General features: G+C 40.7%; 1 protein-coding gene across 1 annotated transcript; it reads right to left on the bottom strand.

Annotated features, from left to right (window-relative positions):
- Nucleotides 1–76523: 76523 nt before the first annotated feature.
- Nucleotides 76524–141606, bottom strand: SLC38A1 (solute carrier family 38 member 1). Its single transcript, XM_059185569.1, has 17 exons — nucleotides 141279–141606; nucleotides 126259–126367; nucleotides 121753–121973; nucleotides 112152–112227; nucleotides 111753–111868; nucleotides 92636–92709; nucleotides 91123–91215; nucleotides 90729–90810; nucleotides 89644–89726; nucleotides 88165–88223; nucleotides 87928–88044; nucleotides 86110–86189; nucleotides 84417–84517; nucleotides 81864–81982; nucleotides 81222–81363; nucleotides 81025–81122; nucleotides 76524–79270 (listed from the first exon to the last, which is right to left on the bottom strand). Exons 3-17 carry the CDS (start codon nucleotides 121872–121874, stop codon nucleotides 79169–79171), a joined length of 1464 nt encoding a protein of 487 aa, XP_059041552.1. The 5' UTR covers nucleotides 121875–121973; nucleotides 126259–126367; nucleotides 141279–141606; the 3' UTR covers nucleotides 76524–79168.
- Nucleotides 141607–144179: the final 2573 nt, after the last annotated feature.

Below are 144179 nucleotides of genomic sequence, written 5' to 3'. Positions count from 1 at the left end.
TATTAAGCTCAGCTCATTCAGCTATTGCATTAAAACAAGATGAATTCGAATTCAAGGTGAAAAGTATTAAATAAAACCAAGGAGGGTGTTTCATATTGATGAAATGAAGAGTTCTGTAACAAGGTTACTCTTTTCTGTATCCCTCCTGTTCTTTTTCCACCCACCCACTTAGGAGACTCTGCTTTCCCTCCCTTCCCTGAGCCTCCAACCTGCCTCGTGCTTAACAATCTATAAATGTGACATAGGTTTCAGCTCCCTTCTTCTGTCCTCTTGTGGTCAAAAGTCCCTCCATCTCTATAGATCTCCCAAGAATTGAAGGCTGGCTCCATCCATGCATGTGTGATTTTGAACAAATTATCTACCCTCACTAAATTTCAATTTATCATCTGCTAAATGCAGCTAGAAGTTCCTATCTCAAGGTTTAAATAAAATAATGCGTATAGATTGCTTAACATGGTACCTGGCATGTAATAATAAATGGCAGTTATCAGTAAAACAAGGTTAGTGATAAGAAAAATCTATATTGCCATTTCATCTTCTTTCAAGAGCAGAGAATAAGACTTCTCTGTGATATGTGCCCAACTAGCATATATAGAAGTTCAAGATATGTTACCTGATGACTGTGATTGTAATGACAATGAAATGGTAAGAATGGCAGCAGTGATTCACAAGATACCGCAGAAATGTTATACCTAAAAGCAGGTGGCCCAGGAAAAAGCCCGCTGTGGGTAATGGAGCCTGGTAGATTATTATAAGGAATTGACAATAGCAGGCAGATTAGGTTGAGATACTCTAATTGGGGTTTAGGGTGGCTCAAGTCCAGCAAAACTCCCATGCAGCCTTCAGAGCAAAACCAAATATACAAAGAGAATATTTGATAAATATCCTCTGTGTGTAACACTCAGGCCTTGCAGATCACCTTGTGGTGGTTTTTTTTTTTTTTTTTTTAGCTCTTCTTATACATCGTGTCCCATCATATTTAAATATGAAGGACAGCAATAAATCTTTTTAATCTAAGCCCAGCACCATCACATAATGTCAGAAACATTAAAAGAAAATGCAAATATCTAAAAGCTGAGGGAATTGTCATTTGGAGTAAGCAATGGGTTCTATAAAACAAATTGCTTCTGACAAAACCAATTGCAGTTTTGATAGAATTATGAAATCATTCCCTCATGGGACAGCAGTTATATTTGAACATTATCAAATCATTTGCCAATTACTCATGCAATTTTAAATAACTCAGATTAGACTTAAACATGAGCAATCACAAATAGAATGAGTCAATGAAAACTGGCCGAGGGTCTGTAGATAAACGAGGTCATGGGAATAATATGTGAAGCTCCAAGTGGGGTGTGAGTGGGATTGCTCATTGCATGTTTAATATCTTGATTAATAGAGTGGGCGATGGCAGAGCAATATAAAATGTTGCATTAGGTTCTTTTCAGGAGAGTGGTTGAATGTAAAGAAAAAAGAACAATGGAAAGAGAGACCCATAGAAATTAAAAATTGCAGCAGAAAGTGAAAAGCTGCGCTTTCGGTTGTAAAGTTCATAGTAAATAATGTGGTAGAAAGTATTCTGATACACAGGGTTTATTAAGAATATCTGCCTAAGTAGCAATTGGATAATGACTGGCAGGAAATTTGAAATAAATTCGTGATGACAATTTCTCTGCACCCTAGCCCTCTCAACCAAATGCAGATGCCTATGTACTTTGTAAAATGGGAGAAATTAGGAACTAGACATTAAAATATTAACTGACTGGCAATAGCATTATAAAATAAAGGCTCTGTGTAAGTTAATTGATAAACCTGGGTTTAACTTTCCAAAGAAACAGTGCTTTCTTTCTTTCTGCTTTTTCCCTTTCTTCCTTATTTTCTCCCTTCCTCCCTCCCATCCTTTCTTTCTTCCTATAATTTCTGCATCACTTCATTGATCACCTAGGTCATATCTGACCCAATGTTGGAAGAGACTTTCCAGGGCATGAATACCAGGTGGCAAAGTTCATTTGTGTCCTTCAGGCAGGGTAACCAACACACCCACATTTTCTCCCGACTTATCATCATCAGTCTAGAATTCCTTTTGTTACTCTGCCTCAGTTTACCACAGTGGTTTCTTGTTTATTTGTCTGGGTAACAATTTAACAAAGTTAAGTATCAGAGATACTGGATTAGAATTGAGCATTGTAACATTTTAGGGGAAAATAGTGACAAAATAAAGTCCAATAAATGCAGGATCTATATTGCAGAAGAGCTCTCTGAGGTATCTGGTTTTATAAATTTGGACGTATTTCCTTATAGACAAAGTTGGGGAAATATGCTTGAATATTGAAAATAGACTAAATGTGTACTAATAATCAATATCACCCAACAGAAGCATGATTTGATTACATTATAATTTTTGACCTAGAAAAAAACCCTTAAAGATCTGCAGTTTATAAATGAGAAATTGAAGGGCAGAGAGATTTAGTAACTTGCTCAGAGTGACGTAGCCATTTTAAGGTGGAGTACCCCCTCTGCTCCAATGTTTTCCACTCTGCCACAACTGGCCTCTGAGTAAATGATGATGTAACTGGCTATGACTTATCTCTCTCCTTGATGAGGACTGGGTCTCCAGCTCAACTCTGGGAGGCCAGCTGTTTTGCTACTTAGGTTCAAATCCTGGCTCTACCCTTTACTAGTAGTGTGATCTTATTCTCTCTGTTTCCTAATCTGTAAAATGGGCATCATAATAATACCCGTCTCGTGGTGTTATTGAAAAGATTCAATTAGTTAGCTTGTGTCAAATGCCTAGCACAGTTTTCTGGCACATGGTAAATGTCAAATAAATGCCATTATTATTATGTTTGTGATTAAAAGTCTAGATGCTGCTAAGTTTAATATAAAACATCATAGAGTTTTTTGAGAAGTGTTCTTGGAATTTATGAACAAAGGAGCAATTTACATTCCAATGAAGTTGTGTCATTTAGTATGTCCCAAATACACTTATGTATTATGAAATTATACTTTTATAAGTTTTACTGCATTATTTTCCTTGGGAAAGTATCATAAAGATATTCCATGTTATTTTTAGCTGGGAAACTTTGTATTTATTTTCTTCATAGTTCACATTGAAATGCCTGTGAAAGTAGTCTATAATCATCATTGCTTCAATCAGGTATATGTTCTAAGGGAAGGACTTCAAAGCTTCATGGAGGGTTAAAGATACACATACACAAACACACACATGTTAGTACATATAGATACATATATATTTCAACATATGATTTCACTTTCATCCCTGTGATTTAAGAAAAAGCAAGAATCTTTTACTTAATTCAGATGATAATTCAACAAATTGGCCAAGAGCCCATTTAAGTCCAAAACAGCACTTAGCAACAACAACAACAAAACTCTTATGGAGTTTTCTTATTTCCTTTGGTATCTAATGTGGTCTGTTTTGCACATTTTCTGAGAGAAGGAAAGTGAATCATTTCATTTTAAAGTGTTTTGTTGGGCGCCTGGGTGGCTCAGTGGGTTAAGCCTCTACCTTCAGCTCAGGGTCCTGGGATTGAGGCCCGCATCGGGCTCTCTGCTCACTGGGGAGCCTGCTTCCCCCTCTCTCTCTACCTGCCTCTCTATCTTCTTGTGATCTCTCTCTTTCTGTCAAATAAATAAATAAATTTAAAAAAATCTTTTTTTTTTTTTAAAGATTTTATTTATTTATTTGACAGACAGATCAGAATTAGACAGAGAGGCAGGCAGAGAGAGAGAGAGGAGGAAGCAGGCTCCCTGCTGAGCAGAGAGCCCGACGTGGGACTCGATCCCAGAACTCTGGGATCATGACCCGAGCCGAAGGCAGCGGCTTAACCCACTGAGCCACCCAGGCGCCCCAAATTTAAAAAAATCTTAAATAAATAAATAAAGTGTTTTGTTATGAAGGATTTCAAACATGCAGGATAAGGTAACCAAGTTGCTTGTACCCACCCCTAGGGCGAGCAACTTACCAGCCCTTGGCCAGCCTTCTTTAACCTGTATACCTTCTCCAGGGGTGTGCTGGGATCAGTTCATACCTCTTCAAGAGTGGATTGTAAACAACTTTTTGCAACACTAAGTTCTGCCTCACAGATCTGTCATGGTGTGAGTATTTTACACCCGGACAAGCAGAGATGATACAAATGCTACAAATAAGGCCTCCTTGATACCCACCCCCAAGCCAACATTTACCAGCAGACCATTGCCCTTTTCACTTTTCCTTCCCATATTCATTTGAAACAAGTTCCAGACATGATATTACTTCATTTATAAATATTTCAGCCCCCAAAGAAGAGGACTCTTCTTATTTAGCCATAATCAACATAACCATAAACCATAAACATAACATACTATATAACATTAATAGTAATTCTTGAATATCAAATTGGCCATCAGTGATCAAATTTTTAGTTATCTCTTTGTTAATGTTTGTTTGAATTAGGATTCCCCGATTGTAATTGGTAGATAAGTCTTAAGAGATCTATCTTAAGATATATAGATTCTACTTCCATTTTCTTCCTTTTCTGTTTTGCAATTTGTTGAAGACACCAATTTGTTTCTCAGGTAATTCCCTGCAGTGTGGATTGTGCTGTTGTATTCCTATGTGTTATACATATTTATTTGTCCTTCAAATAGTATTGTACATGTTTATTTGTCCTGTAAATTGGTTGTTGGATCTAGAGTTTTAATCAGAATCAAGTTCAGCTTTTTAACAGACTGCTTCATACAGTGCTGTGTTATTTCATTAGGAGTACATAATATTTGGGGATCTCTACTTTGGTGATATTGTCAGCTGGTGATGATCACTACCAAATCTATTACTCATTATGGGTTCAAATGCTGCTTTTCTAATTCTAATTCATTGCAGAATACTTTTATAAATGGGTTTCTCCCTTCGTCTTCTTCTTAGTAAGTTGGGAGTACAGTTTCCATAAAAAAGGCAGGACAAGTGTTTGAATCCGTCTTTATTTAATAGTTTTCAAACTGTGTTTTGAACATTCACATTACATCACTTTGCTCTTATGACTTATATAAGTACTGTCTTTGCTAATTCAGAGAAATCTGTTGAGGATTTTTGCTTTTGCGAAGAAAAGCATTTGTCATGCAAGCCATTACAGCAGCGGCACTCTCCACAGCAGTGGGAGTGGCGCCCCCAAGCGCCTTCCCCGGGAACTACACTCAACAGCTCAGCATCAAGCTGCCCTAGCTTTCATGTCTGGACATGTATGCTTTATCTCCATTTATTTCGTGCATCGGTTAGCAAGATGTGTCCTAAGGTATCAGCCTGAGAGAGGTTATTTTGTGAGTCTGAGAATTCTCAAAGATTTTCCATATAAATTCATGGTAATTGTTCACTGTATGACATTTCAGCTTACAAAAAGTTTCATAGGAAATGCTCTACTTTCAGAAAGCAGGGGAAGCCTGTAACAAGTTGGTTCACTGGCAGGTCCCAGTGGTGATCATTTCAGCTCTCTTTTTCTTTCTTTTCTCCTTTTTATTTATTTCTTTATGAGTATTATTATGAACTCATGGATTTAAGCATAGCTGATGCCCTTCAATCCCTTATGGTGATACTTTTGAGCCTCAAGATATTTTGTCTTTGGCTAGTGGGCATCTCCAGTTGGCTAGAGTCCTCTTGATGTGACCCCAGATGTGTCTGAGCATTTCCCTGAGATCTTATACATTTTCTAACTTTGACCTGCAATCAACCATTTTTTCCCAGGAGCCCTGTTTCCTTTTAATAGGAAATGGTATTTAAAGGTTACAATTTGGGATGCCTGGGTGGCTCAGTTGTTAAGCATCTGCCTTCAGCTCAGGTCATGATTTCAGCATCTCCCCTTTGGGCTCCCTGCTCAGCAGGAAGCCTGCTTCTCCCTCTCCCACCTCCCCTGCTTGTATTCCCTTTCTCGTTTTCTCTGTCAAATAAATAAATTTTAAAAATCTTTTTAAAAAAATAAGAAAAAAAGGTCACAATTTCAGTAGCCTTTTTTAGAGAACAGAGCTAAGAAATGTTTTATTTTAAAAAACATTTTATTTTGTGTTGTTTCTTAAAAGATAAAGTGAATTATGGGCTTGTACTGATACTTCAAATTAAAATTCAAGATTATAATGCTTGTATAGAAACTCTTCTATGAAATGCTGTGTCTCCTTTCTCTCATGCCAAGGATCCTATTTATCAAGGACACGGAGAGTGGCAGAATTCAAAATACCTTTAAATATCTCTTAATTACTAATTTTCTTTTTTACATATAACAGTGTCTGAATAACAATATCTACACTATTGCCAACAATATGATTACTGAAGAGTTTGAAATTTTATTTTATTTTTTAAAAAGATTTTATTTATTTATTTTTTTTTAGAGAGAGTACACACATGAGTCAGGGTAAGGGAGAGAAAGAGAATCTCAAGCACACTTTGCATTGAGCACAGGAGCCCTACAGGGCATGACCCTGAAACCATGCCCTAATCCAAAACCAAGAATCCAATGCTCAACCAACTGAGCCAACCAGGCATCCCTGAAATTTTATTTCATTTTTGACACATCTTCTTGTCAGACATATTCTACTAGGGTTGTACATTCAAATAACTGTTTTAAAGTCATTTGGAATTATTTCTTTGTGTAGCTCTGCCACCAACTGGAAATATATTTAGGCCCATTAATACCATACCATTTTTTATTTTTAGAGATTTTATTGAAAATTTATTGTGCTTGATAATTAACTAAAATATTTACATTCTTCCAAAGTTAATTTTATAAAACAAATCTGTACTGAGAAGTCTAACACCACTCCATTTACTCTCCCATAGATATAACCACTTTAAAATTTTTTTATTATTTCTTCTTTTAATAGCAGCAAGCTTTTTAAAAATTTTGCCTATTTCATTAAAAACTATAACCCAGGGGTGCCTGGGTGGCTCAGTGGGTTAAGACACTACCTTCAGCTTGGGTCATGATCTCAGGGTCCTGGGATCAAGTCCCGCATCGGGCTCTCTGCTCAGCGGGGAGCCTGCTTCCTCCTCTCTCTGCCTACCTCTCTGCCTACTTGTGATCTCTGTCTGTCAAATAAATAAATAAAATCTTAAAAAAAAAAAAAACTATAACCCAAAGGTGACTCCATATTGATATATAGAGATACCCTTCCTTTTTGCAGATGCGAAGTATCCCATTGTTTGGACTTACGAGGCAGTGGTTCTCAAACTGTGGCTCCTGGACCAGCAGCATCACCAACCATCCCTTGGAAACTTGGCAAAAATGCAAATTTTCAGGCTCCATGGCAGACCTACTGAGTCAGAAACCTGGGGTTGGGGCCCAGCAATATGTGTGTTAAAAAGATCTCCAGGTGATTCTGATGCACCTAAAGTTTAAGAACCACTGGATCATAGTTTATTCAGTCATTCCTCTTGTGATGCACAATAGATTTCCATTAAGTATTTTTCTTTATTTCTTTTTAAAAAGATTTTATTTATCTAACACAGAGAGAGAGAGAGAGAGAGACAGAGAGAGAGGGAACATAAGCCAGGGATGTAGGAGAAGAAGAAGCAGTCTTCCCACTGAGCAGGGAGCCTGATCTGGGCCTCAATCCCAGGACTCTGGGATCATGACCTGAGTCCAAGGCAGACACTTAACGACAGAGCCACCCAGGCACCCCTAAATATTTTTCTTTTCAAATAACTTTGTAATGAATCCCTTGTACACATATCTTGTTCATAATGTTGCTGTGTTGTCTTTGGAATAGATTTCTAGACATGGGATTCTTGGATAAAGGATAAGTTCATATGTGATTTTCTAGATATTGCCATATATGAGAGTTATTTCCTTAGGCCTTTCTAACAGGCCACTTTGTTATACATTGGATAACAAATACATTTTGTATACAAATTTGGAAATTTAAAAAATGATATCTCAGTAAAAGTTTTTATTTGCATTTTTCTTATGGTTGAGAATGGTTTTCTTTTTTTCTTTTTTTTTTTTTTTTCTTTAAGTTGTAGCCCATTTTTCTCTTAGGGTTAATGGAGATTTTGTTCCCTTTTTTTTTTTTAAGATATTGTTTATTTATTTGACAGACAGAGATCACAGGTAGGCAGAGAGGCAGGCAGAGAGAGAGGAGGAAGCAGGCTCCCCACTGAGCAGAGAACCTGATGTGGGGCTCGATCCCAGGACCCTGAGATCATGACCTGAGCTGAAGGCAGAGGCTTAAGCCATTGAGCCATCCATGCGCTCCCATTTGACATTTTTTAAACTTCGCTTATAGTGTCTCTTTCTAAGCAAGAGATTTTTATTAGTATATAATTCCTCAACTTATAACAGCTCAATTTATTGAGCTGGTTACTTTTTGTTTTAGTCCATCCTACATGTCTCTGAAAGTCTTGTAGGGAGAGATTTTTTTTTTTTTTTCAAGAATAAACCTTTGGTAAGGAAGTTGAGCCATGGGAACCTCAGAGAAAATAAATCAGCACTGCCGGAGTATGGAATTTAGAGCAGTGTGCTTAGACCTCAATATTCCCTGTAACTTCTTCATGATTGTTAACAGGTGTTCAATGGTATTGGCTGAAAAAAAGTTCAAGCTGGGCCCATTAAATTCTCTCTAGGCTGTGTTCTTATTCTCTTCTTGGCTTCTGAACAAGTTGGTGCATTAATGTAGTTTTTATAAAGCACTGATGCTTCACACTGTGCTTATTTGTAAAGCAATTCATGTAATAAAAGTAGATAGATTCCCGACACATTGGAAGTCTCTGGAAATGGGGAGAGTGGATTATGTTCACTCCCCTGGTGTGAGCTAATTAAGAGGACTCAGTGAAAATGCTGTTACCAGCTTAAATATTGTTTCCATCTCCTGACGAGTATCTATAGGTACATAGTAATCATTGCATGCTCTTTTGTGACTATTTCCTACCCGGGCTTCCAGAAGGAGGTTCACAAACAAGGTAGACGTTTCAGATTCCTATTATAGAGGTCATGGGTATGAGCTGAAAAGAAGGAGAGACTTTATTCTGAAGTCAATTCCTATCTCAGTTCCCATTTTGGAGGCAGTTTTAGATATGGATGTTTATAAACTCTTGATATCAACATTAATAGTATCATCTTATATTTGTTTTATGCTTTTTATATTTGTAGAGCATTTTCATGTAAATGGTCTTATTAGAGCTTCACAATAACTTCCTGAGTTTGGGGGACAATTCTGCTCCAAATACCATTGTGGTGAGGATTCCCCCCTCCACATCACCAAGCAATTCTCAAACACGAGCTGGGCGTTCAAGTCAGTTCTGACACTGTCCAGAGATAGCGTCAAATTCCACAGGTTAAGGGCTCAGTCACATAAGACGGCCCTCCATTGAGATGCCATTTGCAAATCCAGGTTGTTACTTGTGCTTCTGACTGACTGGCTATAAATCAGAGGTTCCCACAACCCCCTCCTTGGGTTCACTTAATTTGCTAGAGCGGCTCACAAAACTCAGGAAACCAGTTTACTCACCAGATTCCTGGTTTATTAGAAAGGATATTAAAGGTCATAAATCAACAGCCAGATAAAGAGATACATGGGGTGAAGTCCAAACAAAGGAACTTCTTTCCCTGTGGACTCTGGGGACCAGCACAGGGGCTTGTGGTAGCATTCCGGCTCACCCACCTGGAAGCTCTCTGAATCCTTTCCTTTGGGGTTTTTAGGGAGGTTTCATTACATAGGCATGATTGATCAAATCATTTGCCACTGGCAATTGATTCAAACTCCAGTTCCTCTTCTGTCCCCAGAGAACAGGAGGTGTAACTGAAAGTTCTAACCCTGTACTCATGGTTTGTTCCCCTGGCAACCAGCGCCCCCCCCCCCATCGTTAGGAGTTTTCCAAAGTCACCTCATTAACATAAACTCCATTATAGTTGAAAGAGGCTTGTTATGAACACCAAGACACCCATTTCACCCTCATGGCTCTGAAGCAATTTCAGGAACTAAGGACAAAATCCCAAAAGTGTATTTATTAAAAATCACAAATCACAGGCTTAATATCCTTATTTCACAGGAGTTAAAAGATAACTCAGAAATTTAAAATAACTTGTTCAATGACACAGGACTAGCAAGTAGAGAAGTTAAGACTTGTACTAAGATGTTCTAGCTACAACTAGAGGGTTCTTTGTAGTTGGCCTCACCCCTTTTTTGGAGAAAATTCAGAACAGACAGTCTCCAATTTATGATGGTTCAACTTACAATTTTTCAAGTTTATGATGGTACAAAAGTGGTACACATTCAGTAGAAATCATACTTTGATTTTTGGATTTTGATCTTTTCCCAGGCTAGCAATATGCAGAATGATAAAATCTCTCTCTCTCTCTCTCATTGCTGGATAGCAGCAGCGAGCTGCAGCTCCCGGTCAACCACACAATCACAGGGTAAACAACTGATATACTTGCAACCATTCTGTTTTTCCTTTTTAGCACAATATTCAATAAATTGCACGAGATACTCAAGACTTTATTATAAAATAGGCTTTGTGTTAAATGATTTTGTCCATTGTAGTCTAAGTGTTCTGAACATGTTTAAGGGAGGCTAGGCTAGCTATGATGTTTGATAGGTTAGGTGTAGTAAATGCATTTTCAACTTAACGATATTTTCAACTTATAATGGGTTGACCAGGACATTACGCCATGGTAAGTTAAGGAGCATCTGTATACCTGTTTTTAAAAATATGATATTATTTGAATACTGTAGATCTTCATTATATTAGAGGGGAAGGAAAGAGACATGTCCTATTTTGCAGTGATATCCCATATAGATACTGTGTACAATTAAAAAATTAGTTCAGGGGTCCCTGGGTGGCTCAGGCTAAGTGTCTGCTTTTGGTGTCTGACTCAGGTGGTGAGTTTAAGTCCCATGTTGAACTCTCTGTTGGTTAAAGGGATGAGAAATGCAACTGCTGGAAAGTAATAGGTGGGGAGGTGCCTTGTCCAAGTGACACAGCAGATTGGTGGTTCTAGATGAGAGGTATCAGTGTTCCCAGTAGAAAGGATTTGGAAAGATATGTAGTTATCATCTAGGAAGTCTTTATTGGTACAAAGTTTCCTTAATATAACATTTATTGTACACTTTTTATGTGCCTTGGGGTTCAGAGGTCTGTATGAAAGAGACTGGCCAGAGCAAGGTGGGTTGGTAGAACTCCAAGCACTGGCCTAATCAAAAGGCCAGGATTCTAATCTCCAGGGAAAAAAATAAGCAGAAACAGTCAGTACTGCTGTCCCAAAGCAGAAGCCCCGTCCTGTGCACTTGGGCCTGGAAGCAGAAGATGCTGTGACTCAGCAGGGGATTATCATCGAAGCTCAGTAGTCATCCCTAAGACCTTGAATCCTGGTTGTCCATGCACCTGGGATGCAGGTATATGATCTCCTCTTCACCAAAGAGATGGCCCCAAGGTAGACTTCAACTGGAAATGAGTAATAATGGGAAATGCATACCATTTGGCACTTCTATGTTGCAGGTGTGTAGCAGCAGGAGTGAGGTTTTGGTAACAGAGCAGCAACAGTAGTGATGTAAGTGAAGATGTATCCCTGGCTTTTAGCATCTGTGGCAGCAGCACTAAGTAGTGATGGTTTTTCACTAGACCCACTCTTTGGGATGGTATGGGTGCTCTTCCTAGAGGTATAATCCAAATCTGTTTCTCCAAGCTCTCTACTCATCCTCTAATAAAGTAATTTTCTGTTTAAATGAGTTAGAAGGGACTCCGTTGTTTTTAACTAAGAACCCTGACCTTTGTCTCTGACCTGTGTGGAACTGGGGCCCAAGAACAGGCTAAGGCTAGGGTTGTGAAGATAAGAGAGCCTTAGGAAGGCAAGCACATCCTGGAGAAGCAAGACAATGGCAAGGGAAAATGCACAAAATAAATTTCTATAAAAGTCTGCAGTCCTGGATCTCAGTTCTCAATAGGTAATGTAGCCAGGGAAATAGAGCATACTTTTAGACCTTGGCTGAAAGGGCCACGTTAATACCAAGCATTATGTATCTATATTTTGTATAAACACAAACATAACACTTTTGGTGAAAACATGGACTAAAATATACATGAAGAAATAGCCTTTTGGTTAACATTCAGCTTAAAGGTTAAATGCGAGCTATTTGACTTAAAGTTTGGCACAAACTAAGCATATGTCACATTGTGAAAGATGCTATGCCAGCGATCCAGGGCAGTGGAAGTGAAAAATCAGTATTAACTGCCACATGATTTGCTGATAATATGAATATTTGCTTGATCTGTTTCATTCATTCATTTATTTTGTCCACAATTCAAAGCCGTGACCCCACATCAGCAGGTACTTGTTGGACACAACCTGAGCATTCTGTCAGCACCTTGTCTGGTCTTCAACCTGCCTAATAATAAATCATCATCTCTCCTACAGGTGAAATCTTTTCCTGATGTTTCCATTTCTTCTTCCGCAAAGCATTCTCCCAGACCGGCTTGAGATCTCAGTTGTATTTGATTTCTCTCTTGTCCTTACTCAGTCAGCTTCTTCTTCTTTTTTTTTTTTTTAAAGATTTTATTTATTTATTTGAGAGAGAGACAGTGAGAGAGAACATGAGAGGCGAGAAGGTCAGAGGGAGAAGCAGACTCCCCATGGAGCTGGGAGCCCAATGCGGGACTCCATCCCGGGACTCCAGGACCGTGACCTGAGCTGAAGGCAGTAGCTCAACCAACTGAGCCACCCAGGCACCCTATTCAGTCAGCTTCTAAAGGCACTTCACTTCTGGGTCTTCCTCTTTTTTAGTTGACCCTATAGCTGGCAAGTACTAGATTCACATTTTTTTTTAATTTTTTTTTAAAGATTTTATTTATTTATCAGAGAGAGAGGGGGGTAGAGAGCGAGCACGGCAGACAGAATGGCAGGCTGAGGCAGAAGGAGAAGCAGGCTCCCTGCTGAGCAAGGAGCCCAATGTGGGACTCGATCCCAGGACGCTGGGATCATGACCTGAGCCGAAGGCAGCTGCTTAACCAACTGAGCCACCCAGGCGTCCCCTAGATACACATTTTAAAGAGAATCCAGACTTCCAGTTTTAGACAAAATATAGGAGATTTGGAAAATAGTAGGCAATTTATTAATGATAAAATTTCCTACTAGAACAATGGCTTTAAAGCAATGCAAACTAGCAAATTTGAGGTGCAGCATAACACTGACCTACATCTAATTTTGAAAGCAACAAGAACATTAAAATCTAACTTAGTACTAAATATCAAAGAAGAAACTAAAGTGCTACAGTTTTTTGATTTTTCTCTTAAAGGAGAATTTATCTACATGCAAAAGCATGGTCTGGTAATCAGTCTATTTAAACGATGTTTAAATCTATCCACTGTGGGTGCCATGTGAGTCTTCTATCAACAAAGACATAGCGATCCTTTTGTCTTTTTATACAATTTAAATTGTATTCTTTAATTTTCTGAAACGTGTCAAATACCAATGGCCTCTGGCTGCTTATAAAATATTTACTTAAAAATTATGCAATAAAAAATCCAAAGAGCAGCTGAGCTCATAAATAATTTAGCAAATGGCAAACTGACTTTGACTCATATGCACAGGGCAGACCACAGAGACGCTGCTGCCACGAAGCCTGAAGGCAAACATAATGTGAGAAAACTGGCAGAGTTGGAAAGGAAGAAGCCAAAACAAAATATAAATGGCCTTACTCCCTTTTCTATAAAATTTGCATTTGGGGTCAGAATACATGTCTGTCTTAGCTCATTATTATTTTCATAAAATGACACATGTCTCAGCTACTTAGGTCTCTAGAACCTCTTTCAAGTACACGGTGTGGTTAGAATGGCAATGGAGTGGCAATATTTTGGAGTGAAAATGGATTTCCTTTAGCCATTGGCTGATGGGCAGTCAGTCTGGTGTGTAGTTCTGACCTAAAGATCTGGGTGGAATTGCTAGGTAGATTTTTATGGTGCCTAGACCTGAATTCTTTTAACTACTTACTAGGTCTAGGCTCGAAATTCAATTCCTTTTACTAATATGAATGCACAATTTCTGTTCAATTCAGTGTTTGTGACTCTAGGAGAAGTAACATGCTTTAATGGATTATTCTACTAGATGAACTTGGCTGGGTGCAATCTCTTCAAAAATGCAGTGTTCCTTTGCTACTGTTTTTCTTCCCTTGTGTATCAGAAGTGAAGGTCTCTCGTGAATTACTCTTTTGAGATGTGTAAAGGCCCAGGGAAACAAGGAAGTCTGGCCTGCTTTCCAGTTGCATATTTGTTGATCTCTTAAGTAAGAAATGGTAAGACAATGCATTGTGTTAGCTATAGAAACCTCTAGAAATATACCTCTATCTTCTATTTTAAAGATATGTGTATCTAATGGAACAGAAACATTGTAGAAGGTTAGCTTATGATTGCTTTCTGTTTTTCCTTGTATCCTTTCTTATTTATTTTTGCTTTCCTGGGAAACAAAGTAATGGGAAAACAGCTGTTGCTCCGAACTCAAGTGTGGTAGGTTAAAAGCAGGTATTTGGCTTTCACAAATAGTTAATATCCTCCAAGGATTGTATATTGCGTATTATGCAGACTTTTTCTTTTCTTTCTGAGCAGCACTATGGAACCCCATCCTCCCTGCTGCTGCACAAACATGCCAGCTTCTGTACTGGCTCAAGCTCTTTGCAGGTCTCCCAGATAGCGACATGGACCACCCCCTTACTTCCTTTAGGTTTCCTTTCAAAAATTTCCTTATCAGAAAGGACTTTTGCCCAGGTTATAGAAAATAGCAACCTTCTTCAAACCCCATACTTCTTATTCTGTTGATGCTTTTCTATCTTTCTTCATTTAATTTCCTTACAAGTTATGTTTCTCAGTGTTGCTTATTGTTCGTTTTCAACCCCTACAATGTAAGTTCCCTGAGGACAAGAATATTACTGCTTAATGTATACATTGTCTAATATAAAGTCTGACACATAGAGGCTCACTTAATATTTTTAAATGAATCAATGAATGATTGAATCAGATATTGATTGAGCGTTTCCTGTGTGTTGGATACTCAGATAGACTCTGGGACATGACTGTGATGCAACAGATTTGTTCTCTGTCTTCATGATATTTTCAGTCTAGTGGGCAGGAATGTGATGCCAGCTGCCCTTTCTCATGAGTGCAGCTTAGATATATTCCTGTTCACTTCAATATGCAAATAATCAATTGCTCCGAATCTCCAGAAAGCTCCATCTTTTACAAACACCCTGCCATGGTCCTCTGAGCCCTAATAATAAGTTATAGTCAGTTCTTGTTATTTACAGAAGTTTTATTCTATGAAGTCGTCATGAACAGCCAATGAGTAAATATTGAACCCTCGCCCCTAGGGGAAATACAGGGTTAAGTTTCTATAAGACTTGGGTCACAACATTTTCATCAACTGATCAATATTTAACCTTGTTTTATGTGTGTTTCTCTTTAAAGATAACTTATTTAATATATATTGTTGATTCATCAACATTGAACTCATGGCCAACTATAGCTCATGCCTGAATAAAGCTTATCTAACACATGTATTTTCTCCATAAGGCACATCATGGCCTTGGGCCAAAAGCATGAGACAGCACTTTAGCCCTCTGCTTGTGAACCATTTTAAACAGTGATATCACTAACAGAAAGCAAAAATATGAGAAAAATATGGCACCAAATAGATTGCAAAAAGGACACTTGTTTATAGAATGAAAGCTAAACCAAGAAGGCAGAGTGTCACCTTATTTGACCTCAGCTGGGAATGTGTTCATGGGGTGACTCAGATGTTTTGCTGCTCAACAAATGTTCACAAATGACCACAAGAACACCACAAATATTAATTGGGGGGCTACAAATAAATTTTAGCAAGTAAGCACATTTGCAGATACAGAATCTGCAAATAATTAGAATCAACTGTATTTAGAGGGTAAAGGAGAGAGAAGAATCTAAGATAGTTTTTAAGTGTTTGGTCTGGATAGATGGTGGAGTAGCAGTGGTAGTTTTGAAAAAAAACCCATGAAAGAAATTAATGTTGATTCGAGCTCTGCCTGCTTCCCTAATGGACTTACTAAAAGTTGAACAAGAACCAATACTCCTGTAATTTAATGACACAACTGGAGCTACAGAAGAGGAAAAAAAAAAATTGAAGCAATATCTGCAAAGAGGAAGGGGACCAAAGGAAATCTAGTGTTTAGGGACTTTAATCATTCATTTAATTTTGGCAAGACAGCCAGTTGCTGTGTGTTTAGCTCAATCAGTTCTGGCCCTCTGTTTTTGTCTTACTCTTCTTTAGAAAATCTGATGCGTTTCTCTACTTTGAAAACATTTTTAAAAGAAATTTAAGTATCAATTATTTTAAATATGAAGTACGGAATATAATATCACAACTCATGTGTTGTTTGGTTACTCTTGCTACACAGCAAACCGTCCCCAAAGATAAGGACTTAAAATAGTAACTATGCTCATGATTTGGCAGATCGGAAGAAATTCTGACTAGGCACAGAGGGGATAGCTTGTCTGAAAGAGCTTCAGCTTTTATGATGGTGGCTCCAACAGCTTTTGAAAGCTGGAACAGCTTCAGTGGGGCCTCAATGTTATCTTTCATCTGGGTTCCTCACTTCTGCTTGCATTGCATCTGCTGGACCTATTATGTCCAAGATGGCTCCTTCACAAACTTGCTTGGTGGTGCCTGGGCTAGCTGGTCGGGAACAGCTAGGCATCTCTTTCTCTCACTCTGTGCACATCATCTCCATCACATCACATCACTAGCCATCTCATGGCTAGTCTGGGCTTCCTCACAGTATGGTGATCTTTAGAGTAGTCAAACTTCTGGTTTTTCCCCAAAGGGAACATTCCAAGAGATGAAAGTGGAAACTCAGTTTCTTACAGCTTTGGCTTAAAAAGGAGCCCATGCAGAGTCAACAGGAAGGGACAGAGACCCCAATCTATTGAAGGAAAAAGCATCAAAGAATTCCTGGTCATTTTTAATCCACTGTGTGTACTCACTGCTAAGGTTTAATAGATTATTAACATTTTCCCCTTATCTTCTTTGTATCTTTCTCCTAAAGAAATAAAACATTGCAGATAACTCTATCTGTAGAGTCCTCTGGCTCCATCACATCCCTCACTTCCCAAAGGTAATCATATTCCCTTTTTTTTTTTTTTAAGATTTTATTTATTTATTTGACAGAGATCACAGGTAGGCAGAGAGGCAGACAGAGAGAGAGGAGGAAGCAGGCTCCTTGCTGAGCAGAGAGCCCGATGCGGGGCTTGATCCTAGGACCCTGGGATCATGACCTGAGCTGAAGGCAGAGGCTTAACCCACTGAGCCACCCAGGCGCCCTGTGATAATCATATTCCTGAAGTCATTGTGTCTCAGTCCCATGCATTGATACTACATAACCTCATCCAGCCACTAACAATATATACTGGAGTTTTATTTGTTTTGAATTGGCACATATACGATGATTTATAGCTCAAATCTATTTGCAACTTTCTCTTTTTACTAATTGTTACGCTTTTGAGATGTATACATATTTGTACATATAGCTGTGGTTCACTTATTTTAATTATTGAATAGTATTATTTATGGGAAACTATAATTTATTTACCAATTTCACACACACACACACACACACACACACTCTCTCTCTCTCTCTCTCTTTTATTAAAGAAATGTTATTGCAAACTCATCTGTATTACCCTTGTCTATAAGTGTAAGAATTTCTCTAGGACTACTCTGTCCAGTGTGGGAGCCATAAACTACATGTGGCTATTGGGCACTGGAAATTCAAATTGAATGTGATCTAATTATAAAGTACATACAAGATTTTGAAGATTTTGTACAAAAATGCATAAAATACATTGATACTTTTAATATTGATTATATCAATATGTAATCAAAAGTATCAATGATAATGTTTTGAATATGTTGAGTTTAATAAAAATATTAAAATGACTTCCACTTGTTTTTTTTTACTCCCTTAATGTGGCAACTACAGAATTTAAAATTATGATTGTGGTTTGCATTCTATTTCTAGTGGACAGAATTGCTCTAGCATATATGATTAAAAGAGTTTATATCTTCAGCTTTACTAGATATTGCCAAATTGCCTCCCACGTGGTTGCCCCAGTATACTTCTGCCAAACAATGTGCTCCAAGAGCTTCCACTTCTTATATCTCCTCCAACTCTTGTTATCAGACATCAATCTCTGCCAGATATAAAGTGTTATCTAATCATTGTTTTAATTAGCATTTCCCTGATGACTAGTGAAGTTAAGAACTTCTTCTGTGTTTATTGATGATTTTTGTAATGATGGTTTCGCCTTAAGATCCATTTTATGGTCTTTTTAAAAAAACTTCAAGGCATAATTGACATAATATATATTAACTTCGATTGTTAAAAAGAAACAATAGGCCAGAAATGGAGTCACTTTTGTTAAGTCCCACCAAGACTTAATACTAATGCTAAATGCAGTTTCACCCTCTCCCAGGAGTAGAATTTTTGAACCAATCAGTCTAAAATTTCATGATTAGTACTAGTGAGGTAATCTGCATGATAAGAACCATGCCTACCTCTAAAAGAAGGTAACCTTACATAAATAGTCCACTCTTTTAATTTCTTTGTCCCACTCTTCCTCTTCCTATAAAAACCTTCTATTTTACACAACTCCTTGGAGTTCCTTTCTACTGGCTAGATGGGATGCTACCCAATTCATGCATTGTTGATAAAGCCAGTTAGATCTTCAATTTACTCAGTTGAATTATGTTTTTTAACAAAATGTACAACATAATGATTTAATACTTGTGTATATTGCAAAATGACCACCACAGTAAGTCTAGTTCATATTTGTCGCTATACATAGTTATAATATTCCTGTGATGAGAACTTTCAAGATCCACCTTCCCCGATGCTTTCAAATATGCAGCACAGTATTATTAACTATAATCAGCATGCTGTACATTGTAGTCCAATAATTTATGCATTTTATAATTAGAAATTTTTAACTTGGTACTTTTTAACTTCCTTTACCCATTTTGCCCACCTCTGTCTGCCTGCTTTTGGCAACCACCAATCCAGATGTTTATATCTATGAGCTCATTTTATTTTGGGGTGGGGGAGAGGGAGACGATGGGGTTAGATTTTATATATAAGTGAGATTATATGGTATTTATCTATTTTTGTCTAACTTATTTCCCCTAACATAGTGCCTTCAAGTCCACCCATGTTGTTGCAAATGACAAGGTTTCATTCTTTTTAATGACTGTATAATATTCCGTCATTCCATTTTACATATATGTATCTCACATTTTCTTTATCTCTTCACCCACTGATGGACACTTAAGTTGTTTCCATGTCTTGACTATTGTAAATAATGTTTTAATTAACATGGGGCTTTACATATCTTTATAAATTAGTGGTTTTTTTTTCCTTCAGATAAATACCTAGAAGTAGAATTGCTGGATCATATAGTAGTTCTATTTTTAATTTTTTGAGGAACCTTTTCATAGTGACTGCATCACTTTGCATTCCTACCAACAGTGCAAAAGGGTTCCCTTTTCTCTTCATCCTTGCTAACACTTGTTATTTCCTATCTTTTTTATAATAGTCATTTTAATAGGTATGTGTGATATCTCACTGTGGCTTTTACTTGAATTTCCGTGATGATTGATGATGCTATAGCACCTTCTCATGTGCCTTTTGGCCATCTGGATTCCTTCTTTGGAAAAATGTCTGTTCAGATCCTCTGCCCTTTCTTAAATTGGATTGTTTGGTGTTTTGGTACTGAGTTGTATGAGTTCTTTCTATATTTTGGATATTATCCCCTTACCAGTTATGTGATTTGCAAATATACTTTCCATTTAATAGGTTACCTTTTCATTTTGTTGATTATTTCCTTTGCTGTGCACAAGCTTTTTAGTTAGATGTTGTCCCACTTCTTTATTTTTGCTTTTGTTGCCTTTGTTTTTTTGTGTCAAATCCAAAAAGCCATTTCCACGACCAGTGTCTGGAAACTTACTGCCTGTGTATTTCTTTATAGTTTCAGGATTGTTCTTTTACCGTATATTCTTTGAAGAAAAAAAAAAAAAAAGATTTGTTTATTTATTTGAGAGAGAGAGAGAGAGTTCATGGGCAAGTTAGGAGAGGGGCAGAGGGAGAGAATCTTCACGCAGACTCCCTGCTGAGTGTGGAGCTAGATCCAGACTTGGTCTCATAACCCATGAGAATGTGACCTGAGCCAAAACCAGGAGTTGGACTCCGAACCAAGTAAGCCACCCAGGTGCCTCCTTTCACCATATATTCTTGTATATTCACTCTTGCATTCATGTATATTCTTGACTCGTTTGTCATAAATTAATTGGCCCTATATGTGTGGGTTTATTTCTGGGTTTCTAGTCTGTTCCATTGATCTGTATTTCTGTTTTTATGCCAATACCATACTGGTTTGAAAATCATTTTATCTAGGTTTACTATAGCAGTGCCGTTTTTGGATTACTGTTTGCCAAATTGACTGTATGCCTCCCCATATCTTATGTTTTTAGCAACTTATAAACACTGTATAGCTATATATTTTTATAACCCAATCTTATAATCTGTATTTTAACTCTAAAGTTTAGTGCATTTGTTTACATGTTGACTGGTGAAATGTAAGTATCTACTTTCTGCCACTTCAATTTCACTTATTACTTAGGATGCTTTTTTCTTGGCTCTCCCCCACCTTTCCTTCATTCTACTGAAATGTGTTTTTTATATCTACCCCTCTTTTACCTTTTTGCTCCTTGATTTAGAAGCTATATGTTCTATGTCTAGTCTTTTATTCATAACTCTTAAAATTTTAGCATGCATAGTCGATGTACTGTCTGATTTAATCAACATCTCTAGTTCACTACTAAAAAGATCCAAGGACACCCCTGTGGCTTTTAATACTTCATTATCATCATGTTTTAATACCCCTTAAATTAGTCATTCTTATTATGACTATTCTATACAGTCTACAGTTACTTAGATAAATGTTTAACAATTTACTTGCTCAGAATTTCTTCTGTATTTCACTTCATTCTTTTGGGTTCAACTTGCTGCTCTCTAAAATATATACCCTTTAGTAGTTCTTTAAGAAGACTCTCCAAACAGTAAACTCCTTTAGTTGTAGTTGTCTGAAAATGTCTTAGTTTCCCAATCAATCATGAAAGGTTCTTGAGCCGTATAGAATGAAAGTATGCAGTTATTTTCCTCTGGCACATTCAAAACACTCTTGTTGTCCTCTGGCTTTGAATTATAGTGATTTAGTTGTCCTAGTTATTGGGACTTGCCAGTTTCAGAACTAAGAATCCGAAGTCCTGGGTGTCCCTTCAGTCCTGGGTAACCTCTAATGTTTGATCATCTATGTTGCTGTTGGGAAATCTGGTATGTGCCTAATTTTTACTCCTCGTTCTGTATTTTTTTTTGTTATTCTTACTTTAAGGGTTTTCCCTTTGTTTTTGCTGTGTGTGTAAGCTTGATTGCCAACATTCTGAGAACTGGAGTGGGCAGGGGCAGGTACTGGAGGAAAGCGGCATCTCACTGCCCCATGTGTAAACTTTCTTATAATTCCTCTATTTTCAGTATGTGCCTTCAGCAGGCCAGGTGTCCCCTAGTTCAGAGCTTATTTGGTTTAATTTTCCCTCTTCTGCTTGATGGCTTAAAAGTAATTGCTTGACTTCTTGGGTGTTAGGAGAGGGTTTGGGGATTGAATCCTACCTTTCAAAGGCTTCCAATCAGTCCCTCAGGCCCTTTAGAACACCCTAGTGCCTCAATACTGAGACTTTTGGGGGTTCAGTGGCATTATCTTGCTTCTTTGTAGCTATTCCTCCCCACCAGTCTTCTTCTTCCCACCAACACCATAGATTTGGATGTAGTTTGTCTCCATCCCAATAACCAACCCAGTTGCTATTCGTAGATCTGAGTTCCAGCTTATAAAATTTCTGTCGGCACTTGTTATCTTTGCTCCTATTCTCTTGTCCGTACATGGTTAAGCCCTTTTAATTTCTTTATTTTCCCTTTGGTGGGGTTTCAGGAGTGGACATAAAGACTTGTATTAAGTGTGTTTTACCAGTTCTCAAGGACTCTATATATTTTTCTTTCTGAAAGTTCTATTTAGTACTTTATAAAGTCTCAAATTTTATATTAGGATCTTCTTTTCTTAGTATTTTAATAATTCATGATTCTAATGATTTTAAACTTATTAGTTTGATAGTCTTGCACTCCTTTTCTGGCTGTCTTTTCATCTCAAGTCTTTGAGTGCCTCTTATTTTTTGTGTCTTTCGCCACTCACTAGTGGCAGGTTGTTTCTTATGCTTGGTTATTTTTTATTGTGGAGTTGTTTGCTTTTTGATAATCACATATGGTGTGTGTTGAGGGAGTGCCCCTCTACAGTAGCTGTGTGTGCCACACAAACAGGGAAGGACTTGCATGGTACAGCTTTAAAGCTCATTTCATGGCATGGGGGTTTCTTGACCATGAGTGTTGAACGATTTCCGTCCTGGGTTGCACAAGGCACAGAACCAGAGGTTTGATTTCTCAGGGGCATATTTTTTTCACCCAGAGAGAATGATTTCCTTGCCTGCCCCCTGCTTTTTTAGAATGCAGTTTCACTGAGGGGTAACTCTTTGAGATTCCTGCTTTTTTTGTGAAGAGATTTCCAACCATCCCCCCATCACACACACACACATAGTCCTGAAAAATTCATGGTCCATTGCTCCTTGAGATGTTAAAACAAAAAGGATTATGGAGATTAATAAACACTCCCCAGAGTATTGCCGCATCTGATTACATAACGACTGCTCTAGTTTTCAGTTCCTGCTTCATTTCTGCACCTGGAATTTACTACTTCCCCCCCCCCCCCAAGCTCAGAAGCACACTTAATTTTATTAATTTTTGTTTTCTAAATGTCTTTGGAAAGAACTCTTCATGTCTTCCTGGTCTATTATCTTACCACATTTCTATTTCTCTGTTTTCCTCAAAAAATACTAGTAGAAAGTAAAAAATGCAAAATGTAGAGATGAAGAGAATCAGTAGTCACTCAACATTTTAACTACCGAAACAAAGAAGATGCCTTTTACACAGGGAAACAAACTATTTCCTAAGAAAGATAGTTAATTTAAAGCAGACGGCATCAGGTAAGAAACAATTTAGGTAAGCAGCAGTTTAGGCAACATATTATTAACTCAATTTCATCCAGCCTACCTCAAAACACAAGGAAAAATAATGTTTATACTCTGGTGTTACAAATCTGTTAGCTAATAAAAAGAACGCTACCTTCTCATAACTGTGTTAAATTTAATAAAAACAAATAGGCTTGCATGAATTTTTAGTAGAGAAAGAAAATATGTAAATTGTTAGACCTTGAATGTTCTGAAGAAATATTGCCAAGTTTCTGTCCCCCTCCTCTTTATATTTAAGAATTGTATGTTCATATTCTTATCTTGAAATTTTAACTATTTACAGATAGTTTATTTTTACATACTGTGAACTTAAAGACATTCTAAAATCTTCTGAGAGGAAAAAAAGTTAATATGACCAATCAGAGTGCTACTCTCCAAAACAAACAAAATACACGAAGGCCGAGATTTGGGGTAGAAATGGTGTACTAATTCTCTATTGCTACTGTGACATATTACCATAGACTTAATGGCTTAAAACAACATGACTTTATTATTTTTACAGTTCTGTTGGTTAGAAATCTGGCATGGGTCTTACTAGACTAAAATCAAGATGTCAGCAGGGCTGTATTCTTTTTTTGTAGACTCTAAGAGAGAATCCATTTCCTTGCCTTTTCCATTTTGTACAGGCTGCCCACATTCCTTGGCTTGTGTCTGACACCCCTTCCTTTCATCCTGAAAACCAGTAACACTGCTTGTCTCTGACGATTCTTCCCCACCAATCTCCCTGCAACTATCCTTTTCTACCTTTAGGAGCCCTTGTGGGGGCACCTGGCTGCCTCAGGTGGTAGAGTACATGACTCTTGATCTCAGGGTTGTGAGTTCAAGCTCCAGTTGGGTATAGAGATTATTTAAAAAACAAAAACAAAACAAAGCAAAAAAGCTCTTGTGATTACATTGGGCCCACCTGAATAATTCAGGATAATATCTCTAGTTTAAGTTCAGTTGATTAGCAAGTTTAATTCCCCTGAGCATATAACCTAACATAGTCACAAGTTCTGGGGTTTAGGATATGGACATCTTTGAGGGCCATTATTCTGTCTACCACATATGGCAAATTACATTTTATTTTATTATTTACTTATTTTTTTTGGCCCCTGCCAGGCTATATATTAACATATATAATGCATTACTTGTTTCAGGGGTACAGGTCTGTGATTCATCAGTCTTACACAATTCACAGCACTCATCATAGCACATACCCTCCCCAGTGTCCATCACCCAGCCAACCCAGCTCTCCCTTGGCCCTCAGTTTATTTCCAGAGCATCTCTTATTTTGTCTCCCTGCCTGGTCCCATCTTGTTTTATTTTTCCTTCCCTTGCCCCCCAACCCTCTCCCTGCCTTAAATTCCTCATCTCAGTGAGATCATATTATAATTGTTTTTCTCTGATTAACTAGTTCTCTTAGCATAATACCCTCTAGCTCCAACCATGTTGATGCAAATGGCAAGATTTCATTTTTTGATAGCTGTGTAGTATTTCATTTTATATATATACACATCACTTCTTCTTTATCCATTCATCTGTTGATGGACATCTGAGCTCTTTCCATAGTTTGACTATCGTGGACATTGCTGCTATAAACATTCAGGTGCACATGCCCCTTCAAATCACTACATTTGTATCTTTAGGGTAAATACCCAGTAATGCGATTGCTGAGTCATATGGTAGCTCCATTTTCAACTTTTTGAGGAACCTCCATACTGTTTTCCAGAGTGGCTGCACCAGCTTGCATTCCCACCAATAATATAAGAAGGTTCCCCTTTCTCCACATCCTTGCCAACATCTGTCATTTCCTGACTTACTAATTTTTGCCATTCTGATTGGTGTGAGGTGGTATCTCATTGTGGTTTTGATTTGTATTTCTCTGATGCCGAGTGATGTTGAGCATTTTTGCATGTTCTTTTGGCCATTTGGATGTCTTCTTTGGTGAAATGCCTGTTCATGTCTTCTGCCCATTTCTTGATTGTATTATTTGTTTTTTGGGTGTTGAGTTTTATAAGTTCTTTAGAGATTTTGGATACTAGCCCTTTATCTGATGTCAGGCAAATTACATTTTAGACAAGTTGAGTTTGAAGTATCCGTGGTATATACAAGTGAAATTTCTTATATGTAGCTGTAAAGAGGAACCCAGAGTTCAGTTTTTAAAAAATGTGGTGATACAGATTTTAGGAGGTATTGATATATTTGTAGTTGGAACTGTGGATATGGAGGAACTCATGATGGAAGGGTGAATAGACTGAGAAAGGAAGGAAGGAAGAGAAAGGGAGAATCAGGGAGGGCAAAGTCAACGATAGAAGGTATGGGGAGGGAAATTAAAAAAAGAGAAATATATACACTTCGGTGAGATATGCTGAGGGAATTCACTGATAGTTTTTATTTGATCACAAAGCAACAGTTCAAGTCATTTGCTACCAAGCACAGTGGCAAGGATCTTAAGGAGACTGATGATGTTTTAATAGTTACTGTGGACTGAAGGAAGGGGAGCTGACTGCAGACCAGTTACAAGCCTTGCTGAGTTGTTTCTGGGGCTTAGCTGAACTTATTCCAGCATTATGAAAGGTTAATGAAAACAAATTCTCCAAGAAAGAACAGATATGCTTGATAATTATGGATCTGTCTAATCTAGTCATCTCATGAAGACAGGAAGGTGTATATATAGGACTACTCATTACTTAGATCACAATTTGTGTCCTTGTTTCATAGGGAGAAAAATATTCTGAATTATAAATAACAAGCCAAGAAACAAACTTGGGCACTAGATCCACTGATGAATCCTCTGTCTTTTAACAGCCTTTATTCCTGATCCCATTTATTATCTAACTTGTTTTTTACTCTACTCCATATCTCCATTTTCTACTTAGCCAGTTTTTTCACTGACTCAATACCTTATCTTTTGGCCTTTACTTGTGATCTTCTTTTTTCACTTGAAATACAAGCTCTCTTTCTAATGCTTCTGCCAATAGCACTTAAACTGAAATGTGTGCATGCTTCACTGTAACAACTCCAGTCCGTATTAATCTCTCTCTTCTTTGAATTCCTATATGCTTGATAGCTGCACCACCACCTAAGGGAGTCATTAACTGTGAATTAACTTGCACTCTCTAGCTTCTCGTATGTTAGTTTTCTCAGAGCTCCTATGACTCTTTTTCAAGTAATACTTTTATTATCTCTTATTTGACAAAGACCAATACAAGGGGCTAGATATAAAGTTATTTAAAAAAAAAAAAAAGCAGGCATTATTTCTACTTCTGACTCTTCCACATCACATGAAGTAGTGCAGAGCCCATGACAGGCACCCAATATTACACCTGCTGTTGATTTTCCTATGAGGATATATGTGTCAAGGCTACACCTGATGCTGGTGTTGACGTCTAGAGTGAGAGTCCAGGGCTCCACTGTACCAGATGCATTATAATGTCTGCTTTTCCTTGAAAATCCATTGGCAGGAGGCAGTTGCTTTCCAGAGAACAAAGAGATACTGAGCAGAAGACTGATTTTAGGCTTGGAATGTAAATGCTTCAGATGATAACAGACATTTTTCAGACTAATGAATGGGCAGGGAAACCAAAATAGAGGCTGCATAGTATTCTGAAATTATAGGTCACCATACTGAGAGAATACAGAAAGGAGCATTTTGGCTTTCCTGGAAACTGAAAGACACCCCAAGTCTGTAGCAATTTACAGTAAATTTGAAGATCCCTTGTTAAGCCGTCTTGTATAGTAATATCATTTGTGGAGATCCTGGGACCCACTCAAGATGAAGTTAAGCAGATTAAAAAACAACTTGCTTATTAGGGAAATGCAAATCAAAACCACAGTGAGATACCACCTCACATCAGTCAGAATAACTAAAATGAACAAGTCAGGAAATGACAAGTGTTGGTGAGGATGTAGAAAAAGGAGAACCCTCCTGCGCTGTTGGTGGGAATGCAGGCTAGTGGAGCCACTCTGCAAAACAGCATGGAGGTTCCTCAAAAAGTTTAAAATAGAGCTACCCTACGACCCAGCAACTGCACTACTGGATATTTACCCTAAAGGTACAAATGTAGTGATCTGAAGGGGCACACGCACCCAAATGTTTATAGCAGCAATGTCCATGATAGCCAAACTATGCAAAGAACGTAGATGTCCATCAACAGATGATGGTTAGAGAAGATGTGGCATAGATAGATAGATAGATAGATATAGATATAGATAGATATATAGATATATATACTGTGCAGCCATCAAAACCCCCCAAATCTTGCCATTTGCAATGATGTGAATGGAACTAGAGGGTATTATGCTAAGTGTAGTAAGTCAATCAGAGAAAGACTGATATCATATGATCTCTGTGATATGAGGAATTTGAGAGACAGGGCAGGGGGTTGTGAGAGGTAAGGAGGGAAAAAAATGAAACAACATGGGATCAGGAGGGGGATAAACTGTAAGAGACTCTTAACCTCACAAAGCAAAGTGAGGGTTGCTGGGAGGAGATGGGTAGGGAGAGGGTGTTTGGGTGATGGACATTGGGGAGGGTATGTGCTATCGGGAGTGCTGTGAAGTGCGTAAGCCTGATGATTCACAGACCTGTACTCCTGGGGCTAATAATACATTATATGTTAATTTAAAAAAACTAGGATAAAAAGAAAAACAAACCTCCTTGCTTAGAATTTGTTGTATAAGATGAAGGAAAGGTAGAAGGGACCAGTGGACCAATCGACTCATATTGGCATCTTTGGATCTCCTCTTCCCATGGGCCAAAGAGTAAAGAAAATTTGTTCTGAGATCAATAGCTCTTTCTTCTATGGACAAGATAACTTTGTTACGTGCACATGTGAGTGAGTGTGTGTGTGTGTGTGTGTGTGTGGTGCATTTCAGTGTGTGGAAGGGGCTCAGGGTGTGGAAGGGTGAAGGTTAACTGATGGACAACTCTAGTTATGGGGCTGATGAGCTAAGATTATATATGACTATGGGATGAGAATTTTTATAATGAAAGGAAAATGGAAAAAGGAAGTGGAAAAGGAGAGAAAAAGCAAAATGAAAAAGGAGAGAGTGATAAGTTAAAAGAATTATCTTTGGTTGTTGGTAGTTGGTGGAAGCGTCTGCACTTGTGTGGGAGTGGAAGCAGTGAGGCAGAGGGAGTCCACGGGCAGGGTCTTTGGAGTAAGTCAGGAGAGGTTGGCATTGCAGCTTATAGAATTTTACCAAGGTTTGAAAGACTTGGGAGAATGAGTTCAAGGGTTTACTGGTGAAGTCTGCTTGAGATTTTCTCTCTCTTCCTCTGTCTCTGCCCTCCCCCTCTTTCTCTATAAAATGAATAAACAAACAAATGAACAAATAAAGTTGTGACTGTCTGTTGGGATCTCCACCTGGGTGACCTTCCTCTGAACCACTTTCCTCTTATCTCTGTTTTCCTCACTAATGCTTTGTTAGCACCCAAGTTCAAAGGCTTAGAGTTGCCTTGCCTCCTCCCTGTCCCTTATACTTCACACTCAGTCCTATGAATTATTTCTCTCAAAGTTCTTAAAATTGTCCTTTCTTTTCTTCTCCTCTTCCTTCTGTCTTCTACCACCTTACCTATAATTCTGATTCTCACTGCTTCTGTGGACAATTGTAAAATTTTTCATCTGGTATCCTTAACTGTAGCTTCTTCAACTTCATTTAGTTCATCTTGTCTCATGGATAAATTTTTTTAGTTTAAATTCAGTCAACATGTAGTGTATTATTAGTCTCAGAGGTAAAGTTCAGTGATTCATCAGTCTTATATAACACCCAGTGCTCATTATATTAAGTGCCCTCCTTAATGTCCACCACCCAGTTACCCTCTCCCCCATACCCCTTCCCTTTCCGCTCCAGCAACCCTCAGTTTGTTTCCCATAGTTGAGAGTGTCTTTCTGTTTGTCTTTTCTACTTTCATCTTATTTTATTTTTCCCTCTCTCCTCCTATGATCCTCTGTTTTGTTTCTTAAGTTCCACATATTAAATCTCATTGGTAAGTTAATCATCCCAATGTTCCAGCTTCAGACATACAGCGCTTCTGCTCAGAAATCTTTGATAGCTTCCCAGTGCTCAATAAATCAAGTACAAACTCACCAAATAAATAAGTAATATTTATTGAGCATTTACTATATTCTAGGCATTGATTCCAGCACATGGATTCTTTAGTTGAAATAGAAAACAATTCTACAATGTAGGGCCTTCTATTGCATCATTTTACAGAAAAGGCAGTTGAGGACCAGGTATGCTAAATAACTCACTTAAGTCACACAGCAGACAAGTGATGGGGCCAGGACTTGATGCAGGCACCTGACTCCAGAGCCTGTACCTTGCATTGGTGTCCCACAAAGTTAGTTGCCACTTTTCGGCAGTGAAGACTAGGCTGATAGTAACCAAACTGAACACATCCACTTCACGGACATATTTGGCGTCTCCTAAATGTTGTGAGGGGTTTTTTTTCCCCTACACAAATCCAGAAAATTCTATTTATTCTTAAAGACCTAATCAATTTATACTGCCTTCATGACGTCATTCACAGTCCCTCCAACGAGATAAGTCCCTCCCTTATACTCCTTTGACTCTTAAGAGTCTTCAAATATTATAATCTTTGTTCACTTTATTTACTGTTGCTGGTTAAACCCCATTGTCTTCTAAGGCAGGTGCTCTTTTCTAACTTATACATTGTGAAGTACGTTCAGTTGGATACAAAGACCCTGGAAAAATCACAATGGCACCAGGTGTTACCCTCCGTGCTTCATGTCTCTATGTACTTCTTAGCCAGTGCACACTTTAGAACCGAGGGCCCCTAGAGTACACATCCAGACCATAATAATCTGTTGGGCTTCTGGCCAATGTGAACACATGATTATAGAGGCATGAATTTAATGTAAAAGTGTTTGGCCCTTTCCTGGGTTTGGCTATATGAGTCTAATTTTAGTGGACAACAAACAAACAAACAAACAAACAAAAATCATGCCTCCCCCCCAAAAATAATTTTCTTTTAATCATGAAGGCTAAGCAAGCTGTTCTTAAAGCTCTTTCTAATCCTCCTAATCAGATATAGGCTCCTTTTCAACTTTTGTCATTCCTGGGTGACACACTGAAAGTTACCCTTCAGCACTGAGTCAAGTTTTACACTTCAGTTTACAATTTACTAAACACTTAATTGATAAATGATGTTGACTGAAGTGGAAAATTGAGGCGTTATCTTAGTGATTCAGGCCCAAGCTAATTTTTCACCAGAAATACCCAAATAACCAAAGCAACATATAAACAGGATCATTTGGATTCTGATGCACTCCTTGCAGCTCCAATGCAAAGAATTCCAGAGAAATAGAAAGAGACTCTGTTTATTTGTCCATTCAACTGCTATTGATAAAGTCCTCGGAACCACACAAAGAGCCAGAAATACGTTGTAAAATTTCAGTTCCTTGTTCTCCTCTGTTTACATTATTCATGGGTATTGTTTGGGAAACTTGGCTCATCCAAAAACTGGGCCAACTAGAAACATGCTTTCAAAAAAGGATTTAGGTTCATTCCATAGATATGTAAAGGGTCTTTAAGGGGGAAATAGAGTTGTTTAGGAACATATCACTCTTCCTGTGAGTAATAGCCTACACTGTCCTCATAAATGACGGTATCCCTCCTGCACAAAATTCTTCAGTGACATAATGTTAGACTGACCGGACCATGAGTTTATATTAGTATAGAAATGTTTATGTTGCCCTGTTCCTTTTTCTTGTTAAGAGAATGATTCAACTGTTGCTTCAATCTTCCACTGAAGGGTGCAGCTAAGCTTTCTAACCGTTAAATTTATGTGGTCATTCACACACATCCATGGATTTTCTTTTTCATTTTAACTAATCTGCCTGATGATTATCCCCAACCCCTCCAGAGTTCAGAGTCTTGCAGGCCTTAATTTCTGTGTTTAAAATAAGATTATAAACACCCATTCTGAAGTTTTGGTTCTGAGCTACACTTTGATCCAGGCGTCAGTAGGTGGCAGCACATGATTTTTTTGTTCACTGAGAGAACAAGGGGGAAATAGATTTTTCTACAAATCCTATTTTGGAAAGACAGCCTTGACTAGAACAAAGACAAATAGTTTCCATATATAACCTTCCTTGTCTCATAAAAGTATTCCTTTAGTTCTGTGCATTATTTTATATTTGTTGTGCTTTTATTTCAGATTCTATCCACATTATCTCATCATTGCCATGCAACTATATGTACCAAATAAGTTTTATTTAGGTTTTGAGAAAGTAGCTTTTTGTAACTAAAGAGCCAGTTAAGGAATGAAAACCCTGAGTAATGTGAACTTGTTTTGGAAAGCTATCTCTGAGCAGATGTTGGACATTAGGGACTGGGGGGCTAGGGACAAGTTGTCCTTCCTAGGACAGTTTTCAGGATTGTTGTTGGGCCTCCTCAGGGAAGACAGAGGAAAATAAAAATCATTAATTATTTAGCTATTTGGACCTTACCTCTTTCCAAGGATTTTGACCATGCTAGTGTTTTTAGAGAAAGGGAACATATTTGCTCTTTAGAAAAACTTCACATAATTTTGAAGGAATATAAACCTCTTGGTTTTTTGTGTTTTTTTTTTAAAGATTTTATTTATTTATTTGACAGACAGAGATCACAAGCAGGCAGACAGGCAGGCAGAGAGAGAGAGAGGAGGAAGCAGGCTCCCTGCAGAGCAGAGAGCCCGATGAGGGACTTGATCCCAGGACCCTGAGATCATGACCTGAGCCGAAGGCAGCGGCTTAACCCACTGAGCCACCCAGGCACCCCAAACCACTTGGTTTTTAAAGCTAAAAGACTTGGAATCTTCAAAAAATACAATAATGGGCATGTAAAAAGTGTATAAGGACAAAGCAGTTAGTTCAACAAACACTGAGTGCTTGTGCTAGGAAAGACTGTTTTTCTCTATTACTCAGACAGAACTCCTCTTTCTCACTCTTCTGATCACCAAGTGTGTGGGTTCTTCTCCCCACACCAAGCAGTTCTCTGGGACACCCGCTCGTTGCTCTACAACACTTAATTCTAACACTGTCTACCTGGGAAGAGTGTCAGATCCCACAGCAGAGGGGCTCAGTCCCAGAGGACTGCTCCCATTCTCTTGCAGATACCAGTCGCAAGTCATAGGTTACTCATAACTTCTATCTGACATGGCCGCAAATCAGGGGTTCCTACAACCTCCCCTCGAGGTCAGTTAATTTGCTAGTGTGGCACACAGAACTCAGGGAAGCACTTAACTGTTTACTACTTCCAGATGAAGAGATACAAAGGGCAAAGTCTGGGAGGGTCCCAAGGGCAGGGGCTCTGTCCTCATGGAGTGGGGTGCTTCACCCTCCTGGTATGGATATGTTCGCCAATCTGGAAGCTATTCAAACCCCCTATTCGGTTTTATGGAAGTTTCCTCATGTAGGCATAATCAATTATTAATTCAATTTCCAGCCCCTCTCCCTCTCTGGAGTCTGAGGGCAGGGATGAAAATTCTAGGCTTCTAATCATGGCTTGGTCTTTCTGGTGACCAGCCCCGACCCAGGACCTACCCAGAGTCACCTGATTGGAACAGAAATGCTCCTCATGCTCTTTCATTTAGGAATTTATAAAGGTTTTAGGAGCTCTGGATTAGGGACTGGGGGGGAGAAGCTAATATATATATTTTCTATTATCTTACAATGCTCCTTTATTTAATTACTCAACAAACCTTTTTTCTCTTTTATTCTTTAAATGGTATTATGCTGACTGCTGTAGAAATACCAAATAAGTGTGACATACTTCCTGCCCTCTGGTAGTTATTCTAAGACTCGGTAAACATCTGTTGAATGAATGAATTGCGATAAATAGTGGGCTATGGGACTTTAACGGGGAAAATAGAGTGGACCTATTAGGAAACGGTATACGGTATATGGAAGATGGAGTTTCTGCCATGGCTTTGGAGGACAAATGCAATTGAAGGGTCAAGGAGAGGCTCTTCAGGTACTTGGAACTCCAGGAGCAAAAGCATACTGGGAAACAGCATGGAGTCTAGTTTGGCAGGAAGGTAGGTCAAGGCATCAGCCTCCCACTTGAAAAATCAGCAAGGCACACAGTAGGACATAATAGCTCCTTGCCAACGATTTACTAAATCAAGAGTTAAGTCCTGGATGAAGGGCCTTCCAGGCTGGCCTTTGTCCTTCAGAGCCCAGTCTCTTATGACGTGGGGACAAACCCCTTGTTCTTCCTTGTCAATCACGGTAACAATTGGTAACAATTTTTCTTTATTTATTTAGAAAAAGTGACATTAAAAATGATATGTACTTAATTTAAAATTCAAACAATTCTTTAAAAAAAAGAAAAAAGAAAAAGGGGTGAGAAAAAAATACCCCACATTTCATCTCCCAGGAGATAAACATTGCTAACGTTCAATATCACTTCAGATCCTTTCCTTTGCGTATATAGATGGAGGGCTGTCTGGTGGGGAATGGTTTTGCAAAAATGGATTAGCATAATACATGCTAATTTTATAGAAATTATTAGATGTATTTCTACTTGATTTTAAAAAGAGAGAAAGAAACTGATAAGAATAAAGGAAATATAGAAAATTTAGGTAAATGTTTCATTAATTTTAGTTCCTTTAAAAAATAGATAATATATTCATGTGGTACACATTTCAAAAGCTACATGTTAGTGAAAAGCCATAAAAATTCTCCCGCCCACCCTAACTCCCATCTATCCAGTGTTCTTCCCCAGAGGTATCCATATTACCAATTTACTGTCCAGAGTTCAGTGTTTTTAAAATTTCTTGACCACAAAGATCCTATAGTTCCTAAAATTAAGGATAAAATTATTGTTAAAGATTTATGAAAGATTATTAAAAACCATACAATTTTGGAGCCATTATGTTTTAATAACTGTGTTTTAATTTTTTTATAATGGTACCCAATGCTGGGCACCTTACTAAGAAATTTACTTGGGTTATTTCATTTGCTACCCACAACAACATTATCATCTTCATCTTACTGGCAAGGGAACTGAGATAGTTCAATACTTTGTCAGAGACCAAAAGTAAGAATTGACAGAGCCCTGATTTAAACTCAGGTGGTCTAATTTCTGACATACCCACCACATACACTGCCTCCTTTTAATACCAAATAAAATACCGGTGCCTTTCCCCTGCATATCCACTCATTTCTTGTGTAGCTTGATTTCCTCTGTGTTAGTCTTTCCGAAGAAGGACTGGATCCGCTAAAGCCTCTCATGTTTGAGAATGTGTACCTGTTACCTTTATTCTCAAAAAACAAAACCTTTATTCTCAAACAACAAAACTGGTTATTCCTAAGTCACAGTTTCTTTCCTTCAGAATTTTGTAGACAGAGCTCTATTGTCATTGTTGATTGTAGTGGAGAAGTCTAGCCAGCCTAATTCTATTCTCTTGTAGGTGACTTGATTTTTTTCTACCTGGATTCCTTTAACTCTTCCTTTTAATCCCCCAAGGTCCTTAGTCTAATGAGGCTATGTATCTGTTTTAATAATCCTATATCAGTTCTTCCTGGAACATGGACTGCCTATTTCACATGCAAAATTACTTCTTCATTAGTTTCAGTGAAATTTTCTTTTAAAAATATTTGTTTTCTGTTTCATTTGTCTGGTTCTTTACTTCAGAGACACCAATTATCCTTGTATAGGATCATCACTAGCTCTGTTTCACATCTGTGACTTCCTCTCTAATTGTCAAAATCCTTTATCCTTTCTTTCTGAATGTGCAGTGATGTCACCAAGCCTTCCTCTCAGTTAGCACAGGAATTCTGTTCTCAATCTATTGGATCTTTACCTTTCATGTGTATTGGTTCTCTCATCGTGTTGTTTTGGTCCTCAAGTTGCATTCTTCGCTGTATCCCTTTTTACTTCTGCTGTTTTACCATATTTGTCTTCGACGTTTTATTATGTTTTCATCGAGTACAAAACACTGACAGTGAATTTTTTTCCATTTTTGAATCCCCTTTTCTTTCAGACTCGGTCCCTCACCTTTTATTCTTATCTGTCCTTGTCTGTTCTCCCCTCTAATAATTATTTTGTGCTGTAGTGTATTTGCATCACTGTCATATCCATTATTTTCCTCTCACTCATGCTCAACAGAAAAAGGTTGAGATATTATGGGTAAATTCTTCTTGATTTCCTTCTAGTATGTGGTGTTGTCCCCTCCGAGTTGCACGTAAGGAATGGTCCTCCTGCTGCATGAGGTGTGCATGGGTGTGCAGGAGGTGGGAATAGACATCACCTGGGGATGTGTGCAACCTTTGAGGGAAAATCAACGCATACCTATTGAATCACACACACACACACACACACACTACAAGGGTTTACTTTAATTACCAGAGAGGGTAAAATCTGCATTTACATTTAAAAAGGAAAATATTGTACTAACTGCAGCATAACCTCTACAGCTGTTTCTGGAAACATAATGATGTTTCTTTCATTCTTGTTCAGGAGATGGTATAATGTGATAGTTGAGAGCACAACCCACTAGATTCAAATCCTAGCTCTGCCGCTAACGAGCTGTGTTGCCATGCACAAGGTACTTCTGTTTCTAAGCCTCAGCTTCCAAACTAGAGATGATGAGGGAACCTATCCACAGAGTTGTTGTGAGTCAGAAGTAGATTTGTACATAGGAAGCCTTTAAACACAGTGCCTGGCATATGGTTATGGATGTAATAAATGCCAGCTATTATTATCATCCAAAAGAGTAGCAGTTTCCTCTTATTTTTCCTCCTGCTTTCAGAATTTGATCCAAAAACTTCATGAGTGAGGGCAATTAATGAGCGATCCACCTTCTGACACCACATCTTGGCTAAAAAAGTACTACAGATCTGAAAGTAAAAACATAGATTGCACACACATTGCTGGTGGAATATAAATGATACAGTCATTCTGAAAAGCAGTTTAACAGTTTCTTAAGAAACTAAACATGCAATTACCATTCAACCCATCAATCGTACTCTTGGGCATTTGTCCCAGAAGAGTGAGGATTTATGTTCATACAAAAACCTGTACACAATGTTCATAGCAGTTTTATTTGTAATAGCTAAAAACCGGAAACATAGAGATGATTTTTAGCAGGTTATATCTGAACAAACCATGGTACATACATACCATGGAATATCACTAAGCAATAAAAAGTATTGAGCTATTGATATCTGTGATAACTTGGAGGAATCTCCAGAGAATTATTCTGAGTCAAAAAAAAAAAAAAAAGCCAATCCCAAAATGTTAGATGCTGTATGATTCATTTATGTAACATTTATAAGAAGCAAAATTTTATAAATGGAGAAAAGATTAGTAATTCCTGGGCTTTAGGGATAGGGGTCTGGGGAAAGAGAGGTGGGTATGCTTGTAAAAGGACAACAAGAAGGATCCTTGTAGTGTTGGAACTATTCATTATCTTGACTGTTATGGTGGATATTTCAACCCACACAGGTGACAGAATTCTGTGGAACTTAATACACACACACACACACACACACACACACATGAGTGCAAGTAAAACTGGAGAAATCCAATATGAATAAGATAGGGAGATAGTATCAATGTCAGTATACTGGTTGGATATATATATTATTCTATAGTTTCATCAAATGTTACCACCAGTGGAAATTGTACAAGGGATCTCTCTCTCAACTATTACTTACAATTGCATGTGAATCTATAATTTTCTCAGTAAAAATTTCAATTAAAAAATGGAGGAAAATTTCCTTAATCTCCCCCTCTCTGCAGAAATAGAAGGAGAAGAGGAGGAAGAGGGAGAAGAGGTAGAGAAGAGAGAGGAGGAGGAGGAAGGGGGGGGCGCGGGGGGGAAGGAGAACTCTTTCTCTCCTTTTGGAGCCTCAGTAGACTTTCAAGCAGAAAATCCTTCTGTAACATCTTCTTGGGAGGGAAGAACTGTGAGAATATACTATATTCTTTGGTGCTAACAGCTGTCTGCAGTGGTAGGGACGGGTACCGGCAAGGAGGGTTCTGCTAGCCGAAGGGGAGTAGGATGGGAGAAGGAAAAGAAACTTGAAATGATTTTGAGCCAAGGAGTGATCCCGTGTGTCACAGAAAGAATAACCTTGGTAGAACTCTAGGGGCCTAGGGTACTACTTCATAGTGCAATTTTGGGGGTGCTAAACAGTTCACTCGGCTTAGTAACCAGCTCTTTCTGGCCTCAATGTTTGAAATTTGCATGTTAGACAACTCTTACATTAAGGTTTGGCTTATCCCATTTGCAGTGCATTTATGTTATCTGCGATGCTGATGTATCTCATTTGGGGCATCAGTTTACCTAGTTTATGTCTGTCCAACTAGATTAAGATTGTGGAGTAAAAGGATTTAAGAGATTATGAAGTTTGGTGGTAGAAGCGAGGCTCAGGAAGTGCCAAAACATATTGAGTTGCCTGTATGGGCATATGCCTTATGGGGGTCCTATGGTGGGATGCAAGAGTGGGGTTCTAAACTGTCTAGGAAGCCACTCGAGGGCACCAGAGGACTGTGGAGAACTCGGGAACTGATTTCTCAAGTCCTACATAACTTTGCCTATATTATTTCATTAAATCTCCCAACAACTTTCTGTGAGCTACATGTTGTGATCATTATTTTAAAGAGAAAAAAAGCTGAAGCTCAGAGAACTTAACTTGTCCAAAAGCACATCTTTAGAAAGTTGTAAAGCCAGGATATCATTGGAGAGCTTCTGAATACCAATCCAGGGCTCTCCCACTTTTCTACACCATCTTCTGCTGGGAATTTGACTTTGCCTGTATTTTACATTTAACTAAAAATTCATCTCATGTATGAATCAGTGCAGATCTACCCATTTTAAAAATTCTAAAGGTGAAAAACCAAACCCAGCTCTAGTTGTCATTCAGTATCTCTGATCTTCTTCTTAGCCAAGTTTCTGGAAAGAATGGCCTCCATACTTGGTCATCCTTCCTCACTTTGATTCACTCCTCACTCTCTTCCACTGGGCTCTATCCCCACCAGCCACTGAAGGTACTGGTGCTTGGGCCACCAAGAACCGTACATCAATGAGAGGAATTTCACTGGAACTTTCAACATCTTTCAACAAGGTAGGCCAACACTTTCTAACAATGGCTGCATTTTAGAATCACCCAGAAAGCATTGTTTTAAAAAGAATATCTAAGCCTCAGATATTTTCCCTGAGAATAATATCCCCTGAGATTGTGGTTTAATTGGCCTAGGGTAGAATTTCTTTATTAACACAGTGGGTAGTACTCAGGGGCTTTAGGTAGGATAATAACATAATTTGATTATGATGACTTGAACTAGGATTGCAGACTTGGAGATGAAGAGAAGTAGAAACGTTTGAGAATGGGTTCAATAGGATTCAGTAATTGATTGGATGGGGGAGAGGCAGGTGTCAAAAGTGATTCCTAGATTTCTGGCATATGTGATTGGTAGTTGGTGGGACCATTTAATAGGATACAGAACTCTGGAGAGGTAGCAGATAGGAGAGAGTGGCCAATGGGGATCGAGAGCTTGGTGTTGCCATGTTAAGTCAGGCATGTTTTTGCCTATACTCAAGGAGAGATTGAAGCATGCAGTTGAATATTCAGATCTGGAGGTCAGAAAGAAGTCAGAAGTTGTCAGCATTGTTAAAAATAAGACAACAGGCTCAAAATAGAACTGCTTATGCTAAGCACATCACCAAACTAAGATTTAACTTAATCATAGTTTCAGCTCTCCCAGAAATGGAATCATAAGCCAGTCCATCAGGAATTCCTGAACCGCACTAGTTAGGCAAGCTGTATGATAGACCTCTGCCATCCCCCAAAGGGAAGTAACCTTGCAACAAACAATCTGCTTTTTGTGTAGTGTAACGTCCGTGTTTCTTCTCTCTTCTGCCTATGAAAAGTCTTTCATTTTGTACAGCTTCCCAGAGTTCCTCTCTGTCTTCTAGATTAGAGGGTGCTAAACTCATGAATCATTGAATAAAGCCAATAAGGTCTTCAAAATTTATTTGAATTTATTTGAATAGATTGCATATAAGGTCATGGGTGGATGAAATCACAAATGTAGAGAATAGAGAGAAGAAAGAACAGGGAAAATCCTGTAGAGTTCTGTCATGCAGAGATCAGTAGAGAAGGTACAACCAGCAAAAGAAATCATGAAAAGAAGTGGCCAGTGAAGTACAAGGTAAACCGAGAGCATGGCCATGTAGAGTCCAAGAGAAGAGGAAATCAAGGAGGAGGAAATTGCCCATGCTGTTGTTCTCATCCTGCCTGACATTAGAATTAACCAGGGAGGCTCTTCCTTCTGCCTCCCTACACCTCAGCTACCTCCTGATTAATGCTCTTAGTTCCTAAAACCTTAGCTTAATTTAGTCCTTAGAGTCTTGGCTTAAAGGTCCTGCTCTTTCAGCCCCAACATAAAAAAAGTCCTCCGGTGTATACTCTCATACCGTCTGTACTCTCTTCTTGGCACTAAATAGGATTTGTAATAACAATTTTACTTGTGTGTTATTTGTTTAAAGATGGTTTAAAGTTTCATCTACCAGATTAAACTCTGTATGAAAGAGCAGGGTCTCTGTTATTTTGTTCACCTATTATTAGGGCTTTGCATGTATCTGGTATGTAGATGTGCTTAATAAATTCTTATTGGGGAAACAAGTTTTGTTTGTTGTTGTTGTTGTTGTTACTTTTACCAGACCATCTACGTTATTATAAAATTTTAGTGATGCTAGACAGAATTTTAATCTAGAAATCTTCAATTTTAATAATTGAGAAGTTTTTAAACTGATTGGTGTTTCGGGATCTGCCTTCCCTTCCTTTCCCTTCCCTTCTGTTCTCTTTCCTTTCCTTCCTTCCTTCCTTCCTTCCTTGACAAGCCAGCTGACATCTCTGTTCCTTTGGAGGTTGGAGAGACAGTCTCAGGGGCCCTTGGCTGGGGGTCTGCTCCCACTTCAACATCACTGGCTTCCGTTGTGCAGATGATGCTACTACGATGGGGAGTAGTTCTGGTTCCTATGGGTCATGGGCCAGATGCTGTTGAGAGTGACCTGGGAGCTCTTGCTGATAGCGATCCCCAAGTAGGATGTGCCCAGGTTTCCCGGCTGGATCTCCCCTTTATGACCATCAGGGACCCCTTTGCCCTGGTGGCTCCTCACGGACCGTCTGGCAGTGAGTCCCACCCATTAACAGCAGGAGGTGGGGGACATCAGATTGCTGTGTGTGGTGCTATGTAGCTGCCTGCTCCTCTTGAAGAGCTGTTACAGATACCCGACATGGAGGCAGCTCCTCTTGCTGAGGCTGCGGGAGCTGGAAAGAGGAGGGCTTCTTCTTTAGAGAAGACAAAAAGTATGTTTACAGTTAACACTCCATTGAGTGCATAATTTGGGAGAATAGGAAATATAAACAAAAGAGTTGACATATTCCACTGTTTGCATATTTGACATACTTTTTCTCTTTCTTTGGATAGTTTATTAGTAGTTAATTATAAAGAGAAGTTCTATTGTTTTCATTTCCATTGCATGCTGTACTCTCTGAATACTTCCAACACCAGCCCAACGAGTCTGGGGTTTTCTTAAATTGCTGGGTGTCCTGCAGTTTGACTCAATTCTGACATTACCTATCTGGAAATATCATCATATCCCACAGGTTAAAGGCTGTCTCACAAGACTGCTTCCTCCACCCCTCGCCCCCACTGCCCACTCCCACTTTCTAAGTCCAGGCTGTTACCTGTGGTTCTGGCTAACCAAGTATAAATTGACACCTTCCTTAAGTCCAATTAATTTGCTAGCACAGGGGCACCTGGGTGGCTCAGTATGTTAAAGCCTCTGCCTTCAGCTTAGGTCATGATCCCGGGGTCCTGGGATAGAGCCCTATATCGGGCTCTCTGCTCAGTGGGGAGCCTGCTTGCTCTTCTCTCTCTCTGCCTGCCTCTCTGCCTACTTGTGATCTCTGTCTGTCAAATAAATAAATAAATAAATAAATAAATAAATAAATAAATAAAATCTTAAAAAAAATTTGCTAGCACAGCTCACAGAACTCAGAAAGGAAGTTTACTTATTAGATTACTGGTTTACTACAAAGGATAGTAAAGGTACCAGTGAACACTCAGATGAAGAGACACATAAGACAAGGTCTGTACGGATCCTGAACCCAGCAGCTCCTGCCTCCATGGAGTTGGGTCATCCTACCCTCTCAGCACGTGGATGTGTTCTACTTCACCAACCCAGAAGCCCTTCAACCTCCATTTTTTTTTTTTTCTGGAGTCTTCAGTACAGAAGCATGATTTATGAAATAATTGGACACTGATGATTGACCTCAATTTCAAGTCCCTGTCCCTCCCTGGAGGTCAGAAGTTGGGGGAGTGGGGCTGAAATTTCCAGCCCTCTAACCACGTAGCTGGTACCACCAGCAACCAGCCCACTCCCCCCCTTCGCCCCGTCCTAGGACCTTTCCAAAGTTGTGGTTGAAAGGGGCTTATAAAAGGATAACAAAAACACCCATTCCACCTTTATCCCTGTGAAGCTATTTCAGGAACTGAGGACGGAAAGACTAAACATTATAACAAAAGGTATTCCCTTCGCTGGGTTTGGGGAGCTGTAAGCCAGGAATCATGGATGAATACCAAAGTATACAAATCCCCAACTTATTTAAATTTTTGAACTTTGATCTTTCTCTGGGCAGGCAATATGCAGTGTGATTCCCTTTCATGATGCTGGGCAGTGACAGCAAGCCTCAGCTCCCAGTCACAAGCATATAATTACAAATAAACAACTGACACACTAACATCCACTCCGTGCCCATACAACCATTCTGTTTTTCACTTTCAGTACAGTCAACAATAAATTATATGAGATATTCAGCACTTTATTATAAAATATATTTGGTGTTAGGTGACGTTGCCCATCTATTGGCTAATGTAAGTGTTCTGAGCACATTTAGGATAGTCTAAGCTAAGCTAGGGTGTTTGGGTTAGGTGTATTAAATGCATTTTAGACCTAATGGAACTTTTTTTTCCTTTAACTTCATGGTACTTTCAATTTAACAATGGTTTTGTTAGGATGGAACCCCATCATAAGTCAAGGAAGATCCATTTTTTTTTTTAGATTTTTTTTTTTTAATTTATTTGTCAGAGACAGAGGGAGAGAGAGTGAGTGAGTACAGGCAGACAGAGAGGCAGGCAGAGGCAGAGGGAGAAGCAGGCTCCCTGCCTAGCAAGGAGCCCGATGTGGGACTCGATCCCAGGACCCTTGGATCATGACCTGAGCTGAAGGCAGCTGCTTAACCAACTGAACCACCCAGGCATCCCCCATATTTATTTTTTATGATAAATCACAATATCACAAAATGAGGTCTGGAGATTTAACATCGATTTCCAAGAGCATCATTTCATTAGTGTAGAGTCAGAGTTCGAGGATTTAAGGGACATTTACTGTGCTTTGCAAGGCTTTAGGTGCTTCCCATGTCATATTTGGTTTATTCTTTTCAACATTTATGGGAGATAAACATCATTATCCCCATTTTACAGATAAAACTGAGGATCAAAGGATTACCTAACTAGCTAAGGGTGTGAGATAGCACGAAGGATCAGATAATCAAATCAGACTCACAGGATCACATATCTCACACAGTAGCAAGACATTCTAATGGTTTCAAGGATACAAATAACCTTAAGGCAGTGATGAAGCAGGGAGAAGTCTGAGACCCACCAACACAGCTCCCAGGTCACTTCTTCCTCCACTGAGACTAGTTTTGTTTCTAATTAATGAACAGGATCTCTATGTGCACCGTCACATCACTTACACAGAAGAGAGCTGTTTCTTTCATGAAACATCTCCATTTTATACTCTAATAGTTAAATAGATCACATGACATTTTTTAGGGAGGGACATTATAAATATCCATAAGCAGATTTGATTCCCATAGTAACCATTCCTAGACAGATCAGATTCATCCTGACCAAAGCATTCCATAGATAAACAGTACTAGTGTGTTTGACTGAGGTCTGTGGTCACATGCCTATAAGGAAATTGGTCCACATTATCATCCTTCTTTCCTTCCCAGGGGCATTTCCTCAGTGAAGGGAGAGAGTGTGTCACAGGCCTGCAGCTGATCACCTTGCCAAGGTGGCAGCCCCGGTGAACATCAGAGCTAACGTTCAAATCCAGCTCTGTTCCTTGCAAGTCCATTCTGCTCAATACACCATACTCTCTAGGAGGACCTAGCTAGGAGACTTCACAAGTATTAATACTTCTTAATGTGTCTCAACCTTTAATTTTCATGGTTGTTGCCATTAACATCTCTCAAACTGCCCTGAATAGTCTTTCATAGGGTTGTTTCTGCTGCTACTACTGATAGCCGAACAGTCTGATTTGTAAAAGAAGGAAGAAAGAAGGCAATCAATCAATCAATCAATCAACCAAATGATGCAGAGAAGGAGGCAAAGGTGATTCAACTAATAACATTTCATTTGAACCGGGTGTTGAGTGGGTGATTCTTCTTTAAGACAGCTGGATAAGAGGTATTTGTAGTCACCTTATTAGTTTCAATAGATGATAAAGTCGCTGGTTATTTATTTATTTATTTATTTATTTATTAATAAAAGTAGGATAATAGTCTTTGGCATTTAATTTTCAGGCTATAACAGAAACTCGGGATACTTCATAGATAGTGATAGGTTATAGCTGGTTAGTACCAGTTTGTGAAAGCCCATTGTGAGCAGTGATGTCATTCACATTGGTGACTTGACATGGGCCGTGATAGCAATATTCACACTACAGAAATGATCAAGTACTACAAACCAGGACTTTTCTCCCCCAGAAAGCTCATTGTTGAATGTTTACCACCAGGCACATCAATATTCATAGACAGATATTCATACACTTTCCCATTCTTGTATTCAGCATTAATCTGTTACCAGAATTAGAAAGTCGAGTGGAGAATCAAAATATTAACTATAATAGGTAATTGGAGTTTAAATGTACTGGATTTTCTGGGAGGGACAATAAATAACATCCATTTCTTTCCCTCCTGAGTTTGGAATCGATGGAAAGATAAAGATCAGTATCTCCATTGACTTATTAATAACCTAATTGGAGGTCACAGCATAGCTGTGTGCTCAAGTGGGCTTCCTAATTCCTTGCCCCTAAACTGGGTTCACCCATCCTGTTCCTGTTTCATCACAGACTATGAGGCCCCCCTCCCCTTCCTGCATGTTTGAGCTGAGTCTGTGTTTGTGCCAAGGTCAGGGGATTCAGAGTGACACAGGGACTGAGAAAAAGAGACAGAGGCTTTGCCTGTACACTCAGCTCCTGCTTCCCGAGTGTCCAGTCACGCTCATTGTGTGGGTCACGTCTCTTCCTTTGGGTGGGGACAACAAGAGGGATGGAAGAGAGGCAGGAAGCTCCTGCTGTATGATCCAAGGTAGGAACTTGAGTTGTGGAAGAGAGTGATTTGTCCTACAATATATTTCATGTTAATCCCCTTTCTTACCACTTAGTAGAATTGATCAGACAGCAGACATTTTGCTCTGTAATGCTGTTGAATTGAACAATTGAGGTGAAAGTGTGGGGAAGTTTTCAAATCTTTCTGTAGGAAGTGTTGGTGATGGTGGTGTATTTTACCTACAGAGGCACCTAAAAATATATGCTAGGCAGTTTTGATTTCTCTTTATCCTTTTTTTAAAAAATCTGTGAGCAAAAGAGCACCTGGCTGGCTCAGTTGGTGGAGTATATAACTCCTGATCTCCGGGTGGTAAGATCGAGGGCCACGTTGGGTGTAGAGACTATTTAAAAATAAAATCTTAGGAAAAAAAAAGTTAACAAAGATTCTCACTTCTGTCCACCAATGCTAAAATATCAGACACCTTTGAACATTTTCCTCAAGCAACCACTTAATTCATTGAAAAAGAGATAATCAGATGAAGGATTTATTTAAGTGACTTATTGTTGAGCTGAATTGCCTAGCTGCTTAAAAGAATTGACATCAGTTCTTTCGGGATTGTTAATCCAGTGGCCCTGTGTATACAGACAGCCTCTTTTTCTCTGTCAAACCACAACATAATAAAGTTTTGTCTACATTTCCAGTTTTGTGTGGGAATGTTTAAAAGAATGCACAATCCTTTTTTTTTTTTTTTTTTTAAGTATGATACATTATCCTTTGTGCTGAGCATTGTATTTTCTTTTGGGGGGTCGAAGATAATTTCAGGTTTTTGTGTGTCTCCTGGCTTTTCCTTATGGTCCAATGAGGTCAAATTACCAAACGGATGATCTTTATATTCGATTTGTCTAACAAACATGTCCTTTGAAGGGGGGTTGTTTAAACCAAGGAACATGTACTATTTGAAAGGCTGATTAGATTATGTTAAAATCCAACCTAGGTTGGTGATGACTGTGGACATCTGCAGACTCTTCTCATCCACAGGAAATGAGGTGGTCCTGTCTCAGCGCCACAGGGCCTCAGAGCTGGTACCAAGTGGCACCATTGTTGGCAGGCCCAGCAGGAGGCCAGGGACAGGGTAGTCATCACTGGGCTCCATCCCTGCGCCCGGGTGAGGAAACACTGGTACACCATTGTAAGGAGGCTTGTTGTCCTGCACATGTGGTCCCCAAGTGAACGGTACCAGGGCACCTCAGCTCTGGCGTGAACTGCTTGCCCTGTTCACACACACTCAAGCCCACACATCACTCAGGAGAATCAATGCATTTTGTCTTTCATTGGTTTGATGTTCTTCATTTTAGGGAATGTCTCATTTCCCAAGTCCCACTGAAAAAGTATCATATTGATTATAATTTTGACAGAGATTATTATTAATAATGTTATTTTGCTATAACAGTCCTATTATAGAAAGTCCCTTTTTGGGATGTTTATTGGAAACAATAGACTCTGGTTGGCATATTAACTTGCATTGAATTTATATGTCATCACCTGGTCAAAAATCATAGATGCCTCTTTACGTCCTCATGCTCCTTCCCATCCAGAGACCTCGAGCACCGTTGCTCTTAAACTTAATCCTACTTGGGTTCTCTGTTTTCTTTACTTCAAAGGGAAAAATATAATTTGTAGGAAGAGCTCTGATTATATGTATGAAACAATGACATTTCACAGATGATAAAAGATGAATAGACTATTAAACCCCACACTCTGGTGAGGTTGTGCTTAGAGTTCCAGCTGATACTGTTGTGATCCTCTATTACATGCTAACTAAGTAAGATAACATTGTCATTTTATGAAGAAATTCTTAAATGGTTATTATTAAAGATAGATTACTGGCAGTTACTTAAATGATTGAAATTCTTATAATTTTGTAGACCTAGAGGCATCATTTTGAATTCTCCTTTTTCCCTTATTCAACAAATATTATATGGACACTGGCCCTATGCCCAGGATCACACTAAGTATCAGGAGCACACAAAGGTACTTAAGGCCCAAGAGACTTGGCTTTGTCTCCTCCGTTATGGTAGCTCATAGTCTAAATGTGAAGATAAGTAAAGGAATTCTGATACCAAATTGTAAGGGTAATAATAAGAGCAGAGTAGTCATCCTAGCTGGGTTGAAATTGAGGTTTGGCTACATTTAAAGTATGAAACAAACCAACATTTTTTTTCCTTAAGAATCTGCTCTATCCACACAAAAGAGTAGAAAAGAACTTGGAAATGTGTTTAAAATTGAATGTAGGTATCTATTTTTTATTAACATACAATGTATTATCTGCTTCAGGGGTACAGGTCTGTGAATCATCAGGTTTACACACTTCACAGCACTCACCATAGCACATACCCTCCCCACTGTCCATCACCAAGCCACCCTATCTCTTCCCTTCTTATGCCCCAGCAACCCTAAGTTTGTTTCCTGAGATTAAGAGTGTCTAATGGTTTGTCTCCCTTCCCGGTCCCATCTTGTTTCATTTTTTTCCTTCCCTAAGACCCACAATGCCTCACCCTGCCTCTCAAATTCCTCATATGAGCGATCATATGATAATTGTCTTTCTCTGATTGACTTATGATGCTTAGCATAATGCCCTCCAGTTCCATCCACATCATTGCAAATGGCAAGATTTCCATTTTGATGGCTGCATAGTATTCCATTATATATATATAGTGAAGATGTCTAGCTAGCATCAGTAGTTAAGGCAATGAGCAGTAATCTGAATTTTAGTAGGAACTGTGCTGAGCATAGAGTGACTGAGGCCGGTGACACTGAATGACTTGGAATGCCAGAGCTAGCAGACAGCCATATACCATAACATGCCTTCTCCATGGTATCTCTCTAACAAGTTTTGTACCTTTAGAGATTGTCTAAGATCCTTAACAATTATTGCATGAAATTGTGTCATAGAGACCAATGCAAATGGTAGCCAAGACTAAATTCTTAAGTGTATTGGCTCCTTGGGAATTTGCTTAGGGTCCCAGAGAACCTCATGATGGAGTTCCTTTATGAACTGGTGGGGGCTTAGCACAATCAAGATTCAGTATGGATATTAACGAATCCTCTATTCACAATCTGGGAAGTACTCTTAATTTAGTCATAAATCTGGTGGGCAGTCCCAGCCATGTCCAGCCTTCCAGACATCCCTGCCAAGGCACCAGACATTCAAAAGAACCATCTTGGATCCTCCAAACCTACTCTCCGCCAGCTGACTACTGAGTGGCCTCCTTCAACACCATAAAAACAGAAAAATCACCCCAAATCACTCAAAAATACTGCTTTTCCATCACTTCTCAGTTATTATGGCTCATATAATTTAAAAATCCCACCTTAAGTTTTCAAGTAGGAACTATGTAAGTGGAAAAATTTCTCCTTCAAATCTGTTCAAACCCATCAAATCATGATATAACTATCTCGTTATTATTTTGAGCCACCATGTTTGAAGGTAGTTTGTGCCCCAGTGATAGATAAGTGGAACAGTGTCCCCAAGAGCTGCATTTAGGGAAGCCTCTTCTGCCCTGAAATTATGTGTTCTTATTTTTGAAATTGCATATTGTACCATATTGAATGTATGGGGTTAACGGAAGTCAAAGCAGTCTTGCCAGTACTCTGTTTCAGTTACCTTATGGTTTAAATTGGCTTTTATTGGCTGGTTTGGGGACCTCGTCATCAGTGTCACCAATTAGGAGTCCTGTGTGACTCCTGAGTACCCAACACCTAACTAATAAATGAATTGCTGGAGTTTTAACTGTTTGCTGCCTGAGAACTGTTTCCAAGGAAAGCAGCTGCTGCTCTGGGAAGAAGGGCAGCTGCACAGGTCAATGGTGTCTGCAAAATGAGTGAGCACAGCTGCGGAAGGGCATCAGGGCAGGCTCCAGTGACCTCTGCAGTACTCACCTTCTCGCTCGACTTCACGGTGGGGTGGGGGGTTGGGGTGCAGCCTCACCCGAAATCCCTAGTGTGTTCAGTCACATTTGCTTGCATCTCTTCCATGGTGTCTGCCACACCCTGCACACTCACTCTTGAATTGCACTTATTCCTACGTATTTATTTTCCTCTCCTCTACTAAACTGTAAGCTCCCAAGAGTGGGTGTGTTGCTGCTCTAATTTGCTGTCTTTGGACAGTGCATGCTGCCTTATGAGACAAATAAACATTTGTTGACTGACTGAATGGATGTTTCTCTCCTAAAGTGACTGCAGTGGTTAATGGATAATGTTCTAGCTTTAAACGGCCAGCGTGTGGGCCTTCTCCTCTCTTTTCTCTTCATGATTTAGCATCATAGAATATCAGAGCTGGCTGGGAATTTAGAGAACATAGACAGCTGGAGGAACTGAGAACAGGGCCTGCTGAGTGAGTGTGAGAGCTGGGACTCGAGCCCAGGTCTCCTGACTCGGTGCCAGAGCTGCTTCCACCAGACTCAGCAACCTCTTCCTCTCACTGATTTACCTGCTCTCTCCAGCCCGACAGTGGTGACAATATGCCATCAATTAACTGCTCAGTGGAGTCCCTAGCCAGTTCTGCATCTCTGACCATTGTCTGAAGTCCCTCAACTTCACTTTTCCATCTCATCGTGTTTGCATTTAACAGTTCATTTTTCAAATAGGAACTTTATGTAGGACAGTCTCCTTCAAATGAGTTGTTTTCCTAATGCTCTCAGACCCATATCATGTACATTCATTGATTCAGTGGGTAATCATCGCATGTTTATCATTAGTATTGCAACAGATGGCTCTAGGAGGTTTCTTCTCTCATGTTATTATTCACTTTTAAAATTTACTCAACAGAATCATTTGCTTTCATTTCTTTCTCAAAATATTTACCATTGTGTTAGATGCGCTTTTCATTCATTCATTCATTCATTCATTCATTCAGCAAATACTTGTGGGGGCCTCTGTGCACAACATTGAAAGAACTAGAGGCAGAGCGTTGAATGGGACAGGTGTGGTTCTTGTCTTCACAGAGATCACAGTGTAGCTTTCTCCTGGCTATCTTGGTTCTGCTCTTCTCTAACTCACCCTGAAATCCCCTGGAGGAAGGGGAAAGAAAGCACATTTTCCATCCATCGCAGTCTTTCTTTCATTCCAGGACTCACCCCTTCTGCTCAAAGTCAGTCTTCTCTCTTCTCCCCCCATCCCCAACCCCTTGGACCCTGCTACTCATATGCAGTGCTTATTCATATCTCTGTGTTACCATGCAAGGCTCCTCCCAAACTCTGGAATGTCCTCACCACCCTCTTCCATCAGAAAGACACCATTTCATCCTTCAAGGTCTAGGCCACATGTTCCTTCCTCACAATACTTTCTAGCCCTCAGCCACAGCAACTTCTTTGTAAGTGTGCAGTCATACCCAGGTTCTTACTTATGGGTTAAAAATCATCTAGAATATATATGAATGCAACTCAAATTAAAATATCAAGATTAGAATACTAATATAAAAAAAAACTCAGAAAAGATTTTTATTTTTTAAAAAAATAATATATGCACATGTTAAAAATTCAGTTCTGTGAAGTCCCAACTTACTCCCTTCCACAGAGGAAAGTATGGTTATAAGTCTGTTGCAATGTTTTCCAAATGTGTGGTCTATGCATATAGGAATAGGAATCCTAAAACTTTTGTGGGGGGAACTGGACAGAATGATTTTAAGTTCATTTGGCAAACTAAAAACCAATGGAGACACAAGTAAACTATGTGTAAGAGTAGTGAAAGATGATGTAGGGGAAGAAAAAATTTTCCTCAGCCCTCTTAGGGTCCCTGACTGAGCCTGAAAATTAAACTGGCAAAGACAGATTTACTGGAGAAAAACATGCAAATTTATTGAATGTCAGTTTCATGTGACCCAAGAGCCTTCATAAGAAAATGAAGACTGGAAGAAACAGACCTGAGTATTTTTATGCTAGTAAGTGTACTGAAGATCGGACAGGTGTAAAGAAATATGATAAGTCAAAGAGTATGACTTAAGTGTGGAAAACTAAGGGAGACAGCAATACCTGTTTGTCAGGATTCTTCTCAGCATCCCCTTGTCTTCAGAGATAAGGATGCTCCTTTCTTTTGAATATAGGCAGGACACCTCTCAGGTGAGAGTTTCAGGGGAAAAGGGCACAGGAAATGTCAGAGTGACCTTGCTTCTGCTGTTTTCTCAAAAATTTTCAGCTCAAAAATATTTAATATGTCAAGATGCCAGTTTGGGGGGTAGTGTGTCCTGAACCTCATCAATGACATGCTTCACCAGTTATAATAATCATAGCTAATATTTACCAATTACCCTGCACCAGACACTGTTCTGAACACTTGACATATACATTGGTCGTTTAATCCTCACAACTCCATGAGTTAGATACTATTATTATCACCCTTTTATAGAGGAAGATATTGAAGTAACTTACCCAAGATCACAAAGCTGGTGGAGTCTGATCTCAATCTAGTCCTTTGGTTTCAGAAGGCCACATCCTACCACAGTGCCACCCTGTTCAAGATTATTAAGCTAGTCATAAAAAGTACGACAATAAAAAGTATGATATTGACATAGGAATAGATAAATAGATCACTGGAATAGAACAGAGAGTCCAGAAATAGATTCATGGTAGAGATGATGTTCCAATTGAGTGTTAAATGGTGGGAGATTTAATAAATGATGCCAGCATAGTGTGCTATGCCTTTAGATATACCTTTAATATCTATTAAGATTTAAAGTCCACAGAGTCTTTGACTTGGCAAATATATATTCAGAAACCCATCCCTTACAAATAAATACACACAAAAGTTAGGACACACAAAACGGTGGTGTTCATAAAAGCACTGTTTGTATTGGGAGGGGAAAAAAGAGACTGAGAAGAAATGAAACTGAATGTCGAACAAACAGGGAAATGACTGAATAAATTCCACATTATGCAAGAGTATGCAGGCATTTTAAAAACATATCAGATCTATATTCATTGACCAGGAGAGATATCCTTGGATAGATTGTTGGATAATTTTTTTTTTAAGTTGAACAATATGGGGTGCCTGGCTGTCTCAGTCGGTAGAGCATGTGACTCTTGATCTCGAAGTTGTGAGTTCAAGCCCCATGTTGGGCAAGAAGTCTACTTAAAAAAATAAAGTTGGGCACCTGGGTGGCTCGGATGGTTAAGCATTTGCCTTCAGTTCAGGTCGTGATCCCTGTGGAGCCTGCTTCTCCCTCTGCCTCTCTCTCTCTTTCTCTCTCCGTCTCTCATGAATAAATAAATAAAATCTTTAAAAAAAAATGGAGTTGAACAATTATGTTGTAGCCTGTTTCCATATTTACCAAAGTAAACCAAACTGAAAGCAAGCATGTGGCTTGTGTTTGGTGGAGAAAGTGTGGAAGGAATCACTCAAGCTGTTAACTCTATTACCTCAGGAAGTAAGAATGGAGGAATGGGGATAGGAAGATAATAAATGCTTTGGACGTTTTGTTTAAATACTTTTGATTGTTTAGTTTGCTGTAAGGACATACCACTTTTGTAAGCTGAGAAAACCTGTGTTTTGAGCACTCCAATCCTGGTGTATTTTCCACCTTTCTTTCATAATGCTTTGGAATGCCACTCATATTCTGTCAATATTTCTTCTTCCCCACCAAAGACAAATATTTTAATCTCTATAGCCCCAGCTCAAGAATTATCCCATTATGAAGCTTTTTCACTTGTTCCCCAAGTGGACTTTCTTTGCACCCCTGTGTCTGTTACTGTTACTTTAGCAGCTAGCACTGTTAACTCTTATTTGTTTCCTTGTCTATTTGCCCTTTGCTAGAAAGTAAACCTTCTAAGAGTGGAAACTGTGTTTTATTTACTTAGTATCCTCTGTGTCTGGCACAGAGTCAGAGCTTAATAAGTGTTTGTTTAGTGAAGAGGCTAGGTCTTTGAAGGAAAGACCTTGTCTGGTATAGTTCATGAGCCTATTTATGGCTCTATTTAAAAATACCATTGTTCCAGGCAGCAACCTTTAAAAAACTTGATGATTAAGGAAATAATAGGCCCTCTTTTGCTGAACCTTAGTGAAAAAAAAAAAAAATCCCTAGGATGGTTATATTTAAGTTAGCCTTGAGAGGTTAAGCCCTCATATCAAATATTTACATTTGTAATAAAAATAGATTTCCCCCCCAACCCAGTTCTGCATTCACTCTTCTGCTTACCAAATGCATGCAGACATCATGGAGAGACCTAAGAGGCAGTAAACCTTTCAAGGTTTACTTCTGGTTTTATTTTCCCCAATGAAAAATATTGTTTAAAAAAATTGTGATGAAGGTAATACCTCATTATTTTTAAAAAGAATATATACAGGGGCACTTGGGTGGTTCAGTTGGTTAAGCATCTGGCTCTTGATCTCAGTTCATGTCTTGATTTCCAGGTCAAGAGTTCAGGCTCCACATTGGATTCTGCATTGGTCTACACATTGGGCTCCATCCTGTGGGTGGAGCCTACTTAAAACAAACAAACAAAAAGAATACATACAATACAGACATTTATAAAGAAGAAAGTGAAACAACCAGAATTTTACTATGTAGCAATAATATAGTAAGCATTTTAAAAAAGATTTTATTTATTTGAGAGAGAGCATCATCGGGGGAAAGGCATGAGGAGGGGCAGAGGGAGAAGCAGACTTTTAGCTGAGCAGGGAGCCTGATCCCAGGGTCCTGGGATCATGACCTGAGCCAAAGGCGGACACTTAACCAATGAGCCACCCAGGTACCCAATATAACCATTTTTTTTTTTTTTTGAAAGAGAGAGATCACAAGTAGGCAGAGAGGCAGGTAGAGAGAGAGAGAGAGAGGAGGAAGCAGGCTCCCTGCTGAGCAGAGAGCCCGATGTGGGACTCGATCCCAGGACCCTGAGATCATGACCTGAGCCGAAGGCAGCGGCTTAACCCACTGAGCCACCCAGGCGCCCCCAATATAACCATTTTAGCAATTTGTATTATTATTGTATTATTTCAAGCTGTGTATGTGTGTGTGTGTGTGTGCAAGTGTTTTGTACTTTAACAAAACACAATTGCATTTTTAAAAAAAATTTTTATTTTTATTTTTCTAAGTAATCTCTATGCCCAACATGGGGCTCTGAACTCACAACCGCAAGATTAAGAGTTACGTGCTCTACCGACTAAGCCAGCCAGGCACCCCAAAAAAGGATTGTAACCAAACTATTTTTGCAAACTGATTTTTTTTGCTTAAAATCAATCTTGTTATTTTCCAAATTAGTAAATATGGATCTGAGTCATCTCTTTTAGTATGATTTCTTACCTGAGTGTACCTTAAATTATTGAACTGATTTCCTTATTAATGAACATTTTAAGTTGCTCTACTTTTTCACTGTTATTAAAAAAAAAAAAGTGTCTTGAGATTGCTATCTTGAATTTTGCGCTTGTCTGAATGTTTTCCTAGGATAAAGTCCTACTCATTGAATTGCTAGACTAAAAGGAACATATATTTTAAAGTTTGGGAAGCAATGGCAAATTTTTCTCCAGAAAAAATTCCAGTGTCTACTAGGGTCAACGCTGTAGACAAGTGCCCATTTTGGTATATTTACCTGCAGCATTGAGTTTGTCATTTTTGTTAATTTGCATTTGCATTAATTTCACTAGAGAGGTCAAGGATTTTCTCATTGTTTTTCTTTGAGCTTCCATTATTGCAATTTGTGTGTGTTAGGTCCCCCAGTAATGGGTCCGTGATTAAAGGAGCGAGACTGATACAAAGCGAAGGTCAAGCAAAGCTTTATTTCACACCAAGCATCAAGAATCAAACTGACTGGCCAGGGCCAAGCCTCTTACAGAGAGGGCGGCCTCTCTCTGTTGCACAGACTAGCTTTTAAGGGCAAAGACCATGTGGTTGGGCCTGGCCACACACAGGTGGCCAGTGAAATTGTAACACACAGAGAAGGCTGCACAGTCATGCTATGTCACACATAAGTGACCAATTGAATTACAGTTTACCCAGTAGTAGACATTTGAACCAGCCTATCACCGTGTTCAGAGTTGTCGCCCAAAAGGTGCCCAAAGGGCGGGGCCCATACTGCTTGGTAACTAGGGAGACAGTATGCATCCCCCCACTGATTGGATGTCTCCACCTGGCCTGACCCACCCTTGTATTTGGGCTTTGTTACCTGGGGCTGGTTTCTGGGACTTGTTTTTAAGTAAGTCCCCTGGGGGAAGGGGAGCAGGGACAATTTAAGGGTTAAACAACAAGGTTATTGTTTAACGGATGGATGGAAGTGCTCTGGCTAAATAGGTCCTTACACTATGTCTTCTTTTTTTTTTTTTTTTTAAGATTTTATTTATTTATTTGACACACAGAAAGATCTCAAGTAGGCAGAAAGGCAGGCAGAGGAAGAGGGGGAAGCAGGCTCCTTGCTGAGCAAAGAGCCGGATGTGGGGCTCTATCCAAGGACCCTGAGATCATGACCTGAGTTGAAGGCAGAGGGTGAGCCACCCAGGTGCCCTTTCTTCTATTTTTTTTTTTAAAGATTTTATTTATTTGCAAGAGAGAGAAGCACAAATGGGGGAGCAGCAGAGAGAGAGGGAAAAGCAGACTCCTTGCTGAGCAGTGAGCCTGACAAGGGACTCGATCCCAAGACCCTGGTCTTGACCTAAGCCAGAGGCAGAAACTTAACCAACTGAGACACCCAGGTGCCCTAAGTCTCTCTTCTGCATCTTTTCTTCAATTCATGTATCTTGAACCTAGTTCCATTCGAATACATAGAGTTCTGCCTCATTCTTTTTAATGATGTTATGGTATCCCATTACAAGGAGGGTCATAATTTATTCAACCAGTCCCCTACGGGTGGCCATTTAGATTTCTTCTAACCTTTTGCTTTTATAGTAATAAAATGAACATTCTTATACATTTGTCTTAAAGGACAATTGGGGGTGCCTGCCTCACATTGGGCTCTCTGCTCAGCAGGAGCCTGCTTCCTCCCTCTCTGCCTACTTGTGATCTCTCTCTCTCTCTCTGTCAAACAAATAAATAAAATCTTAAAAAAATAAAAAGGACAATTGGAAGATCACAAATATATATGTTAAAATTATAGTAGGATTGCTAGTTCAAAGTAGATATGCATCATGAATTTTGACAGATAATGCCAAAATGAACCAAAGATTTTCTTAAAGTTAGGTAATATTTTAGAAATTCAATGGTTACTGAATACTGAAAGACTCTTGAAGAAAGATCAGTTTAAACATGTGGACAAAACCAAATACTATGTAGGGGAAAAAAGACTTACAAATAGATTTGATATTTACTGCAAAATAAGATAAGCTTTGATTAAAATTGATAAAATATAAAGTGGTCACCAAAATTAAAGACCACTGATGACCCTGCCATCATATACTGGTTGAGAAGCGGCATTAGAAGTGAGACTCTCTGTATTGAAATCCATGGTGTGCCCCTTCTCTGTTGTGTGACCTTGGGCAAATTTGCTCAACTTCTCTGGGCCACAGCTTCTTCATCTTTCAACGTGGGGTTAAGTAAGAGTGCCCATTTCATAAGATTGTAACGAGAATGAAGGAATGCCTATAAAACACTTAGAACAGGGTTGAAGTACTGTAAGTGCCCAGTGACTGTTAGCCACGAGGTTAAGTATCATTTGAATGGTAGTGGTAAAGGAGAAAAGATGATCAAATGAGCTAACTGGTAAAATACTCTCATATTCACTAGAGAACCGAGACATGAGAGTGAGGTTAGGAATAGATACAGAAGCATGTTTATCTGCAGTGTTCATCCGGCATAGCTGGAGAAGCCTCGCCTTTGTTTTTCAGGAAACAGTTGTTTCATTTGTTCTCAGTTCCACTCTACAGGATGCGCATGGCTTAGTGCAGGATGAGACTGATTTTGGCAACTGAATGGAACACTGGAGTGCTCAGTTTTCAGGCTGATTTATGGAAAACAATGGCAATAAAGCCATTGATTAAAACATCCTAATCTGACAATACAAGAACATGATTGTTTAGAGTGTTGGATGGGATTTGTGAGTCTTGAATGAATTGCTTTGTTCCATTCATGAGAATAGTAGGGATTTTAACAAATATCATATAGTGTTTTCCATTTTTGAAGAACTTAAAGTTTGCATAGTTTCATATACTGTTCAGGAAAACTACTATCGAGAGCTATATTTGATCCACATATACTTATATATGCCACACCATTAAATGGTCCCTTTATATAATAATAATAACAATAACTCTGACCACTTATACAGTGCTTAACATTCTTTAACAGTTTTTTTCATGTTTGAAAACCAGTTCAATTGTTTTTCATCATGTGCTCAAATTAAGCTCTGCTCTTGAGAAGAAATTGGAACATCAGATTTATTGAACATGAGGTTAAAGAAAAAAATGGTTTTTTTTTTTTTCCTAACGTGAAGAAAATGCAGTCTGATGGTGGGGGGGACAAAAATGCAGTCAGGAGGACATATAAAATTAGTCCCTGTTGAAATGTTAATTTTATAATAACATTAACTATGAAAGAAATCATGTGAGAGTCTTACACCATTCAAAACAGTTGATTTCTGTAGGACTCAAACTACATGAATCCCTTGTGGCGGGGGAGAGGGGCAAACGCAGTTATTTCTTACTTGATAACAAAATGCTATTTCTGTATCATTTTTATCTGTAAAATCTCTCAGGAAGAGACAAATTACTTTTCTACTTGCTAAAAACAAATAAAACGAAACCTTGTAATTTAATTCTTTCATTGCACAAACTGTGAAATTCCAGATGGTGGTGCTGTTTTCATGAAGGAAAGTATTCTACAAATCTTGGTTGGTTATTTTTCCAAAGAGGTCAATTATTATAGTTGCTCTTTTATTTGCAAATTAAGCTGTTAAAACAACAAGACAGTGTAGATACAATTTCTATTAACTTTTAAAAAATTACTGTTTTCAATATGGATTATTTTAATCTGTAATGATTAATCAGCAATATATTTAGCAAAAAAGATAGTGGTATATTTATTTATAGTGAATATTAATGTAAAAATGTGCCTTACCATCCTTTGTATTTGAAAAGCAAAATGTCCAAAAAATGCCCTTATCTTTGCAAAACACTGTGCTGCATTTAAGATAGAAAAACCTGTAGAAGAGGTGCAAATTCAAGACAAAAGCATTACTAAGGTGATTAAAATAATTCAAGCGAGGAAGCGGGACTATTAAGGCCAAACAAAATAGAACTGCCAATAGCACTGTTTTTACCTTAAATAATGTTTTATTGTTCTTGTTTGTTATTGTTATTGTTTTTTCTTCAGTTTGGCCTCCTTGGTGTGAAAGTCTTAAAGAAAAAAAGAAAAAGTAAATGCCTGCATTTCTTTATTTTCAAAAGTCACTTTCCAAAAGGTGAAAATTTCTTTCTATGAAATTTCCTATTTAAAACTAGGCCCAGCTGTCTGGATGTGGTTCTCGATATCTGTGGTGCTTTAGGGGAAAACAACGACACATATTTACTTAAATTAGAGAAAAGCCAAATGTTTCTTGGGAGAAGATCTGCAGCCATTCTCTGAATCTGGGCAAGGGCTGGTCTCTGAGGCAAATTGTTACTTTGATAGAAGCCTGTATAAAAATGATGGAATGAAACTCTCACTGTAGGAAAGTCAGCCAGTCCCTATCAGGCCATTAGATACCTCATGCCCCTTCGCTCAGTCAAGATGTCCTCAAAGTTTTGGAACTCTTTCCTGTTTTGAGGGGAGCAGACAGCACAGTGGACTCAGAAAGAAATCCAAAGACTTGGATTCCAGAATCTCAACAGCTACTAACTTTTGGCCTTGGACAGGGTGCCTCACTTGTCTAAGCTGTTCTTATAAATAAATTAAAGGGTTGGGCTAGAATGTAGATGACCTCCCTGGCCACTTCCAAATCTATATCTATAATTCTAGGTCAAAAACATTCATAGAGATGTAAATATATATTATATTAATTAATTAATATGTATATATGTACTTATGGATATTAAACATATATACTTAAACAATAAGCGGAATCTATTCTATCATATCACAAGCAAGGGAATAGGGTGATTACAGGGTTGCTTAATTTAGCAGTCAGTGACATTATCAAGAACATAGATTTTGGGGGCACCTGGTGGCTCTGTGGGTTAAAACCTCTGCCTTTGGCTCAGGTCATGATCTCAGGTTCCTGGGACTCTCTGCTCAGCAGGGAGCCTACTTGCCTACTTCCCCCTCTCTGCCTACTTGTGATCCCTATCCAAAAAAAAAAAAAAAAAGTTTTGGTGTTTTTTTTTTTTCCCCCTATCTTTCTGCTCTGTCATCTTCACTATCTTGTCTTTTCTCCTCAGGCTTGTTCTCCACATGGTTGCAAAATGACTGTTATAGTTCTGGGTGTTACCTGTAAGCATGACCCCATCAAACAGAAGAGGAGCCATTTCATTCTATGACCTCTGGTTATTACCAAGGAAAATCTTTCCTTAAAGCACCCTACTACCACCCAGTGGACCTACTTCCGTATAACATATATCATTAACCAAAACTGTGTATCACATGCCCATGGCTAAACCATGACTATCTTAGACCAATTAAAATTCACTTTCTGGGGGCGCCTGCATGGCTCAGTGGTTTGGGCTGCTGCCTTCGGCTCAGGTTATGATCTCAGGGTCCTGGGATCGAGCCCCGCATCGGGCTCCCTGCTCCGCAGGAAGCCTGCTTCCCTCTCTCTCTCTCTGCCTGCCTCTCGGCCTACTTGTGATCTCTGTCTGTCAAATAAATAAATAAAATCTAAAAAAAAAAAAATTCACTTTCTGGGGGAAGAAAGGACCGGATGCCCATATCTCAATGAAATTTAGTCTTCTGTTAACAAGAAAGAGTTGAAGGAAAGATTGACAGGTAACCAACAGGGCCAGCCACACTGTTAAATAGGGGTTGTTTGATGTCACTATGACCATAGGCTAAGATCAGAAATACATTGCATGGATGGAAACACTCTATACCCATAATGGGTTTCATTGATCAATAATGGTACAACTCTTTAATGAGTCACATACTCAACATCAGATGTTAATGGGGAGGGCAAGAATAATAACTCCTGACCACCATTTGGTCTCAAATTGCCAACAAGATGCCCCATTACTATGATGCATTACTATTACCTAATTCTCAGAAACTGTTCAGTCCAATAGCATTGATATTTAAGATATAGCATCATGAAAAACATTTGGTGAGCATCGTATCAAAAGAAACAGGAATAGAAAATAGAAAATAGAGACCAAGGAATTACTGGCCAGATGGAAGGAATAGATGATGTTTTCCTACTGCAGATTACAAAACCAAAACTAAGGCATGATATTACAGATAAGAAAGAGAATAGGATACACTTTTTTCTAGCTGAGGCTCCAAAGACCATCCTGGTCTGAATTCTGACCAGCAGAAAGGAGCCTATGCACTAAGGGAATGCGAGAGGAACCTTGTGAGAAAACAGGTGCAACATGTCAAAGTTTTGATTATCAAGTAAGTTGTTCTGCCTGGTTAGAATGCACATGAGGCTTGAGGAAAGCAGATTGCAAAAGTTTTGAGGAAAAAATTCACCATCCGAGACATGTCAAAAATAAGGTAGAACTCCGACCAAGTGAAATGTTTCCTAGGAGTGTTCAATCTTGTGTTTTATAGAAGAGTGTCAAACTAGTCGTCTTTAGAAATGTTGAGTCCAAGTGACTGAGAGGAGTTACTAATGAGAGCATAAATGCAATTATGGAATCTAGTAGAAGAACCAACAAAGGGGCAGGTTCCTGGTTAGCAACACAGCTCTCTAGGGAAAGAAGAGGATAAATATCATATCTACTTATCAGAGTTCAAGTAAAGTTCTGCTTTGGAATACAGAATGAAATATTCATAGAATGAGATGAGTATACATAAGAAAAATTAGTTTTTATTGAAGAGCAATACATCACAGAAGAAATTTTGATCAGTTAGAAAGCCAACTGGAATCAGAATCAATAAGAACTTGGGTTATGGAGTTATAATGCAGAGCTTGTCCCCCAGATCCTAAAGTACTCTGACTTTTGTAGTGAGACCCAGCATTAAAAAATCATGACAACAAGGTTTACTCCATGGGTTACTATGGAACTTTCTTTCATAGCTTTTTAACCTTTTCAACCACAGCTGGAAGAAAGCAAAGGGACCACAGCTAAACAGCATCACATTACCCTGTCCAAACCCAACAGGCCCCTTTCCCAACTCCTAGGTTATTGTGTGACAACACTTAGAATATAAACTCTAGTGGACAGAGATCTAAATATAAAAGCTAAGCCTGTCAAACCCTTAGAGGAAAACAAGAGTAAATCTTCATGACTTTGGGTTAGGCAATGACTTCTGAGGTACAACATCAAAAGCACAAGTCTTAGAAGATTGATAAAAATTAAAAATGTCCATGATTCAAAGGACGCTATCAGAACTGAAGGACAAAAACTGAAGGAGAAAATATTTGAAAGTCATATATCTAATAAACCCTTGTATATGGAATATATAAAGAACCCTTACAACTAAAAATAAATAAATAACTAAATACACAACCCAATTTAAAGATGGACAAAGGACTCAAATAGACATTTCTCCAAAGACTATACACGAATGGCTAATAAGCACATAAAAAGATCTTATCATTAGTCACAAGGGAAATACAAATCAAAACCACAATGAGATACCACTTCAAATATACTAGAATGTCCATAATTAAAAAGACTGACAGAACAGATATTGGTGAGGATATGAAGAAATTAGAGCCCTCCTACACTGCTGATGGGAATTTGGAGCCACTTTGGAGGATGAGGGAGCAGAAGGTCAGGTAGGAATTGACTGTAAATGGATTAAAGGTTTCTTTTGGGGATGATGAAATGTTTAAAATTAGGTTATACTGATCATTGCACAACTCTGAAAGTATACTAAAGCCATTGAGTTGTACAGTATAAATGAGTGAACTTTGTACTGTATAAAGTATATCATAGTAAAATTTAAAATCATATACATGCAAATATATATACATGTGTAGCTACACATACACATATATACTATATATGCTTATAAGCTCTTCAGGGGCATGGAGTTCCTGTGAAAATTGCTTGGCAGTACAGCGTGCAGCATGGTCCTGGAGCTGTCACATGCATATCATGTTATAGGAAGGTATGATTCCTGTGAGAAGGAAATGTATAATATACAAAACAGAAATCTGGCTTTTCAAGTGTCTGGTTTTGAGGCAGATGCTTTGGATAGGCCTGGGTTCAATATCATCCTTTCCTGGAACACAAAGTATAAGATCCAGGGGTCCCTCCATCTAAGATGCCTTACTCTGAAATGAAGCCTTCTTCTAAGGCCTGTTTTCATTGTTCTCAATATCTCAGGTAAATTTACAAAAAAATTTATAACCTTTGCCTTCCAAGCACAAATTTCTTTATATACATATTAGACCTCCTTTTCAACCATGGTCCAAACCTGATGTAATTTACTTTCGGCTTACCTGATTTATCCACCTCTAAGAGAGGTATGTTTGAAATTTCCATTGTAATTGGGAGTTTTTGACATCTCTTTGCATGCTCACCAGACTTTCCCCCATTTACTAATGCTGTAATATCAGAGACAAAACGGATTTATGATTGCTCTACCCTCTTCGTGAATTGTTCTATCAATATGAAATATTCCTTGTTCTCCTTCTTGGAACATTGCCTCTTGAATTCTATTTTGCTTGATATGAATGTTGCTGTACTTGTTTTCTGTTTCTTAGCATTTGCTTGGAAAATGTCTTTTTTTCCTCCCTTTTTGTTACAGCTGTGTCTCTTACAAATAACATGAGGTTGAGGTCTCTGTCTTTATTTTACTTTGCTTTGTTTTAGACCAGCCTGAGAATCTCTGCTTTTTAATAAAGGAATTCAATCCATTCATATTGTCATGAATGTTGATTGTTATACCTATTTCTGCCATATTATTTTATCACTTCCTTTTTGTAATGGTCTCATACTTACAAAATACTTGTAAGAATAGTCCGAAGGATGCCAGTATACTTTTCACCCAGCTTCATCATCTGTTAATATTTTGTCACATTCTTGATCATTCCCTGTCTTGATGTATATACACACACCTATGTCATATGTATTATGTATTACATAGTTATATACACTTGGTAATTTTTCACTTTGGAACTGTTTGAGAGTACATGTGAAGATTATATCCCTTTATTCCTGCATAATTCAGTATGAGTATTCTAAGGAAAAGAAAATTATCCTACAGATCACTGTTCCACCATTACATTTAACATTGTTACTATTATCCAATCTAGAATCCATCTTCAAATATTTCCCACTAATATGTCTTATGGCAATTCTTTTTCCACCCCTGCTTCCAATCCAGGATTGTGCACTGTATTTAGTTAGCCCGTTTCTTTAGTATCCTTTAATATGGAACATTTCCGAAGTCTTTATTTTATGTTCATGATTTTGACATTTTAAAGGGTATACGTCAGTTTGTACACCCATTTTCCTACCATCTTCTTTAATGGGGTTTGTATTTTTCATTGCTTTTTTTCTCTTCTTTCGGGTCTTTGATTCGGTTGTTGAAGTTTTTTATCTTAGTTTGATTTAGTTTTGGTTACATTCAGTTGTTCCACTTGCTTGGAATACACAATCTATTTCTACTTGTCTAATGGTTATTTTTAGATGTTTAATGCCTATTCAACATATTTTTTTATCTAGAATGATGCAGCATTTAACTTTACCCTAAGACCAGATGAAGTTTTATATACACTTTCGTTTACCAGCTCCCTCTGCTCCTGCTGCCATTTTCTCCCCTGAGATCATCTGGTATTTTCATTTCTGATTTTTATTTTTTCATCACTCCTCCAACAATTAACGAAGGTCAAGTGTAATTTATTCTGGTTTCTTAACACCCCTCTTTCTTGTTGTATCTATCCTATGTCTTCTACTTGGGTTTGTCTTTCATTGTTTGCAAATATGTTCTTTATTAGTTTTTTTCAAAAATGATTTGATTGATAACTTTTTTGAGACTTTACATTTACAAAAATGGACTGGGTCAAAACTTTGGGGTCAGTTTCTTTTCTCAGAATTTTGAAGTTGTTCTAATTTCTTCTTGATTTCAATATTATTGATGAGTTTTGATGTTAATATTATCTTTGTTCTTATGCAGGTCATCTATTTTTTACTCTCTGAAGCCTTTATTTTTTTAAATTTTTATTTATTTATTTTTCAGAGAGAGAGCAAAAGTATGGAGAGCTGCAGGCAGAACTGGCAGAGGCAGAGGGAGAAGCAGGCTCCCTGCTGAGCACAGAGCCTGATGTGGGACTCAATCCCTGGACCCTGGGATCCTGACCTGAGCTGAAGGCAGATGCTTAACCAACTGAGCCACCCAGGCATCCCTATCTTTTTTTTTTTTTTTTTAAGTAAACTCTATGCCCAGCATGGGGCTTGAACTTACCACCCTGAGATAAAGAGTTTCATGTTCTGCCAACTGAGCCAACCATATGCTCCAACTCTCTAGAGCCTTTAGAATGCCCTCTTTATTCTTTTTGTTCCAAAATTTTACAAGAATGGATCTAGATATAAATTCTTTTTTTCACTTATCCTGCTTAGGACCTATTAGATACATATGAATATTTTTTTCTATCAGAGAAATTTTATTTTACTAAGTCCTCAATTATTTCCTCTCTTATATTCTCTCTGTTCTCTCTTTCTGGAACCACTATTAAATGGCTATGGGAATCTGAGTCAATCCTTATGTCTGTTAACTTTTCTTTCATATTCTCTTTGCTTTTTCCCCACTATGTTTTGAGACAGTTCCTCAACTTGCTATTTCAAAAGGCTGCTCATATGTGTCCATTCTACTATTAACTCTCAAATTGATCTTTTTATCTTAATTATCAAATTTTTTATTTCTACAATATCCCATTAATGTTTTAGCTACAGTATCCTATTCCTTTCCAGTGATATTTTTGTACTTACTCTGAAAACTTGTGAGCTCTTTTAACTCTTATTATTCAAAATTCTTTATTTGTTGAATTTTGGATTTTCTTCCGAGGTATTAATTTTCCTCAAATGTTTCCATGGTCTTGGTTGTCTGTTCATCTTTTTGAGAATCAGTAAATGCTTCTGTTCTGTTTGAACACTGTGCTGGACAGGCAAGATGTGCCAGGGGTTTAGGTTGGTGCTGGTAGCGTTCTCCTGGTGTCACTTCTCCAACCCTTAGAGGGCACTCTTGGTTTCTTGCCCTGTTCTCCAGCTCTAGACACAGCTTTCAGATTTAGCCTGTGGGTTAATACAACTCCTCCTATTGTCCTGCCTTTCCCTGTATCTTCGGAGGCCCACTTGGCTTACCCACTGCCCCTTTCCTCCTATTGACTGAAACTTCCTGAGAGAAGGGGAGAATTGGACGCTGAGGTCTTGGTTACTCTCACATTTGTTATTGTTGTTGTTTTACCAGGTCTTAGGAACTCAGAGAGTTACAAGTCTCTACAGATTTGAAGAAAAAAGAAAGTATATTGAACCAAAAAGGTTGGAATCCCGATTTAGACCAGAGAGTGCTGACTTCTTTAGCCTCAAATGCTGCTTAAAACTTGGGATATGAAATTAGGAAAACTGATATGAGTTTCATTTCTGCCACTTTTTCTAGTTGTGACCCATCTCTGAACCTCAGTTTCTTTATCAAGATGCTGAGGATAGTATGATTATCTGCTGCTTGTCTTCTGAGGTGATGAAATATGGCAGAGAAGTGATCACCCTTGGTGAGTGTTAAAGAGCTACTCAAAAGCCATTATTCATTACACTAAATAGTGCCTCCTCAGACCTTGCAGTAGGGAGGAGTAGGAAATACTACATGAAGGAAGGAGAAGAACATGAGAAAGTAGGAGAGTATGGGGAAAGATTGAAATGACCAAGATGGGGGAAGAGGAGATTGCCACAATCTCTTGCCTCAGACTCCTGTTGTATAATCAATGTTTTCAATTCCTTAGACTTTTTAAAACCAAGATTTTCTGTGTGTCAAATTCAAAATCCCGCCTTCTTTATGGCATAACATCTAGCCAAAAGAAATCACTGTGAAGATTCTCATTTAACCAGAGCAGGTAATTGGTTATGGGGGAGAGGGAGGAAGGGATGGCTACTAAACTCAGTAGGGAGGATTATAAAATCATATCAACTTTTCCCTAGAACTTTTTCAAAGGGACACTGTTGTGTGTATCTTGTTCTCTGTGTAAAAAACTCGGAGTTATCTAAAATCTGAATCTGAAAAGATCTTCTATGAAGTGGGGGCTTTGTAGTGGGGTTTTTCCCCCTCAGTGATGACAAACTAGTTAGACCCATAAACATGGCAAATGATCTGAAATCCATGTGGGCTGGACTCATAACCAGAGTCCCCAGTAGGATCCCTCTCCTCTGAGGATTCTCATGCTCTTCCTTTCTTCAGGGAACGCAGTTTCTCAGCCAGTTCAGCCCCAAGAAGTGCAGTATTCCCTTTGGTGCTTGACGTTGAAGAGAGCCAATGAGCATCAGTAATACTACAATGGAATGGATAGAGAGATTTCCTTCCAATGTGCTTTCATGTGGGTTATAACAGATGGCCTTAGCTAAGATTGGAATTTTGTGTTTTACTTCTTGGTTTAAATAATTCTTTGCCAAAATGTTTTCTTCACTAGTGTGAAAATGTCTAGCTAAATCAAAATGGTGCTGCCTGCATACAGATTTCTTATGTTCGCTGATTATTATTATTATTATTATTATTTTTTTAGGGAGGAGAGAATATTTGAATATTTGTTTCCCTCCATTTCCATTCAGGGATTATTTGGTCATATAGAATTCAGCATGGTTTACCCAGTAGTCACTCACTTTTCTTGGAATCAAATGGGCGAAGGGTTTGGTCCAAGGTTTCCTCTGTTTTAAAATGAAGGCACTTAGTGATGGTCAGGGTTGCAGGAGAGAGTGAGTTTAATAGACCAGGAGAAGGGCAAGAGACTGGACACCATCTGGGGATATTTTCAGCTAGATCAGCCAGATTGTTATTGACCTAAATCTGGCAGCTTCTCTGTGGCCAGCACAATAGGAATACAGTGAGCTCCGCCAATTCGCCACTGACAGGCTCTCATATTTCTAGGCATTCCAGCAGTGGTTCCCAGAATGTGGATTTCATGGACAAGTACAATGAAAAATAAAAGAAATATGGAGATAAATAGAAGACCAAAAATCTTGGAATAAAGTTCTGTCCTTTAAATAGAGTAATTTCAAATATGTAAAAAAGTCTCCCTCTAATATCCTTCATTTTCTCATTTGTTTCCTGACCACTGAAAGTCAGATCTCGGGTCAGTCCTATGAAACACGAACAGATTTTTGAAAACCACTACCCTAGTCCATAGACTGAAGTGCAACTTTTCTTTTTTAAGCCTTTATTTATTTATTTGAGAGACAGAGGAGAGCACGAGAGTGGGGAGGGTCAGAGGGTGATGCAGACTCTCCACTGAATGGGGAGCCTGATGTGGGACTTGATTCCGGGACTCTGGGCTCATGACCTGAGCTGAAGGCAGTCGCTTAACTGACAGCCACCCAGGTGCCCACCTTGTGACTTTTCAACCTGCAAATCCACTTCAGAAGTTAAATAGCACCCACTACGTGGGAATATAAACGTGAACGAAAGCTCTCCATTGTAAGGACACTTGTGCAACCAATTATTCAGAACACTTCACCAATAATGTCTTACTTGGTTCACCATTCTTTCAAAAATATTTGTGCAGCTATAACCACTCAAATAGCTGTTTTGGGCTATTATTTCAATTACAAATCTGAATGAGCCCGAGGTGAGTAAAGGGCTAATGTTTAAAAATTAAGAGTGTTTTTGTATTTGAGCTGATGATCTTAAATCCTTGCTGAAAAGGCAAAAAACGTAGATTAGGAAGAAGTAAAAAGCATGAAGATGAGTATGTACATCCCAGAGAGCTCGTTTCTTTGGTGGCATGTGTGTGCACCTAAGAAGCTAGAGTTCAGACAAATGAATGGCAATCTTAATAGCGTGTTCCTGGAAAACCAAAACTGCATTTCTCTTTTGTCGGGGATGAAAATGTGCACTGTACTCCCAATTAAGGAAAGGTTGACTGAAGACAAGGAAGGTTTCACTCTTCTGTCCTATTGCCCAACAAGCTTGTTTAACAGGCTAAATGGGAGGGAGGGTACTGCTTCATTCCAAGTGTTACTGGGCAGTTGCCAATGACAGTTTAAAAAATAAACTAAAATAAAACCGCTCAAGCATCTAATGGCGTGAAGGACAAGATTGACGTGTTGGGGCTCGCAGTTTTAGCTACAGCAAACTAATGACCACACACGTAATTTCTTGTTATGGATAAGGAGGCATTTGCGCAGCATCTAGTGCTTTTCCTATGATCTCACTGTGGAATCTTGCAAATTAACAGAGGTGTTACATTATTGTGGGAAAAGATGGAATCTGACAATGATCTCAGGCACTGAAGGAACGGGCTGTCCCGCAGCACATGTGAATTTTTCACGCTTCTTGGAGACTGGTGTTCTTAAACTTCCATTGGCATTAATTTTTACTGGTGAGCTTTTGCCCTTCTGGCCCTGCTTAGACGGCTCAGCAGACCACAGATCTGACGTTAGAGTGTAATGCTCTCCGTCCTTTGCCAGGAGTTTCTGCTGTGTGCACACTTTCCTGATGAGACTCTACTCGGCTTTGACTCCTAACGGCATCAGTCTCTGCCAATTACCCTTGTGAAAAAAACTCCTTTAAAGCATGGGTGTGTTTGGCTTTTATACCAGGGGCTAGTCCCACATTCTGTGACAGCTCTACCTTGAGTAACCCATGTGGGAATTCAGACGAGTGAGGGTTGTGTTCTGACACTCTTAACCACAGTATTCTTTTGGGTTTTACACTGGCCTCAAACATGGTACAAACAGTGATTTCGTTCTTGCTGAGTAGAGTTTTCTCACGGGTTTCTACTGAAACACAGAACATGGGCCCACAGATCAGACCATCACGGTGATAACAGGTAACCTTTGCTGCAGGCTTACTAGCTGACAGGTACTGCGCTGAGCCTTTGACAATGTGCTGTCGCCTTTATTCCTCACTCTAATCTGTGGAGTGGCCATCATTATTCCCAATTTATGATTGAGGAAACCGAGCCTGAGAAAGATGAAGAAACCTGCCCACAGTCATGTAGCTTGTATGGGGTAGAGCCGGATTCCAGCTAAGGTCAGTCTGAGATCAATGCCATGTTCCTACCTCCTTACATTTTCTCCTAGGCAAGCCATTTGTCCTTGGGCTGGTGGAAAATCCTGGGAGAGAAGACCAAGCATTACACCCCCGTCCCCACCGCCACACACACACACAGGTCTAGGTTTGCCTCCGATAAAACATGGAATTAGTACTTGTAGAGCTGACTGACAGGGAGTCTCTGCTTGGCTTAGGGGACCAATTCCCTCCAAAAAATAGTCCTTTCTTGAAGCGTCTGCTGGTGGTGGATGACCCTGAGATACCAGGTTGTTCAGGCCAGTTCTCCACCCCAAGAATAAAGCTTTTCTCCTTCCCCAACTACCTCAGGATTACTTTCCGAATGGGAGGCCCAAGCCAGCTCCTAAAAACAGGGTGTGACGGATACCTCCTCAACAAGATGGAAGACATGTTCCCTATGTTATTCTCATTTTATGTAGAGGTTTGATCTAAGGCTTCACTTGGAGGCCATGCTGTAGTTCTGGTGGATAGGTGGCCCTGCCTTATGAGGACAGCTGCCTTTGTCAGTTAAACCTTCCCTTTCACTGGCCATTTAAGGGGGACCTTACGAATTCCTCTCTGTAATAAACAGTGTTAAGCAATTCTAGCCTGGATTTAATACCTTCATAAAGTATTTGACCGCCTCCTCCAAAGATAGGAAAACTGGAAAAGTAGCCATGTTCATAGAACTCAAAACTGAAAAATAATACAGAATGGGGTGCCTGCTGGCTCAGTCAGTAAAGCATGTGACTCTTGATCTTGGGGTTGTGAGTTCAAGCCCCACGTTGTGTGTAGAGTCTACTTTAAGAAATAAATAAAAATTAAAACTGAATAAATAAGAATTCCAAAATGACAAACATTTCAACATACCCTTCTAACATGGGAATAAACAGAACTCTTCTTTCTCAAGGCAACTAGGTTCTGAGGAAACAGGGTATACTGAAAGTCTTCTATTCCCTGAAAGGGTTTTAGAATTCTGCTTGATTTCCAGAAGTAGTTGGGGTAATATTTAGAGAGTAGGATAACACCAAAATGAGTCTGTTTGGAATTATCCCAGTATATGCTAAATTCTCTTAAGCCTCAAGGATAAGAGATGAACTGGACAAAAAGAACTTCTTTTGAAGCCCCGTTTGATGAAAGCTGACTTGTTTTATTTTAGAAAAAAGAAAAAGGCTGGAATGACAGGAGTTTTATTACCTAAATTTCTTCTATTGAACTTCTCTTTAAGAAATATTCTGGAAGATTTTAAGATTATCCAATTATTTGCTAAAATAAAATTGAGTGATAACTTTTGGAGGAACTTTCTTAGCTATGACCTTATATCTATGTGCTTCTCAGTCAGTGGGTTGGTCTACAAGGGAAACATAGCCAAGAACTGTAGTTTATGAATGCATTGTTCTAAATAATGAATGATGTACAGATGATGGTCTGCCTCGCATAATTTGGTCTTGAGTCAACTGATTATTCAGAGTCATATTTTAGCTTGTTTCTTCAGTGTTCTTATGTTTGGTACGAAACTGTCCACTTTCTCCGAGACAGTCCTTAAATTTGAAGGAATTATTAGTCTGAGTTGGGAGCAAGGCAATTTAAAAACTCACCACAGGTCCAACCAGAAGAAAAGAGTGGTTTGTATGCCTGGTTAGTATGTGGTTTGGTGTATCTTGTCCTATACCTCACAGTATGTGGAACAGAATAAAATGGGTCACAGGAATTATTGAATCAAGTTAATTTCATCTGTAACTTCCCACCTAATCCCAAACATGGGTCATTTTCAAAGAACTACCTACCATCCAAATTAAGAAGCTTTGAATTCCCTTACCTTTTCACAGCAATGTACTTATTTGCATGGGTTCAACAAGAATCTTTTCCTTTCTACCAGAATATAATTAGAAAAAACCGATCTTAGAACCATGGCCTTTCTTGGAATGTCCTATTTGAGAATGATGCTCATTTAATCAGTTATGGTAAACAACTCTAAGGAACAAAGGTTGATTTTAGTTATGGAGCTACAAAACCATCTCAGGAAAACTGACTTTAGTATCATCCCTAAAGGTGGTAAGAATGGGGCAGGAGGGTGGGGGACAGAATGAAGTAGAGATGAATTCACCTAAAGTAGAGATGAATTCACCTAAACTTATAGATCATGCAAGCAAAATATGGGTAGTTTCTTGGGGTTCCTTCCCCAGCCTTGAGCTAACGAATAATAGACATGTACAACTATAATTCTGTGGTTCCATTAGCTGTTCAATACTACATGACTCTCAATTTTCCAAGCAAACCGAAGGAACCCTACATGATTAATTAACACTTTTTGCACCTATGAAAAGAATCTGGCAAACATAATGAGTCCAGCTCTTTTTTAATGGTCAAGAATAATCCTTGCGATTTTTATGGTCACAAAAAGGGAAGTTGTTAGGGAAATTGGAAAGACTGAAGGGGCAAAAAAGGCTACTGGGAATACTTTGATGGATACCAGATATCTCTTCTGAATGATCTTATTCTATACACATTTTGCCTTTTGCAGGGGGCATTGTGGGCTTTGAGTCCTGTAAATTATGGAAAACCGATGTAGAAATAGTTGCTGCCCAGAGAAGTAAAAGAATTCTGCTGGTAGAGATCAACTGATTTCCCCTCTTTGGATAAGGCCAATTTTATGTCTATTAGCAAATTCATTTTAGCTCTCCTGATTGCTTATGTATATGTCTGTTCTTTAAATTATCCTTTGAACCATTTTCTTAAACATCTTATATGTTCCTTCATTAATAATGAGCTAAATAAAATTTTCGACATAAAATAGCTTTAGGAGAGTCATGGATTTACACTTGTGAAAAAATGTATTTATACACGTGTTGTGTATTTGAGCTCTCTTTAGATATAAGAGGTGAACCAGGGACCCAGATTTATTTTCTTCAAAAAACGAGTCCTTTTTTCTTAATTTATTGAATAGCCCTTGCTTTCCCTATTAATTTGAAGGCCCCCATTCTGGTGTTATTTGGGCAATTTATGTGTTCTCTCTTATGATCTATTTATTTATTTCCATATCAGTAAAAATCTGTTGTAGGTGCTACAGCTTTATAATACATTTTAATAATCTGACAGGTTATTTTGATGTTGCACTGAGCCCATGAAGGAAGATCAGATTGTCCTGCCAATTTAGATTAGTCTAAAATTTAAACTAACTAAAGATAAAGCACTGGTTTACAAAAGATTGGTCCAATTATTTGCGCCTCATCGACCCCTCCCAGACTATCTTAATCAGGCAGAATACAATTATGAGTCTAGAAGGTAAGAAAACATGTCTTCTGAGTTGCGAAGTTAGTAAGCCCATCGTTTATTCCATAGGGGTGTCAGAGAATAACCCTCACCTGGACAATTATATGTAACATGGAGAATAGAACAATATTGGCAGAGGCATTCATAGAGTGATAGGGGAAGAAGTCAGAACTGTCAAAACCACCAGAGGCTTGAAGCTTTTGACTTAGAACAAAACCCACTCCGATGCTCAATGACCTTTTGGATGTTTGCATTTTAACAGCTGCTTGAGTTTGAAAATAATAATTACTTACACCCTTTGCCTCTGGGGTTTTGGTCAATGAAGCTAGATTGGAGTACACAACTTGGATTCCTGTGCCCCAAATTTCTACCTTAAGATCCACATGTGCACCTGTGCTCTGCAGAATGGGCTATCATCATGGCATCTCAGGGAGAGTCAGGAAGGGCCTTATACTCAGTAATATCATGAAGGCCTAGGTTGTTTTTGCACTAAACTCATCTTCAAAAGGAATCTGGATATCAGACTCTGACCATCTTGCTGTTCTGAGAAAACTTTCCTAAGATCATGGGGGAGGAGCCAGAGATGGACAGAGAAAAGGTCAAGCCGTAGAAGCTTTCCCCTTAAAAGTTCCAGAGAACTGGAAGTGCTGATAGAATTTTCTGTGTTATTGGGAGACTACAATATGAGTAGAATCCCTGTTACAACATAATACAGAAATTGATCTCCATAAAGATTAACCTGAATTTAAAAAGAAAATATTATGTTTAACCTCCTCTGATTACAGAGAATGGAGAAATAGGATAGGTAGTATGTTTCAGATCAGATAGATTTTTTTTTAAGTTTTTAAATTATTTATTTGACAGAGAGTACAAGTAGGCACAGCAGCAGGCAGAGGGAGAGGGAGAGGGAAAAGCGGGCTCTCTGCAGAGCAGGGAGCCCAACTCGGAACTCCATCCCAGGACCCTGAGAGCATGACCTGTGCTGAAGGCAGTGGCTTAACCCACTGAGCCACGCAGGCGCCCCTAGATTTCTATCAGAAGAATTTTTTTTCAAGTGTGGGTACATAAATATAAGCTTTCATGAACAAGTAATGTTCTAGGACACTGACAAATGTGTGCAAATCTGTCTCCAAAGATCAAACGCTCCCCCCACCATTTTAGTATGACATCCCAAAAGAAGAAAGGCAAAATTCAAAAATACTTTTAGCTCACATTTTTAATGTTTAAAAACTATGTTAACAGAGCAATTATAGAACAGAATTTCTTATGTTTCTTTATTTACACCATATCCTGGGGGGAAAATAAACTATTTGATTAACCATGAATAGCAAAGTTTTGTGACTTGTGACTCACTTCTATCACTCATCTGAAAGTCATTTACAAGTTTTTACATGAATAAAAGCGGTGTGTTACACATACTGGACCTATATGAAGTCTAAAATACAACAAAGACTCCGGAGACTGGATTATGTACCAATGGTCAAGATTCAAGTGTTTTGGGAAAAAATGACTTAAGATGGTTTATGTTGGTGTCAACACTGAAAATGGAAGGCAAACATGCAAGACTTTCAAAAGCTTGATAAAATAATGGTCTTCTTTTGTCCTTCAAATTTGTGCTCATAGTTAATGTTCGGTATCCCCCCCCCCAAAAGATCCCAACATTTGGGAAATGCAGCAATTCATCTTAATTTTGAAAAGAAAGAAATTCTCCCCCACTTCTGTTTTCATAAATACTGTGTAGTGGTATCAGTGTTAACAGCATAAGAGCATTATGAAGAAACAGTTTGTCATTTGGGGTATATCTATTTCTATATGACAATAATTTGGGTCTAAATATTCCTTATTTGTAGCTCAGAGGATTATCTCTTAAATAATGGAGCATAATACCAGTATAAGAAATCAATGCAACTATTTCTCCGACATTTTGCTTTCTAAACAATTAAGTAAGATTTTTAGATTCCAAGTTTACACGGAGAGAACGATGTTACCTGGGCGAGAAGGTAAATTTTTTCTAATTCCCAAACAAAACCACTAATATCTATGACAACATTTATTCTTGATATGCAAATTCTAGATTCTTGATATGCAGACTTCTATTTCAGTGTGGATCCACAACTGCAAAAATATACAGCCTCCTATTTATTTACAACATATTTACATACAAATGAAGTATTTCCTACAATAAACCTCAGCTGCATAGATTCTTCCTTTTAAAAACACAAATTCAAGCCTGTAGACAGATGGGCCCAATTTGCAGCCCTTCCTCTGAGAAAACCCTAAAGGAAAATGACCGAGCCTTGTGAATGTTACAATTTTCAAGAACTCTCCCTTTTTGATTTAGTGATATTTTTCAGTTGTTAGCCACCCTATTCCCAATTTGTACCTGAAAGCCCTATGTCATCATAAATTCCCTGTGTACATTTTGGAGGAAGTATGTTCTGTTGCTAAAGGAGCCCCAGCTTTGCCATTGCTCAGGAAAACCATGTATTAGCACTGCTAAATGGCACAGTCTGTATCTTCTCTGTTTTGAGAGTGGCTACAAGTTGACAGTGAAGTGAAATGGAGGAATTCTGTTCTTCAAACTTCTGCCCTTTCTAAGCCTCAAGCCATTTACCTGGATAAACTGAGAGAAACGCGTGGCTTTTGCTCTGAGCCCTCAGATCAAATATCTGATCATGTCCTCAACCTCTTCCCCACCCTGATGCATGTGCCTTCCAGCACTGTGATTTACTGAAATGGAGCCGAGCTCTCCATCCTTTTCCGAGCAGTTTGTAGGTGCTTATGCAGTACAGACCTTTCTAGAGAATCCACCTGAAGAGGACAGGTGGCCCATCACACGACACACCCGAACGCTGTGGAGAGCTCACTCCTGACACGAATTCAGTATTTCATCTAAGGCTGCCTTTACAAAGGGTATTTTCTTTTCCTTCTCTGCAAAAACACAAACACTTGACTTCCATTTCTTCACAGCCTCACACAATGTCATCTGAGTGCCCCTCAGCCCAGGCTGACAGACCGGAGGGCAGGCGGCCTTCCTTGACGACTGAGCACCGGCACCAGCATTTCCGAGGAACCATACTCTGAGGTAGGGCTGATGGGGAGAAAAGAAATGACGGACGAACGGACTGGGAGCGGTTCTCACACTAATCGCGCATCGAGATCAGGCGGAGGGCTTGTTCAAACCCAGACTGCTGAGGGTTTCCGCCCCGAGAGTTTCTTTTTTCCTTAGTTCTGGGCTGGGACCCCAAGCCCTGCATTCCAACAAATCCCAGGGTGATGCTGCTGCCGCCAGTCTGGGGACCCCACTGTGAGGACCACGGGCTTAGAGGCTTGAATCCAACTCCGGAAGGAAGTCAGCTGTGGGGCCATTTCTGGTGTGTCTCTCAAACACAGGAATCTTATCCCAGTCCCTTGACCACCTCCAGCCCCTTGACTATCCCCCCCCCCACCTCCTGCCCCCAGGGTGCCTTTCTCAACAGGGTCTGCAAATAGAAAGAAGGAAAGTCGGGGGGAACCTTCTTCCACCGACCTGATTACTAGACAGTTAAACCATGGTTCACTAGCACGAAACCCATTGAAAGTGCTGTGTGCGGGCTGGCTCCAGGGACCGGCGCACGAGAGAGGCTGTGCAGCAACATCCTGTTCTCTAACAGGCAGGGGAAGAGACAAACTATAGGAGCAGCAGGTCCTCTGAACAGAAAAGTCAGGCCAAGCCCGAGACCTCCAGGCAAAAGAAAAGCTACCAGCTGAGGAATGTCCCTGGAGGGCTCACAAGCAGCTCCTCAACCTCCTTCCCCTCGTCCTCCCACCAGGTGCTCCGGTGGCCCTGGACTTCTTTTCCCCCTCCTTTGCTGGAGACTCTGCTTCAGGCCCTGCTGATCTCCGCTCACCGGTGGTGACCCTACCCGCACCGTCCAGCGGCTGGCGTGGGCAGTCCAGATTCCACTAACGGGAGTGACATACTCTTGGCAACTCCGAACAAAGACTCCTTCAAAATAATATTATTTTTGGCTGTTAAGGCTTTTTAGCCATCATGTTATATTATCCTATTCTGCTGAATGATGGGTCTAACCATCTTTCCTAGCTGCTCTGGGGGCCTAAACACCATGTATAACCTGGTTTTAGAGGAAAATACATTCCAGCTTGCAACCAACCACCTAACAGGGTTTTGCAACATGGTCTGCTTATAAATTGGGGACAGCCTGTGTCTAACGAGACTAGATTTCTTTCCTGTGCATCCTTTCCTACTCCACTCCCAGTAAATAACATTAGGTAAATTAGGGATTTACGGCATATTGTGTTATAATAACTAGAGAACAGTTCTCAATCCAAAATATGAAACTGGCACTGTTCACTAGTGTTAAGGTTCTATCTACCAAAGGAAAACGTGCTGCTCCCAATGGCTAAGGTATAATATTCTTTAGTCTACTAATTTAGCAGAAAAACTTCTATAGCACTTGACTGCTGTTTAAATTCTACCTAACATCTGTGATACATGTATTTTTGGCTACCAGTTCACTATTCTGAACAAGAAGAATTATTGCAGTACACTTTACAGCTAATCCCACACAAATGATGTAATTAATCCGTGGTATTTGACAAATTACAATAGGGTCTATTATATCCTGTCAAAAATAAACTTAGATAAACAAACAAAGATGTTTAAAAATCTGCAGTATCACAGACATCAACAACAACGTGCCTCCTCTAAATAAATATTTTAAATAATAATAAAAATTCCCTGTACTGACACATAAAATCCAGAGATCCAAAAATACCACTACCCATCCCAAAAGTTAATGGTAATTTTCTAAGTTGACTTTGTGTCAAATGAATTGTTATAAACTAATGAGGAAAATAGAAAGTAGCATAATATTGCTTGCAAGCTCAACTAAGTATATATATTTTTTTAATGGAGGGTCCGTCTACTACCTGGCTATTTCATTACTCGGTGCCCTAGACAAGCCTCTGAGGGGCCACCTGACTTGTTTTGCTTAATTTATCTCCCTGTTCATCCAATATGGAAGACATTGCTGAAAAGGACAGAGGTGGCTGTGGATTTTACTAGGTTAGTATTCACGTATGGGTAGGTATTCATATCTAATTACCAAAACTCTGACCTAAGGTGGATGTAATTCTGGAGCCATTACATTAAATGCTATGAATGATCCTACCAAGAAATGCAGGAAATAGCTTTTCCCTCTCCCCCAAGAGGATCACAACAAGGTGCTTAGATGCCTGCCTTTTCTATGGAACATTAGTCTGAAAGAGGGAGGGGCAGCTCCTTGTTACTCCCAGTGAATGGTGAGTAAAGGCCTTTAGGGATTTTAGTGAGGGAGGAACAGAACTCAGAGCTAAGTGCTTGGAATTCCTCCCAAGAGTCTGTGGTTAGAGTCTACTTATCTCTGGATAAGAAATCTGTGCTTGGTGAACTTATGTGTTTGAGAAATTCAACCAGAATATAAATAAAACACAAGTCCTGTTTCAGAAGACCAGCTCAGAGAGCACCAACATTTCTTGCTGTGTGATAGAGACAATCCAATCACAGGTGATGGTCCAGCTTCAGGAGGATGTAATTCTGAGTTTCCTTGCGGTCCCACAACTTTCCAAGCTATGTCTTACCCCCAACTCTCTTCTCTTGTAGACTCTGTGTAATTTCCTTCCACCCCCTTTAGGAGATAGTGGAGTTGGAGGAGGGGTGTGAGGCAGCTCTGTCCTCCTGTGTGGGTCATGCCGGGTGGGCGGTAATGGCCCACCCCTTGGTTAGGGATGAGAAGAGGACACAACACAGGCACCAAAGCCCCTGTCTGAGGGAAGGAAGGTACACTGATTCTGTCACAAGTTCTTCTCAAAGGCTATCTCTAAGGGCTCGCTCGCTTGCTTGCTTTCTATCTTTCTTTTTTCAAGACTCCGAGTGGATTATTGATGGAGAAGAAATAGGAATGAGGCTTATTTAAGGTACAAAAATCTTGTATTTGTAATAACCTAAATTTATAGATATAAAACAAGTCTTTTAAAGACCCCCTAAAGTACCCAATATAAAACAGGAATTACTTATCCTAGATCACCCTTGGTTGGATACACATTATTCCCTGTGCAAAAAGCTGGTGGACATGAGTAAAAGCTGCTGGGTTTATAATTTAAGAAAGTGTCTTTTTCTCCCTTCAACAATCCAGGTGTAGGGTTGAAGGCTCTTTGCATCAGAGGAATATTTGCTTAGGCATTTTGGATGCTCTTTTTGCAATACTCGTGGTTCTCAGTTTATTACCAAGGTGGTGCGGGTCTCCCTCCGTGGAAGGTGACTCAGATTAGAGTAACTTTGACATGACTGGCCAAGAGGGAAACAAAACTTCATTTGCTAGATAACCCAAATGTGTCGTTTGGGATGTTTACCAAGGTAAGAAATCATTCTCACCCCCTTTCCAGCTAAGAACACTCATCGGAGAAGGTCTCCCCAGGATGCAGGGTGTGGTACTAGTGAGGCCACTGGACCGCCAGAGCCTGGCTGCCAGGAGATCAGGGCTCCCCTCAAATCTTGGGCATGTTCTGACCCAGCAATGGCACACACCCTGTCACTCTCTTATGATGATCCCCTGTGTGCTATGGTAACCAAAGTAGGCAAAATATTTATGAAACCGTTTTTTTTTTCTGTAAAGGAAAATAACTATATACAATTCAAGATTCTTTTCTCTTCTAAAAAGATACTGATGGTGTGAGTGGAACACCAGCAAGAAAATGATTTCAGAACCTGGACGCATAATAAATAAACATGATCGATGATTATGTTTCCGAAGTTCTAAAGGGCTGTGAAACCACAAAAAAAAAAAATAATAATAATAAGAGAGTGAAAAATAACTGATTGTGAAGGGTACTGAGAAATACAATTGCATGAAACTTAAAAAAAATCCACAATCCTTAAACTGATCCCAACTCTTAGAGGGACAGGAACTATTATAGAAACAGGTTTCTGTTTTGCTACCGAAGTGTTATTCCATTTTAAGTATCCTGTGAATTCCTGTTTTGCTTCTGTAAACTTGCAAAAGAAGTAATGATAGATTGCTGATGTGTGGTGACGTGACCGAGCCACGGGCTGGAATGTTTCCTGTCCTCAGCTGGTCTCAGTGGCCTTCGTCACTACTTGATGAGCAGGCCCAGTCGTAGATGACCAAGGGAATGCTGACCAGGGAGAACAACACCCCCAGGACCAAGAAAAGGGCAGCCTGGAGCAACATAAAAGCATGTGTTATTTTCAAGGAAGCCAACATCTCCCACATACACCTGGGAAACAAACAGAAATGCTTTTCCTTCTCTTTCTGTGTCCCCTTGTATCTGGAGTCTGTTACAACCATTGGCAAACTCTGAGAATCATTCCAAGATTGTACGGCTCTGATTCTCCAAGGAGGGGCAAACAAAAACTAGCTATGCAGGGCCATCTCCCATATCCTTTTGTTTGACTTCATCGTCACCTCAGAACAAATCCATTCTACTCCCTGAGTATCCTATAGTTTCTTTCAAACTAAGATTACAACTAAAAAAGAGAGAGAGAAAGGACTTTGAAAATATGCAGGCCATTTTGTTACTTTTTACCAACCCACTGAAGTTACCACTGGCAGGCAAACATTTCTATTTGAAAAAGTGGGGGGAAAGAAATATAACAAAGACAATTTGATCAAGTGAAATAGAAAATGGGCGTCCAGAACTAAGTTATTGTAAGGGTTGAGGAAGGCCAAAAGGGGGACAGGTTACTAAAACCAGACAGGGAGAGCATGAGATTAGAAATTGCTTGGCCTTGAAAGTATCCAACCAGAGCTTTGCAGGGAGAAGCATGAAGGAACTTAGAGCCAAGGGGGCTGAACTTGAACCTGGAGAATAGAGCTAAGGGAAGGAGAGGCAAATGGTGAGGTTGTCCACAGGCTTTTCACCGGAGGTCTGGCTTAACTCCCTGGGGGACCCACATGGACAGGAGCCTTTGTCTAATGCTTTCTGCTAGATCCTACCACCAGTTCTAAGGTGAGAGCAGGGCTGGGGAGGCCCACAGAACTCATGGGCCACAGGCCTCTGGCACTTTCAGATTTAATGTGCGTTGTATTTTACTGCTATGCCAGAGTGACCGCTCTCTCTCTGTGCTTATGAAGCCCCTCCTGGTATGGTTTAGAAGGACCTGGAGCTTATGGTTTCAGGGAGAATCCTGCTGGGGAGGCAGATGCTGTACCAGATCAGTGCTGCTTCTCCTATAAGCACAAGGATGACTCTTCCTGCCTGCATCTCTCACCCGGGTCTGCTGATTCGGGTCATGTGTGCACTGGAGCACTGACACTATCTGGAAGGGCAGCTGAGAAGCCTTCTCTGAGGCCAAACAAAATGGTGCTCTAGGAGGTGCTCAGGCAGCCGCCCCTTCACCCCTGCTTCCCTCACTGTCTCCAAGTGCGGCACCTTCAAGATGCCTTTGAACTTCACCAGACCTGGGAACAAGAATCCCCGCATAGAAAGGTAGTTTCTGAATCCAGGTCTGTTGTTCCAAAGTATTTCTGCCAAATTAGAAGAGGTCTCTTTAAGCAAACGCCGCCATTCTCAGGAAGGGATCCCACGTGCCCTGGGCTGTCGGAAGGAGTTACGGGACCGGGAATGTACAGAAGTAGTGGGCTGCATCAAGTCTTCAAGTTGCTCTCCCTTTCCTAGCTTGCTAAAGACAAGGCATCGCCCCACAGAGACAAAGGATGACAGACGTCTAGTTTCCCAGCTGGTCCTGCCCTAGCTCAGAGCCCAAGTTAAGGCACAATAAGAGTAAGACATCTTCAGAGAAGAGATCAGAGTCGGATACGGTATTTTCAATCTCCCAAAGGGGAGAACATCAGGCCTGCTGCTCCCCTTTTGAGGCTGCTAAAAGTAGGATTAGGTGGGGGAGATGGACTATTTGTTTGGTAAATTTAAATGAAAAACTAATCAGAAAAAGAGAGGCTGGCCTGAGACATACCCAAATTCTTTGAGTTCCTTTATCTCCATCCTGGCTTGTGATTTTTAAATAAAGAGATGAAGGAAGAATGAAAATAAGCATATTAGCAGATGTGACTCCTGTAAAATAAGAAAAAAAAAATTAAGTCCTTACAGCGGAATTTTAGCTTTCTGAACAGCTATCGGAGAATGAGAAGTATAAGGTTCATAAAGCCATACCTACGACCCCAAAAATATCCTTCATGGAGGGTATGAAGATCACCAACAAGTTGATAATAACCAAGAGTATGAAGGTAACCACGATATGACGGCACAAATTAAACTTCGTTTTCTTAGCCAGTTCAAATAAAGACGAACGAACCTACAGGAAAAGAAGACAAAGACTCTGTGAGGGCCCCTGGCACACCAACCGTCGCGTCCTCAGCAGAAACACATGTCCCGGTGCACAGGAATCTGGGAAATGTTTTGTAAGTCCTTGTGCAGGATTACAGGTAGGGGCTTGGCTTAAGGAAAGTATGTTTATTTACAAATAGGTAGTTAGCTCTGGTGGGGGATAATTTCCGTCTTTATCTGACTAAGTGTGTGCTCTTCCCGTCCGTTTCTGTGCTCTCATCACGCGCGAGCAAGATCCAAACACTCTGTCTACATTTTGAAGAAGGAACAGACTCATGAGAATTAAGGTTCATCCCAGCAGAGCCTGCCCTATCTCACTGACCCCAAAGTCTTGAGGTGCCTCCTTGGTAACATTCCAGCGACCCTGGGAAGTTCCCTCCCGCAGGCTGTCTGTGGGGCAGGCTCCAAACAGGGAGCGGCGGGCGAGACCTCGGCTTTTCTTACAGGGCCCCGCGGTCTGTTACTCACCGTGAAGAACAACACGGGCACCGTGAGGATGACAGCAACAATCACAGCCAGCCGCACGGTCAGGATGAGAATGTCATCTTTACTCTGGTACTTGTGAAGGAGGTCTGACTGCACGTTTTCTGAAGCGAGCAAAAGAGAGTGTTGAGAGAGAAACAAGGCACGTTGCTGAATGACAGCTGATCTGAACAACAAAGAACGTGCACCCTAAAAGGCAAGGAAAGCAATGTCCTGGGTGTCGCAGTAACTACTGAAACAGTTTGTGAAGTCGAGAAGAAAAATGCCCTGTGGGAGACAGGCGCCACACGTCCGTAGGTCACCTTACGAGGAATAATGACTGTAAAGTCATCGCTACAAGCCGCTACCCAGTATGGGGGTGCTCAATTTATACCAAATTCAGCCGAGGCGTAAATTGGGGCTAAAAAGAACATCCAGTCGAAGCACAGAACCCTTCTTAATCTAGACTTTCCCCACTTGCTGCCGCTCGTCAAAGGACACTACACTGCCTCAGCCTTGTTGGGTGGACGGCAGGCCCCACAGAGCCTTCCAGACCCTCCTCTTATCACTCAGCTTCCAGGGGCCAGCCAACAGAGGTACAAAGACAACCAAAGCTAGAAGGGAAGTCCCTGCGAATGCTCACTGCTTTGACAAGACCTCCCTCCCCGCCTGCCTTGTCTCCTCTAAGGTCTTCTCACTGCACCGGTCTCAAGGTTCTGGGGGTGGAAGTCCAATTCTATTCTGTGCCATACACTGGGCTCAGTTTTGGAAAAGGGAGCCTAGGTTATAATAAAAATCTCATTAGTTCGAATTTTCTTGAGTCAAAATTTATAATGATCCAAAAATACCTGAGCCTTTTTCTTTGACCGAAGACTACAAAAGGGTGTGGTATTTTATTTTATGGGAAGAAAAAATATGGATTTGCAAAGAAAACTCATGGCTGGAACAAGGTAACAGTGAGACTGTTGAAGGAACATGTAGCTCTCCCTCCCTCTCTTTACCTACCCCCAGCGCCGCAATTCTGCAGGCAACCTAGAAACCCTATTTTTATGCAAAAATTCAATATGGCATTTATGGATTCATCAGACAATGCTGTTTGCCATTACTTGTGAAAATGGTGACAATACAACTCTGTAATCGGGGTAGCCATTCCCTCCAGGCTGAATTAATCATCCGGAAACGTGTTTAAAATTTTTTTTTCCCCAAAAGATATTATTTATTTATTTGACAGAGATTACAAGTAGGCAGAAATGGGACGAAGCAGGCTCCCCGCTGAGCAGAGAGCTCCACATGGGGCTCGATCCCAGGACCCTGGGATCATGACCTGAGCCGAAGCAGAGGCTTTAACCCACTGAGCCACCCAGGCGCCTTTAAATTTTGAGACATTTGTGTTTATGGGGGAAAAAAAATTCCCCAAAGAAATATTATTTAATAGAGAACAATGTGAAATACAGGTATTTAAATTTAAATCAGGTCCCAGATTGTAATGATAATTAAAGATGTTCAATACAGCTTGAGGATCATCTGAATAGCAGAGAGGGAAGACCTGATAAAAGAAAGAAAACTATTCCTACAGGGCCAAGAAGTTACAAATGAAACCCTTTTTCAGATTTCATTCCTTTAAACCCTCCCTGCCATTCCTTCAAATCTTTACAGGACTCCAACTTCCAGTGAACAATCAGGCATTTTATTTTTAATTAACACAAGTGTCATGAGTGTAGCACTCTGCTCTTTCCCACTTTCAACATCTGTCTCTGTCTCTCTTCTCTATTAATGGAATCTGACCCAATTTGCACCAGCAATTAGGAGAGCCTTCTCTGGTATAGTTTTCAACTTTGCTCAGTAAAGGTGGCATGCTTAAAAAACACAGTTTCTTTCTTTCTTTTTTTTTTTTTTTAAGATTTTATTTATTTAACACAGAGAGAGAGAGATCACAAGTAGGCAGAGAGGCAGGCAGAGAGAGAGGGGGAAGCAGGCTCCCTGCTGAGCAGAGAGCCCGATGCAGGCCTGATCATAGGACCTTGAGATCATGACCTGAGCCAAAGGCAGAGGCTTAACCCACTGAGCCACCCAGGCACCCCAATGCAGTTTCTTTTAAGGACTTTATTAGGAAGAAAAAATTACAGTATCTCGTTTCAGTAATTACTCTATTGTGCAGTCTACTCAAATAGGTAAAGGAATCATCACCATTTGCTTTATGTAGAAGAAAAGACCAGCAAAATCAATGGGTAGATTTGTTGCTTTTGGGGGCTATCGTGTTAAAAGTTATTTGGGTATTGGGGCACCTGGGTGGTTCAGTTGGGTAAGCAGCCGACTCTTGATTTTGGTTCCAGTCATGATCTCTGGGACTGAGCTGAGTGTGCTGGGCTCTGGGCTGCGCAGGGAGTCTGCTTCAGGATTCTCTCTCCTCTTTGGCCCTCCCCCCTGCCCCGTGCTCTCTCACTCTCTCTAAAATAAATACATAAATCTCTTAAAAAATATGAAAAGTTCTTCGGCTACAGATTTTTCACTAACTTATCTACAAATACATATATTTGTGTGCGAACAGAAGTCACTTACCGTAGAATGTCAAGTAGCCAAAAATGGCAGTCAAGAAGTACATAACAAACATGGCGAAAAAGGAGATATTGGACACCATCTGCATTTTTTTCTGTGATCGACTAAGAACAAAGATAAGGGAATTTTAAAAATTAAAAACCATGTTACTGAATTTAAGTACTGGTGTTAACACTGAAGAATACTAACAACTTTCTGTCCGGCTAGGGAAGATCTGAGCAGCGGAGCTTACCTGCCATCCACCTCCCCTGCCCCTAGCAATTACACCAGTTTAAAATAGCTTCTTTTATGCCAAACGGGTAATGTGAGAGAGTGATTCATGGAACTCCCAATCCCTTAAATGCCCTTCCCCGTTCTTTTCAAAGAATATCAGGTTCTCATCTGAAGGGAGGAAAATATTTTTTTAATATTTGTTTTTGATATTATCTCCATACTCCGCATGTACAGGGAAAAGAGCAGAATAAATTCAAATACTATTCTCCCAGCCCAGAGATCACGGGCCAATCTGAAACTTGATCTCAGGTGTTCTATTGCTAAAGCTGTTATTTAGTTTCCTTTTTTCCCACTGAGTAGCCTCGGGGATGCACTTGGAAGTCTATGTTTCTAGAACAATAAATCCCAAGTGATCACAGCTGTGATGATGAAGGGCTCTATCTCTTAGGTCAAGTTTACTCGGGGAGTTTGGGTGGCCATTTAAGTTTCTTTAATGGCCAAAATAATTTCTCTATGAGACTTGTACTCAATAACAGACCATGATAGTCATAACATTTGTTTGTGTCATAACAAGGAAAAACTGAGATGCACACACATCAGAAAATTACAAACTAAAAGCTGGACTATTAAATTTAAAAGATGTCAAAGACATGTTTAAATGTCCTAAGTATAGGATCATAAAGTAGGATTGCTGTACACATAGATAGATAAAGATATTGCAAAACTTACCCATATATCAATTAAATATGAAAGAGGACAAGTCATGAGTGAATCAATGCTAAATGATATTTTATTTTTCAAAATGGGAAATACTGTATATCTTTTCTGAGCTTAAGACTATGCCATGAAGACTATTTTTATCTGTAAAGTCTGCTAACAGTTAGCTAAAAAGAGAACTCAGGAGGAAATTTATAAGCAGGACTTTAGTTTTCTCTAAAACAGCAATCAAAAACAAATCCACAGAATCATCTTAATAGTTTAAAATGAACACTTATATTCTCTTGTCCAGTTTTTGGCCTTAACATTAATTTCTTTCTGCCTGATTTCGCAGCCTTTTCCCTCTAAACCAATACAAGGCAAATCAGGCACAACACATTTTGCAGTTTATACATGAATCTGATTATAACACTTGGCAAGGAAGCATAAGTCACATAAAGCAACACAAAGACTTGAACTCTCCTAAGTAATATAATATGTGAAAAACTGATTTAACAAAAAAGTCCACATAGGTGGCCACTTTATGTATTTATGGCCAAAACATAATGCAGTTTTCTGATTTTTCTTATTCTCTTTTTCCATTAATATAGTACTTGCTCCAGAATGGCAGAAAGTAAATGTTGAGGCTGGCTGATGAATCCATCTGCCAGATCATTATACAAATCTATTTATTTCAATACAGTACTTGCCTATTAATGAGGGGATGTAAAAAATGATTAAGGTAAAAAAAAGGTAAAATGACTAAGGTAAACAACAAATCTCTTACTCTTTAAGCTCACTGTAAATTGGCAGGACTGATGGGTGGCAGACAAAAGCAAACGCAATAGTCGGTAAAGCATACACGGTCTGTTTGGAAGAGAAAAATAAACATTACGAAGAAGCATTTATTACTCTAAAAATTATTCCGCTCCAATATTTCTGTGCTGTCGTCTTCTCTGACAGCTCTTCAGAATTCCTGGATTACTCGATTATTAGGAGGGCTTTGGTGTCGAAAATAGAAGCAGCTTTTCTAAGAGGGCTTATCTAGCTTGAGACGTGAGGCACTTGGCACACAGGGCTCTTAGGTTCCCCTCACCTACATCCTATTTTACTGCTTCGGGCAAAGCATCATCCCATAGTTACAGGGCACCGTCACCCTGCACGTTCCCTGCATTAATTTACGAACTCCCAACAACAACCCTGATGGGTAGACAGACCACTGACGCTCTCCTGACTCCCTTCAACAGGTTAGGTGACATGCCCCGGGCTTCTTCCATCTCTGTTCCACTGCTCTTTGCTCTACAGGGCCCGTCAATCCAGACTTAAAAGTTGGCATCTAAAAAGACAACTACTTCCCCAGTCACTACGTTGGCTGTGTTCTAAGAATTGTGCCTGCATGCAAGAGAGCTCTCTTTAGTTTTCTTTCTTTCTTTCTTTCTTTTTTTTTCTGGTCGTAACATTTTTACTGGCTTCTCAACATGTAACTTTATTTTATGTATTTTTTTATTAACATATAATGTATTATTTACCCCAGGGGTACAGGTCTGTGAATCATCAGTCTTACACAATTCACAGCACTCACCATAGCACAAACCCTCCCCAATGTATCTAACGCTGCCAACCTATCCCTCCCACCCCCCCACTCCTCCAGCAACCCTGAGTTTGCTTCCTGAGATTACGAGACTCTTATGGTTTGTCTCTCTTCCCCGTCCCATGTTGTTTCATTTTCCCCTCCCTTCCCGCCATGACCCTCTGCCCTGCCTCTCAAATTCCTCATCAGAGAGATCACATTTAATTGTCTTTCTCTGATTGACTTATTTCGCTTAGCATACTATGGCCATACCACCCTGAACGGGCCCAATTGCATCTGATCTCTTTAGTTTTCTTAGATAAGACTTTTTAAAACTCTCGAACTCAGTACAACTTCTGATGCAAAAAAAAAAAAAAAAGAAAGAAAAAAGAAAGAAAGAAAGAAAGGAAGGAAGGAGGAAGAAAGTAACATTTCTCATGCTCTAATTCTGTGAAAGCACTGGACCAGGCCCATTCTAAAAAAATGCTGTGAGATATAGAACAGTATCCTTGTTTTTCACTTGGGGATCTGATAGCTTGCCAAACGATTTAAGTCCAAGCCTGACCGGTTCTGTAGTCCACTGTTCCCCATGCTAATAACAGCACTCCAACTGTGTGAAAGTTTGAAGTGTCAGTTTGTGTGTCTGTATTTCAGCATCTGTATTTCCACTGTGCGAGCTGGGGAAACCGGAGGGATGCCTTTCTATCACCACCAGGGAGGAGCAGGGAGTGGGCGAAGGAGGTATTAATCTGTTTTTAAAGATCGACAAGGAAGAGAGGAGCTGAGACAATGATCCACACAGAGATTTTCACAGACAATGCTAAAGGTTGTCCTATATGTAAACTGCATAGGAGGAAGCATGAAATCTAGTATTTGCCTATTTAAAGGTCTCTGAATTATGGGATTTGGGAAGCAGTGGTTTGGTGTTCTGTTGAGAATGAATTCTTTCAAAGCAGTTTAATGACAACAAATAGGAGAACTATAATGCCCTTAACAAAATGCTCTTTTTTATATTGAAAAGATGAGGAAACTTACCTTTGAATTGAAGGTAACATATTTTGGTGTACACATGTCAGAGTTTGTTAAATTAGCACTTATTGTTGAATTTAGCTCTGGAACGGTGCAGGGAATTTGAAATTTCTTGTAGATTACCTGGTATTAAGAAATATAGGAGAAACAATTAGACTTTATCAAATAAAGCCAAATAATAAATATCTGCTGTATATCATAGTTCTGTGGCAAAACCAAGCCAATCATTTCATCAGCACTTACCACTATTAGGAAAAAAACCATACAGCTCAAAGAAAATCCACTAGTATAGCCAAGATACCCTAAAAGAAAAGTTGAAAAAAATTATTATTATTTCATGTATCACCTTGTTTCTTGCAATGCATTATTTCCAGCATAGGTCCAATAATATACAAATATGCCTATGTGAATAGAAGATTTATTATTTGAGAGTGCTCCTTTATTTGGCCAAAAAAAAAAAAAGGCGACTTTAAATAAAAGTATCATATTATCACTTTGATTCTAGTTTTCTCTGATACACTAGACAATGCAGACTCCCAGATAGGGAAAAAGAGCCTCCCAAATCCGGCCGTAGCTCTCTGTTGCTATACTCTGATGGAGCCTTACAGCCAAATCCATTACTCCTTGATCTCGATATTCTTTATTAAGTACCTACTGCATACATACTGAATATCAGCTACAGTACTTCTCTTCCTAGATGAGGGGCCCTCATAGAGGAGATGAAGTGATTTCTAGGAATAAATTGAGCGTCTGGGGATCTTCACTTGCTCCCCTTGGAGTCCCCATCCACTGTAACTTCCACAGAGGCAGAGTTAAGTGGTCTCTGGGAGGTTGCGTTGTTCCCAGAGAAAAAGAGCGCTTCCCTCCTTAAACTCAAAATAGCTATGTGTGTATACACAGAGAAGCCAAAACACAGATCCAGGAACCATAAAATTAAGTCGTTTTTAAGATCTACTTCTAGATCTTACATAACAGCTACAGAGGGTTGATATTCATACAAAACAAAACACTACGGTTAACAGTCATTTGCAGGAAGAATTTTAATCTAAATGTCTTCCTTGAATTTGCCCAGAATTAAAGGTGATGCATTTTGGACTAGATACCAATCTGGCCACATGATTCAATATATACTATTCCCACAACATCAGGCACATTTGTCTCCAAATATAAACATACACACACGAAAATATCAAAACCAAGTGGCTAGGACCTAAATTATGGCAACCTTTGACCTTTCACTTCAATCTTTCCCTTCAATGAAGCAAATAATTGAGATGGGTTAGACTCCGATAATATACGAATGATTCATTCTACTTTAGGGGATAAATACAAGCAACTTTCTGTCTTGATATTAGATTTGAAAATCTACTGATCTAAATAATCAGGATATTGAAAACCTTGTGTAAGGAGAATTCATATTCTGTACTTTTCTCAGAGTAGCCTGTAAGTTGTGCTCTTCGATACGGTACTGAGTCTGTTGCTGGCCCCAGAGCCTCCCCTCCCCCTTCCACAGCTCAATGGAGGGACTGCTTACGAGGTCACATACCGACCAGTGTTTTTAGCCCATATTAAAGTCAAGCCTGATTAATACTTGTAATTTATCATTCACATAATCTTTACCTTACAAGTAAAAGTAGAGGGGGCAAAGTTATTCATTTTCATTAGGTTTCTGACTCATCTGGGCACTGTAGAGACTATGATAAAAGCAAGCTCTTTCCTTACCTAAGTTCTTCAAAAGACACAGAGGGAGGATTATGCCAAAGGTAACAACGACCACTAGCACGCGGCCATCCACATACCAGGCTCTGAAAAAGGCATTTAAGTTGGGTCACATTTTCATAGAAAGTGAAATTTTTTTCTCAAATTTAAAACTTCACAATACATTTCAATGAATTTTTATTATTATTAATTTTTACCATTAATTTCTATCATTTTTCAGGCTTATCCAAACACCTTAATCCAACCACTTCCCATTTACCATCGTCTCTCTCCCCAGTGATGGAAGAAGGGGGATTTTTTCCCTCCCCCACCAGCTAAATGGGGCAGTCCTCTGAATAATTTACGTGGTTTCAAAGCTGAATGCACACACTGCATTCTGTCAGATTACAACATGTCTTATCAATTATTTAAGGAGAAGTTCCATTTTGTTTTGCTTGGCTAATACCATTGAAAAACAAGTCAGCACAGGTAGGCATTGCTTTCTCCCTAACCTCTTGTATTTGACCTTGAGTCCTGATGACAGAACATGAGGAATTCTGGCTCCTATGATTCTGCCTTGAAAGAAAACAGAGAAACAAAGACTGGCAAGAACTATTAAACAAGAGGGAGTTAAAACAATGGATATGTCAGGTGTAGCTCCAACATTTTCCAAGCTTAGCTAGATTTTTATTCAAGTTGGCTCATGTTAATGTTGCTCCGCTCCCTTCTTTAAGAAAGAGACTAGGGTCTTAATGTGTTTGCATGTTCCACTTCTGTGTTAAATATATGTCTGTGCTAAAAATACTCTGTATCTGTTCTGTTCCGTAGAAACTGGATATAGATTTCAGGCTCTCCGGGAGATGCAGCATCTACTGTTTGCAGCTTGACAGATAAATCTACCTTTTAAATGCTCATCGTCAAATGGCTTTCCCTGCTTCTTTCATTTATATAAAAACCCCAGAGAAATGTATTGGAACAACAAAGAAAAAAAATAACAACCCAGAGAAAACTCAGGTTCCTGTAGTTTTCATAAAACAAAAACTTTGGTTAGTCCACATTCAAATTAAGAATATTTTTGTTATCTTACAAAAAAATGGTCTATCACTTACGAAAATGCCTCTTCCTCTCCCATAAGAAACTTTATGGCGGAGGGCAGCTCATTTTTGACTATGAAGAGGTAGCTCAGCATTGCTAGAGGAAAATGAGAACATTTTTAGAAAGGAGATACCAAGGCTCATGTTGCAAGCTATATAAAAGGCTACCAGCCTGTTCTTAGACTGACCTTCAATAAGACACAAAGACAGTTTTAGCTACTCAGTATACTTGGGTTTTAAATAAGTGACTGCTCTCTCTGCCTTACTTTCCATGTGCCATTTTAGCAATGAGAACGATACTGCTTCCATTTTGTTAAAATTCATCGGGCCACCCAACCACCAGAATTAGAAAAGATAATAATATTCACATACTTTAAAGTTATGTATAGAAAAAGCGTGTTCCTTTTACCTCCAGTGTTCTGTAGAGAGGTGGCTCCAAAGATTACGAGCTTCCCTGTGGTGCCAAAGACCTGTTCTCCCAGCTTTTCATAAACCATGCAGCCTATTTAAAAATCATAGTTGAGAACACAAGAAATGACAGGGATCTAAAAGTTAAAGAAAGCCAAGATATCCTCATTCGAGGGACTATTCCCCAAGTTATTCTGCCTTTCTCAAAATCACATACATAGCCTTTTGGGCTTTGCAAGGGTTAAGATGCTACAACATTGTGACATTTTAAAATGTCAGACATGACCACCACTTCTCCTTTTTCAGGTTGGCTACAAAAGCATTACAGTTCAATTATTAGGTCATAAGGCTTATTTTTAACTATCTCGAAGAGTTTTCAACCGGGGGTGGGGAATTCCTACTCTGATCTCCTTTCTCAGGTCTGGTACATATCATTAAAGTAAAGATTTGATTTAAAAATAAAAATCCTTATTGTGGGGATGATAGTTTCCTTTTGAATTAATTATGTGAACTGATGAGGCTAATAAGGAATTATCTTAATCTTAATAACATTAATGCCTCTTGTGTCCTAAACACAATAACAAACATACAATAGTCAACACCAGAATGTTCATCATTTGTAAAATTTAGTTCACAGATACATAACTCAGAAAAGAGACCCATAGACAAATCTGTCAAAAGAATAATCTGGCTACAAGAATATCCTAACATGTTCAACTGTCTCATTTCGATAAATACTAAACTGCTAAACCATTCATTAAGAAAACACGTTTATATATCTTTATGACAGTTCGGCTCACGTTTCTAAAACTTTCACAGAAAGCAATGTGGGTCAGGCTATAATTAAAGCTTTGTTCAATCTCTCAGAAGACTGGTGTTTAAACAAGACAGTGGTAGATGCTCAATCTATTACAAAATGTCCCACTTAAATGGAGTCTTCTCTGTATAGTAATAGTTGGCTAATGTGGTTTCTCAGCTAAAGCAAAAGTCAAAGTATTACAAACAGAATCCATTTGTCCCAGGAATAGAAAATAAACACTTCAGGTATTACACTGCCCAGAACTTGGAGCCCTACCCCAGTACCCTCGCTCCCACATTGCCTCGGGCATACCATTTTCTCCTTGGAATATACACAAAAGGGAATGAAAGCACTGTTTACTTTTAAAATCTCGAAGGCTGTAATATCAAAACATGGGATCCTTGTTCTGAATTTGTAAAGACCTAAGGAAAAACTGAAGCTTTTCAAATGAAGTCATTTCAAACTAGAAAACCAGGTATGATTGGGGGTTTGCTTTAAATGGCAGTGCTATTCTCTCAGGGTTCAAGACAATTTACGGTCCATGGTGCCGTGTCTGTTTCTCTGGGTAAACACCACTATAGGTTTTTGAGGAACTGTAGGTCAATGTACTCTTCAGTAATCAGTGGCTGAACCAGGAGGGCATTACTCGTTCACAGTATCACCATGCAAATCATTCATCCTGGCTTTAACAAAATTAGACCTACTATCAGCTTACCTGTTTCCTTTGAACAGATCAAAAGAAGGTTTATTGAATATATAGATAGCAGTGTCACGGAAGTCAAAAGTATCCTAAAGCAAAGAAAACAAGTCTTGTAATAACTATAAAAGAACATACTCAGACCTTACATTTTAGAAGGGCAAAGGCTTATTTATTTGGTTAACACTGTTGGTAGCATCCAGATTTTGGAAATGATTAGTCACACCCTTTTTAAAATCCTCAATAAAAATATTCTACCAAATAAAGAGCTGCTCATTAGAATCTGAGTAACCCTAACAGTGCAAATCCTCTATGTTAATTCAAAGCCTAAATAGCTCTCTGAGGTCATTTCAGTTGAAATGACTTTCAGACAGTATTAGGAAAGAAAGCTTTTATGGCCTATGATGCACTTTCTGTTACATCTGAGTGAGAAAGTGTGAAAGAGGTGTGAGATGGGGTGGCGGGGTGGGGGTGGCGGGGTGGCGGGGGGGGGGGGGGAGGCAAGGGCTGAGGGGAAGTCTTGTAGTGACTCTTAGGTCGATGACCATGTGACTTTAGGCAAGTTGCTCAATTTCTCCCACCCCTAGATTCCTCACCTATAACATAGACACAAACTAAATGATGTCTATGATTCTTTTCATCTAATTAGTCTGGCTATTTTTGAATCTATGCATTGGACTACTGAGATAATTCACTTTTTTTGCACCTAGTTCCTCTTAAAGATCAAGCATTTCTTCTAACCGATGGGAAAATTTTGATTAGGAAAATGAGAAAACATTTTTGAACGACGAACTCATGTTTTTGTTTTGGTACATCTGGCTTATTATCAAACCCACCCCAAGAAAAAGCACAGCTAAAATGACATGGGAGATCACATAGATTATTTCCAAATCATTTGGTTAAAACAGACTTGGTAATTGAAAATAAAGCCTATTCGCTAAAAAAGAAAAAAGTTCCAGTTCCCCCAAATGAAACCACTCACTCCCTGATATAGGAGATCTATCCCTAGAACAGTATATAAGTGCAGTTGATTCCACATTTGAGTAAATAAGGCAGGGATTTTTCTGGCAAGGGCCATTGAGAGGCACTTGGCTTATCATGGGATTCTCTCTGTGTGGGATCTCTCTTCCCAACCCCAAACCCCTCCCGCACACCCACTGAACCCGTCCTTGGGCTCAGCTCAGATGTCACCCCTTTATGTGCCTTTCCTTACCCCAGGCAGAAAGGCAACTCTGTGGCTGTCTCGTGTCTTATGGTGTTTTGCTTCCCCTATAGTTCCCTATAGGCAATGCGGCCATAAGGAGATCGATGGGGGAGAACAGAATGGCCAACTACAGAGCAGACAGAATGCCAGAGATTGGTCATAAAACATAAAAGAGGGACAGAGCTCAGCAGAGGTAAAACAAACATGGGGAGAAAGAACAGAAAACCTAACACTCTGGGTGAAGACCAAACTGACCAGCCAATAAAAAGGGGAATTTAGGTGAAAAGGTGATGATAAGGAAGTACATTCAGACATATATTGACTTAGCTAAGATCCTTGAGGGGGAGGGTGATTCCGAAGGTAAGTCCCTTATTACCTCTTCTGGCTGAGGGACAGGAGAAAGTGAGAGCAGGCAGTCCCATACCCAGCTCATAGTTCTGAGATACATAATGGAGCCCCATTTGGTATGTTCTGCCAGAGAGGAAGATACAGGACCCAACTGTGGTATGATTTTTCTTTCACCTTGTAAGAGATACACAATATTTATTCTGAAGAAGCAAGCTTCAAATTCTGCTCAGAGTTCACTCACATTTTTAGGGACAATGAGACAAACGGGTGACTTCCATGTGCGCATGTGATAAAGCATAGAGGACTTGGGTGTGACGCAGCCTGGCATGGGTTTCCAGTAGGGGATAGGAGAGATGCAAGTTGCTGCTGTTCTCGAGTGACCACATGCCCTGTTGAGTCTATTCCCCTGGGACTGATGTGGGGAGGAGGGGGATCCTGCCACCAGGCCCCAGGCTAATGACTAGAGAGTATGACCTTGCAGGAATTACGTGCCTGGCAGGAGAGACAATTACTAATGTCTACCTAATGATTAACCAAAGGCTAGGAGAACTGGTTACTTATTAGCCAAAGAAACATTATAAGGAAACATTCCTTCCCTCCGCTAGCAGCCCCTGGGACCACATGGGTCTTACATACGGTTGCCTCCCAACATACTCTACTGGGTCAAATCTCATTGGAGGTGATGCTCAAGCTGGCCTGTGGCCCTTGGCAAGAAGTCAAGGATTTCTTCATGAACTCCTATCACCTCTTTTTCTCTTTCCAGGAGAAAAGTCTTGGTCAAGGAAGAGATTAGCAGGGGGTGCATCTATGCTCTCCCCCACACTTACCAACAGCAGAGTGAGATCCTCCCACTGTTGAAAACAACCCTCCTGCTTCCGTGTTTAAAAGACATAACACTGCACCCCAGACAGAAGGATCTGGAGTGACATTCTGACAGCCTCTACATTTAACCGCCCCATCTCTGAAGATGGTCTTCTCCATCCCTCCCAAAATCTACAACTTCCCTTCAAAAACCAAAAACTAATATAAAACAAAATGCTTTTTTCTAGCAGGTCATAAAAGGCAAAATCTGTACATAAAATTTTAAGACCACTTTGGGCTATAAAAGAAATCTAGTAGTATTAATGGAATTAAAATGTAGAGAAGTGCACCTCCTTGTTTAGATTCTTAGAAAGAAACTCTAAGTTGTCTAATTGGCTATAATCATGCTAGACTAAGGGGATCCGGGGGTGTCAAAGACACAAAATATAACATCAGAATGAAAGCAGGAGGAATGACTTGAGAGAATGTAATGACTTATTTGAACATTTCTCCTGTCTTGAGTGTGATTGTACCTCCATTTGTCCGATGAGATCTTTGTACATTTAATTGTGGTTTGCTGGCAGAGAAATATACACCGATATTCCTGTGCTAAGAGGAAAACGAGCGATTCCTTTCTGCATCTCATCCAGACGTCATGTTTGCCTTCACACTTCTGATCACTGACGACAAGCTCTAATATGGTTACGGCAAAAGCCGCTTGCTGAAAAAGGTGTTTGGGGGCAACTAAATCTTGGCGATAGGAACTGAGCTGTCAAGGTGTTGGTATTTCAGACTTAGGTTCAGCCTTGAAGAGAAGGGGATCCAGAACTTGTAGGTGGACATAGGCACTGGGTAAGCAGTGGCAGGAGTGTGAAGAGTGTGATCAGGGACTTCCAAGAACCCTCACACTGTCAGCCACACTAGGCAAGAGGTGGTGTGGGGACATCCTCAGAGAGTCTATGGCCCCTACGGGGAAGGAGACTGTTAGGAAACAATTCGAGACTCCAGGACCAGGGAGGGGTCTTTAGACACTGCCCTGTCCAGTTTTCCACCCAACACAGGCAGCCTCTCTGCTCCATCCCACACACAGGCATCCAGGTCTGCAAAGTGTGTCACAGGGGACCCATACGCCACCCATCCTATCCTGCTTCTGTGAAGCACCATGTACAGGAACTTAGGCTGAGCTGAAACTACCGCTGCCATTTCACCCTTTGGACCTACTTGAATCTACGTAAAATCAAAACCCTCTTCTGCCAAACAGTCCATCTGATGGTGCTCTTTTTCAGATTGTGCCCTTTCACCTACACTTCTCCAATTCTTCCAGCTGTCATCCTGTGATGGGGGCGTTCAGGCTCTTTACATCTCAGTCATGGTCCAGTTCCTCAACCATCCTTTGTCATGGCTGTGTGCCAAGAAAAGCACAATACTGTCACATCAGTTTGGGTCCAAATAGCACAAAGCATATTAAGATTACTAACTTGAGATGGACATCATGTTTCCTAGTAGGCAACCTATTTTGGTGTTCATTTTTACGGCAGCCAAGCCACACTTTTGATTCTTATTGAGCTTCTGTTAGAAACGCCTATTAGGTTACTCTTCCTAGTTCCATCCTGTGTATACTTTTTTAAAAAGATTTTTATTTATTTTTTAAGATTTTTATTTATTTTTATTTATTTATAAATAAATAAACAGAGAGAGATCACAAGTAGGCAGAGAGGCAGGCAGACAGAGAGGGGGAAGTCGGTTCCCGCCAAGCAGAGAGCCCAATGCGGGGCTCGATCCCAGGACCCTGAGATCATGACCTGAGCCGAAGGCAGAGGCTTAACCCACTGAGCCACCCAGGTGCCCCATGTGTATACTTTTTTTGAAAGGATTCTACACTTTCCATTATATCTTGTCTTTCCAGTCTCGTGATATCTTTTAAAATTGTTGACCTTTTTTACTTATGTATCAGCTACCTCATCAAGCTTCCTATCTTGAATTTGCCTTCATCCAAGTCACTGCTTCTAACTTGGAGTAGAACAAGAACCCAATCTAGAAAATGGCCCACTGTCCCATCAACTGCTCCAGCCAGAAAACCGGAAGTCACCCTTGATCTTTTATCTACTCTCTCATCCCTAACATCTAATCATTGGCAAGTGCCCTTTCACTTCTCTCTCAAAAATAGTTCCTAAATCCAAATGCCTCTCCACCCCGCCCCCCCCATCTCCACTGTCACTACTCTGATCCCAGGCACCATCACCTCTAATTTCTGGGCAACTATAGTGCTCTCTGTCTCTCATTTCTTGCCCTCTCTGATCCATCCTCCAACCAGCAGCCAAAGCAATCTTTTTATTTCATTGCTTTATTATGTCCCTCCATTACTAACTAGACTGTAGGACAGGGCGTAACACATCATTCAGAGTCATGGGCCATCTTATTTGCCTATTTACATACAATACCAAACAAAGCACACAGCAGACTCTTAGCTAAGAATGAACTTACAGAATATTAGTATCTCATTTGTAAGTCATATGGGATTATGCCAAATGTCTTGCTAAAATCAAGATACATTCTGCTTAAGACAATCCTGTGACCAACTAGTTCACTATTATCTCAAAAGATAAAGTAGTTTAGCACAACTATATAGGAAAACCCTATTGACCTCCAGGGAGCAATATTTTCTATGGTATTTGTACATAAAAGTTATTTAATAATTCATCCTTAAATACTGCTTGAGATCTACTTTTTACCAAGTAGATCTGGGAAAGCTGGGATGAAATCTGCCCATTTCTAGTCCTCTGGCGATACTCCTGCTCTCTGTGATTTCTTAAATATTTCTGACAGGGGTCCTAGATATATTTAGTGTATTTGGTGCAAGAAAATTTTGGCTCCTACCTTAAACAATAACCTCTAAACATCTATTTTAAAGACATTTACTTGTTATTGTTTAGACTCACAGTGATAAGACTGTAATTCTTTGCTCTCCCATAACTTACCCAGACATTATATGGATAACATTATAATAAATCTCATTTCTTAAAGTGCTATATGTTAATCAAATGGAAAACTGTGACAATAGAACCACATATTTAAGGCAATTGAAATGTTCTTTCTTTCTTTTTTTTAAGTAGGCTCCATGCCCAGTGTGGAGCTCTATGTGGGGCTTGAACTCACAACAGTGAGATTAAGACCCGAGCTGAGATCCAGAGTCATACACTTAACCCACTGAACCACCCCAGTGTTCCAACAATTGACATATTCTATGTGATTTCACAACTACATTTGGGTAAATTTATCAAATCCTACCCTTTAAAATGAAGAATTTTACTGTATATAAATTATACCTTAAAAAGACCAATCCCCGACCACATCTTTTAAAAGCCTAGCTAAATAACAAGAAATTGTATACCATGCTCCCCACCCAGCAGCAGAGCCCTCGAAAGAGGCGAAGATGAAGCAGCAGTCACCACCGCCGATCCAGAAATAGCTTCCATGGGGGTGTTTACATGGGGGTGTTCCGGGCTGCCATGCAGGTGAGTGCTTTCAACTCCTCCAGGACCCATTCCTCTTAAAAAATAAGGGGACCCTTCCCAACCTTCCCTGCACGACTCTCCCCGTCCAAAGTTTAAAGCAGCTGCCCTCAAACTTTAAGGGTATATACGACTCTCCTTAGGATCTTGTTAAACTGAAGATTCTAATTCAGTAGATGTGGGGTGGGACCTGAGAGTCTGCACTTCTCAAAAGTCCCCAAGTATTTCAGATGCTGCTGGTCCAGGGACCACTCTTGGAGTAGCAGGGATTTAAAGCTGCCAGCTCTGGCCCTGTGGCAAACAGATCTCAGTGTTCCCGTTTCTCACAGCTGTTGAACTAGTGCCATGTGGCCTGCCGCACTGTCTGCAGCTGGGGTGCCATGCCACCATCACAGTGTGACTACCTATGACACAGCCCCACGGCTGTCCAGGGGAGAATGCAGTGAAGTGAAGCATTTACAGCTGAATCATTATCATTCCTATGGGATGCAGACCATTCCTGTGGGATCCTGACTTCCTGGACCATTCCTGTGGGATCCTGACTTCCTCGGTATATTAGGGCATTAGTTACTCCACCAATATATATATTTTAAAATTAGGGGCTCATGGGTGGCTCAGTCAGTGAGGTGTCTGCCCTCAGCTCGGGTCATGATCCTGGGGTCCTGGGATGGAGCCCCTCATCGGGCTCCCCTGCTCAGCACAGAGCCTGCTTTGCTTCTTCCTCTCCATCTGCCCCACTCCTGACTCATGCTTGCTTGCTCTTTCTCCCAAGAAATAAACAAAATTATTTTCAATGCCACATCCCTCCCCCCACCCCAGCCACGTTTCTTTTCTTCCAAAAGGGATCTGAGGCTCACTACACTATATAATTCGTCCTGTTCTAAACCCAGTTAAAAGTATAAAACATTTACCATCATCATGATTGGAATAATCCATATAAAAACTCCCTGCACTGGAGCAAAAGTAATCTTTTTCACTAGTTTTGCTTTTTTTTTTTTTTTTTTTTTAAGATTTTATTTGTTTATTTGACAGACAGAGATTACAAGTAGACAGAGAGGCAGGCAGAGAGAGAGAGAGGGAAATAGGCTCCCTGCTGAGCAGAGAGCCCGATGTGGGACTCGATCCCAGGACCCTGGGATCATGACCTGAGCCAAAGGCAGCGGCTTAACCCACTGAGCCACCCAGGCGCCCACTAGTTTTGCTTTTATCTACCATCATCTCCCACCAATCTACAGCCCCTCCCTCCAAAATTCAGAGACACATGATCTGGTTGAGGGAGGATATTTACAAGAAATTTAAAATCCCAGTACAAGCTAGTTGGACAAACTGTAGGAAACGTACTATCTTCTGGCCAACCATCTTTCTCCAGTCCTTCCCCTCTGTTACTGGCCTCTCTTTTACTTTCTTCTACCCTTTCCCTTTCTCCAACCTTTCTTCCTGTGCCCCCCCTCCACTTTTTTCTTCATCTCTTATCTCCACTAACTCTCTCTGCCCCTCCATCTCCTCCCAGTCAACTAACTCCTCCAAAGGGAAATACCTAGATGAAGGAAGTAAAGATCTAAAATCACTGCTACAGAGAGCAGAGCACTAGCTGGGGATGAAGGGAGAGCTGGGCAGCATGGAGAACCCAAGCGAAGATGCTGAATGTAGTTACCCATCTGTGTAGTTAAGAAGCTCAGATTCGGGGGGTTTCCAGCTAGTGTGACAGAAAGCTAGCGGGGAAGGGAATTTTAGGGTGTGGGAAAGAGAGGGGTTTTCAAGTGAAAGGCCATGACATCTGCACTGGACAGGGAAGGAAGTGTACTTCTCCCTGAGGTTCTCCGAGGCTGTTGGTGACATTGGAGGACAGGCATGGGAGTACCCCAGGGAGGAGCCTGGAAATGGGGAGGAGGTGCTGTGGTCACAAGTAGAATGTCTGAGGGTGACTGCAGAGGCAGATGGTGTAGCACAGTTCCTGGCCCAGGAAAGCCATGCTAGCGGGAGGCTAAGTGGAAAAAAAAAAAAGGCAACACAGAGGAAGAATCCTCTATTTAATGAGAGCCCAAATGGAAGGGGATGTGCCTGAAAGTGAGAAGAGAGGGACCAAGTGTTCTGAGTTCCTGATCCATGTGAAAATTTGAAATATTTTGGAAAATTCAAACCTGTCTTTAATATACAAATCCATTTCCTAGAACTTTAATAGGAATTCAATATAATTAATAAAACAATCACTACCAATAAATTTAAGGTATTTTCAGTACGTCAGGCCCACACTAAGCACTTTAAAATATTTCATTTATGAGTAGTACTATTACTATTTTACAGATAAGGAAATTGAAGTTAAGAGAGGTTAAGTATTTTGTCTAAGGTCGCAGAGCTAGCATTAGAGCCCTGAAAGTCTGATTCCAAAGTCGTTACCCACCCATGCTATATTGTCTGCCAAAGTCAAATGTCCAAATGACAGTGTAAAAAGTAAAACCTAAGCAGAAGACAAACGACTTAGAATGCAATACATTACAGGCCTAACAGAGCCCGCTGTTAACAGTGAGATCTGGGGTGATTTCTTTATACTTAATTTATTTTATGTATTTTCAAAATGGTCTTTAATGATTATCTCACTTACAATAATAGTATTAAAATGAAAAATGTAAAAAACCTCTTAAATGATAGTAGTATTATTCCAATTCTTCCTTTTGGGGAGGGAGGGGAAGAGTTGCATTTGTTTAAACCCCAAGGTCATTAATATAGTCCCAATTTCACTTAAGGAGCTCACAAAATACTTTTAAAAAAGGAGCAGAAACATATAATTATTCAGTCCCAAAGTGTACTTCCTAGTCACTACACTGTGATTAAATTTCAACATTCTGAGGGTCAGAGGACCAGCATACCAGGATCTGGTGGCATGCAATTATTTGTAATATTTACAAATTAGAGAGTGAAAGAAATGGTTTTTAAATGCTGAGCTGGGAACGGGCTGGGATCAATATTCGTACAATTTCTTCCATTTCTTTCCTTGTAGATAAATCTACATTTCTTGGTGCAAAGCTGCTCTTAAACTAGCCTCACTGCTGGTTAGATATTTCGTCTTGTCTAATTTCTAATGAAAGAAATATGCCTCACTGATGACCAAATCAAGAAAGATCTAGTATGATCCTACAGAGAATGAAGTACTTAAAAGATGTATGCAGACAGAACTAGAATTTTATCAACTTAGTTGATACTTCATGAAGTTAAACAGTTAGGAGGAGGGTTGAGTTTAAAAGAGGAAGTTGTACTGGTAAGAAAGAAAGCCATGTGCCACTACCACTTCCTGTTTTTGCTTAGAGTCGTTGGTAGAGGTCTGTGGGTTCTGCGGGCGCTCCATTTATAACTCTTGACATGTCCCCCTTCCTCCTCTTCCACTCCACAAGAATAAGTAGCTTCCTTTTTCCTCAAACCTAGATCCTTACCTTTGAAAATGATGCCCTTTATTACACTCTTAAGATGTAACTCCTGAGTGACAGAAAAATTCCACGTAACCATTAAATAAAGAAGTGTGCTGTTCTCGGTGGGTATTTTGGACTTCCAGGCTAAGGGGAACAACAGAGCTGAGGCTTCATTCATACTTTCCTCCTCTGTTTCCATGGTAACAATGCACATTGAAGGAGCGATGGAAGAGTTAAGAGGACTACACCATGGGCTTGTTGCCCTCTTTCCCCTCATCCCACACCAATCACAGTGTCATCCTAGCAAGTGCCTTAGCCTCTGTGACTCTTAGCTTCTTTACCTATAAAATAAGGATGATAAATAGGGTTGTTATAGGTCCCATGGCACACGTATACTTTATAACATCTTTTTTTTTTTTTTTAACTCTCAAAGAAAAAAAAAAAGCTATTCGCAGCTAGCAAGCCAGACAAAAAGAAGCTACAGGTGGTTTTGGTCAGTACGCTGTAGTTGGCAAACCTCTAATGTAGTTGCAGATGGTTGAAACATGGGCCCGATGTGAAGTGTAGCCATTGAACAAAGCACAGCTAACTGGCCCACACAAGGGCAGTCTTCCACTCTACTAAACCAGCTACCACTCTGTGAGTAGTGAAGGTTCAAGCTAACCTTGAAAATCCAAATTTCTGGGCTGTCTGGACCTACTGTGCTGATACACACCTCGCTTACTGCAACCCAGGAAAGATTCACGCATCACGGAGGTCTTAATACTGGGAAAACCTCAGACAGCAGAGTTAAGTTGCCTCTCGCAACCTGAGAAAAACACTGTGCTCCAAATGGGGGCCATGCTGTTGTCCTTGGGTAGCACCGGGGTACCGGGACAGGATGCGACTCAGGCTACAGAGGACTCAGCCAACTCCGGGTGCATGCTCTCGCGCATGCGCGCAGTACACACACCCGCGCACCTCTGGGGCCACGAGAATTGCCTTCTTGGAACCCCTTATCAGACACATCTTAGATGACTCACCAACTAAGCATAACTGCCCAACTCTTAAAAACAATGGGTGGGACTCATCTCCTACGCTTGCCAACCCTCTTCATTTACAAAATAAGCACTCATTTTTAGCACAACACTAACCACTCTCCTATTTCCCGGATTTCTGAAAAGCTTCTTAATCCAGCGAATTTCAATAGAGTTCAATGGCACTGCCACTGCCCTTTTTACATGTATCTCAAATGTTGGCAAGGCTGAATGTGCCATTTCTCCTCTTCCAGTATTATTATTCCCAAACAAGAGAATCTGATGCCAATGATTTTTGCTGCCAGCTGAAGGACAACAGTTTTCTCTTCAGATCATTTCTAAGGAACAGTGACTATAACTCAAAGAATTTTAAAAACAAGTAACTGATTGACAAGAGGGAAGAGGATTGGGACTATACTCATGGACCTCCTCCTAGGATCACCGGAAGAGTAGGGTTTCCCTATTGACTTCCTCTTTAATCGCCTGGTTTTTAAGATCACAAGATCCAGTTGGTCTTTCCGCTGGAGCAGGCGAAGAACTGCCTGCTAAGGAGTGCACAGAGAGAGATGACTTAACATTTACGAGGAATAAGTTGATAAATATCACACAGACCATCTCTGTTACTGCTAAGAGCAAAATTATCATCTTGGTGGGCGTGATTCAAACTTTCTGGAATACATATGAAGTAACGAAGCAGTGACAATTCAGGATCATGCAGAGTACATATTTGTGAAGGAACACTGCGGTCTCACTCCAATTTAGTAGAATTTGCTAAAAAAGATAGGAGACTTCAGAGCTATGCTGAGACAGTTATTTAAGAATACAAACCTCCTGATGTCGTGAGAAGCCCCCTCCCCCACCTTTTTTTGGTGACAGGCTAATAATGATCAAATACCTACAAGATAAGAACAGGACTTAGGGCAATGTGTTGATGGACCTATGGTTCTAATTCCATTTCTGTCTGTCCCTTATGTAGGCTCAACTGTAAAACACTGAATTTAAAGAGAGAAGTCCCCTGCTAGTCTGATCTTGATTTACAAAGATCTTTATATTCTAGATTGACCCTTACTGGCATGGCCATTTACTGGTTTGTTTGTAAACACTGTAATTATAGGTAATACAATATTGCATCTTTTTAGTGGTCCACAGAAGTAAATATTAAGAAAAAGAGAGACAGAATTCACCTATAATTGAAGCAGACAATTTACCACAAATTGAAGGTAATTGCTGTACACTGAAAATGACAATTATGTTCTTTTTTGCAAATAGCAATTTAACAACAAATGCCCTTTTAGCAATGTAATACTAACCTCTTACAGGATTTAACAGGCTCTGAACTATTTAGAATGTTCAGATGAAAGAGGCATTCCCAGGAAAGTAACCAAGTAACCACTTGGGGGAGAGTCCTGTGCTAACCTGGTGATTATCATTACATCTCCACAGCCCACTGAAAATTTGAGGGTGAGCTAAACCTTTCAGTTGGTATCTGCCCTTCAATAAGTTTGCACCAATTATGAGGGCCATTGTTTTGCCCTAAAGGCTTGTTTTGGTTTTGCAAAATCTAATTCTCAAGTATTCATTCATTCATGTCAATGAAACTTTATTGAGAATCACATATATGCAAGCAACTGTTCTAGATCTTGTTGGGGCCGACAGGGTTGGGGGGTCGGGAGTGAGGCGTTAGAAGTGGTGGCGGGAGGTGATTTGAACAAGGAAGAATTAGACATTAATCCTGCCCTTGTAGGGCTCAGAGTTCAATCGGAAAGGTAAAGGAGGATCAGGGTTCTGGAGGTGGCATCTGACGGGGCCTCACAGGCCTGTCAGGATTCAGAAGCACGGAAGTGCGTGGGAATAAGGAAGGGGAAAGGCCAGGGTAATAAGGATGGTGCAGGTGACCTTTTCAGAAAAGAAGGATGTGGTGTGGCTGAAATGGAGGCTCTCTGAAGGCAGATGGGGTTGAAAATACAGTGTGGAGTAGGTGGCACAGCATGAACTGCTTATTCTCCCTCTATGGGTCTTAAATATCAATACTGAAAATCTGCTTTTCCTCAGTTTTCTGTAGGTAAGAAGCGGGGGGAGCCTTATTGCATTGGTTTTAAATTCCTTAAGTAAACAGGCTTCTTTTCATTAGTTTCTTCCCCTAACAACACCTGGTAGGAAGACAATACAGAGTGGAAGCTTTGCACCCCCACTCCGCCCCAGCCCCTGTGCCACTCTCCAGAAGCAACCCTTGTCAACAGCTCACTCGTGCACCCTCCGAAATAGTCTGCGGGGCGTAAGCACACACACACTCTCCTCTCTTGCTCGCTTCCACCTAACGGTCAGGCTTTTTCAAACAATAATATTCTTGTGACATGTTTCCATACAAGTACATATAATTCGGTTTCCGCTTTCATATAGTTGTCTAATATTTTATTTTATGGAACTACTCTGAGTATTGAACCAATTTGCTAATAATGGGCTTGGTATTATCTGACTTCGTCAGTACTTGGTTTTTAATTCTTAACATTTAGTTAAATATTTGGAAGGAATTAAGGTCAAGGGCTCACGAAGACAAGGGACGTTCTTAAATAGCACTCGAGGCCAAGTTGGGGATAGATATGACACATATGAAGCAGTTCAGAAGGTATGTTAGTTTCATGATATACTTTAAGCATGTGTTTTATGGGCTATTACCAGGAACCTGACCACCCCTGATCTACAATGTGGTGCACTTGATATTACAAAACTATTTCCATTAAAATAAGGGTGAAGGTTCTTGGTGAAACAGTAGTAACATAATCCAGAAATATTGAAGATTATACAAGATGATTTTTAAAGCTGAAATATTAACTTGCTGGTATCTATTGATAAGAATAGAATTTCTCTGATGATGTACATTAATAATGCAGATTTGGTTTCTGATGAAGATATCACAAAAAGACAGTATAGTGTTTTATGGTTCTAGAGTTAGAAAAGCCTGGACGGAACCTTGGCTCCCCAACTTGGTAAGTTGTTATTAAGCCTTAGTTACCTCATCTGTGAAATGGAGCTAATACTTACTTCATAGTGTTGATGGAGATTAAATGAGATAAAATAGCATATGTAATTACTGTTCAATAGATGTTAACCATTATTTATGACTACCTAATTAATAATTCCACAAACAGGTACTATATAGTGCTAGTATGTACAAAGCATTACTGGTACTCTGTTCATTTTTCTCTCTCATGCACACACACTCTCTCACACATACTTTCTCACATACATACTCTATTCTCCCTCTGTCACATGTACACACATACACACAATCATAGCAGTCCTATAGGGTTGGCACTAATTAATAAATGTCTTCTTGCATGCCACTTTTCAAAGTGTGTCTTTAGCTATATTATATTTTTATCTTCACAACCAAGTGACATAGAAAATGACAAACGGGACTCAAAAACTACAAAAACTTAAAAAAAGAGCCTCTGGATTTGTAATCAACCAAAATAAAATTTGAAATTATATTGTTTCACAATTATCATTTCAAACAGATGGTTTATAAACTCAGCGTTTATAATAAATGATCATATCTTTCGAGGTCTCAGAAGTATCATCAATTACATTCTCCTTTTTCACAGTTTTACACTTAAGGGTTACATTATTAAAATAATAATATTAAAATGCCAGGAAGTTATGAAAAAATATAAAATCTATACAGTTTAATAAACCTCTCATTTACTTACTACTATGAAGAAATGATATGTTCTAAAGATATTCATTTTCTATAAAATGTATGCTTTTAATAGATATCTTTAGAAATGTAACTTTACTGTTTTGGGCTAGGGTGGGAGAGATGGTAAAGTGAGATAAAAAATAAAACAAACCCCACCATTCTTCCATGCCAAGATTTACTTTGTTTTCCTTTTCTTTTCTTTCCTTGGGATGGGGAGGGGAAGAAGGAGAAGGGGACGGAGACTCTTAAGCAGGCTCACACCCCCTGCGGAACCCTGTTCCAGGTTCAATCTCATGACCCTGATATTGTGACCTAAGCCGAGATCAGGAGTTAGATGCTTAACCCACTGAGCCACCCAGGCACCCTGCCAGTATTTACTTTTGATACCACTTTGGCCATGAAGGAGTTACAGAGGAGCTATGTTAAAAAAAAGAGTGATAGAAGAGAGAGTTATAGTGGAAGAGTTTTCAGGGTACAGCCCCATTTTGCCCCCAAAAGAGAACATATACCGTCAGAACAATTGTAAGCTGAAGATTCCCCATTCCCATACTTTCTGTTCCTCAGCTGGAATACAGGGCTTCAGAATTCAGGAAAACACAAAACCTAACTAACTGCATTCTTCCAATGGGGCAGAGTTCACTTAATCCAACCGAATCAGTTGTGTGTTAAATAGGGATGACAGCCATTATGGTTAGGTCAAAAAAAACGAGCCCCAAACTCATCCAAGAAAAAGAATTCACTCCCGCAAGTTTTCAGATGACCCCTGTGATGAGCTCCGCACCCAGCCTCAGGGAGACTCGGAGGAGCCTTCCCAGCTGCTTTTCTAAAGAAGCTTGGACAGGCTTGGACTCTTTTTCCGTGTTGGCTAATATGAGTCTGGAACAGGGCCCTGTACCAGATGAAATACCTTGATCCTGCCAACTGCTTCTTGGCTTTGAGCAGCTGTAGGAGCAGCTGGTTTTACGACACACAGAGTGAGTCCTTGTTCTAAGGTAGGAGAGCGCTGCATTTTGTGAAGAGCCTATAAGTTCGGGTCTTTATACAGCCACCTTCACAAGCTTTCACCTGATGATTCGGTGTGCGGTGCTTGCTATTCACACATCTTGCAAGTAACCAAATGATTCATAAGAGTTTTATGCAGGGCAGTCTTCCTACAACTGTGTCGAGTTTATCCAATTCTTTGCTTCAGTCAGAAACTGAAGAGTCATGAGACAAGAGATCAATTATCCCTGAATCCCTGTAATTAAAAATCAACTGAATTGTAGGAATGGCAGATTGAATATAAGAAATTACTCTTGCTCCCTCCTAAGAAAACTAGAGGAGACAATTAGCACAAAATTTCAGAACTGGAAAGTAGACAAAGCTGAACCTTCAACTGGCAGTGGAGAAAGCCAAGACTCATCCAATTTTCACCACAGAATTCCCAAAAGGCCCCGGTGGCATTACTGCAAGTAGGCAACAGTGGAAAGGATGAGCTAAAATAAAGGGGATCCTCAAGAAATAACTAGGTTCCCCAGACCAGGCACCTATTCTGTGAAGCTGAGGGGTTGCTCCTCTCCTATCTGGCAAAGGACATATATCTGAAGAGACATTCTCTGTAAATTATAAAATTCGGGTCTCTGGGTGAGGGACCCAGCACAACTTGGGTTTGGGGGGTGTAGGTACTGCCAGGAAAACTGGGATTGGGTGAACACATGCAACTGAGATATCCACCCCCAAACTGTGACCCCAGCTTCCCAAAAAGATGGCGGCAATGCTGAGACCCTCCTGGCAGGTAACTGGAAGATGCTGAGTGATCCCAGCAGCCAAAGAGTAACCAACACTGCTGGTTCCCCAAGTAAAAGGCTGGTGACAACACCTTAAGCGAAACTATTCCCAACAAGCCCCACTCATGTGTGGCAGGCGTAAATTGGCTTTGTTTTCCCCATCCCTTACTTTCGAATATAACAAAGAAGGACCACCTGACATTTCAGGAAAGATCCTAAAATGAAAGATCAAGTTCAAAGCAAACAAACAAAAAATCAACTTGTGCCAGAGGGATCCAGTAAGTGGAGTTTAGACTGTTGGAGACTCTATAGGACAAACGGCCCAGTTTCTTCATCACATAGATTGGCATAGGAGAAAAGAAGAGAGAAATGGGGGAACCTACAGCTTTAAAGAGATTAAAACACGTGTCAGCCAACTGCACTGTATGGACCTTATTTGAGTACTGATTTGGAAAATCCAGTTGTTGTTTTGTTAAAGGAGATAAACAGGCAATTCAAATATTGTTTGGATATTTGATGATATTAAGGAACTGTTGATAATTTTTTAAGTGTGACATGTTATGGTTATGTTTTAATAGCGCTTATATTTTAATGAGAAATACACTGAAATATTTATGGGTGAAATGATATTAGAGCTGGGACTTGCTTCCGGACAATCCAGGTGAGGGGGATGATTAAACAAGTAAGGCCATCGGATGAAGGGAAAATGGGAATCTTTGATACTCTTCTTCCCACTTTATGCTTGAAATTTCCCAGAACAGAGAAAAACTATCACTAGAATCCTTAGTGAAAACACTGAAATCATAAAACAAAATAATATAAGAAGGGAACATTCCAAGAATTTTTAAAAGCTCCTGTAAAAAAAAAATAATAATAATGATAACAGAAATAAAGGATTCAGTAAAGAGCTGAGGGAAATTCAGGACATGTCCCAGAAACTACTGTGAAAAATTATAGAAATGAAAATAAAGAATAAAACTGGGAGGACAAGTCCAGAAGTTCCAGAATCTGGGGAGCAGTTCCAGAAACAGAGAAAAGGTAAAAAGAGGAAGGAATTCATTGACACAATAATGTGTATGAAAATATCCCCAAACTGAAGACTATTACCTTTTAAAAGAAAAGGAGGTATCGGCAGCCTGACACAGTGGATGATTAGGGCCATGTCAAGACACATCACTATAAAACTGAAGAACATGCGGGACAAAGAGATTCAACAAATTTCCAGAAACAAAACAGAACAAAAACCCAAAACCCTGGCTATATAAAAGAAATCAGGAATCAGGAGGATATGGGACTTCACAACAGAAGAACCTAGAGAGCGATGAAGCAATACCTTCAAAATTCTGAAGGAAAATTATTGCCAATAAAGAGTTCTTTATCCAGCCAAACTGCCAACCCAGGATGCAGGTAAGATAAAAACATTTTGCAGACATGAAGCCCTCGGAAAAAGTTATTTCTGTTCATCCTTTCTCAGCAACAAAAGCAAGGAAGTCAATCCAGAAAAAGGAAGAAATGGAATACGGGAGAAATAGGGGATCTAGGAGAGAAGAGAGGGGAAGGGGATTCCCAGAGAAGGGGGTTCCCAGAATGGTGACAAAGAGAGAATTCAAAATAAAAGTCTGTTCCCTCTGCCTCAGTTCCCTTACCTGTGAAGGCAGGAACTAACACTAGTACCTATCTCAGAGACTTGCAAGGATTCAGCATAAAGGCTTAGAATAGTACCTGGTACAAAGTAAGAGCCACAAGAGTTACTGTGGTTACCATCATCAAAGAATTGACTCTTCAACTACTTAACATAGAACTAACTAATACTGTGATAATAAACATAAATACATCAGTGTAAAGCACATTTCCGAACCGAACATTTTTCCAGCTTAAGAATAACTGAAAATAGTCACAGAATCATCGGTTTTCAGAGGTTGGCACAGTTCTGAGATTTTTCTAGTATAGTTGCCTTATTTTACAGAGTAGGCAACGGCAGCTCAGAGTGGCTAAGTAACTTGCTTAAGACTACAGAGCCATTCAGAAGAGGAATTGGGACTACCAGTCGGTGTCTCCAGTCACTGCTCTGAAAGTCACAAGTGCAGCGACCCTGTGGTATCCTCAGAGGGTCAGAGTTCCACACATTCCAAAAAAGTCACCATAGAAATATTGTGTCCAATGCCATCCTTTCACCCTAAAACCCGGCACCTGGCTCAAGATATACGTAAACAGAAAGACCACACAAAATGATCCACCAGCACAATAGAGAGAAGAGGCTGCCGTTGGGTTTACAGAGTTGGGTGGACAATAAGGAAAAAAAGTCTTGAATTCACTGTCCTAAACAGAGTTTTATTTCTTGGAAAGACCTGTCTAGTGCATTTACACGTAAGAGGAAGAATGTTAATCCCTAGTGCGACTGACCAAAATGGCCCAGCATGGATGGACATCATTGATCCCTGGGTAATGGAATGGGCAACAGTGTACTTTCATCACAGTTTTCTTTTTTTTTTCTTCTTCTTCTTCTTCTTCTTTTCTTTTTTTTTTTTTTTTTTAACAATTTTCTAAGTCTAAAGGAATATACACAATTTGTAGGAGTACTAGCCATTCTGGTCACTGCTTCCAAGGAAATAATGCTCCCATCTCAACGATCCAGTGAGTGAGGCCAATGAGGAACATTGAGTGGAGTCTGTGGTGGGGAGAAGGCTGGAGAAGAGAATTTCCTCCTTGCCTCTTCAGGCAAAACACCGCTGATATTCCCTACAGGTTTGAGAGAGGAATCAGGTTGGGTATAAATTCTATGATCTGTTTGCTTGTTGTTCCAACTGAAAACAAGCCCTCTGTACATCTGCAGAAAGTCCCATTTAACAGTGAGAGGAAAAGTTATCTGAAAACAAAATTGCCTATTTTCTTTTAACTAACTCTCAGAGGAAAAGTACATGCTAATTTCTCATCTGTGCTTCTTGGCTATTTATTACAAACAAATTTGAGATTACCTTTGGATATAGTACATGTTCCATTGCAATCCAAATACCAAAGTGGTGAGTGGTTGGATTAGACACCTCCAAATATTTTGACCTTTTAGCTGAGATTTAAAGTGACAGAGAATCCAAAAATACCAAAAATCTTGTTTTGAAATTTTTAAATCCTTTTTATAAAGGTTCATTTTGGTGTTTTGGTGGATTAAAAAGGTTTTCTCTTTCCCCTTCCTCATAAACATAAGGTGCAACTTGGAAAATCATTCCAATAAACAATGTAAAAGTATGTACTCATAACTTTAACCGAGTTAGTAAAAATATTAAGAGTAAAACTATTTAGAAAAATTTCCAATTTCTTCTATAGATGAGCAGAAACATACAGAAAATACAGTTTTAACACGGTAAGTACAGCAATGTCAACACTCACAGAAAAAGTAGGATTCCGGTGTTTGCCAGGGCAAAGGCGAGTCCCAAAATCCCACTGCCCATAATGGCGTTGCTGAGGTTAAACACAGACATGCCCAAGGAGGTTGTTCCTGGAATCTAAACAAAGAGACAAACAAACATAAGCAAATCAGTCCCCAGGAAAGTTCATCATGCCAAAGTCTTTAGAGTGCTATTAGGAGTCGGTGTGGCAATAAAATTCAAGAAATATTTCCTTAGTGGTCTAGTTATTTTTTAAAATGGGTTTCAGCAGAAGATACACAGGATACCCTGGGGAATATACGTAGCTATACTTCTGGTATTATGCTACATGAATTAAAAACATCTGTCCCATTTTATGTGATTAAAACAAACAAGCATCCTTTAGTATAATGACACTTACATATTCATCACATTTCTTTTTTTCCAAATGGCTGTTAGTGAGACTTCTTCTACTCTCGCGGTCAGAAATAAACTTGCTGTAAAGACATGTATAATAATTTAACTTCACGATAATGATTGAAGCTTCACATTATTACTTATCAAAACATCACACATGAAAAGTTATCAGTCAGTTCCTTAAGCATTTACAGCCCGATTCAACCACCTTTCTGTTTTGTTTTGCCTTTTTTTTTTGCCAGAATTCACTGTCTCCACTTTCGTTTTACCAAATAAACTCCAAGCGCTCCAAGGGACAGATACTTTGTTTTTCTAATCCTCACTCTACTTAGTAGAAACCATTGCTAATAGCAGGTGCTCATCTACAGATGAAAGTCAACCATCATAAATCAAAAAGAATAATCTCAAATCATTTCAATACTGATGGATTAAAACACTAAATGCAATGGAAGTTAACTTTTACATAGAATTTTCTCTCACCGACAATTCGATAATGTCAAGGATACTATAAAGGGGGCATTTAAAAGAATCCTGGAAACAGGCCTCCTTCTGAGCTCACATTCCTGGCATGCAAACTTAGTAAATAAAGCATTCCCTCTCTGCTGCAAAAAAGAAAATAACTCTTTCCCCATCAGACCTTCCTTCAGCAACTGCTATCTGCAAGCCAGCAGGCCAGGTGATGAGGGAGGCACGGGGATGGGTAGTAAGTGATGCTGACACCAGGCCAACACGAGGCTATAGGAATTCAGGCTGGGAGATCATGGTGGGGGAAGGCAGAGCATGTAGTCCATGATGAGGGGCAGAGCTATAGGGCTTTAAGAAAGTGTGGCATTTAGAACTTGAGCTCAAATCCTCACTAGCTCTGAGGCACAAGGCATCCTGTCTCGGACTTCTCATCTGTGAAATGGGAGTAACACTATTTATATTATCTCGTAGCATTACTGGGAGAATTAAAGAAGAGACCACGTGTAAAGCATCGGTACAGCTCCAGGCACAGAGTAACAGCACTAAATGTTAGTCACTCCTCTGCATGGAGGAGGTGGGACCGAGGTTGGGATGGGAAAGAGTCAGAAAGGCTGCGTAAAGTAGATACAGACACAGAAGTTGGAATCCAGAAGCCTCAAAGAACCATCAAATGTATTAACGATTAATAGGAGACGGTTATGGGCTAAATTCCCAATTAAAAAAAATTCCTAAAATCTTTAAAAACAAAAAACTTCAATTAAAAAAAAAAAAAAAAGGAAGGGGGGATGTGCCTGGGTGGCTCAGTTGGTTAAGCATCTGCCTTCGGCTCCGGTCATGATCCTGGGTTCCGTCTTGGGATTGAGCCCCATGTTGGGCTCCCTGCTCAGTGGGGAGCCTGCTTTTCTCTCTCCCTCTGCTGCTCCCCCCTGCTTGTACTCTCTCTGTCAAATAAATAAATAAAATCTAAAAAAACAAAACAAAACAAAAAAAACACAAACTAAAAAAAAAAAAATTCCCATGGCACCTGCGTGGTTCAGTTGGTTGAGTGTCCAACTCTTGATCTCCTCTGCATTGACTTCCACATTGGGTGTGGAGCCTAGTTAAAAAAAAAAAATCCCAGGGTGCCTGGGTGGCTCAATCAGTTAAGCGTCTGCCTTCAGCTCAGGCCATGATCCCAGGACCCTGGGATTAAGACCCTCATTGAGCTCCTTGTAGGGCTCCCTGCTCAACGTGGAGTCTGCTGCTCCCTCTCCCTCTGCCCCTCCCCTAGCCTGCTGTGCTCTCTCTCTCTCTCAAATAAATAAATAAATCTTTAAAAGAAATCTCCACTAACAAAACAGGTGTTATTGTCAAAGAAGAGTCCACAGGTAAACCGCTGTATGGATTAGTAAGATACATTAGGGATGCTTTTCAGTCATTCCTTTGAAAATTTAATTGCCCAGTTTTGGGAAGAACTAGTCACAGTGAATTTTTCACTAATAAATGTAAAGCCACTTGAATTGGACTATTTTAAAGAAGCAGATATCTTTAAACTGTACGTTACATTTTCATATGGTGTTCTGAATGATGCTGTATTTCACAATAAGACGTTTTTAAATAAAAGATACATCTCATCAAAGTTGGTTTAATTTAGCTACCTTTTTCATCTTTCATCAAGGGGTCTGGCTTCTCACTGGCTTTACTTCTCCAAGTTCGCCTTCTTTTGCCAGGATAAGCTAAAGACAGGTGGTATACATACTCCGAACTTGCCCTGGGGCCATCACCTCATATAAGCCGCGCGATCTGCGGCTTACCCCGTCGGCATCTGCCTGTGCCTGCCACCTGTCCAGCAAGAGGGTGAAACGGAGTAGAAGGCAACCTCGGTCCCCGGAAATGCAGGAGAGACTGTGCCAGCTAAAACCACAGCAGGGAGGTCTGGCTGTGCAAAAGGGAGTAGAGATGAGGAATCCAGAAAAGGAAAAGCCTCTGATATTGGTGGGATCAGCCAGAGGGAACTTAAAGGCAGAGGCCTGAGAAATACTACTGCAGGTTCTTAGCAAGAGAATGACCTAGGGAAACCAGTATCTTTGGAGACCAACCTGGCAGTGGTATAGTGTTGCTGTTGCTATTAATGATTGGTGTGACCCTTCTTTTGCCTTTAACATTTGTTTACGATTTTATGTATTTATTTGAAAAAGAGAGAGAATGAGTGGGGAGGGGCAGAATGAGAGGGAGAAGGTCAAGCGGACTCCCCGCTGAGCACAGAGCCCAGCACAGGGTTCCATCCCAGGACACCAAATTTGGGCGCTTAACCAACTGAGTCACCCAGGTGCTCTGCCCTTATTTTAAATCTTTACACAGAATTGAGGTTTACAGATCTGGCCAAAGAGGGGCAAGGAAAAGCTGTCTTCCTTTTCGCACAGACAGCCCCCTAAAAAATGTGGGCGCTGGACTTGCCAGGATGAAAAGGACTTGAATTTAGTGTTGCTATTAAATAAAAAAAGACTGTATTTAATCAGGATAACTTTAACAGCCAACTGAAGTCCGACCACATTTTTATCCACAATGTTCCCCATTTGCCCTTCTTGTGGAGGGACTTGTTTTGCAAAAAGCATTTCCATTATTTTAAATCAAGAGAAAACGTGTTCAAAGAAACTAAACAGAACACCAATACCCTGCCTGTTAGGGCAGATCTACGTTCCCAGCCCGGCTGCGTGTTTCAGAGTCCATGGCGGAGGACTGGTGGGCAGAGAAGAATGGGACGCAGGCACTGTGACCCCGGGGGCATTTACTAGGGTCAAACATTGTACCATGGAAAGGGATAAAGAATAAAGTCTCCGCGTGATTGCCAGGGTTTTCCTGCAGAATTTCTGCAGGATGAGAATAATGAACGTGACTTGCAGAGCTGTGGTAATAAGTAACCATTAAAAAGCAAATTAAAAAACACAGTGTGTCAAATGCCTCTGTGATTCTGCCTCTTCTGGGGTGCTTTCTGCAGCCTGGCTTAATCGGTTTTCCCCTAAATCTTCACTGGCTCCCCCACGGACAAAGTTTCAAGTAGGGATCCCTTACCCTGCAATTTCAAGTACTGCTTAACTTAAGGTTGTCTCAACGTCCCAATGTTAGCTCCCACTGCTCTGCAAAATGATCTTCGTTTTGGTGAGGATGAGACAAGCCAGGCCAGGATATTCTGCGCTTCACCCCAGACCTTGACTACTACCAGCCTACTGCTGCCCAGAGCCTTTCCAGTAATGCCAAGGGTGGATGCACACATATTTTAATGTGTTATATGTATTACATACTGTTTTCTTACAGTAAAGCAAGCTAGAGAAAAGAAAATGTTATTAAGAAAGTCACGAGGGGGACACCTGGGTGGCTCAGTGGGTTAAAGCTTCTGTCTTTGGCTCAGGTCATGATCCCGGAGTCCTGGGATCAAGCCCGGCATCTAGCTCTCTGCTCAGTGGGGAGCCTGCTTCCTCCTCTCTCTCTCTCTGCCTACTTGTGATCTCTGCCAGTCAAATAAATAAATAAAATCTTAAAAAAAAAAGTCACGAGGAAGATAAAATACATTTACAGTACTGTCCTGTATTTACTTCAAAAAAAAAAAAAACAAAAAACTGGACTTGTGCAGTTCAAGGCCGTGTTGTTCAAGGACCAGCTATAGTAGGAATCCACTCCCCCTTCTCAGGAGACCCTCCATCCTGCTCTCAGCCAGGGGCATCCTGCCAGTTCAAAGCCTTCATCTTCCATGGTCTTCTTATGCTCCCGCCTTAAATGGAGTTTTCGGACTCTGACCTATTTACTATTTTTCTGCGTCACAAAGTCATTTTGCATCCTGAGTGGTTATGTGATGCCCGCACTCCCTCTTCTTCCTATATGTCCCTGCCCATGCACCCGCAACTCAGAGGACCCTATTAACTTGAATATGCATCTTCTTTTTAAGAAGTATGGAGTCGCTTAGGCTGCAAGGAAATCTAGCTCAGTAAGAATGAAGTCCTTAAAGAAAGCATCTTTATTCTCTTTATGTTGTTCCAAATTTTCCTTCTCTTAGTCTTTGTATCTCTGCTTTGCATTTCCATAAACTTTTTTTTTTTTTTAACAAATAAGACCAACGTCTTTTGTGAAAAGTCCATTCAAAATAACTAGGTTGTGCGACTTATTACAAGTTTCCATTATCTCACCATTTAAAAGGTGCAATTCCATGCTAAAAAGCATTGACCTCTGGCAAAGAAATTGAAATAAAATTTCTCTTTATTGACTAAAAAAATGGGCTGTGGGCAAGGGTGCCTTTGACATGTGGTCTTAAATTATAAAAGTGTTATTAAAAAAGAGTTTCAGGTCAGTCTGTACCTACGAAGCAGAATTCAACCAACTCTTAGGTAGCCAATTGTTCTGTGCACAAAACAAAACAAAACCTACAGTGGCTGTCGTGATGACCTTCAACAGACAAAGCCTTGGAAAGGATGTAGGCGTTACGCTGAGATAGTGTGAAAGGAGGCGAGAAATATAGAACAGTTATTTAAAACCAAAAATAAATCAACAACAACAATCCAGTTAAGGATGGGTTGTATGATAGGAGAATAATCTTCCTATTGTAATCTCTACCAATCAGGTTCTTACTAGATTACAGTGTTTCATTTGAGGATTCATAACACAAAAGACACGAGTGCTTGAACTTGAATGACCTTTGTTCATTCTTTCCCTGAAATCCTAACACTCTACTAAAAAGGAAAAGAGAATAAGAGGAAAGAAGCCGTAACAAGGAGATTGGAAAACATGAAAGAATGAAAGAAATGGAAGGCATTTGAAGAGAAGACTGATTCAGGTGGCCAACAGATATGTGAAAAGGTGCTCAACATCACTCATCGTCAGGGAAATGCAAATCTAAACCACAATCAGATACCACTTCACACCTGTCAGAATAACTAACATCAAAAACACAAGAAACAGTAAGTGCTGGTGAAGATGTAGGGGTAAAGGAACTCTTGTGCACTATTGATAGGAATGCAAACTGATGCAGCTACTCTGGAAAACAGTCTAGAGGTCCCTCAAAAAATTAAAAATAAGATTACCATATGATCCAGTAATCCTACTACTTGGTATTTACCCAAAGAGTAACGAAAACACTAATGTGAAAAGATACATGCACCCCTATGTTTATTGCAGCATTATTTGCAATGGCCAAATTACAGAAGGAGCCCAAGCGTCCATACACAGGTGAATGGATAAAGAAGACAAGGTACATACATACAATGGAATATTACTCAGCCACAAAAAAGAATGAACTTGTCATTTGCAATAACATGGTGGACCTAGGGTGTATTATGCCAAGTACAATGTCAGTCAGAGAAAGACAAATACTGTACGATTTTATTCATATGTAGAATTTAAGAAACAAAACAAGTGAATAAAGGAATAAAGAGACAAAAAACAGAATCTTAAATATAGAGAACCAACTGATGGTTATCAGAGTAGGCAGGGCTGGAGGGATGGAGGAAATAGGTGAAGGGGATTCAGAGTACACTTATCTTGATGAGCACTGAGTAATGTATGGAACTGCTGAATCACTATATTGCATGCCTGAAATTAATATAACATTGTATGCTAACTATACTTGAATTAAAAAAAAAAAATGCCCCAGATCCTTTCAAGAAAAATTTTAATTGAAAGTCTCTCAAATTTTGTTAGATGCTTCTGGGGTCATAACAGCACTACCTCTGCAGAGATGAGAACAACAGTAGACAACATACATGAATATTTGCATGGATACAGCTAGGATAATCTACTAATGTTTCAACAACTTTAATATTTCAGCTGCTTTAAAGTAACAATAACCAGCAACCATCCGAAAGCTAAATTGATATTGTTATTCCTTGGGGTGGAGAGCAGAGAAGTGCTTCCCAAAGAAAGAGGGTTGCCCTATAATTGATAGAGACTTTTCTACTTTTTTACTAAAAGGGTTACTATTGCCAGACACTCTGTCGAGTACTTTACATGGATTTTATCATCTCTTTTCACAATACTTACACGTGGTATACCATGTACTATTATTAGCTCCATTTTAAAGAAATTAAGTAACGTGACCAAAGTTACATTGTTAAAAACTAAACTGCTGAGCCAGAATTTGAACCTGAGCTGGCTGGAGGCAGAGCCTGAATTCTTAACCTACAAACAGCAGATGAGTATTGCATTTACTATTCCCCAACAATCCCATGAAGTCAATTATTATTATTATCCCTGTCTCACAGGGATGGGACTAAGGCTCAAAGCACGAGATCACAGAAGTGATCAAGCTAGGGTTCAATTCAAATCCAAGTCTAAACCATGCACTAATGGTTCCGTGTGTGTGTGTGTGTGTGTGTGTGTCTCTTTTTCTCATTTAACAAATATTTTGTAACATCCATCCTGTCCCAGGCACTCTTGTCATATCATTACAAGGTATAAGAGATATAAAGATGATTAAGATGTCTCTTTCTGCCAAGAAGCTCATATCTAGAAAAAGAGCCTAGAGCTTGCTACTCTGAAGTGTGGTGCCCGGAGCGACTATATGGGCATCACCTAGGAGCTGGCTGGAAATCAGAATCTCAGGCCCCGTCCCAGACCTCCCAAACCAGAATCTGCATTTTCACAAGGTTTCCAGGCATTTTGCGTGCACGTTAAAATGTCAGCAGTGCAGGCCTAGTGGACATTTTGAAAGGTTTTCCTGTTTCAAGTATAGATTTCCATGACTACAACCCCAAAATTAGGGCATGAAGTAAAACAACTGAACTGGAATAAGGGTAGGAGTCCTAATACCCACACGGCTCTACTCTATTTTTAACTAAACTTAAAAAGATGATTCTGAGAGTATCCTAGTGGGGAGTTTCCGGGCAAAGCTATCAGCTACATGCCGGGTAAGCAAAGATCAATATTTGCTTTCAACAGTCCCTCTGGCTTCCTAAAAAGAGACACTGTGATCTAAAAGTTCACTGCTCTGGTGCTCGCTTCGGCAGCACATATACTAAAAGTTCACTGCTCTGGCAGAGGGCTCCTCCTAGAGTCCCATAATTGAGCCTGCTTCCCTCGCCCCTATGTGAAAAAGCTACAAGAAGAGGGAGAGGTATTTAGGTGTAGCTTCTGCATGAACCATGATGGGGGTCTTTTTTTTGGTCTTTTCCATTTGCCTGTTTTGGCTTCATGTTGTCACATGCTGTTTTTAATTTGAATTGTCCTAGAGCCAGAAAGGAAGCAAGATTCATGAACTGTGTCAGGCAAAGAGCTGCATCACACTGTATTTGCAGGAGCAAAACCCGATTCCACAAAGCAAGTGGTCAACACCCGCCAGCGCTCCCGCTGTCCCCACTTACTGCCTTAGTCACAGTCTGGGAGGAAGTGAGATCACCCAGGCAAGGTGCCCAAGCCACAGGCAAGAATGGGTGCTTCCAGCTATTACAAGCTGTAATCTCTTCAAAAGCCTACCATTCTTAATTTAGTAAGTACAACTTTTAAAGATCAAGTTCAGATTCTGAACGGAATAGTATAATGACTCATTTTAAGGTCCTTAAAGGTTTGCACTGCTTCAGGAATGAAGCTCTATTATACAACCAAAATGTCCTACTTGTGAAATGGTTAGACTCCCATCCCCTGTTAGGTGGAGGTCAGCAGTGACTGTAGAACAGTCTGGGTGTACAGAGCTTAAGACAGCACTGGTATTTTAATAAAATTGGTAAAGACTCTTTTTTTTCATCCATGTCCCAGGATTATAGTTGGAGGCAGCAGAATAGAGCAGACAGACAGGCATTTCTGACAGACCTGTGTGTACCCTTGGGCAAGTCATTTCATTTCTGAGCCTCAGTTTCCTTATTTGTAAAATGCATTTTTAAATTTTCCTTATTTGCATAAGAAAGCTTTGCAAGTCATAAGGAAAAAATGTCAATAAATGTAAAAACACCTGACATTCAAGAAATGGAATTTACTATTGATAATTACTCAGAAAGGGTGCAAGAAGCATATTTTGGATCCGACCATAAGACATATCCCAACACAGTGAATGGATGATAATGAGGAGCTGTCTGGGTGGCACACTTCACCTCTAAGAACATTTAAGGAAGGGAAGAGGGAGGAGAAGAGGCAGGGCTGGAACCTGAGTTCATGAATGATGGCCCCGAGTCCTCTGCTGGACTTCCAACTGCACACCACAGCAGAAAGGAGAGCAGACTTGCAGAAATAATTTCCACAAAGGTATCTGGTTAGCTGACATATGTTTCCCAATTTCCTTCTGACCAGCCCCAAATGTGTACATTGTTGCTGTTCTCCTAAGCGGTGGTATCTACTGCTATCTACTCCACTCTCTTCCCCTGGCCTTTTAGAAGGCTACATGCTTTCCACAAACCACATCACCAAGTCCCAACCGGGAGAACTTCCTGTGAAATGACCCCTATGTCTGGCTACAAAATCCACATGTCAGAGAATGCCCCAGATCACTTAAAAAAAAAAAAAAAAAAGTTATTGGCCCTACTCTTCTAACTAAGAAACACAGGACCCAAGTGTTGCAAGGACCTGCTGAGGTCACAGCTGGGGCCAAGAGCTTCACCGGCACACTTTTCCCACCTGCCTCCCACCTGTCTCCTCCCACTCATGCTATCTTTTCTTTCTGTTTCATGTACTAAGTCTCTACTACAGTTTCTCAAGAGAGCTACTGGGCCCCAACTGTGGTGATTACTATTTAAAATCTGTGTTATAAATGATGATTATAAGGCTGTATTTGTAGTTTTGAAATGGGATCATTGGCAAAGGGGGTGTTGACTGTTGGTGGGTGACAATGTAGGTGAGGGCAGATGATGCCTGCTCATGTACACATTCAGCAGCGAAGTTCCAGCAGTCAGTCCGATTCACAAGCACAGAGCTTTTGAAAAGTTAGGGCTGGTTGGGGTCCATTGAATTTATATATTTTTATTAGACTCGATTGAAAGATTTGAAAGGATGAATAAATTACTTTCCTATTTGCTTCCTCTGCTATTGCAGACCGGGCCCCACAGATGTCACATAAGAAATTCAAATTACGTCTTCAAATGGAGCATAACTTTAGTAATGAATAATTCAGGAGAATAACCGAAAATCAGAATAATATTTGAGAGACATTTCTTTCATGGACTTGAAAGTGTTAGCGCAAAAATACTTACCTATTTATTTGACCATTTTCTACTTCAGTGAAATCATTGGAATCGTTGCTAATGTTATCGTCCTCGGGCACTGTCATGTTCTGCAACTCCGTTAATTCGAGTCCACTTTTGAAATGCATCATGTTTACAAAGTATCCGGAGTCAAAAAAAAAAAAATTCGTCCAAGTTCTGTTCTGAGTGTATTAAAAACGGATAGCAGCAAAAATATAAGCTTGACAGACCTAGAAAAGAACACAACAAAAACTACTTAAAGATGCGACTATCACCACCAATGAAAGATAAACCATTACAAGTAAACAAAGTTAACAGAGTTAACTTCCTGATAACTTGCCCAATTTGCCATCCAATGCATTAAGGCCGTCTTTGTATATCAAGTTATGGAGGCTTATCTCTCTCTTTTTTTTTTTAAATTTTATTTATTTAGAGGAAGTAGGAGAGGGAATGTAGGCTTCCTACTGGGCAGGGAGCCCGATGTAGGGCTCGATCCCAGGACCCTGGGATCATGACCTGAGCCGAAGGGAGATACTTAACGACTGAGCCACCCAGGCTACCCTGGAAGCTCCTTTCTAAATTTTATGCCTGTCATAAATCTCTCTCCATTTTAACTACAAAAGGAGTCCTGTCCCATCCTCTTCGTGTGCACGTTAACAGGAATACCCCATCAACAGTGGCCAATACAGATGCCTTTAATGGAACAGTGCATTTAAAATGAAAGTGATGCCGTTATTTTAATGCACCTGATCCCAGGACACACACAGAGTGGGTACAGACTACACAGACACAAAAGCACCTCAGATTTAGCAAGCCCAGTTTAATAAAAAATGCGGATCCCCAATAAATGGCATCATGCGGGGTCAACGATGCAACCTGGGGGGGTCAAGCAGCAAAGGACAAATCTGTGGTTTGAAATTTAGCAAACACTTTATCCATCAACTGCAAAAGATTAAATCAATCTCTTCAGTGAAATCACTCTGCGTCAGGGAATTACGGAATTAAAAACTCATACTCGGGGGATTTAGGTTAATCCACCTAAAACTATATTTCCTCTCCAGAAAGGAAGACTTGCAGAGTTCACAGTCTCTCCCACGTGGATGACAGGGACATACATTTCCATGGTATATAAGGGGGGAAGAGGTTCGGACTCAAAGCATCACAAATTAAGAAACAGGTGGCCACCAAGACGAGCTAGACACAACTTGAAAAGCAGGGCCTGTGTAGGAGGAGGAGCCCCCAAGGGGTCATCTCAGTGAGGGCATAGGGGCCGTGGAATGAGGCAGAACGCCAGTAAGTTTGTTCTTCTTTCACTTCCCCATGGCAAACCCCTTTGAATGGTACTTTGTCTGATCCTGAATTCCATAAGCTGCCTACAGCCTAGTGAAGAGTCCAAACTCTGATGTGGGGGCGCCTGAGTGGCTCAGTGGGTTAAGCCTCTGCCTTCGGCTCAGGTCATGGTCTCAGGGTCCTGGAATCGAGTCCCGTATTGGGCTCTCTGCTCAGCGGGGAGCCTGCTTCCCCCTCTCTCTCTGTCTCTGCCTGCCTCTCTGACTACTTGTGAGCTCTCTCTCTCTCTGTCAAATGAATAAATAAAATCTTTAAAAAACAAACAAACAAACAAAAAGAAACTCTGATGTGCCCAGCTAAGCACCCTAGTATATCCCAAGAAGCACTGTGCTCATGGATAGGCCAGACCCATAGGCCATACCTTACAGTGATAATTTTTTAAACTTTCTTCCTCTCTTGGGGTGCCTGGGTGGCTCAGTGGGTTAGAGCCTCTGCCTTCGGCTTGGGTCATGATCCCAGGGTCCTGGGATCGAGCCCCGCATCGGGTTCTCTGCTCAGCAGGGAGCCTGCTTCCTCCTCTCCCTCTGCCTGTTTCTCTGCCTACTTGTGATCTCTGTCTGTCAAATAAATAAATAAAATCTTAAAAAAAAAAAAAAAAACAAAAAAAAACAACTTTCTTCCTCTCTTTCCCACAACCAGGCCATACTGTACTCCTTTTTGTTCATACAGACTCCTATCTAGCACGAAATCTCCCTGCTTCCAGGATCCTTTACAACTTCCAACAGGGAGATTCCGCCAGTGCCGGAGACCTCTGTTCGTGTCCTCCCCCTGTGCTTGTCCTCTGGACTCTGGACTTTCAAATGAGGGGATGGGGAAAACCCTAGAACCCAAGTACGGGTGGGAAATCCTGGAGACAAAGCCAATTACAGCGCATTTGAAGCCTGCAGCCCTAAGTGTGCTAGAGATGACCCCTGCCATCTGGGGCCAGGGTAAATGGACCCTGAAGTGAGGGCCTAGAGCTCCCGACACACCCTCAGAGAGAGGGGGCAACTCTGTCCCCTGCTCATGAAGACATTCTCACTGCCCACTGGGGAAGATGGGAAGAAAGAAAAGAGAAGAGAAGAGAGGAGAGAAAGAGAAAAGAAAAAAGAGAGAGAGAAGGAAAGGGAAAGAAGGAAGAAAGAGGAAGGGAGAGGGGGAGGGGGAAGGAAAGAAGGGAAAGAGAGAGAGAGAGGGAGGACGGACGGAAGCAAGAAAGCAAGCAAGTAAGAAAGGAAGTACTTCCTAATACCTCAGGTTCTGGGAGACTCACCTTCCTACCGGGCAGGCCCTCTCCTGGACAGCAGGAAGCCAGGGCAGAGAGAGACGAGCCTCGCGTCTCCTGGGCAAAGGCACACCTGGTGGCTCAGGGCTGATTGTTCTAGGCAGGAGGCTGGTCAAGGCTAGCAACCCGGCCATCACTAATTGTTCTCAGTGCCTTCCCACAGCAGCAGTGTTTACGACCTGGCTTTACTTGACCCAAGCTGCAGTGTGCTAACACGCACTCTTACATGTTGGTCACCTTAATGAAAGCTGCCCAGATGGGCTCGACTGGGTAATGCCCAGCAGTCTTGCCACACGGGCTCTCTCCCGTACAGCTTCCTCGGAGTCTGAAGTGATCCTACAGGGCTGGTGGGATTCAGTGGATCGTGTTTGCGGTTTGGGCTGTGTCCTTTCCTCTCTACAGACGGGTAGGAAATAGGACACGAGACAAAAATTTTCTGAGGAGAGGAAAAGTAGACTAATCATAGATCTGGAATCCACTGTTTGAATTTAAACTTTTGTATCAATATATATGTGTGTGTACAAGTTCTATAGTAATTTAAATAAATGGCAAAAAGGCAAAAGCATAAAAAGAACCAGAGGACATCCTCGCCACTAAAATTATGTCAGTATTAGGCAAATACCAGTACTAAGTTCATCACAAAGAATAAGTGTTTTTTCCTTTGGCTTAAACAGGACATTTTTTTTCACAGTTCAGGAGGCTAGGTGTCCAAGAGCAAGGAGTCAACAAGTTTTGTCTCTTCAGAGGCCTTGTGGATAGCTATGCCTTCTCTCTGTGTCCTCACGTGACTTGCTGCTGTCTCTGTGTTGTCTGTGTCCTAATCTCCTTTTTTAAAAATACATTTTTATTATTATGAGATAACCTATCTGAAATCTAACTCATTCTTGAAAATGAAAGCTGCAAAATGGGTTAAGTTAAAGTTAGACACCTCTTACCAAGACTGAGGCCACACTTAGAAATTCCTCTCTGTACAATTTATCATCTATCTATTAAGGATCGATAATGAAGGATTTCAAAGTTTGAAAAAAGTCAAATTCAAGAATCTGAAGCAGCTTCATAGGAAAGTCACATTAAGACCAGTCCTTGAGAAAGAATTTTTTTTTCTTATTCTATAACTAATACACACTCACCATAGAATCATTAGAACAGACATTGTAAAAAAGATCCCACCACCCCAAACTGGGCCACTGCTAGACTCTGATGTATTTCCTCTCCTTTTTTCTTCATTATCCTTTCCTTCTTTTTCTTCCCCCATCTCTAGCTCCCTCTTCTCTTTTCTCTCTTTTTTTTAAATATTGGGATTTTAGACTGTTTTTAACCTACTTCATGTAGAATTAGATTATAAGCATTTTGTAGAACAGAAATTTTTTTTTTTTTTAAAAGATTGTATTTATTTATTTATTTGTCAGAGAGAGAGAGAGTGAGAGATCACAAGTAGGCAGAGAGGCAGGCAGAGGCAGAGAGAGAAGCAGGCTCCCTGCTGAGCAGAGAGCCCGATGCGGGACTAGATCCCAGAACCCTGGGATCATGACCTGAGCCGGAGGCAGCAGCTTAACAGACTGAGCCACCCAGGCGTCCCCAAAAATGTTTTGTAAAAACATATTAGTTCCTGAGGCGCCTGGGTGGCTCAGTGGGTTAAAGCCTCTGCCTTCGGCTCAGGTCATGATCCCAGGGTCTTGGGATCGAGCCCCGCGTCGGGCTCTCTGCTCTGCGGGAAGCCTGCTTCCTCCTCTCTCTCTCTCTGCCTGCCTCTCTGCCTACTTGTGATTTTTCTCTGTCGAATTAAAAAAATACACATATATTAGTTCCTTATTAATAAATAATATAAGCTTTGCAGAAAAAATTAGAAAATACATTTTTGCAAATGAAGGGGGGCACAAATTAACAGGAAAAAAAGTTACCTGTTATGTCAGCACACAGAGATGATCACTGTATACATAGATGACCTTCCAGGGCCTTTCTACCCACATAGATACAGTGCCTGGCGCACAGTAGGCACTCAATAAATATCTGTGAAATGAAAAGAGTACAAATAAAAAACAGGTATACATTTACAAAAATGGAAATCATACAGCTTTTAACACACACACATATATATTTCTATATTTTATTTATTTACTTGACAGAAAGACAGCGAGAGAGAGAACACAATCAGGGGAGTGGGAAGCAGGCTTCCCGCTGAGCAGAGAGCCCGACGCAGGGCTCAATCACAGGATCCTGGGATCATGAGCTGAGCTGAAGGCAGACGCCTAACAACTGAGCCACTCAGGTGCCCCAGATATTTTTTCGCTTAAGAAGATACCATCTCCTATCCCGAGATACCATCTCCTATCCCGAGTTACGCGGAGATAGTAAACGCGGGTCTATACCATCACTGCAAATGTTTGCTGCTCTGCGAGATGCTGCTCTGTGTAAATTGACACTCAATTTACTTTACTTCTGGACAGTGACCCTGCTTAGCAGACAAGAGACTAACAGGTGGAGATGGGGCCTGAGCTGAGACTCCTCAGTGAAGCAGATCATGGTCAACGGCACTGGCAGGAAGTGCAGGTTGAGTTCAAGAAGCAAAGAATGACACCTTCACTGAAATACAGAGGTGATTATAAGACAATACAATTAATGAAAAGGCCTAACAGGGTCACTTTGTGAAGATCTTGATGTTAGCTCAATCATAATTACACTCTTTCAACATTTATAATGGGTTACAAATTAAAGTTTAATCAGCACAGAACATCTTTGGTCCTTTACCACAATCTGGTGAGGTACTCTTAAGCAAGAATTATCTCAGTATGCTGATTGGCACATTTTACCAAGAGTACCAACATAAAAGACGTAAGTCTCTACTCTTCATGGTGTTATGTATCAGAGAAGAAGATCCACAGAGAACCTTGTCTAGGCTTACATTACTTGTACCCTATTTAAGCAAGAAAGACAAATATCTGCATGATAGAGATCCAACTATATGGCAGAACAAAGAGTAAATCCAGAAAGATTTCAGAAGTATACATGGATATGGATGTACAGAAGTCAGGAGGCAAGCAGGCAGGAAGGAAGGGGGAAAAGAGGGGGCCTGGAGCAACGAGCTAAGGTCTTAAAAAGTTAGGACTTGAACTATGTCTAAAACCAGGTGGATTTAGACCAGTGGATTGGGAAGACATAACTTGTACTAGGAATAGCACTGGCCAAATGTACACAGAACAGACTTGCATGACCATTCAGATGAACCTCGCTAGTGCAGAGGGAGCGAGGTACATGTTCTTGAGTAGTGGAAGGTTTACAGCTTTGGTAAATGCTGATTAAAAGACTGCAGGGGGGCATGCTTGGGTATCCAACTCTTGACCTCAGCTCAGGTCTTGATCTCAGGGTCGTGAGTTCAAGCCCCACACTGGGCTCTGCACTGGGCTCCATGCTGGGCGTGGAACCTACTTTAAAATATATATATATATAAAATAAAATACTATAGAGGGAAAGACAAACCAAAGAATATATTGTCACTTAAGCCACGTCAAAAGTCACTTTTGGGGACAAATACAGTCTCAATTGCTAATATACTTCAGAGTGGATTGGCCTGCTTGGTATTTGTTCCTACTCCTGTTAGTCCAGTTCTGTAATGATGGAAAGTTGAGAGCTACATTTCCCACGATCTTTTGCAGCTGGGGTTCTAGGCATATTGGATCCCACCAATCAGAGAGCAAGGTGGGGGGAGTGGGGCAAGGCTTCCATGTTGCTGGTGCAGTTCTAGCAGGTGCAGCAGATGGTTCTGGAACCAGCAATTGAGGCTCTGGATTCCTGATCATCAGATTTAGGTCCCGTGGTGTGTTTCTGCATCATGCAGCTGAGACAGTGAGAAACTGGCTTCCTGGTTCCCTGGCTTCCAGATGGAGGCACAAGGAGCAGTTCCCCTCCGGACTAGTTTTAAGTGGTGGTACTCCAGTAATTATTCCAAGAGACCCAGCCTAGGACCTGTCCTGCCGTCTCTTCTGACAATTTTATAGACACTTAATTACCTGTATTAAATCCCTTTCACTTAACATACGTAGAAAGATCTCTGCTACATGTAACTAAACCCTAACTGATATTCATAATTTTATTCCCCCCCCTTTTAAAATTTTTTTAGGGGAACTTTTTTTTTTTTTAAGATTTTATTTATTTATCAGAGAGGGGGGGTGGAGAGAGAGCACAGGCAGACAGAATAGCAGGCAGAGGCAGAGGGAGAAGCAGGCTCCCTGCCAAGCAAGGAGCCCGACGTGGAACTCGATCCCAGGACGCCGGGATCATGACCTGAGCCGAAGGCAGCCACTTAACCAACTGAGCCACCCAGGCGTCCCTAGGGGAACTTTTAAACATACATGCAAGTAGACAGAACTGAATAATGAGCCCCCATGAACCAACTTCAACAATTATCAATTCAGGCCAGTCTTGTTGAAGTTTAACCTCCACCATCACAGAGAATTATTCTAAAGCAGATCCCAGATATCCTCTTATCTGTAAATATTTCAGCACTTATCTCTGAAAAAAATACTTTTATAAAACAACACCTCAGATCACTATCAAACCTAAAAATAAAATAATGCCTTCATATCAATAATATCCAGTCACACACACTTAATTTAAAATTTGTTATGAATTTTTTATTCTGTGAAACTAGTAAGATGAAACCTTTCCTAGCTCAACTAGCTAGGTCAGTAGTTTTGAGAAAGCATTAGGCCTCAGGCCACTGATGATCCTATTCTTCCTGCCATCTCTTCTCATGTCTAAGCCAGTTTGCCCATCTGAGGTCCTTGGATAACATGAATCCAGGAGCTGCTTTTTGTATCTCAAAAGGCCTCAAACAAGCCAAACAAGTTGACTAAAATGTCAGGTATCTTTGCTTTAGGCCAGATTGCGTTAACTTGCTATGATGATCCTAAATTCTGACCAGCAATTTTGTATTTCTTTGAGTAATAAAAACTGGAAATAAATTAATATATTAAAGTTGTAGTCAACACTCATTAAACAGTACACTTACAATCTGGATATTGCATCACATATAAATTATACTTCAACTAACACAAATCCTAATGTATAGAAACGCAACTGACTTCTGTACATTGATTTTATACCATGCGACTTTGCTAAACTCCTCTATCAGTTTTGTGGCAGGTTTTGGGTGGAATCTTTTGGGTTTCTACATAAAGCATGTTTTCTGCAAAAAGTGAAAGTTTGACTTCTTTGCCATTTTGGATGCCTTTTATTTCTTTTTGTTGTCTGATTGCTGAGCCCAAGATTTCCAGTACTGTGTAGAACAACAGTGGCGGTAGTGGACATCCCTGCTGTGTTCCTGACCTTAGGGGAAAAGTTCTCAGTACTTCCTCATTAAGGATGATATTCCCTGTGGGGTTTTCACATATAGCTTTTATGATATTGAGGTATGTTCCCTCTATCCCTACACTGCAGAGAGTTTTTAATCAAGAAAGGATGCTGTATTTTGTCAAATGCTTTTTCTGCATCTATTGAGAGGATTGTATAGTTCCTGTACTTTTTTTTAATTAACATGGTATATCACATTGATTGATTTGCAGATGTTGAAGAACCCTTGTGGCCCAGGAATAAATCCCACTTGGTCACGGTGAATGATCCTTTTAATGAACTGCTGGATCCTATTAGCTAGTATCTTGGTGAGAATTTTTGCATCCATGTTCATCAGGGATATTCGTCCGTAGCTCTCCTTTTTGCTGGGGTCTTTGTCTGGTTTTGGGATCAAGATAATGGGTGGCCTCATAAAATGAGTTTGAAAGTTTTCCTTCCATTTCTATTTTTTGAAATAGCTTCAGAAGAAGTATTCATTCTTCTTTAAATGTTTGGTAGAATTCTACTGGGAGGCCATCTTGTCCTCGACTCGTTTGTTGAGAGATTTTTGATTTCTGCTTCAATTTCTTTGCTTGTTATAGGTCTGTTCAGGTTTTCTATTTCATCCTGTTTCAGTTTTGGTAGTTCATACATATCTAGGAATGCATCCATTTCTCCCAGATTGTCTCATTTGTTGGCATAAAATTGCTCATAACATTCTCTTATAATTGCTTGTATTTGTGCAGTGTTGGTTGTGAACTCTCCTCTTTCATTCATGATTTTATTTATGTGGGTTATTTCTCTTTTCTTTTTGATATGTCTGATGAAGGGGTTATTGATCGTATTAATTCTTTCAAAGAACCAGCTCCTAGATTTGTTGACCTATTCTACTGTGTTTTGTTTTGTTTTAATTTCTGTATCATTGATTTCCACTCTAATCTATATTATTTCTCTTCTCCTTCTGGACTTGGGATTTATTTGCTGTTCTTGTTCCAGCTCCTTTTGGTGAAAGGTTAAGTTGTGTATTTAAGACTTCTTTCTTGAGAAAGCCCTGTATTGCTATATACTACCCTATGACCCAGCAACTCCCACTAGCTATATTTATCCGAAGGATACAAACACAGTGATTTGAAGGGGCACATGCACCCAATGTTTATAGCAGCAATGTCCACAATAGCCAAACTATGGAAAGAGCCCAGATGTCCATCAACAGATGAAGGGATAAAGAAGATGTGGTGTAGATCTACAATGGAATATTACTCGGCCATCAAAAAGAATGAGATCTTGCCATCTGTAACAACATGGATGGAACTAGAAGGTATTATGCTAAGCGAAATAAGTCAGTCAGAGAACAATAAATATCATATGATTTCACTCATATGTGGAATTTAAGAAATGAAACAGATGAACAGGGGGGCAGGAAAAAGAAATAAATAAGATGAAACGAGAGAGAGACAAACCATAAGAGACTCATAACTCCAGGAAACAAGCTGAGGGTTGCTGGAGGGGACGGTGATGGGGGTTGAGGGAACTGGGTGATGGGCATTAGGAGGGCACTTGAGGTAATGAGCACTGGGTGTTGTATGCAACTGATGAATCACTAAATTCTACCTCTGAAACTAATAATACACTATATGTTAACTAAATTGAATTTAAATAAAAACTTTTTATTATTTTTTTTAAGATTTTATTTATTTATTTGACAGACGAGATCACAAGTAAGCAGAGAGGCAGGCAGAGAGAGAGAGGGGAATGCAGGCTCCCTGCTGAGCAGAGAGCTGGATGCAGGGCTCAATTCCAGGATCCTGGGATTATAATCTGAGGAGTAGGCAGAGGCCTTAACCCGCTGAGCCACTCAGGCAGCCCTAAATAAAAACTTTTTAAAAAGCTTAAAATTGATACTCAAAATCTTTGAAAATGATCTTTGGGAGGTGGGAAATAATAAAAGTGGCCTTTGGTTGTGAAAAGCCTAGGATCCTGTAAGCAATCTCAATGTAAAGACATTTTTCTCTCTTCTTCAAAGACTCTGACTGGCTTAACCAAATGCAAGTCACAACTCTGCTAGCACTTTGTATTACCACTTCCTCTCCACGTGCTTCCCTGCCCTCCGCCAATCACTCTCAGCTCCCTATCTGGAAAGTGACTTGTCTGTAATCTTGAAATACCAGCCCCCACCAGCCTTTTACTGCCAACAACCTGAACAACTTGCTCCCGTCTTCATCGCTCCCCTGAAACCATGCTCCGCTGGCAAATTCCAGCCCCACCATTCAGCAGCTGTTGACCCCAGGCAAGTAGGTTAATGTCGCTTTGCCTCAGTTTCTGAATCTGTAAATTGGAGATGAAGAATACCCACCTCAAACAGTCATTATCAAGAATCCATGCTCGACTCCAAGGGCAGCACCTGCAACAGTGCCTCTCAGGCTCCTGGGACGATACTTGCTACAACTGCTACCACTTCCCGTCAAGGCAGGTGGCCCTTTCTCAGTTCTCATTTTCTCCAACTCCTTCTTCAGCAGCAGGGAGCACGGCTTCCTGACCTCCCCCGCTCCCCACCACTTGCTTCTAAGCACTGCCTCTAGGCTAACTTCCTTCTCCCGCCTTGAGGGTAGGGGTTCCTCCTTCTAGCACACACTCCACATTCTTTCCTTTTTAAGGTTTCAAGCCTGGAGTGTCAGGTTCCATCCCACAAAGGCATCTTTCAGACTTTTTCCCCAGTCTTTCTCATTTCATAAAACTGGCATTCCTCTGCATTATGAAATAGGATCTCCCTCATAAATACTACTTGATAAAGATCAAGTCACTTAACATGTCACATGTTTCTTCATCTGTAAAATGAGAAGGCTGGAGGGAGAGAGGATTTCTCAGGTTCCTTCCAGCTCAGAAAAATTTCCACAAATTCTTTTTAGACGCCAGCTGCCCACTGGACTTCTTCACGCGGATGTTTGCCATTACATCAAACTCCACTTGCCTAGTTGAACACATCGCTGACCTCACACATCAGTTTTGCTATTCCTGTGAAAGATAATGTTTGTTCTCCTCATCACTCAGACTTGGGGCCCGGGTATGGCTTTAATGCTGTTGACTATCTAATCAGTCACCATGCCCCATCAACATTCTTCCGTATGTCCCCTCTCTGCCCCTCATCCCTGCCCACCCACAACTGGCTCTCCTCCATGCTACCTGCTGACCCTGCCCTCTCCCCACTACAGGTTGTTCCTGAAAATACATGTCTGGCCCATCCCTCTTCTCTTCTTGCCAATCATAATTTCCCAAAGCCTACAGGATGAAGTCTAACTCTGGAACCTTACAACACAATCTCAGATTACTCGTAACTAGCTCTTTAATTTTCTCTCCAAGGACATTCCTCCTGAACCTTCCATTCCCTCAATCGATCTAGTCTTACACAGTTTTCTGCTTTGTTCACACCATTCCTTTGGCCCTGAACATGCTCCCCTCCCCCTTCTTGTGAAGCCCATTTCTTTTTTTTTTTTTTTTTTAAGATTTTTATTTATTTATTTGACAGACAGAGATCACGCAAGTAGGCAGAGAGGCAGGCAGAGAGAGAGGAGGAAGCAGGCTCCCCGCTGAACAGAGAGCCCGATGTGGGGCTTGATCCTAGGACCCTGGGATCATGACCTGAGCCGAAGGCAGAGGCTTTAACCCACTGAGCCACCCAGGCACCCCGTGAAGTCCATTTCTATTAGAGTACATTTCTCTTAAAGCCCAGCTTGTTTGTTTTCATGCTTTTTTTTTTTTTTTTTTTTTTTTTTTTTAAATTTCAAACCAACCTTCCCTGTGATATCTCTCTTCAATGAGCAACCCATGATTGATTATTTACCTGTCATGGATTCTTTAAGCATTTTTGTATAGATTACTCATTGGCTTATACAAGGGTTCTTATATATGTTGATAGTCTTCATGTGTACTTATCATCCTCCATAATTAGAATTTCAGCTCCTTGAAAACAGGGGTCATAGACCATATAGCTCCCTAGCACATGGTAGTAGCAAATACGTTAACAATAATAATGATGACTAAATTTAAAAAACAAGCTATGATCATCTGTCTGCAGACAATATATTAATGATCCTCACAAACACTTTCTCAGTAAAACAAAATAGAAATGGGAAGATAAAGGAAGTAACATGAATAGCCTCACCTCCTGGTTTTCATGAAGTCTGCCACTTACGTCCTTTTACATTTAATCTGGGCATGTGAGAATTATGCGGAAATACATTTAAAACTGTGAAGTACTATATAAATGGAAGGTATTTATCATGAACATCACAGTCACTATGCTTGGAATGTTTAGGAATTCTTGGCATGATTTCGAAAGGTCCAGAGAAAGTGGAATTAATTAAGGCAGTGGTTCTGTACTGGGAACTATTCTGGCAATGTCTGGAGATATTTCTGACCATCACAAGTGAGGGGATGCTGCAGATTGCTAGGGGAGAGAGGTCAGAGCATGCTGGGAAATGTTATACAATGTACAGGATGGCAGTCCACAACAGTTGTCTGGCTGCAAATGTCAGCAGTGCCAAGGAAAAGAAGCCCCCTGTCAAAGGAAGCTCGCCAGGGAATAAGCGGCTCACTTCCTGGGACAGGAGGAGCCCTGCATCCTATCTTGTTCACAGTCTCCCGACACCTGCATCCATCGCTCCAGAATTCCTCTTCTCTTCCGGTTCCTATGTGGTCTTTTAAATGTCCGTTATCAATGTGGCCAGCCTATGATATCTGGGAATTAACCTATCCATATTCAGATGTTTTGAGACAACTCTGATTCCTCTAAGAAAATACTGATAAACTCCAGAAGTTAACAAAGTCAATCTGTAACTTTGGATATGGGACAAACTGCATATTACATTAAAAAAATAATAATAAATCCCCGTGATGCTTAAATAAATGAGAACAGTGAATGTATTTGAGCAGTGTGGGTACCACAAAACTAAAAATCTTCCTCATTAACTGAAAATTCATAGATTTAAATAACTACGAAAAACACAGTGTTGAAACAACCTGCAACAGTTCAGCCTCTGAGAAAATTCCTTCTTGGCACATGTGTGTTTTTGCTCTAATGATGTTTTTGATCAAGAACTAAAACACTCGGGGCGCCTGGGTGGCTCAGTGGGTTAAGCCGCTGCCTTCGGCTCAGGTCGTGATCTCGGGGTCCTGGGATCGAACCCCACATCGGGCTCTTTGCTCAGCAGGGAGCCTGCTTCTCTCTCTCTGCCTGCCTCTCTGCCTACCTGTGATCTTTCTCTGTCAAATAAATAAATAAAATCTTTAAAAAAAAAAAAAAAAAAAAAAAAAAAGAACTAAAACACTGGATAGGATTGTCTTTGTTTCTAAGGCTTCTCCAAGCTATGACAGGTAGCTCTCAACAAAATATTCAAGAAAGAAGAGAAATAATTAGAATTTTAAAGCATCACAAAGTGCTGCATGTAAAACAAAAAGATCATTTACGGGGCGCCTGGGTGGCTCAGAGGGTTAAGCCGCTGCCTTCGGCTCAGGTCATGATCTCAGGGTTCTGGGATCGAGTCCCACATCGGGCTCTCTACTCAGCAGGAAGCCTGCTTCCCTCTCTCTCTCTGCCTGCCTCTCCATCTACTTGTGATCTCTCTCTGTCAAATAAATACATAAAATCTTAAAAAAAAATCATTTACACAAAAAAAGTACAAATCCACTTTTGCGTGAAAATAGAAAACATCATAAAATACACTATGCCCCAATACCAAATGATGTAATAATCCTTGGACAATTTTTTCTTCCCTCTAGGCCTGTTTTCTCACCTTAAGACAGGAAGTTCTGATTGACCAATGTTCTCTCCAAGAACATTGGAGAGTTTTAAAACCCTCTGAATTTATGATCCTATCAAGTGTTTCTTAATGGATCGCTTTCAGAGATAAGAAATGGGCTTGTGGGCAAATCTTCTGAATAGGTGAACTCGGCTGGAAGTCCTCAGTTCCAGACCGAGACATCGGAATCACCCAGGGAGTTTAAAACAAAATAACCTAAAACACAGCAGTTTCTGATTTAATTGGTCTAGGGTGGGATCAAGCATGGATAGTTTAAACGCTCTCCAGGGGATTCGAATGTGCTAGTACTAAGGTCTATGGATAGATTGCAAATACAACCACAGCCCACGTACGTGTGACAAATGAGCAAGGCAGACTGAGTAAGAACCTAGAGAACACATATCCTACCTATTTCAGTAGGAATAGGACAGATCTTTCGATTTTTTTCAAGAAATGCCAGAAATCAGGGTGCCTGAGTGACTCAGTCAGTCAAGCGCCTGCCTTTTGCTCGAGGTCACGATCCCAACCTCCCCCACTGGGCTCCTTGCTCAGCCGGGAACCAGCTTCTTCCTTTCCTCCCCACTTGTGCTCTCTCTTGCTATCTCTGATGCTATTGCTCTCTCTCAAATACATAAATAAAATCTTAAAAAATAAATAAATGCCAGAAATCCAATTTTTAAGTGAGGATCTGCTGTTTAGATATTGACAACTAATTTCAAACAGTTTTAAAGGGAAGTGTAGGTCACACAAAATGTACCCACAGGCTTTATTTGGCTTTCTTGCCACCAGTGTGCAGCCTCAACTAAATGAGTTCCAGAAATCAAAGACAGCTTTTCCTCTGTGGTCTGTCCTGTCTCTCCTACTCAGCCTCTTCCTCCCACACCTGGGTCGGAGCCTATCCCTTTCCTTTTCCTTTCCATTGCCTCTTTCTTTTCCAATCTTCTTCATCACTCCTCAAAGATGGAAACTGAGATCCACACATTAAATCTTCATGTGGCCCCGGCTGTATCACTGGGCAGGACTGTATAGCTGGGAACACTCACATCGTGAATCGTAACCTGAGGCTGTGCATCCATGAAATCAACAATGCGTTCAGTCAAATCAGGGGAAAAGTCAGTCAAGCTCACAGTTCGGCAGAACTTAGACTTTATATCAAACAACATATGGAGCGCTTCATTTAAATTCTGACTTTGTTTTGTTTGCTTTAAAATCTAAGCCACTGTAATTAGAATCATCCTGGGTGTTTTTTTAAAAAATATTCGCAAGTCTGAGCTCCACTGCAGGCTGACTACATCTGAAGATCTGGAAATGGAGTCTGGGCATTGGTAGCTTTTAAAATACTTCAAGTGAGACGGGGAGGCACCTGGGTGGCTCAGCTGGCTGAGTGTCCAGCTCATGTTTTCAGCTCAGGTCGTGATCTCAAGGATCATAGGATCTAGGCTTAGCAGGGAGCCTGCCTGGATTCTCGCCCTCTGCCCTTCCCCCCACTTGCTTCTGTGCACTCTCATTCTCTCTCTCTCTCTCTCTCCCACTAATAAATAAATCCTTAAAAAAAATTAAAAAAAAAATTAAAGACCCCAAGTGGATCTAATGTGAAGGCAGAGTTGAGGATCACTAATCTAAACTCGTGCCGTACACCTGTGGATTAGCAACACATTGAACTCTAAATGATTATCATCTCGAGTGCTTCTTTTAACTTGTGTAAGGGCTTCCTCCGCTCTGTTCTCATTGTGTCTTCACAACTCTGTGTGTGTGTGAGCTCACTGAGCTTGGACACTATTTATTAGCAATGGACAGATGAGAAAACTAGGCATAAAAATGTGAAATGGTTTGCACAAGTGCCCCAGCTAATCATTGGCAAAGACGCACTGGAACTTCACCTGAGGCAGAGTTCCTTGATTGTAAGCCTGGTTCTTGCAAAGGGGCCATCCTGATCACTGAATTATTACTGTTATTGAGTAACCCTAACACACAGATGGCCACTAGAAAACCAATGACTATAATGTGATCAAATTTCAGAAGTGACTGTAACTGTTTTTTAAAAAGACGCGGTTTAGGGTCAGTGGTCCAAGGTGTTTTTTCTGAAGTCTGTGATGTGATTTTGAAAGTGCTTACTTCTGCACACATCCTTCCCCCACACCCACATCACCTTTCATAGTTTCCATTAAGATATTATTTTCAGAAAAGTGTTTTAAGTGATTAAATATGCACAGAATATTGGAGGTAAGGGGAATATTACTGATCAACTTTCCCACCACCTCTGATAGCTGAGATACCTGAAGTCCCTTTTAATTCAAGACATATGGAGTGCTACCATGGTGCCAAGGGCTTGGCACCCATTATCTGAATTAAATCTTCAGGGTAACTCAGTAGGATGGGTACCACTATAACCATCATCATCATTACCTTCATTCCCATTTAACAAATGAAAAAACAAAGGGGGAAAAACAAAGATAGCCACCTGGATGGCTCAGTCAGTTGAGCAGCTGACTCTTGATTTCAGCTCAGGGCATGATCTCAGGGTCCTAAGATCAAGCCCCATGTCAGGTTCCACACTCAGCTGGAAGTCTGCTTGAGGATTCTCTCTTCCTCCCCCTCCACCCCTTCCCTTTGACTCTTTCCCTCCTCTGCCCTTCTCCCAGTGCTGTCTCTAAGTAAATAAATAAACTCTTAAAACAAACAAACAAATAAACAAAACCCCACAAAAAGCAAAAAACAACCCACTAAGGTTTGGAGGTGCTAAACAATTTGCCCAATGTCCCTGGGCTGGTAAGTTGAAACCCAGTATTTACTTTTGGCTCAAAGCCTGTGGCCTCATCTCCTGCCCTCCATCACCTAGAGTGATAAAAGTGCAAAAAGTAAAAGATATATTTTTATGAAAATGCTGAGAGATGATCAGTGAACAGTGATTTGAAAGGGAAGAAAAAAAGGCATTTGGGCTAGGCCTTCCCAAATACACAGGATAACAGTAAGTGTTCTAGTCTAGAATCAATGCCCATGCTGAAGCAGAAAAACCACAGGGAGAGCACGAGGTGAACTGTGAGAAAGATGGAAAGAGATGAGGCGTCGGACTGTGGAGCGTCCTCAGTGCCTGACTAAGGAATCGAGACTTTAACTTTAGGCCATGGGAACACCCTGAAGGTTTTTAGAAGCAAAGCCACTAAAAAAAAAAAAAAAAAAAAAAAGTAAGCTGAGTTTTAGAAATCCAGAACCCATGGAAGTGTGGAGACTGAATTAGGGGAGCAGGGCCTGGTACCCAAGGAGAGCAACGAGAAAGCTGTTCCGCCTCAGGAATTCCTGCTTCACTCTTCACCACGTGTTGTGCTGGCCTGAAGCACGGGTTTCTTCAGGGCACCTCCACGTCTCTTTCATGATCCTTTTATCCCAATACATGGCTTGCTTTGCCATGTCTAGGACAGATGACAGGGACCTGAACTTGGGCAGTGAGAATGGAGGTGAGAAGATAGGTTTGAGAGGCATTTGCAAGGGCCTGGTAACTGCTCAGAAGTGGGGAGAGGGTAGGAGGGAAAGGGAAGCAGGGTAAAGAAACCTCTGGCATCTTCGCTTGGGAGAAAGGGGAACAGATAATGGGATATAGAAAGGAAGGGATGGTCCCCAGCCGCATAAAGAAGTGAATGAGACGACTCAGGTCTCAGTTTGAGAGGCATTTATTAAACAGTAACTGTGTGCAGGATATTAGGGGAACAATAATGAGTAAGATTGGTTTTTGCCCACAAGTGTCATCCAGAGGGAGGAAAAATACAAGACTAGAATAGACAGATGCCTGGCCTCTTAGTCTCTGGACAAACGTCACCCTCCCACACAGGCCCTGCTAGACGGTCATCTATTCCAAGTGCCCTCCCCAACACATGATCTTGTTTTATTTCTCCCTTAAGCTAACAAGTACCTGAAATTCATTATATGTGCATTTACGGTCTCTTCCCCCAAGAGAAGGGAAACACGAACTTTATCTAGTCACATTATAAGAAGTCCTCAGTAGGAAATAGTTATTGAATATTGGGGGAGGGAGAGCGCCATGAATAAACTTCATCAAGGTTTTAAGACCTCAAACCAAACTAGGCAAGTTTCCTAAATACCTAAGCTGATATGCTAAGAATTGAAGTGGCCGGAAAGAGTAAAGCCATTTTGAGGCTGGGGCCAAACAAAATCCAGGATCAGTGCCTCATCTTGACTGTTTCCGCATAGATTTCAGGAGTACCCCCCACCCCCACCCCGTGAGACGTTTCAACAATGAGGCCAGCCAGCCACCTAGCTCAGGTTTTATTTCCGTTGTCCTTCTGACGTCAGAAAAAGCACGAGTTGCTGCACAGTTTCTTCTATCAAGGTGACAAATTACAGCCTTGCTGTTCTCTGCAGTCTGCAAACCACAGCCTTATTCTCTCCTCCCCCTTGTATTAAAAAAATTAACTCCACTGCAGAGATGTCAAATCCGTTCACATACACATAAATACCGTTTCTTAGCGCCGGGGTCTTTTTCACTCTTAACTACAGAGATCACCATGGTTTCGTCTCAGAAAGTACGTGATCCTGGCGGCAGTAAGGTTTCCACGGGAAGAAACAGTGCTATCAAAACTGGGTCCGCGCCGCAGAGAGAGACACAAAGGGCTCTCAACTGTAGCACCACCTTCTCAAGCCCGAGACCGCCTGAGAGAGGCATCCCGAAATGCGGTGAGGCTGCAACCGCGAAATTCCTTTTGCCGCCATATGCTCTTGTATATCCTCCGATCACAGTTCACCCTAAATCCAGGGGCGGGCGACCTCGCAGGCAAGCAGCGCCCAGGCAGCCCCATAACCTGCGCGGTCCCAGGGGATGCTAAGGAGCCAGACCGTCAGGGACGTGATTATGGGGGTGGGGGGCGCCCCAGGGCGCGCACTGGGGCGAAGGAGCGCTTTCCTCCCGGCCCCGACGCGGCGAGTTCAAAGGCCTTTTGTGGCCACGTTTAGGGACGCGAGCGAAAAGCCGGAGACCGGAGGAGGGAAAGGGAGAGGAGCCGAGGGCAGTCCGCGCCCGGGCCCCGCGCGAGCGGTGGCCTTTTGTTCCCCAGCTCCCGCGGAATCCAGCTCTCAGAACAGCACTTCTCTTTCTCCCCTTCTTCTGTTGGAAAGCACCTCTTCAGGGCGGGAAAGAACAGTGAATCACCGCCAGCTTCCTTTAGTAATCTTCCCCCTGCATCCTCCTACTCTAGGCTGCTGCGAGAGGGGGCAGAGCTCGAGGAAGGGGCTGCTAACGTGCTCCTGTTTACTCGCGCTCGGCGGTTCGGTTCCCTCGCGGCGCCCAGTACCCCAGCCTCAGCCAGCCGCACGCACACCCCCGGGGGCATCACATGCTCTCCTCCGGGCCCTGCGGACGCAGGAAATTCCCCCCAAATGTCCGGATTCGAGCACTCCTCGGGTAGGCAGCAGCGCCCTCGCGTCCGCTGCACTCTCCCTCCAGACCCGCGTGGTCCCCGACCCTAGTATCATTTAACCAGATCGCGTGCCACACTCTACCGCTATGAAAACAGACCCAAAAAGTAAGCCACAGCCCACGCAAAGGTGAAATCAGGGGCCCCTGCGCCCCCTTACGCTGCCGCGTGCGTTCGGAAGAACAGACGATCTGGACTTTTCCCGTATTTAATACAAGCAAAATCCGAAGGCAGCGGGTAGAACCGCGCACTCCTTCCTTCCACGCCCGCATGGGTGTCTTGGACGTTACCGCCTCCTCTCGCATCCAAAACATGCCTTTCCTCCCTGCCGCCGCTCCCTTGGCTCCCCCTGGAAAAGCAAAATCGCCTTACCTTGGGCAATAAAGGGAAAAGTGGCAAAAGGAGACCAGGTGTCCGCCCTTCCGGGATTCCCCCGGCCGTGTGATGTCCTTTGTGTCAAGGTCTGGCTGCCGCGGCGGGGAAAAGGTGGCCTCCGTCAGCGAGGGCTGGGCGGGGAGGGTTCACACGCGGCGGCGGATTTCCGAGGAAGGTGAAGGGCGGAGGTTCCCAGCGACCTTCAGGCAGAGCGGCGTGGCCGCCCCAGCCCGCGCTCTCTGGCTCTCCTCCTCCTTTCGGGGCCGATTGCATCAGAATCTCCCCCCACCGCCAACCCCCACCCACACTCTGCTCGCCAGCCTCGCACTTACATCCACACGCTCTGGCACGGAGGGTCTCGAATCGCAGTCATTCTCCTACTGGGGGGCGCGTCGCCTTTGCACATCCATGGCTCGTGATGGTTTAAAGGGGAAAGTCAGGCCATTCCTCCGCGTCCCGCGTCCCGCCGCCTCCCCTCCCGCGCGCCCGCTCTTTAACCAAGGCTGCTTGTCACTGAGCGGTGCCCGTCACATGGTGTCTCTGCTGGCGGCCGCGCCTCGCGACTTTCCTCTTGCCGCTTAGAGGATGCAGCGACCGCGGCTGGCGGAGATTGAGCATCGGGGAAGGGGCGAGGGAGGGGTTGCGGGGCGTGAGTGTGCTGGGCGCACTGACGATGGCACCGGGAGCAGAGGCGGCGCGCAGCCTGGACACCTGCCCCACGCCCTCCTGGGGACCCGGCAGCGGGCCCAGAATCCGGCTGCGGTGGGGGCTGGAGACCCGGAGCCGTTGGGGATGGAAGTGGGAGCGACGAAGAGGGCGCCCGCGGAGGAGAGGAGGGCTGGCGACGGGGCCCCATTTCGGGGTACGCCAGAGCGCGGAGGGAGCCAGGGGAGTTGCATTGTGGGAAGGTCGCAGCGTGAGGATGGCCGCGGGAGTGGCTGGTCCGCGCAGCCCAGCGAACAGCTGGCGGTGTCTGGAGCTGCGGGCCGCGCTGCAGCGGTGTGTTGGCTCCGGGCACCGCGCCGAGAAGGCCCGGGTTGGTGGGGGAACCGACGGGGGCGTTGTGCAGTGGCTGGGGGAGCGGGGCGCACGAGCACCTTTGAAAACCCTTTGTCCCTACCCCGCAGTGGGAGGTGCCTCCCCTCTTCCGGATCCAGCACCCGCAGACCTCGCCAGCCTTCCCCGAGATCGGTGCTGTGGCGCTCTGTTTGGGGGACTGGGTGTGACGCGACCTTATAGATGTGCCGAGGTCGGAGCGCGCACCTGCCTAGGCGCGTAGGGGCGCTCCAGATCCGGGGGGAGTGGGGTGCGAGGGAACAGGATGCAGGGGACTGGGCAACTGGGCCCGTTTTCCTTTCTTTTGCTTACTCTTTGTTTCGGGCATAGACCCTTTTAACTGGGCGCTTCCTTGCAGGGTAGTTGTGTTTCCTTAAAATGGCGTCAGGAAATCCCACCTGCGTCTCAGTCAATTAGGCTGTCATTATAGAGCGAATTTGCGGGGTGGAAACTCGAGCTCTTTATTGACAGGAATCGTTCAGTCTCCGTGTTCCATCAAAACAGGAAAGGGAAGATGAATCATAATTCAAAAATTAATCTACCTGGAGCTTTTCAAGCGGGCAGACTGAATGGAATAGCCATCGCTTTTTTGTTTTTTGTTTTTTTGTTTTTTAACCACTCCTGGAAAAGTGAGAGGACAACCAAATTTCAAATCCCTGATAATTAAAATCCCTTATCCCTTCAAATGGCCATAAGTGGTTTCCATTAGTTCAGCAATAGCTTCCTGGGAACACTACTTAGAAGGCATGTTCTTGAATAAACTTGAGAAATCGAAAATTCTGTACAAAACAGAAGGGGACGAAATGATGGTAGCTTACCTCGGACAGACCTGCATTCAAATTCTGTCTCTGACACTGTTGCCCTATGTGCTTCACTTTTGTCCCTGTTCTGTTTTCCCCACTGGTAAAACAGAGGGTTAATTGTACTCACATCATGGGAATATTCTACACATCTTCAAAATGTTGGCTGTTCCCCCCTTCTTTCCTACAGGAAGCTAATTTAGTAAGGAGCTTATTAATTTTAAGTAGTGTGCACCTTGCCTGACACAATAATTCTGATAAATAAGAAAAGCAGCCTGAGGGAAGCCTGGGTGGCTTAGTTGCTTAAGCGTATGCCTTTGGCTCAGGTCATGATCCTAAGGTCCTGGAATTGTGTCCCACATCCTCCAGCTCCTTGCTCAGCGGGGATCCTGCTTCTCCCTCTGCCTGCTGCTCCCCCTGCTTGTGCTCTCTCTCTCTCTCTGTCAAATGAATAAATAAAATCTTCAAAAAAGGCGGGGGGGGGGATCTAAACAGGCAAGGTAGGTAAATTGAGTGTAGTTCCAAAAGCTGTTGAAATCTTTACCTTTTTAGGCAGAATGTATCCTCACCAATATTTGTTCAGAGAGATCTGATCTCAAGCTTATCCCTTGATTAAATTATTTGCTAGTTTCTATGCACCCCAAAGATTGCAGTTACCTAGCAGTCTTGAATTGTTTGAATTGGATTCAAGAGCAGTGACTTGAACTTCTGCTCCTTGCCAGCTACTCTGCTAAGCACTTTACACATAAATATTGTCTCATTTAATCCCTCCAACTGCTCAGTTGCGTATTATCCTCTCTGTGTAAACAAGAAAGCACATTCCAAGAGGCTGAATTGGCCCAGTTCATTTAAGACAGAAGGCCGTGAAGGGTGAAGCCAGGAAGTGATTCCTGTTCAGGTCTTAACTGAAAGTCTGTGCTCGAGTCTTAACCATGATGGCACATCCTCTTGCCACTAGACACACTTGGTCTTCGAGCTGAAAAGGATCTTCAGCCCTCGTCTGGGTTTTAGTTGACAACCTGGAAGGAGACTGTAAGCAGCA

Source organism: Mustela lutreola, chromosome 8 (genome assembly GCF_030435805.1).
Source record: "Mustela lutreola isolate mMusLut2 chromosome 8, mMusLut2.pri, whole genome shotgun sequence".
Lineage (NCBI taxonomy): Eukaryota > Metazoa > Chordata > Mammalia > Carnivora > Mustelidae > Mustela > Mustela lutreola.
This window is presented reverse-complemented; position numbering and strand designations above follow the sequence as displayed.

Bases quoted from the DNA above. Each gene is read 5' to 3' on its own strand.
- SLC38A1 (XM_059185569.1), bottom strand. From the start codon at position 121,874: ATGATGCATTTCAAAAGTGGACTCGAATTAACGGAGTTGCAGAACATG. The intron at 88,224-89,643 runs GTAAGGAAAGAG...CTTTTCTTTTAG, and splicing joins GTGTCTTTTGAAGAACTTAG to GGTATCTTGGCTATACTAGT. The intron at 79,271-81,024 runs GTATGTCTCAGG...ATGTTGCTCCAG, and splicing joins AAGGAACTCAAAGAATTTGG to GCTGCCCTTTTCTTGGTCCT.